This window comes from Apostichopus japonicus, chromosome 12 (assembly GCF_037975245.1).
Source record: "Apostichopus japonicus isolate 1M-3 chromosome 12, ASM3797524v1, whole genome shotgun sequence".
In the NCBI taxonomy this organism is placed as follows: domain Eukaryota; kingdom Metazoa; phylum Echinodermata; class Holothuroidea; order Aspidochirotida; family Stichopodidae; genus Apostichopus; species Apostichopus japonicus.
In genome coordinates this window covers 10,109,922-10,254,100 of record NC_092572.1, presented here as the reverse complement: position 1 = coordinate 10,254,100, position 144,179 = coordinate 10,109,922, and the positions used below count along the sequence as shown (strand labels likewise).

General features: G+C 35.4%; 4 protein-coding genes and 3 long non-coding RNA genes across 32 annotated transcripts in view; 3 read left to right on the top strand and 4 right to left on the bottom strand.

The window, feature by feature from the left end:
* LOC139977945 (uncharacterized) overlaps positions 1 to 14,785 on the bottom strand; it is a 20,899-nt gene extending 6,114 nt beyond the window's left edge. Inside the window, exons 1-23 of one of the 15 annotated variants that reach the window (XM_071987697.1) lie at positions 13,918 to 14,309; positions 12,634 to 12,697; positions 12,023 to 12,072; positions 11,541 to 11,852; positions 10,845 to 11,147; positions 10,039 to 10,257; positions 9,529 to 9,639; positions 7,618 to 7,681; positions 7,365 to 7,390; positions 7,165 to 7,225; positions 6,909 to 6,934; positions 6,702 to 6,762; positions 6,447 to 6,472; positions 6,131 to 6,188; positions 5,961 to 6,004; positions 4,678 to 4,806; positions 4,319 to 4,465; positions 3,619 to 3,670; positions 3,215 to 3,441; positions 1,729 to 1,857; positions 1,351 to 1,521; positions 836 to 893; positions 399 to 625 (exon numbers count right to left, since the gene is read on the bottom strand). In XM_071987697.1, the coding sequence (XP_071843798.1) occupies positions 399 to 625; positions 836 to 893; positions 1,351 to 1,521; positions 1,729 to 1,857; positions 3,215 to 3,441; positions 3,619 to 3,670; positions 4,319 to 4,465; positions 4,678 to 4,806; positions 5,961 to 6,004; positions 6,131 to 6,188; positions 6,447 to 6,472; positions 6,702 to 6,762; positions 6,909 to 6,934; positions 7,165 to 7,225; positions 7,365 to 7,390; positions 7,618 to 7,681; positions 9,529 to 9,639; positions 10,039 to 10,257; positions 10,845 to 11,147; positions 11,541 to 11,852; positions 12,023 to 12,068 (2,497 nt within the window). In that variant the 5' untranslated portion in view covers positions 12,069 to 12,072; positions 12,634 to 12,697; positions 13,918 to 14,309. Of the gene's footprint in view, positions 1 to 398; positions 626 to 835; positions 894 to 1,350; positions 1,522 to 1,728; positions 1,858 to 3,214; positions 3,442 to 3,618; positions 3,671 to 4,318; positions 4,466 to 4,677; positions 4,807 to 5,960; positions 6,005 to 6,130; positions 6,189 to 6,446; positions 6,473 to 6,701; positions 6,763 to 6,908; positions 6,935 to 7,164; positions 7,226 to 7,364; positions 7,391 to 7,617; positions 7,682 to 9,528; positions 9,640 to 10,038; positions 10,258 to 10,844; positions 11,148 to 11,540; positions 11,853 to 12,022; positions 14,310 to 14,383 lie in introns of those variants that run through there. The other 14 variants (XM_071987704.1, XM_071987700.1, XM_071987705.1 and 11 more) reach the window with 14 other exon arrangements.
* An 11,322-nt stretch (positions 14,786 to 26,107) lies between these two features.
* On the top strand, positions 26,108 to 32,526 carry LOC139977948 (uncharacterized). The gene is made up of 4 exons (XR_011796748.1): positions 26,108 to 26,711; positions 27,538 to 27,714; positions 28,382 to 28,539; positions 29,868 to 32,526. It is a non-coding gene; the product is annotated as an uncharacterized lncRNA (long non-coding RNA).
* A 7,937-nt stretch (positions 32,527 to 40,463) lies between these two features.
* On the bottom strand, positions 40,464 to 98,267 carry LOC139977947 (uncharacterized). 9 transcript variants are annotated; one of them, XM_071987711.1, is made up of 30 exons: positions 97,966 to 98,265; positions 90,049 to 90,083; positions 89,124 to 89,226; positions 86,451 to 86,600; positions 85,154 to 85,217; positions 84,537 to 84,586; positions 84,060 to 84,356; positions 83,447 to 83,749; positions 82,673 to 82,891; positions 82,118 to 82,228; positions 79,604 to 79,649; positions 79,373 to 79,416; positions 78,791 to 78,845; positions 74,464 to 74,504; positions 73,324 to 73,378; positions 73,080 to 73,120; positions 71,934 to 71,988; positions 71,689 to 71,729; positions 70,471 to 70,617; positions 69,510 to 69,677; positions 63,746 to 63,800; positions 63,257 to 63,525; positions 62,904 to 63,038; positions 62,467 to 62,682; positions 61,872 to 61,962; positions 61,461 to 61,624; positions 45,213 to 45,446; positions 44,605 to 44,665; positions 44,135 to 44,402; positions 40,465 to 42,084 (listed from the first exon to the last, which is right to left on the bottom strand). In XM_071987711.1, the coding sequence occupies exons 5-30, from the start codon at positions 85,168 to 85,170 to the stop codon at positions 42,031 to 42,033; spliced, it is 3,237 nt and encodes a 1,078-aa protein (XP_071843812.1). In that variant the 5' UTR covers positions 85,171 to 85,217; positions 86,451 to 86,600; positions 89,124 to 89,226; positions 90,049 to 90,083; positions 97,966 to 98,265; the 3' UTR covers positions 40,465 to 42,030. The 9 variants fall into 9 exon arrangements, with proteins under 9 accessions (XP_071843813.1, XP_071843812.1, XP_071843808.1 ...); XM_071987712.1 differs by lacking the exon at positions 86,451 to 86,600 and having other exon boundaries at positions 40,464 to 42,084; positions 84,060 to 84,347; positions 97,966 to 98,267; XM_071987707.1 differs by lacking the exon at positions 86,451 to 86,600.
* On the top strand, positions 51,858 to 61,103 carry LOC139977949 (uncharacterized). 3 transcript variants are annotated; one of them, XR_011796750.1, is made up of 4 exons: positions 51,858 to 52,469; positions 55,920 to 56,094; positions 57,920 to 58,014; positions 59,199 to 61,103. It is a non-coding gene; the product is annotated as an uncharacterized lncRNA (long non-coding RNA). The 3 variants fall into 3 exon arrangements; XR_011796751.1 differs by having other exon boundaries at positions 55,920 to 56,129; positions 57,932 to 58,014; XR_011796749.1 differs by having other exon boundaries at positions 57,932 to 58,014; positions 59,199 to 61,102.
* A 5,297-nt stretch (positions 98,268 to 103,564) lies between the features above and the next one.
* On the top strand, positions 103,565 to 108,811 carry LOC139977944 (uncharacterized). 2 transcript variants are annotated; one of them, XR_011796747.1, is made up of 3 exons: positions 103,565 to 104,655; positions 105,460 to 105,671; positions 108,172 to 108,811. It is a non-coding gene; the product is annotated as an uncharacterized lncRNA (long non-coding RNA). The 2 variants fall into 2 exon arrangements; XR_011796746.1 differs by having other exon boundaries at positions 105,457 to 105,671.
* Positions 108,812 to 109,880: 1,069 nt separating this feature from the next.
* LOC139977941 (fibroblast growth factor receptor 2-like) lies at positions 109,881 to 115,190 on the bottom strand. Its single transcript, XM_071987688.1, has 8 exons — positions 115,000 to 115,190; positions 114,408 to 114,518; positions 114,037 to 114,203; positions 113,601 to 113,720; positions 112,792 to 112,906; positions 112,398 to 112,491; positions 111,194 to 111,275; positions 109,881 to 110,703 (listed from the first exon to the last, which is right to left on the bottom strand). The coding sequence occupies exons 1-7, from the start codon at positions 115,088 to 115,090 to the stop codon at positions 111,254 to 111,256; spliced, it is 720 nt and encodes a 239-aa protein (XP_071843789.1). The 5' UTR covers positions 115,091 to 115,190; the 3' UTR covers positions 109,881 to 110,703; positions 111,194 to 111,253.
* Positions 115,191 to 124,453: 9,263 nt separating this feature from the next.
* On the bottom strand, positions 124,454 to 139,534 carry LOC139977935 (uncharacterized). Its single transcript, XM_071987672.1, has 17 exons — positions 139,487 to 139,534; positions 139,218 to 139,261; positions 138,712 to 138,750; positions 138,466 to 138,506; positions 137,826 to 137,883; positions 136,225 to 136,353; positions 135,339 to 135,390; positions 134,944 to 135,170; positions 134,087 to 134,215; positions 133,719 to 133,883; positions 133,246 to 133,303; positions 132,840 to 133,066; positions 132,121 to 132,252; positions 127,321 to 127,476; positions 126,723 to 126,750; positions 126,262 to 126,500; positions 124,454 to 125,576 (listed from the first exon to the last, which is right to left on the bottom strand). The coding sequence occupies exons 3-17, from the start codon at positions 138,743 to 138,745 to the stop codon at positions 125,440 to 125,442; spliced, it is 1,812 nt and encodes a 603-aa protein (XP_071843773.1). The 5' UTR covers positions 138,746 to 138,750; positions 139,218 to 139,261; positions 139,487 to 139,534; the 3' UTR covers positions 124,454 to 125,439.
* Positions 139,535 to 144,179: the final 4,645 nt, after the last annotated feature.

The window sequence follows — 144,179 nt, the reverse complement described above, 5'->3', positions numbered from 1 at the left end:
CTACACCATTCCATATTTACGCGTACGCGCTTACAGCCCTCGCCTGTTTGACTGTACCGATGTACGGGGACGGGCATTTCAAACAAGACAAGGAACAAATTCGCAATAACTTTTAATGGTAAGAATAGCAACAGTTATACCAACATAGCTTTATTGGTTTTTTATTTTTTATTCTAAAATTATAGAGCAGTATTTTAAAATATTAAAATTACCAGATTCAAAGCAAGAGAAACCACTGCTGAAATTATTATAATTATACATATATAATTTTTACCAATACCTAGCTCAGTGATGCAATCTAATGAACAAATGAAGCACTTTCAGAGTTTTCAAGATAGTTCATTGAGACTTTGTATCACATTTCTTCATATCATTTAAATTTAAAATTTATAACAAACCTGCTTCTAAATAAGCAATCACTATCTTTCTTGCTCGAAACAGCTTGCAGTCTGAAAGCTTTGACAACAAATTTGCACAGTTTTTGTTTATTACTCCATGTTCATACAGCTTCTTCAGTATATTGGTTTCATCTTTAGTTTCAATGTTGCCTGTTTTCAATGCTGCCAACAGTCTACGGATCCCAACTTTCCCAATCCTCTCTCTGCATAACTTTAACATACAGTCTCTTTTGTTATCAAAGGACATGGTTAATGGAATAAGAAATGAGAATAGAAAATTAGACCAAACATGTCGTTTTTGAAACATGTGCTAGTATACGCATTTATTACATTGTTTGTATACATTGCGGCCACAATAGACATTAGACATTAAGACTAAGAAAAACTACAGGTTTATATATTCAACATAATAGAATAAATAAAGATAGTTGAAAGACCTGCTCTCGATAGTTGGTGGATCTTTTTGGCAGATTTTTTCTTCGTTTGGCGATTTTTCTGAAGAGTAAAAAAAAAATTAGTAACATACGAATAATACTGTTCGCAATTATTTTTATAAGATACGTAGTTAACCTCTGAAATTCCAAGAAAAGTCGATAATTGCAGTATGAGAGTAAGACACTAGTATACTATATACTAGTGCTACTTATAAATAATAATCCAACGACAAAGATACGTGTATACTTGTTTGCAACTTATTTCAATTTGTGAGAGGTGGATGATGATGGCTGGAGCATAATGACTTACTTGTGAGGTCAAACACACACATAAATGTATAAATGTGGGTTGTTAACACGTAATCACCTCTGGGTATTCTTTGAGTACTGTGCAATACGTACTTAAAGGGATGATACAAACATTTCAAGCCTTCTTTTATGATATTGTTGGTTTTTGTAACTCGTAACTGCTTTAAACTTTAGTCTTTTAACAGTGGGAAACACACCAAAAGTCTTACCAGATTGTGTGCTCTCCAGGTTTCTAAAGTAATATCTACCTTCTTTCTCGACAGATTGAAGGTTAAACTCCGACAGTTTATTTTTTTTCTTCAACTTGTTATGCGTTTTGATGTCGTTCATCATGTCAATATGCTCCGCTGTTATTTTTCTTATAACTACCTCAATATGATCTACAAAAAAATTGTAAATAATATTTGTTATTTCCGGATAATTATCGAGGAGTAACACTAATGCGTCCATCATAGCGGACTGAAACTCAGATTCAAAACATTTTTTTTTTCAGATGATTCTTCCATTTTACTTCTAGTAATTGGGTTGTATTCATTTAATAAATAACATCGATATATATGCAATAAGAACACAATAGTACACCTCACCTTCGTAAGTGTCGTAGTTTATTACCGCGTCCTCTACAAGTTTTTCTGGTATGTCTAAAATTTCGATTGCAAATATTTCCCAGTCATTCTTCACATGGTTACGTATGGTGGCCTTTAGTTGTTGTAGATCTAACACATAATTTGAAAAGAAAGTAACGTAATTGGGACATATAATTGTTGTGATGGTGATGTTGTCAAAACTTGTTGTTGATTTTTATCCTCCTAGATTAGTAGAGGAAATCCTCCCCACCGGAAGTCCAGCTTAATCCCTGTGACATTTGTATTGTGGTGTAGGAGAGTGTTTCCATGGCTTAACCTCCAGCTATGGTGTATTAGGTAATATTACATCATCTCAGAGAGAATTGTATAGTGATGGAAACTTCCATGGTTAAATCTGCCACACCTTCAGTGGAAAAAGGGTGGATATTTCCAAAGTGAGCCTAGTCACACCCAAGTCTAAAGTAGTTATTGGCTGGGAGAAGATCAGTCTCTTGAAGGAGCTTCAGGCATCAACACCTGTAATTCAGCCAGGCTAGAAAGTTGCCTCAAAAATAGCTTGTGGTTAAAATCGAGAAAGTGCATCGATTTATCATATAATACGAGTAAAATTTATAGGAGCTGCTACACTGTACTGAGTTACGACGCTGAACACAAGGTCCCGAGCTTGTTGCCTGTATCCTATAAAAGCCATGTTATGGCTTCTAATCTGGGATAGACGTTCCTCATATAGTGGCTAACCCCAGGGACTGAATTGGATGGCTAGTGTAGGTGCCGGAGGTGGACGATTGCGTCCTAGTATTTAATAACAAAAGTATCATAAGTATCGAAAGTAAAAGCTAAGTTAAAAGATATCCAACCGGAAAGGAACCGATGATTATGTTTCCTTGTTTTCTTATTTATATTGTAAAATAGTAAATCTTGTGTTTATCTCATCTTTTGTGTGGTCATCTGAAACACCCCAGTATTCGAGGAAAGCTAGAACATAATATTCCCAAAGAAATTGTGACAGATGGTGCAACCATATTACCGTGTCATCCGTACAATCCACTTTAATCTCAATTTCTAACAAATGCAACCAAAGCTACGGAACGGAACAATGACTTCAGAGAGTAAACTATATTATATAGTAAATTATGGATCACAATAGATTATATGTTTACGAATTAAATATTTGAATACCTGTAAAAATACGCACTGTCATAGGAGTGCATGTCAAAATAGTTCCGTTATTTCTTATTACTTACTTAAACAAGGGCGCTGATACCGTGATATTATTTTCAGGTGAGTTATTAAATCGAAATATATTCTCACTTGTGAAATAATATTAACACATATAATATTAATTGTTTGTAACATACAAACGCTTCACATTGACATTCAAATACTGTGATCTTGTAGACCTATAACATAGAACTAAAAACGCTTTGTAAATTTGTACGACCTTGACAATATGGTAGTCAACTTTGCAATATTATAATTCACCAACCTTTTTCGATATAAAAAAGAAGTATTTTCCTCGCTCCATAGATTTTGCAATTTGTAAGTTGTCGCAGAAGATTGACATACGGTTTCCCTATCACATTCGTCTGCTCTAACGTTTTCAAGATAGTGGCACCATCCGCACTTCCAATACACGTTTTGCCGAATGCTTCCAAAAGTTTCTTAATTCCAATTTTACCAATTCTGAATCCACATGAGACTAATATGTCGTCACTTTGAGGGGAAAAAGTAGTAGAAGAATGTAGAAACAAATTTTCAATTAGATCTGTCTTGTTTCAATGACTGCATTATGACATGTAATGGTGACTGGATTATTTCGTTCCTCTCAGTCATCGTATGATGTTTTACTTTTAAGACTTATTTCAACTAAAGAGAGAAAGACAAACGAACCTGCTTGAAATATTCGTAGGATCATTCTCCTGAGATGCTTCTAGAATCAAGTCTAAAATGAAAAAAAAATGTCTTCAAATTTAAAATTGAATTTATCAATTACAAATACTTTAGAAAAAGGCGTTTGCAAGAAAATATACCACGAAATCACCAATTTCGTTAAGAACTTGCACACTATAAAAGTAGCAGAAATCTACTGCCACATTCAATTGTGTTTATTAAAAAAAACGATAAATGTAGTCTAAATCGGAGCTGAAGCGGGAAGTTAATGAGTTGTATTTCATGTTTAGATATTAAAGACAAAATAAAATCAGAATTAATGTGTTGTAGAGCCCTTTGCAATTCAAAACGAAAGATGGGAAGAGTATTATATCAATATTGCATAACATACTCATGATAATACATAATTACACGACACGTGCAGATTAACATGCAGAATAGTAATTAAACAATACAGTTATAAGTGTTTTAGATTGAAACTGGTTATATGATAACTTATTTTCATTGGCTTCGAAGCCGGGCGGTGGTAAAGGGAATATTTACCCACCCTCTCCAAGTAGTTTAGTAAGAAATAACTTGCAGAGACATTGCAGACACTAGAAGAAAGGACCTGCTACTAAGATCTTAGGATTCCACTAACTCAAACAAAATGGTTTCTCTCAACAAATTTTGAGAAGGGTAAATAACTAAATACACTTACCAGCTTGTGTGTTGTTAATGTGTAGTAAGAAGCATCCCTTTTCTCGCTTAACGTATTCAAAGCCGAATTCCTCACACAATTCTGCATTTTCGTCTAATACCTCGATATGATAAGATGTCATATTTTTAGTAGCTGCGTTTATTTGGTCTGCGAGGAAATCAATGCCAAGAATTATTTCAATGCAAAAGTACAATCGAATTGAATATAATCTAGAATCATGCGGACGATTAATTTTATACAAACAATTCTGGTGAAATCCAAAACAATGAAATAGATAGTCTAACACTTTTATAATTTTCTTATATTATTTGCAAGTTTGCATCTATATCAATTCTTAAACAAAATAATGAAATTCTCACCTTCTAAGTTGTTATTTTTCATCACTGCTTCTTTCACAACTTTTTCAGATATGTTTAATATTTCAATGGCGAAAATTTCCCAGTCTTTATTCACTTGTAATAGAATTTTACTTATGAACTTCTGTGGATCTATGAAATTAAATAGACATAATAAACAAACAATATTTCCATATTTGTTGACCAAGCTTTATTAAATGTCACACAATATTTTGATCAAAATGGTCATAATATACCATCATTTTCTTAAGTATGAAAAGGCTTAGGTCAGGTCAACTCCACACGTATGATTTTACTAGCTTGTTTTACTACTACTTAATTATGGTACTATAGATGTTTTCATGAAGTAGAATAACGTCTACATTTGTATTGTCAAATGGTACAATATACATGATCATTTGACAGGTTTTTTTTTATACTGAGAAACTGATTCTGTGTCATCCACGTGTTCTTGTTATATATATATATATATATACATATATATATAAGCTACTGTGTGACATCATGAAGTGTGCGATGAATTCTCAATCTAAATAGATATTTATAATAACCCCACAAATACAGTAATTTTTGGGCTGGAAAACTTAAGGGTGGAAATATACATGTATTAATTTCTATTATATCCTCGATAGTTTTCTTAAAGATGAGTGCCTAGCCAATACTATCCAAAGAATGAATTCATGTATCTTGAAGACAATGATTTAAGTTTGTGTAGTTTGAACAAACACAACTGCTTAAAATGCCAACTTTATTTTGCGTTTCTTTTGAAATTGTTTCTCTTACCATATTGTTTCCTCTGACAACGGATTAAAAGAACAAATTAGAGAATACAATGTAAACGTTCGCATTTGACATAAATGCTTGTCCACACAGCATTGCTCTGGATCAAGAGATGATAAAACGTTAAAAACAAGTATCACACACACGTCTGCAATATCAGAAAGTGTTAAGATACTATAACCCTGAATGAGTAAATATTGTTGAGCAAAGTGTGTAACTTGCATTTGCATTCTAACAACTATGAGTGACGACAGCTTTGTGCTTTGTTTGTAAAGGAAACTATAAGATGATTTTCTGAAATACCATAGTTTACTGTTCATTTTAGCATGTTTTCAAGACCACCGAACTCGATTTTGGATTTTGGATTATCTCAGTAAATAATTCTGTTAACAAAAACAGTTTCTAGTACTAGAGAACGTAGTTATTATTGTATGGTGGTGTGTTAACGGCATGGTCTTGTTAACATCGGTCATGTGAGGTATGGAAGTAAAATCATAAATCTGTACCTTTTAAGTCGCTGGTTAGATCCGTTTTTGGAAATGATGATTCACTGAAGGAAATAACAAAAAGAAACAAGTGTGCTAACATTGTTAAATAACGATGCATTTGCTTTCTCGAAGACAAAAATTGAATTGTTATACTTCTATTAATTGTGATAGAAAAGTCCACTACTCACAGTTTAGGAGAGAGACGTGAAGCTTCCTCATCATTGGTATTTTTTCTATCGGACATTTCTATAGAGTAAAAGAATACATGTGGGCTTAGTGTTAGCAACACAATGTTCTTAATATTCATTTGTGCAAAAAGTATGTAGTAGTCACATAGGATTGTAAAGTGTTTGTGATATGCCTCGTTTTACGTACAGTAATTAATGTCCACCAACAGTTAAATTTTTCATCGTAAGGCGATACCAACAATTTTTTATATCTTAGTCAAAGTTATTTGCTAGAAGCAGATGAAACTTTGCTTTATAAAGTTTATATTATAATTACCTTCGTTGCCAGGTGTTATGTGTCTACTAATATAACGGAAAACAAATGCAAACAGGTTAATATCAATGTTAACAAAGCTTCCAGCTGATGTGGAATACTGTTATTGAAATCACATTGAGATAGCAAGAACATACGTAAGAATGTATACTTATGCAAAAGTAACAAGGGCAAGAATGAAGAGTTAGGTTAAAGTAACAAATGTCATTTCGAAAATTGTATTGAATATTTCGCTCTGCACTGTTTCTAGTTACTCACGAATGAGAGGGTATATTGACACTTTCCTCCTCTTTAGCACCCTGTACTGTTAGTTGCTCTTCTGTGGGAAGAAAATCATCAATATTATCTCTATCATCTCTATCAAAAACTAACGTGTGGTGATACTAACAATTTCTTATATTTTAGTCAAAGTTATTTGCTAGAAGCAGATGAAATGATGTTTTATATAATTTATATTATAATTACCTTCGTTGCCAGGTGGTATGTGGTCACTAAGATAACGGAAGACAAATGCAAACAGGTAAGTATCAATGTTTAACAAAACTTTCAGCTGATGTGGATTACTGTTATACAAATCACATTTAGATAGCAATAACAGACGTAGGAATGTATAATTATGGAAAAGTAACAAAGGCAAGAATGTAGAGTTATTTTAACGTAACAAATGCAATTTCGAAAAATGGATTAAATATTGCGTTCTGCACTGTTTAAAGTGACTCACGACTGAGAGGGTTGATTGACATTTTCTTCCTTTTTAGCACCATGTAATGTAGGTTGCTTTTCTGTGGGAAGAAAATCATCAATATTATCTCTATCAAAAAGAAACGCGCGACGATACCAACAATTTCTTATATCTTTATCAAAGTTATTTGCTATGGAAGCAGATGAAATGTTGTTTAATATACTTTATATTATAATTACCTTCGTTACCAGGTGGTATGTGTTCTCTAAGAAAACGGAAAAAAGCAAACAGGTTAGTAACAATGTTTAACAAAACTTCCAGCTGATGTGGAGTACTGTTATACAAATCACATTTAGATAGTAAGAACAGACGTAAGAACGTATACTTATGCAAAAGTAACAAAGGGAAGAAGGTAGAGTTAGGTTAAAGTAACAAATGCCATTTTGAAAATTGTATTTAATATTGCGCTCTGCACTGTTTCAAGTTACTCACGACTGAGGGAGTAGATTGACACTTTCCTCCTTGTTAGCACAATGTTGTTCTGTAGGTTGCTCTTCTGTGGGAAGATCATCAATATTATCTCTATCAAAACGAAACATTTTGAATACGACATTCAAAATATAAAAGAGGGGAAAATGTGTAGTAATTATTATTTATTATTTTAATTATTATTATGTAATTATTAAAAGCTCGGTGTAATGAATCATACCTTCATTCATGCATATTATTAGATCAGCTGCATAGAATGTTACATACATTGTACTATCTTGACTCGAGTTAAGATTTCCAAACTTATTCTTATGACCTTATTAAATCTAAAAATCAGCAAAGAGTATTTTCTTCTTTTTTTTCAATATGAGCATCTGATTACCACACTTGTTGTTAGACGTATTTATCCAAGTTGACGCGAGCTCTGCTACTGCAGTATTGAAAGGTGTTTCGGTACTAACAGGATGTATAAGTTCTAAATCAATTAAACAGTTGATGTAATACAATTGTTTCAGTCTAATCAGCATTGCTACGATATCGTGGATATCATTGTAAGTAAATAAGAAAGCATCAGTAATGTGAATTGCCTCACCTTTTTTGGTTATCAGAATTCTCCAAGCAAAACCTCTAGTAGATACGCAATTAATCCGAAAGTTAACTTATCTCGCTAGACAAATAATGTTCACTTCAGCATTATGTTGATGAATGTTACAAACATGCATAATATAGGCTAATGTAGTGTAATACTATTAGTAAGAACTTGCTGGCCTTGCGAATATTCATATCTAAGCTAGGACTTTTCCACGTATGCTTCCTAGGCCTGTGTAGCGATATGTAGTTCATAGCAATGTCTATACTATTTGTTTTAATTGAAAAATATATACATCGAAACTAAAAACTACACTCCATGCGAAACTAATTGATGGGTATCCAGTTAGAATGATCAGTAGTAGAACACCAATGCCTTTGTTGCATGTCATTCGACTTGACGAATTAACGGGAATTTATGCAGTTGTAGTTTGTATTTAAGAATTAATTATTGGTAATGTAAATTATTGTGCAAATTAATTTGGACAGTGCGCTTTTGAATTACAGTGTCAACTTACGCGACAAGCAGTCCACTTCCAGACTTTCAGTTGCGAAAGTGGTTCATTTTCAGAAGTCGGATGTAGAACACGCGAGCCAATTGTAGCAAAAGGAGCAACTGCGGAATGCTTTCTTCTTAAAAATCATTGTTTCGTCAGGCCATATAATTTACGCATTCAAGATTAATATAAATATGTAGCGTCATCTATCAGCTTTCGTCTACAGATTTAAAGATTTGACCACTGTTGATGGTACTAAAGATTAATGTTTCGACTTTGTGAACCATTTGTTAGTTCATATAACAAAGATATGCTTTTGCTTTGCAAGGTAAGTAAAATCTCTATTCGGAGACATTAACATCAGAGGTATTTGCTGCCATCGTATCACCTGTGAAGTACTGCTGTTGATATATTTCATTGACAGAAAATATAGATTATCAGGAAAATAGAATATTAATTATATACCATATCAAATATGCATCTCTTCCATACATTTAATCATTCATTTATAAATGGATATATTCTTCCATCAACACATCCATCCATTCATGTTGCAACCCGATCGACCAGCCATCCATTCATCTATTAATCCATTCATTCACACATATATTCTTGTACCCAGCCGCCCACTTATCGATCAAGGAAACCATCGACACATTCACACATGCATTATTACATCCAGCCAGGCATGCATATTACCAGCATGCAGTCAGTGACCCACTCAAACAACCACCCACCTACCAATCCATCCATTCATCCTTCCATCAAAACTTCTATCCATGCATTCATATAATTGCATCCGTTTATATCTACAAAGATACATAAATACCGTCTGATTTCTTTTCCCTCGGACCGCGTCGACATATGATGAATATAACTGTTAGAACCACCAGTAAGACAACAACTGACACGATCACTGCTACTGGGACTATACCAAAACCTTTTTCAGAGAGGAAAGTTGAGAAAGTTGGTTTTTCGTTTCTTAACAAAACAAAATATTAACTTAAAAATCCTTACTTGTGAAAATAATGAAGCATCCGTTATAGGCCATCTTCTCTCTGTCTACTGAAAAAATGCGTTCTGGTTTCTAAATACTTTCCCATACGCCCCCAGGAGCCGAGAGCAAAAATGCGAGATAATTACATTTATTCCACTCACGCGGAAAACCCTCATTAAGGAAACAAAATGCAAGTTGTACAGACATTCCGGTATTAGGACACCATCATGAAAAGGGATTAATAGCTTATTGTCTTTCATTTTTTTTACCACAAATTAAGAAACACTACCCACTCTGCTTTTCTTATAGGGTCCATGCCTCTATAACAACACATGCACTTACCATTAATGTCGTCAGGAAACAGAATATCAGATTGCCCGGTTCCTAATTCATTTGTAGCAAAACATCTAATATTCATCGGATCGTCTTCTTCAATAAACAAAACATCCCCGTCGTGGTTATTTCCATTAACGTCTATGTAATAAGTGTTCACTTGTGGATTAGCTTGGCATAAACATCTAATCTCGTTACCAGAGATTGTTATGTTGCATCTCGGTTTATCTATTTGAGTTGAAGATAAAAGATTCTTGTCATTGATCAGAGCATGTTTTGTGGAAAACTATTAGCAAAAAAACATTGACACCATTCCCATGTATGTTGTTGTACCACTGATGCGATAATCCTCCAGTGTAACTGGACATCGAGTGGCTTAAAATGGTACTATTAGATCCTACATCGAAAGTGACTAAAGATTAAAATAAAATTCACAATTTATAATTTTTATTAAACTTTTATTAAATTGCGCCATTCTTTAACGAGTCTCTATTAAAGGAATGACGAAGGCAGGGATCGAAGACATTTTATATTATTAAGTAACCTCCAAACTATCTTGTGTAATATTTGTAAGTGAAACTCTTCCTGTTTGATTGAATACGCTTGCTTTGGAAGCTAGCTCTTAAGTCCTCACCACAGTACACAATAAACCGCCATTGATTACGTAATACGTTTGATATTCCATAGTTATTTTTTTATTAGATTTTCTATAGAGCATTCTCATTCCTGGGCTCTAAATCTGTTTTCTATTGATTTTCCCTCAAGCCGTTTTCAGCTTAGACATCTACCATTGATAAACATAACACAGTACTTACAGAAGTTTTCAGTGTGACTGAGCGACCGTCCGGCTGTAAATACTCGGCAATATACAGACATTTCTTCTGATGACATGATGTAAGAAACAGAAGCTGATGAATTATAGGTATTTCCATCTTCGTTTTGATTGGATTTATCGTTTGTGATATTTACCGTCTTCTCACTGCCAATGACACTTAGCTCGAACACAGACACAGCAGGTCTAGCGTTGTATGCAGAACACGTAATGTTGACCTCTGTACTTGTATGCGGTGCTTGTGTAGCTTCTGTTTGCTTTACAGAGAGGTACACGTATGGTAAAACTGTCAATGTAAGATACGATTCGACAGATTAACATATATGATAAGCCCCAGCTTGAACGCAATTAAAGTTACACAAGTTATGAACAACCTTCTGCAATGTTATTGCCTCTGTGTGCGTCATAATTTTTGAATTACAACTGCAAATTATATAATTAAACTACATTCATGAGTATCACAGTTCGATATTTAAATACGTGTATGGGACAATGTGATTGAAAATAGTGTTTGTTATACGATTGATAGGTGACTGACATAACAACAAAGACAATAAAGTTGATCATGTTCATTAAGAAAAGGCAATGATTGCTCTCTCATGTGCTTAATTTTCCTCAATTGTCTTGAAACTGAATTGTTTTAGCTTTAAATAGGTTTTAGAACTTTGCAATGTATTACCTCCGATTGTTACTGTGGCATTTGCAAGTCGGTCTCTGTCCTTGCATACGTAGGTTCCTTCATCTGATAACTGGAAGTCTTTGATAATTAAACTGAAATCTTCAACAACTGAACTTATCTCAAAGTTGTCATACTTCTTCTTGTCTGTGTTCTTGTCTTTGCCAATGAAAATCGATGTTGCATAATTGAGATCATCCCATACAACGTTGTCATTTCCTTCAACAACGCAAGTCAATGTAACATCACTACCTTCCAGGTAGATACCACTCGATGGAGACTTGGTAATTTCTGCATGCACTAGAATAACGAGCACTTACAGGATTGGATATAAAGGTCAACATGTTGTGATTTCGGTTCTGAATAAGCACAATTAATCTAAAATATAAATAGACATATCGTTATTCGTTTAGGCGTCATCTCGTAAGCATGACACGGATACCCACGTAACATTAACACATTTATCACAAATATGTTTAACTTACCGTTGGATGATATTGATCCGAGTAGCAGTAATACGATTATCGGCATGATCCTTAGAGAAAACGAGATTAAGAAACGATGAAGCGTTAGCCAATATTGAAATGTACTAACATATATCAGCACAGAATTTCTACCTTACAATGTTCAAGCAGTTGCACAAAAGATCAGATATCATTTCATCAATAAATATCGAAATCATGCGGAAAGCTATTAATAAAATTGATTTGGAATACCAGTTTAGTTCAGTCATCAGGCAATTGCAGTTATCTTTTATTTCAGTGGCTTTAACAATACTAATAATGATAAATGAAGCAGATATAAACAACAAATGATGGCTAATTCCTCGTGGGACCACACAAAATGGATATTGCTAGCCACTGCTCTATTGCTACTTTAAGCAATGTTCAACCATATTGTACTGTTCGTTTCTTTAAAAAATTATTAAACGTATCTATGGCACAAGTGCCTATGTATCATTCATGTTATTTTTTACTTCAGCTTAAATTGCTTGATTTATTCGTTGTCACTGCAAAGCTTCATGTGTGCTATAGCAAGAAATAGCTCCTGTTAAATTCTTCGATGAGCAGGCATTAATGTGCAGTAATATCCCTACCTTTTCCACGGCGATATAGCGTTATGTATACCAAAGATTGTGGTACTTTAAAGTACAATAAAAACTGCAGAATGAAAGTAGAGTTAAAGCCGTAAAAAAGTTCAAAGTATAATGGTGATAATAATATATATAGACAGAGTAAGTGCCGTCACGTCAGTGAACAACTATGTAGGTTTATTTTAATACATAAGCTATACGCAAATAAACTCAAACTCAACATCTTCAGGACGTTTTTATCGTATAAGAGCGTATTTACATATCAGGAATTATGCGGTACAGCATATGTAGTGTTTTTTCTTCTTGTTATTTTCACGGTTGCTACTTAACTAACATGTATGAGAAACAGAATGGCTAACGTCGTTGGATGAAAAGGTCTAGAAAGGTTCAATTGAAATTTTCAGATAAATAAGTAAAAATAACACTTGAAGTCTTTGTTCGTCCTGCGTTATGTTCGGTCAATCGGCACTATGGGAAATATATCCTCAGTTATTGTGATAGTTATGTAGATGTTGATCGTACTTACTGTATACCAGGTTAACTATCATAATTTTCTCTTCTCTTCAAAATGAACACAATATAATCTCCCATTACTTAATGTTTCTTTTCTGAGCCTTTCACATACAGCTGTATTACAATTCATACTGTAACAGCTGTAACATGTGTTCTACCCACAGCCCAGCAGCAAACTGTTTCAACCCATGACCGATTTATTCTGATAATTATATGATAATTGGATGATAATGCTCTTTTTGTTTTGTAAGCAAAAGCTTAACATTTGTAACATGATTCTTGAGCCTTCCTATTAAACTATTAAAGGAAGTAAATACGCCAAATTTAAGTTACGATACTATTAAACGGTAACATTTCTAAGATGCGAAAGTTAAATTATCCGTTTTAAAAAATAAGTATTGAGGCATATCATAGTAAGCAGTTGCTTTCCAAAGGTTGATTTCTGCTCCATTGTCAGCGTTTATTGAAAAATTACCCCCTATTTGTAAATCTTTGTCAACATGAGAGAGCTAGAAATGCCACAAATGGAGGCATATTTTATATAAAAAGAATATTGGAACAATCGAGATCAGTTTCGAAGTAAGCAAAGTTACGTGCATACTAATTTGGTATTTTACAAATTAAAGGTCGACTATTAATTATAATTGTTTGTATGAGAAATTTGCCAAATTACAATTTGAATGTCCCTACAATTATATGATAGAATTACAGGAAAAACAATAAAGAATTGGTGACGTTATTGTTGTTCAAACAAACGATAGCCAAGTTAATTACCTTTGTCAGTCTTTACAGCGCTATTGGTTTTTGAAGGTTTCAAATTACGAAGAGATCATAATCGTCAAAACGAATGAACAGTTGATAATCCGTCGCTTACCTTATGGTTGCTTAGGCTAATCCGATGTCCTCGCTACTTTCCTGACTAGGAAACTATGTACCATGAATAAATTACGTACTAGCGTTATGTCTTAACCCGTAATACAAAATATGTCGTGTTCTGCCTATAACGCAACGGTTAGTAACTGAAGCACTACGCTTGTACAAGGAGGAAATACAGAAGTCTAAGTTGTCAGCAGTACACTACTTTTTTTTTTTATAAACGCCAAAAGGATCAAAACCGATGATGATGACAATGTGTTATGATATGATAATGATATGAATTTATATAATAATATACAAATATAAACTATAATACAATAAGTTTACACGATGATGATAATATGATCAAGATAAAAATAAGAACCCCATGATGATAATACTCGAATACACGATACTATTTAATATGCATATGATATAATACACGGGCGTATGCATAACTGTATGACAAGGCGAATGCATATGCTTATTACTAATAGGGTAGACCTTACGACTCGCATACGGGTAAGCTGATTGTTATTTTCACTGTTGTGGAGTGTTGTTTCGTGTGTGTGACGTGTTTGATCGTATAACTAAGCAGCATTTACGATACATAAGTGTTTATTATCCAGTCCACGGCGGCAACAAAATACCGGGTATGTTGCTGATAGCAAGTTAGAGGGAATAACATATATCCTGTTTAAGTTATACAAATGTCCGAAATATCATACATATGCAGACGCAGCGCTCCTTTTATAATCGTATATCTTCTGATTATAGACATATAGTTTCGTTTTATTATCATTTACTTTTCACAATGTAGACTTGAAGATTCATATTATCATCGTGTAGTTTCTTATTATCATCGTGGATCTTGAGTATATTATAGATTTAAAATATATATTATAGTAAATAACCAGTATATGATCCTATAAAATAATTATTTAATCATATTAAATTGTATTATCAGCATAATTTGTGGCACTTTTGGCGTTCCGTACGTTACAATGTATGATTGATCTAAAAAAAAGGTGATTAAATAAGAATTCAGATAGTTCTGATTCAATTGAAAAGTGGAGTAGGCGGTGCTACTATCGGACGTTAACGTCGTATGGCAACTCTGTTGAACTTTAGAACTCCAAGTCATCTTAAGGGACTTGAAACGAAACAAATATGACATTTTTAACTTGCCTGTATTGAACTGTATAGTTTGGTCTTCTTTATTGAAAAGCTAATTTTTTCGCTCTGTAATAACAACCAACTCTTCCCTGTTTCTTCTTTAACACATTTATACCGGTTTTTGCTCACATGATTTCATTAAAGCCAATCGTCATCAGCAGTGCGTTGAATTGTTGAAGTTTGGAATAATTTTCTGTAAGTTGGATTATATTTCTTTCATCAATCGCATCTATTAACCTGCAGAGTTAGGGTCGTTATCGAAATGGTAAGTGACTCACGTAGTGCATTTTCTAGGTTATGTATAATGTTATCACATATCGTTGGGTGGCCTATGAGAAGCCGTTTCAATTTGCGGTTTAGTTTGACCAAGGTGCGCCTGGCGGTATGGGATGTATGTAAGTACCAATTTATCTGTGTTGTGGTTGTTGGTGTACTTTTGAAAGCAATTAGAAATAAGGATATAGAGAATCAGTCAATCAATTGTTATACATAATAAAACGGTTAACTGGTTTCAACTACCATAATGAGTTTGCTTTTGATACTCTCATATAATTACAAGGACAATGCTTTCTCTAGCACTCATGTGAAGGACTATATATATATATATATATATATATATATATATATATATATATATATATATATATATATATATATATATATATATATATATATATATATATATATATATATATATATATATATATATATATATATATATATACATATATCTATGTTTATATGTATATACTCTAAACAAATTGAAATGCTTATTGTGTACAGGATATGGAAGCGTTGATTAAGATAAATTAATACACGCAATTAATATGTAGGTCTTCTCTAAGGAATTCAACTGGGAATCATTACGAGTTACATTGCAAACATTCCATGAATCATGTGATTTATAACAATACCGTGAAACGAATACCAAATAACAAATCTACATTTGTTTTCATGCCTTTTTTTTGTCACGCATATCGTTCAGGAAAGAACGATAATAACGTAAAACACATTACATACAACTGCACTACCGTATGCTTAAGTTTTTGTGTTCGGATAAGAAGTTAGTTGTACTTGTTTCCTCTCGACAACAACTGCCTTGGGCACACATCATATATCACTTGTATCGTCACAATTTTGTCCAACGCTATGATCATATCTGTTCATACATGAAGTGCAGTACGGATGAAATAATGACTGTAAACGTCATTCAAAGTTCAAAATCTCCAAAATAGTACCAGATAATAAATATGCTTCCGAATGCACGAATGTCTTACGAATGTATTAGTCCCTTACACGTATATTTATTAAATTGTGTGCCAAAAGTTACATTTCCGTTTTGCGGGGAAACTTATAACATATTTGGTTAAGATGATATTTTGTGTCAACTATTACATTCTGCCGCGAAACACAGAGCATAAGAAGTTGATAACTGCTATTAAATATTATCATTTAAATATCTGAAAGTTACACAACATTAACTTATACACACATAGTGAACAATTTAAACTGGAACTTATTGAACATAATTGTCTGTAAGAAGTCTGTAGGAACAAAACAAACACAAGTCTATTCTGCGAAGATAAAATATATGCTCATGATACACAATTAACATACATGCTTTCACTTTTTTTCATAACATTTGGAACGTATGTCTGACGAAATATCTCACACTCCATCTCTGTTTCACTTGTAGGAAATGAGTGTTCAATTTCAATATATGTTTCCCATAACAAACCATTCAGAAAAGTGTTTTGTATTTTCGGCGTTTGTCGATTCGTAGCCTCGGTCGGTCTTGCAGCTGTAGGAGTATATCCAATTATGCCATGATGAGTTACATTCGCCTAATACTTGTCAGCATTCCCATATCTTGAAACAATTTGTCGGTTCGACTGCAAAAACCAACACGAATAAAGTTTGGTTAAGTGCGTAGCTTAAGTTTGCGTAGCAATGAAAATATCCCCTCAGCAAAAATTGACCATAAACAATTTTTAATAAAACTAACTTACAAAAAGCGTCAAATATAAATAACTCATGCTCAAAATGTTTTTTTTTCTCAGTTTCGTGAGTGTCTGTAGAAATCCAATAGGGTTAACACTTACTTTTTCTGTAAGTGATTAGCTTTTAAAACGATTAACCTGTTAACCCGTTTATAATAAAATATAATTGGACTTCCAAAGAAGAATCCAAATTCACCAACCTTGGTTTGGGCTTGTGTGAGATATGTTTCATATACGGCACCTCTCGACGCCCGGATATGGTAGTCTGAGGCTTATATGTGTACGACAGGATTTTATTAATGAATTCCCATTTTGGTTGGCAACGGAAGAGATTTTTTTCTTTTTGATATCATAGGGCCTATTTCGGAGGATATGCTTTTTTTCTTTTTGGGTAAGACTTGCATGTTCAGTCGCGTTAGAAATATTTCCGATTGTTTCACTGATATAAGTTGGGAGTGAAGGGGTTCTGCGAGGCCCCCAAAAGCTGCAAAGATGGCTCTGGAATATATTTTCGAGCCTTGTCCAGGGGGCAACGCACCCGTTCGCTGAAACGTTTGTGAGACTTCTCCTGTAGGGATTTTAAGGGATGAAAATTCATTTCAAAAGTATAATTATATACGTATATTACGTAGAGTCGGCGTTACTACCTACTCTTAATCTGTATAATCCTTCATCTGAAAAGGTGACACTAACGCTTTCTAAACTCTTGTCTCCTCTGGACGTATTTTGTAAATTAAAAATATTTTCACTGGTCGCCGCCAAAGCAATGGTCGGTTGCGTATATCACGTAGGTAACACTAACCAGACAGCCGCCTCCGTCCCTCTTGTGCATGCTAAGGTAATATTGCTTTCCCTTTGAGTAGCTTTAACGTGGCCAACACTTACCCCAGTTAACGAAGTTGTGTTTAATATAAACGGTTTACAGAAGAAAGCATTGACATATCTAAAACATACTTGAACAAAAAACGAATGGGCATTAATTGATGACATTGACAGTAGCGTTCATTTCTGAAAGGTGCAGGATAAAATGTGTACTGTTGTACCATTATCATTATTAGTCATTAGATTATCGTGAGTTAATAAGTTAATAACTGTTAAGCTGAGACGCAACGTGAACACAACGCGACATGACTCAGAGTAATTTGTGGCGGTGAATGTTAACGAATGCTGAAAAACATGCTACCGGCTTCTTTCAATGAATAGTTAAATGTTAATCTCACACATGACTTTTGTAATGAAAATCCTTTTCATAGCAAGATAACAACTTACAATAACATGGGATGGACAAAATGAAGGTTGAAACATGGTGTCTTCCTTCTTTATCAATTGATTGCAGCTTATCGAGCACCATGGATTTCATAACCATGTATCTCAGATGATCTGCTCATGGTTTAATAGAATGCAACCCAAATATGCAATGGAATAACCTATACTACTTTAAGTGTTTACCGATTGCGCTAAGAACCGAAACTAAAAGTCACGATATGACGAGTCATAAATTAAACGATCTTGTAGTCATACGATACTGATCTGGGAAGTCTGCATATAGCAATATATAATCTATAATATGTAATCCGTGCGATAGGCAAATTACGAATGAAGTCCTTTTCAACCGAATCAGTACAAACAGTCACGCCATAAAAAAAAACTAAGCACATAGTACAAAGTACAAACTTAATAGAAAATCAAACAGTCATATCGTACTTTACAACGTAGGCATGTTAAGATACATAGTATCATTTAAATAAAGTTGCAGTTAAGATTCATGAGAGATTTTTACAATTTGTATTTGGTTGTATTTTGTATTTGGTTGAATTCGCTCCTTATGTTCTAATATGGGTTATTTTCTAGCCCTACAATCATGTAGCACACGTTAAACCCGACCATATATGGCTAAGCAGTCAAGTCCAAACATATTAGATACACCGTCTGAGCAATTTTTCGTCCCGCCTGGATTAGCTAACGTTTTCACGTTCGATTTGGCAGAGGTAATTCTATCCCGCGACAAACAAAAGCAAAGTCGCGGAAAATCGGTGACCCTAAACTTTACACCAGTGAAGAGAATGATTGTGTTCCTTTACCTATATCGGTCTAAAGCGCATACATAAACGTCGGGCTCCTACAAAATATCGTCGGGCAACATTAATCTCGAAAGCAAAAGCCCTTCGGGCTGCCAATTTTCAAAATATTTTTCGATTACTGTAATACATTGCCTTCTGTCGGATTAGCCTTACTAAAAAACGTGAAACTCTTTAATACCCTTTACCAAACAAGCGTCGCTAAAATTGAGCAGCATGGAAATATCACCGGATCCACTGTTTCCTGTTTCCTTTTATCCATAAGGCAGCTAGAGTTTTCACTCAAAAGGCTATCTCCCATAGAATATATAACTTGACTGCATAAACCTGCACAGAAGAATATAAGTCTAAAATTACATCCAATACTTAGTTGCCGTTATTCAACATTACACCAAACATTTATATGGAGAATGGGTTGTGCCTTTCTATCCTGATATAATGAAACATCGTCAGATCAACCTTGCAGTATTTCCCTATATCATAAGTGTACACGTACAGTAGCAAAATTATAACATAAATGTCGGGCTCCTACAAAATATCGTCCGCAACAGAAATCTTGAAAGCAAAAGCCCTTTGGGCTACCACTTTTCGAAATATTTTTCGAGTCCAGTAATGCATTGCCTTTTGTCGGATTAGCCTTACCAACTTGTTAAAAGATGGCCGTAACTAACAAACGTGAAACTGTTCAATACCCCTTACCAAACAATCATCGTTAAAAATGAGCAGCATGGGAATATCACCGGATCCGATGTTTAATTTTTCCTTTTGTTCAATAGCAGCTAAAGTTTTCATTAATAAGGTAATCTCCCATAGACTATATAAGTTTACATTTACCTGCACAGAAGAATGTAAGTCCAAAATTACATCCAATACTTAGTTGCCATTATTCAGCATTACACCAAACATATAGTTAGAGAATGGGATGTGCCTTTCTATCCTGATTTAATAAAACATCGTCAGATCACCCTTGTATTTTACAACATCATAAGTGTACAAGTACAGTAGCATAACTCTGTGAACATTCAATGTTTACTGACTGCGTGTACATTCCACTACAATGCATCAAGTCAACAATTGATTTACACTTCATTGATTCCTTACAATAGCAAGCAAATGTGACTGAAGTATTGATATTGTGGTTAACAGGAGGAGAGCCCACATAATTAATTGTGATGGCTGGCAGAGTAGAAAATAAGAGAGGGTATTGGTGTCACCTAGCTCGGCCAACTTTTGCCCCACATTTCCTAGGGGAAAATATATAATGTAGGCTACATTTTAATCTTATCACGAACTCTAATTCCGAGATTTTTCATTCCATCATTAAACTGTTGAAGTTAATGCTTGTATTGTTTAATCAAAGGGACATTACCCCTTCTCCTATGTTGATGGGATAAAATCCCCTTTCCGTACAATTTTGGCCCTATTTGATGTTTGAATATCGTAATATTGACTGTGCACCTTTTGGTATTTCACGTTTATTGATGCTTCCTTAACTGGCAAGGCTAATATTTAACATGGTTTTGAGAGTTTCAGGCGCTTTATGACCAAAATGCTGTTTTGGGGTTATTTGGCATTTTGGTTTGATCTTATTCCTATAAAAAGGTCAAAGAGACATTTCGCCTCATGACCAGGCACATACCCACAAGTTTGAATTCAATCGGCGTGACGGGTTAGGCGGCGTATGGAAACACTTTTTATAAGCGCTTACACAACACCCAAACGCATATAGACAAACCGGACACTTTTCGTCACTACATCCACCAATGGAACCCATGCACAGCATTGATTCATATTTCACCATGCATGACAAAATTCCTAGCTAGTCCCGGTAATTGTCATATCCATTATATGACAACCGTTGCCATGAAAATCAATAGAGCACTTATAAGCTGCAACAGCCAACTGACTGAATTATTGTCCTCTTTAATTTCATTAGATTTATGAATTAGATGCAGTGCATGATATTAGTTTCGAACAGATGAAGATGGCGAACACAAACAATTGATCGGCTAGACTGAAATAAAAATAATCCATTTCTGATTGAACTTAAAAAACTCACACAGAAACTAAGCTAGTTTACGATCTGCTTCATAACAATAGCAATTTGTTACAAAGAGTTTTATACCCTTCCCTCGTTTTGTTCATTATGACACAGCTTAACTACAGAGTAATCTAGTATGAGAAAATATTTGGCTATTCTTTTGAAAAGCACTCATAAAGGAAAGCTAATACTGAAAGTTACTTCTATCTGCTATAATTCTCAACAAAGGAACTTGGTTTAAATTTCATTTTATCCGACATAATGCAAAATTACTACACAAAATTAAACTGACTTTTGTGCACCTCCAAAAGTATACTAACTTTAAAGTGGTTGCATCCCAGGTAATGTTTATACAAAACAGACTATTATTATAACAAGCTTCTACTTACAATGGTGCGAGTTCTTTAACTGCTAGACTAGCTCCGCAATACAGCCAATATTTTGTCCGGTCAGGTGATGTACCTCCATCCCAACTCCGCCGACAAGCTGACCTATCCAGAACATTACATACTGTATGAATCTGGAGTCTCCATGAAATAATTGCGTTCTCAGTTTTCACAGTTAAATGCCAGTCAAAAATTACAGTATACTAGCCCAGGCTTCAATACAGGTATCATTTAGGATCCCGTGCCCCATGATATGAAAAATCACAAAATTATAGCTCCGCCTTTTCATCTAAGAAATATAGCATAACTCGATCCGATGGTGGTGTTTTGGAGAGTGAATAGTAATCTTACCCAACACTCACTTCACTGGCTGGATGTAATATCTCGCATAATTAATTTACATAAGTGCAACAATTAGCATCACCTGACAATACAATACATTGTCATATTGACTATGCCCTGACCTGGTAGTGTTTCTTTTTGTTTAGCTATCTCAAGAGTATGCTACCCTGTACCTTTGTATTATCTTGATTATGCTCTGACCTGGTGGTGTTTCTTTTGTGTACACTCTATTTCAAGAGTATGCTACCCTGTACTTTTGTATAGTGAATGGAGGGATTAGGGTTTATGCAAATCGCCCTACATCCCTGGACATTAATCTCCTTGTCAAACTTTCTAAAATAAACAGTTGACAGATTGACTTATTCTGTCATAAATTCAAATTAACTAAATTCTACTATTCTAATGTGACAATTAACTCCCTCCTTTAATAAAATGTGTCTAACACATTTATACACATATCCACATTAGAATGTTTATTTCAGCCTATCCTGTGCTAAAATCTCCTTCAACTTTCTCTGCTTCTCTCTAAGCTTCCTGAAATCACACATTTCCATACACTATTGGAAATGAACTTCTTACAGCTCTTTGCTGATGAAGGATAAGAAATTGGCTTACACTATTTCTGTACTTCTACTCAAGTAGTCAGCCCCTACATTATTGGTTCCTTTTATTGCTTGAATGCGGTATCGGTATGGCTGTAATGCAAGTGCCCACCTCATTATCCTTCCATTTGCCACTTTCGATTTCGAATGCATGTCAATGGCTGATGGTCTGTCTCTATTACAAATTACAATGAGAAATAATATACTGGAAATGATATTTGCGAATGCGACAGGGTTTCATGATCTGCTGGCTTAGCATATAGCCTCAGCGGTGTATTGCCGCGTTCGTCATTTAATTTACGCTATAAATGAAAGCCGTAATTATTATTTCAACCCAATTGAAAATTTTAAATTTCATATAAGGGTTGATCAGAAAACATTATTACTACCAATCTCATAGTACAATGTTTGAGCGCCTTTATGAAATAAACGAGTCATTATGAGCCAGAAAGGCCTAGCTCCTACACGAGTCAGTCACTCAACCGGGGGGGGGGGGGGTGTTGATATTGCGTCCCGTTACCTTCAGAAAGTAGGGGACGTGTCCCCATTTCCCCCATGATTTCCCCCTGTTTTACCCTAAGTTATTTCATTGTTCGGATGGTCTAGAAATGGAACTGTCATAAAACTGCCAAAGCTTCATTCTGTAATCATGGTTGAAAAGCAACCATCTGAATCGTCAAATCGTCAAACTATATATATTATATTGTGTGACACATCAGTTATCACCCATTGTCAATAACGTTTCCATTACTGTCACACTTGAACTTCAGCTGCATACAGCACTGGTTTCCGTGTCCTGCTCATTATCTCTATAGTGAATCACGTGGAACAGAACGTAAGAGAAGAATTAAATTAAATATCGAATAATATGCATGGTCTTATATTCGTTGATCCGTTGATTTTCAAGCATACCTATAGGATATTTACGTGACGATTATGTTCATTCTAATACTTAACGTCCTAATGTTGAGTAAGTTATGCACACTCCTCGGATTCTTTACAAACTATTCAGTATGAATTCAATTTCAATCGTACCTTTACTTTCCAATGTGTATCAAAAGGCCATGACAAACTACGATGGTATGATATTCCAATATTAGAAATATATTACTAACTGAACATATGCTACAATGTTTTTTTTTTTAATTAGGTCTTGGATTTACCTATACTTTTGTACGCATTTGTCTGCTTACTTAAAAATTATAGTATGTGGCCTTTACCTGGTGAAAACAGGTTTCTTATACCATACTTTTACCATCTGTTTTATTATTATTGGTTAGTTAGGAAAATATATATGAAACTTTAAATTAACATGTTTATTTCAAATTTACAAAATATGATACGATCTTTTAAACTTCAATGCAACAATCACTCAAACTGAGCTACGGTACTTACGTTTACCTAGCTGTTATATTATATATTTCTTAATATTTCATATCGTTAATGTAGACAGAGCTGTGTATCTATGAAAAAGTTAACATTGTATAACACACGCAAACAAAGTCGTTTACAACAAATGGGTATAGAATGATGCAAATGATAATACCATCTAACCCCTTACCGAATTTCATTTTCACACCCGTTCCCACAAACAGACTCTTCACATGAACAGTAATATTAACACATGATTTAATTAAACTTGACTTTAATTACTCTTAAAATTAGAACAAACATTCGCTTTGCCCCTTATCACCACGAAGGCTGGCTACGCGACTGGATATTGCTATTTGAATATGGAATCGTACAATTGTTGCGCAGTTTCCACCTGGTATTTAATAAACCACGTTGGATGTGTTTTATAAAATAATACAACGGTGTACTTAAGCATAATACTCAATAATAACAGCGTTTATCATAAGGTATTGTCTACCTGTATACTGGAATAGTGAAACGTTAAGAAAATAGTTGGGCGCACGACGCTCATCTCTTCGCATTTCGAGGTGACATCTTTCACTGGTACCGTATATATGAAGTGGATGTTTTGGATACTACAATCGCCAACTGTACACTACAGAGTAGACCCAGTCATCTATGATATAATATTGATTACTAAACGTTTTTTTCTTTGCGTGAACTCTTTGCCGCGTCAAATGTTTATTGAAGAAGTGAAAAAAAGTCCATCCAATGCCACCCAGGTTAAAGATAAAAGTCTAAACTCGGAGAAATTCATTTATGTCGTTCTTTATATATGAAAAACTTAAAACATTTAACTAGCTTAACTTAATATCTTTCACAGGCGCTGTTACATTAATAATAAATGTGACCTGTTTTGCCAAGAATATGCAATATCCTGTAACCGATTTAATTACATATCTACAATTTGAAGAAAACATGAGCACTCGCTTTCTTGAGGTTGCTGCACTGTTTGGAATCCCTTCCATAAACGTAGTGTTTTAATGCTCTTTTTTCGATTCTCTGGCCTTAAAAGTGTCATTAAGAAGGCTCATCATTCTCGCACACATTTCCGCATTGATTGATACGATATGAATAATTCTTGCTACCGTGTGATCAATCATATATATAATAAAACACTTACTTAATATACTTACTTAATTATCTTTGCAAAGTAAAAATATATGGACAATGTTTTGCTCTTTAGAATTCCATGTGTCTAATTTATGTTAGTGATGATATGTTCTACCAGTCACGGCTAAACGTAAAATCAGCAATACAAACCCTTCAGCGGAACTTTATCTTATTATGAGCTGCACGTAGCCTGTCAATGTAATAATAACTACAATAAAGATCATGTGTCAAAGTCTATATATATTTTAAAATATTGATTAATTAAATTTACAATATGTTATTGTGTGAATATTAGCCTAATCTTTTATTTCAAGTGACATTTCTCACATTAGAAATTGAACATTTCCAAAGACACTTGTATTCGAAGCAGTCACCCATGAGGATACCGATGATACTGGTTAGATTACTGACGATAGTGAAGAATTGTTACGTACGGTTATTAAATAGCTTGAACTGATTAATTAAAGTAATTTCGGTATGCAATTATGATACTCTGTTAATGCAGTTACAACTTTTATTCGGAAGCTTGATTTAAATATTACATCCTGTTCTATATTTTAATCTTCTTGATCTCATTATGTAAATGTTTGTATAATTAATTAGTTAATTTGATCAATTTACTGTTCAACAATTAAGTAAAATAAGGTATATCATTGCTTTATCATGCATAGTTAACAACTGTTACAGAAATTTGGCCTAAATGTCTAGCAGCCTGCATTTTGTTAATTAAATATTTTTGACTGAGCTTGGTACTGAGCTGAGCGTGAGTTGTATATTTTTCTTACTTTGATTTCCCGTCTCAAGCTCAAGAGTTCCAACTTTGTTTGGCGCCCTTGCGTCGTTTCTCAGAATCAGAATCGTTGTTTTGTTTGTCAGTTAACCTCTTTTTGTTAAGATCAAACGAAAACGCACGTTTCCCAGCGCTTATTGCAGACAGTTATTCCAAAACAAAAGAGCCCACTGCCGGTGTAGCAGTACAAACTGTCGCAAATATTCCATATTCAGTATAAACTGTCCCGGTCCCACAGGACAGTTTATACTGGATTTACCAGTACGTTTGGTCTCCCCGGACCTATTGTACAAGGCCAGTTGGTACAGACTGTCTCCCCAGACAGAATATGCTATGGTTACACTGAGGGGGACATTATTTGACGGTCATATATTTTGTTGTAAATTGTGTCCCCCTGAACACAATGTCCGCCGTAGCATGTACGTTCGAGTAGCAAAAATTTAATTAGTAATGGACTCTGGCAGTATCCGTATTATTAGCAAATTGTCGCATTTCGGCTTCCGTATATTTAGCAGTAAAGTCGTGCGACAACTAAAAACGGAAAAGCTAGCAGAAAACGTGAGACAAATTGCGGATATTCTAAGAGATGAGAGCTATCCAAGTGGGTTTACAAGAATAAAACAGAGAAGAATCTTACGGAGACAAAGTCAGTCTTTCAGACTGGCTGAAAATGGAACTCTTGCGTACCGAAATTGAAGGAAAGTGTTGCTATCTAGGGCTACTCAACTCGCCCAAATCGAAGCAGCTCACACTGACTAGTGACATATATAAGGTAATGTCTGTAACTTACAGTATAGGATACACAATATGCCTTTGGTTGTTAAATGGCGAACGGCCATTCCACAGTTAAACTATAACCAGGCCTCTAGGACCTTTTTGGTGAACAAATCATGATATTCTTTTACCACGTTTGGTTAGTTGTAAAAACTCATTCGCAAAAGTCAAGCAATTGCTTATGCAACATTATAATCAGTTGTATGCTTCAGCAAAGTTATTAGGGCCTATTTCTTTTCGTTTTGTTTACCCAATTGTTTACCCAAACAAATTTACCCAAACAAATTTTAGTGACAATTATTATAAATTTCCACCTTTAATCGCCCTGCCTATCATAAAAGATAACAACAGATTACTAAAGCTTAGAGAGCTAGTCTGGTTTGCATGCATGGGACACTATAAAATGCAATTATTGGACTATAGCATATAGCCGAGCCTACTTCTAGAGGAAAGTGGCACTAATACTGTACATAATAAATTCACGTTCATTAAATTTTGGTTGGTAAGAACAGATATTGAAGGCCTGATAGTACTTTTTTTAGGTGTGGCATATTCTCTACATGCCAAACCTCACTGCAGAAGAAAACTTCTTAAATATCTATAGACCCCAATTGTGGCCAAGCAATGTGTACAATAATGGGAATATTCCATTTCAAACACTGATATAGAGTTGTAATTCAATTTTAAGGCACTTCAGCTAGAACTACCAATTGTGCAGCCCATATATTTGTGTGTGTTTGTTTGTTTGTGGGGTTTTTTTTTGGGGGGGGGGGCAAAAAAACATGATATCTCCTTTGATCATGAATTTTCTTATCTCTTTGAAGGTGTTCATCTTTGCATAGATAAACCAGACAACAGACTATATCTATTGTCTAGATTCTATTGGAAAACTATCAACGTTGATGTAACAAGTTATGTTCAACAGGATGTCAAAGCGTCATTGTCATGTAGACCTACGAACAAGTCTCCATAGCATTCCTGTAACTGGATTATGGAAACAGGTAAATATTCAATCTGTTTTAATTGCACAGGATGTCCGCAGTATGCAGTGAAGGTTTAGTTTAGTTAATGTCATTCTTTCTGGACAAATTAAACATTTACAAGTTTAACGGTAGTCTGTACTGGCCCTAAATTTTGGTCACTTTAGTTGCTAGAAGTTTTCAAAAAGTACTTTTCTGGGGGTAATAACCCTTCAAATTGTGCTCAGACATTCTAAATGATGACACGAGATGATTGAATGTCCCAGTGAGGTAAATTTCCTTCAGGGATATAAACATACTTACAGAATTTTGTCCAAATTGAAAATTTGGCATATTTAGGGCCTATACAGCAAACCTTTAAGCCACACTCTGGCCTAACTGCAGAGCAACCATCAATATAGGCATGTAATTTTAAGTTGCAAAAAAAGGGCGTATCATTTTACTGGTTTAGTGGTTGAAGCGATTGTAAATATATGGTACAGTATGGTGAAAGTTACATTTTCATATTTGCAAGGTAAAAATAATTGGCCTAAATCCACCAACACCCTGTTTCGATCAGATATCCCCCTGTTTTTATCTAGATCTGTGTACAGCATGAAGCAATGGAATAGAACAACAGTCAAGGCAAAGCCTGCAACTTGTAAAAAAAATTAAATTAGCACCTAAATGCTGTCTTCTATCTTAACAGGTTGGTGTTGATCTTATTGGTCCTCTACCAGTGACAGCTGCCAATCGACTGTACATGATAACACTGTCTGACTTCTATTCAAAGTGGCCTGAGACTAAGGCAGTGCCTGACAAGACTGCAGCATCAACTTCACATTTCATTACTGATATGATGATGAGGTAAGCATGTCTTAAAAAGTGAACAATTTTCTGTAGTTAGTAACTAGTTCCAATATGAATGGCATCATATCTGTTATTTGTACCATGCAAATAACTTGTATTGCATGGCAGAATGCTGTGTTTGAGTATAACTGATTTCCAAATAGGTATTAAGCATACAGAAAGGTCACAAAGGTAGGTGAGAACCGAGAAAGTGTACTGTAAATCTTTGCAGGTTAAGTCCCCATTAACAAGTTTATATGTAAGTAGTTTTTGTTCCTATATGTACTTGCAAAGGTTCCACCTCTGGTTTTTAAGTAGCATATAGCCTGACAATTGTCATCATTTAATTTACATCCCCAAAAAGTGATTTTGGCTGGACATGTTTCACTGCAGCAGACACAGTTTATTTGTTCAAACAAATGATGAGTAAATAATTAAGACCACATTCCACAGCTAGACACCACCTTTTGTGTGTTGTTTTTCAAAAAGGTGTTGGACAGTTTGATATTGTAACCACAGGGAACTTTTCTGTTTAGAAAGTGTGAACTTATTACTAATTGGCTGTTTTGACAGGAACTTCGACAAGATAAGAGAGATAATGTATCAACTGAGTTTTGGTACCATTTCTCTGTTAGGTCCGTTGTGGAAAATTGCTAAATGTGTTTGTGTGTGTGGTGGGGGGATATTTCCTGAAACCTGGGAGAGGGACCCTCTTCTTTGGCAAAATAGGGCAATGTTTAGGTCTCTTGATGCAAAATGATGTATAATAGTACATTTTACCATAATAATGGTTAGCTAGCATTATTTGGTTTTGCATTTGGGTCATAGAGAGGGTGTTTTGAACCCCCATGGATCCTGATTCAGGACAATTAATGTTTGATCGGCATTAAACAGTCATACCATGCACACATACATCAATAGAGCACCAAAAGGCATCAAACTTCTGTTGTATCCTAGCTTAAGCTAATTTGATAAATTTCTGATATTAAATTTCATTAATATGTCACAAATGTTGTATTGGCTCATGTGGTTAAACTTTTCAGGTTTGGTAGTGAACTGTACAATATAGCGCCAAAATTATGACATGCAATCTCCAATTAAAAAAATGGACCCAGTATTCCCATAAACATGTAAGTGTCACAATAAAAGATCATCCAATTAACTCAATGCCTAAGCATAGTTCAGTTGTACACTATGCAGTCTACACTTAACCAATATGGTGAATGTTAATTATCTTTGTAGTGGAGCTTACACATAACCTTTCAAGATGATAATTTATTTTATATATGACTTACAGTGTGGCATTCACTACTCATAATATTGCTTTCAACTTTTATTTTGCACAGATTTGGTTGTACTGATATCTCATATCTGACCACCAATGGAGGGAGTATGTATGAAGTTAACAGAAGACATGTCTAGACGATTTTCTTAGCAGTTAACTTGTTACCGACAATAATCTTGTCTTTCACTCTAACATATCATCAGAGAAAATTTCGTCGGCTGCTACATGTTTAAGCAAAGAGAGGCCATTGACTTTTCACTGCCAGTCGTTCGGTGGAAATCCATATATTTGCAGTTCAAGTTGAAGGATTGTGACGCTTGAAATTCTTTATCACCTCATTACTTCATTAAATAACAAATACGAAGGCGTGTTTCTTGGTTCTGGAAATTGTGTTCAAGATAAGTTCTCATAGTAAAACATATAACCGACCATATTCTGCTTCCTGTTGTAACTTTTGCTGTTATGGATTTCTGTGTAAGTCTTAACGAAAAACCCGTTGGATACATGAGAATCAGCTATTTTATTTTGTAATTTACAATCAAGATTTAACTTTTGACGGTATCAAGTTGCACATTAAAGCATGTTATAGGTAATCCTACTGTTTGTGGAAAGCAGTTCAAGGGGGGGGGGGGGGGGGATTCTAATAGGGAAACTTCTGCATGGTTTTATTGAGGTCTTTACCAAACTCTAAAGAGGATGTTCTTCATGTGGATTATGAGAGTTTCAAGTACATATTGTTTGAAGAAGAGTGACAGTAGTATATCATTCTAACCAAGCAATACCTCCCTGCTTGAAGGATGCTCTAGAAAGCATGGATTATCTTTAGTTGCATCAGAGCTACAAAGGGAGAGTCATCATTCCAGTTAAATTTTCCCATGCAGGGGGTAGGAAGTGGGTGTGGGCACACAACATCAGAGGGACATTTTCTCATTCCACAACCACCACTCGTTATGCTATAAACCGATACACACCGGCCATATCACTTAAATATGATGTATGATGTGTTAGTATGTTATCAATACTATTTATTGAGATTGTTTATTGTTAACCTTGCTATAAAAAGATATGGGATGCCATTTTAAAAATAGTATGTACAGACAGTGCCCCCCCCCGGCTCCTGGCTCCCTGATCCCATGTATAATCATTTTTTCACTCTTTGCCCAGTCTGATATAGATTCAGAATATTGTGTTTGTGCATGACTATCATCCAATTTTATGTTTTGATTTTTACTATATTAACTTTCTTTAAACAAACTTTTCTCTACAAGAATGACATATTTAAAGTGTGAGAAACATGATGAGACAACAAATCTAGCATATTGCATCCTGCTCTGTCCTATTTGCTTTATTCTTTCCCTTGTTTGGCTTTGTTTTGTTTCCTGTATGTTTTGCAGCTCTTTTGAAGAGAATATTGTCTAATACATCTTTTCTAATTTGAACCACTTTTGTCCAATAAGAAACCTTCATAATAAGAAACAACGAACCTTTATCACTGGAATTGCCTGGAATGCCATTTGTCTATACAAATGAAGATTTGCTTCGCGCATGGCCATCACAACGGGCTTAGGGGGCAGGGGTGGGGGAATGGCCTTCCACCCTGTTGAGAGGGAGAAAACCTTGACTCGACGATTGAGTGACAAAAATAAGGAACGGTTAAAAAGTAAACAATAAAGTAGTAATGAAAGCCAATAAATAGGTGTCAAGCCCATACGGAGGGTTGGGGCAGTGTTGACATTTTCAAGGTCAGAGAAGTATCTTCCAGCTAATTCACGGTTGTTGTTAGCAAACAAAAATATTTTGGAACTCATCACAGATAGGTCACAGACTTAAGAAGACCCCTCCCCAGGACACAAATTCGATAACTTACCATCCCAACTCCCCCCCCCCTTATCCTTGCACTCAAAATTATGTGTATGGGCCTGAGCTTTGTATACAGCGTTGCCGATTTCATTTAGGATGTAACTTGAAAACACTCTCGGTAACTTCCCGTCCTATAATGAGCTTTACGCACGGATGAAATTTCATATTGGCTAGGCAACTCTCGTAGACCCATGAAGTACAGTTACCATACTTGCCAAAACTTACCCACTGTGTGTTAGGGAAATACGGAAAAAATGAAGTTTGGACTCCTAAAGTTCGTAATATTTTACCTCGGCAATTATCATATGTTGTTGTAGCTGTTGCATTCCCTATCCCGTACCCGCCCTCCGTTGGGGAGGAAGTTAGGTTTATACTATCTCTCCTTCTGTAAAGATGACTATGAAGGCAATGTAGTTGCCGAATACAAAATGCAACATATACGGAGGATAACATAGCAGCAATCACAACAAAAACATGATTAACATCTTCTACAGATGGAAGACTTGTTTCTTTTTTTCTTTTTTTCCCGTTCTATTTTTTGTTTTGCAGCAACGCACAACGTCTCATTTATTTCCTGTAACATTTAACTCTGACGTATGCATCTGCATGCTCTAATTATTGATATAATGAACTCAATTGCCTTTTGAATATCGAAATGCTTAAATTTTATGCGGGACAAAATATGCTATGAAGTATTTGCGGACATTCTGTACCAGGACATTTCGTCCGGTGGGACTATATTTGCTGTGAGGGTGGGACACAATTTTCAGCAGATAATGTCCGACCGGACTAAATATGCTGGTACAAAGTGTCCGCGGAGACACTTTGTACAGGGGGACACTCTGTACTGTCACACCGGCGTGCACGCGCGTCGGCCGACATCAAAACTAACTCTAAAACGGGTGTGTTTGCGCTCAGATATGCAAGATGCATGGGAAAATAATGGATTGTTGAATGTCCAACCGCTTACTTCAATAGAGCCAACGTGTGTACTTTCTATGTGTGAGTTTTATTTTCTAAGTGATATTTGTGTGAGGAATCGTGAATTTTTGTATTAAGGAATGGTAATTAATTGTGCTTCCTGGTTTCTGCCTGGTGACTGGTATCGGTGAATCACTATCGGGACAGTTCCAGACTTTTAAGTTGGTGTTCCTTTCATTTGTTTTCCATTATGTTTTAAGGTAAAAGTCAACATAATTTAGGAATCTGAAAAAGTGATATTTGTGTGAGGAATCGTGAATTTTTGTATTAAGGAATGGTAATTAATTGTGCTTCCTGGTTTCTGCCTGGTGACTGGTATCGGTGAATCACTATCGGGACAGTTCCAAACTTTTAAGTTGGTGTTCCTTTCATTTGTTTTCCATTATGTTTTAAGGTAAAAGTCAACATAATTTAGGAATCTGAAAAAGCTACGAATAAGTCGTTAGTGTCTGCCAATGTTTGATTGACCGTATTAGTGAAGTAAACTTAACCAACGTTCATTCATACTTAGTAAAGATGCCTAAATCCTATTGGTCCATTCAGGTCAGCTGACCGTGGTTAATCCTGTGAGTAACGCACGGTAAAATTACCGGCGGATGAATACAATTGATACCATGTTACCATGTTTTGTCGTCTGCCCTGATGAGCTATCGAAAAACATCAAAAACACAAAATGGCTAATATAACGTTTGATTTGAACTTCGATTTGCGCACTTTAGACGAGGTAGACACTCAGGAAAACAATGGAAGATTTGCAAACCTGGTTGAAAAAGACTTAATTCACAGAAACGATCTTGTTCAAAAGTCTTGCAAGATGCCATCAGAGGTAAAGGACGCGAAAACATGGATCCGCACTCGAGTCTAGGCCAAAGTGTGGGCTGCACAGCTGTTGCTTCCAACAATGACATTAACGTTACTGCTGCTGTTAGGGCTGAAACGTCTAACATGTCCAAACTGTTTTCCAAATGTTCTTTCCAAAGTCCGGTGAATGTTTACTTCCAAAATTCATAGTTATATCCGTATTAAAACACCAAACAGTTGTGGATGCTTTGAGTTTAAATATATCCAGTATCTGTCCGTAATTAAATGTTCGCAAGGCCGTTATGTTGCTCACAGTATTATAAATTTAAAGTTAAACGACCGCAGTGCCAAGCACTGTGTAGTGTGTACGTTCAAGTGAGTGTACGTGTTCAATACAAGGCCTACTATGTTACAGTATGACTGTATACCATACGTACATGTTTGTCCCTAGAATGGTTGCTATGGGAACCAGAAGCTGTGGGGTATTGATATGATGAAGACAACTAGTAATTGTTTGTAGTTCCTTGTTATTGAGACCTTTCAAAAATAGTTTTATGGCCGCAATATTGCCAAACATTAGTTAAAATGTTATTATGGTTCATCTTTTATGAATGACAGCCTTTCAAAGACGTTTCCTTTATAATATTCACTATCGTTCAGTATTACTTTATAATTGCACATGTACATTATTGTTATGCTGGTTGTTAATCGTTAATTCGACTTACGGGGCATCACTTTAATAAATCTTCGGTTATACGTAACCAAATATGTTTTGTTTTATGATTTTTCCCCCACACAAATGGTAGTGTATGAATGAACGGGGTTAATCAACGGTCTAGCGTGCGTTACTCACATGATTAATGCACTCCGGGTGTTAATGCTATCGCTGGATGCACTCGGGCTCCGCCCTCGTGCATCGCTTGCATTAACCCCCGATCGTGCATTAATCCTGTGAGTAACGCACGCTAGACCGTTGATTAACCCCTTATTAAAAGATTAGTTAGTATATAGAGACCATATAAAATACTGCAATTTGCTAGAGTTATTTATGGTATTATCCTAAAATTTTAAAATGCTTTAACATTATTCTAGCGCAGAATTCAATTCGGTATTTCTGGGAAAACTGACATACAAGTACATGAAAGTAACCTGAGACTCAAGTTCAAACATCTACCTACTTTGTGAATATGAGTATTTCAGACGCCCCTCCCCCCTCCCCCCGAATTTTAAGGTTTCTGTTTTAGTCGAACGACCTTCAGAAACAGTCCAGCTTGCAAAGTGCGAGAAACAGTCCAGTTCTCAAGTTGCGTGATACAGTCCAGCTTGCAAGTTGCGAGAAAACCACCAAGCTCGCAGGTTGCGAGACACAGCACAGCTCTTTCGGATATGCGAGAATGGTCTAGCTCGCAAGTTGCGAGAAACAATCCAGCTCGCACGAATTTGCGAGAAACGGTCCAGCTCGCAAGTTGCGAGAAACAGTCCAAAATCGTGCCCACCTAATGCCACCCCTCCCCCTCCCTGATGCGAGTTGTAGTGTTAAAAAATACTGAAATAAAACTGTATCTGTCTTAATTAAAAACATAAATATCGGACAGAATAAGACCGACAATTATTGAACATAAAGTTACTTCAAGTTGTAAAATATAGCACCAGATTTCATCTAAGGACCCTCCCCTAAGACTGGTCCACCAGGACGGTATTCACAAATAAACATTGAGCCCCATTATTAAGTGCCAAACCCCTCCCCCCTTCTCCTGTTTTACGAATGCCCTTTATCAATTTCATTTGCACTGTTTAACATTTCTAAAAACTGTCTCTGTCAGTGTAATGATGTTACGCCCTACATGGGCCTAAAAAATTGTATTTTACTAAGGTAAACGGATACGTACAATTTGTTCATAGTCTAGCCTTAGTTTTTTTTTCTTTTTTTTGTTGATAAACGATTCACATTTGAAGGTGCTTTAGTGTTTGTTAGACTATGCGTTTTTATGTTTTTTATTGGACACTGCTTGCAAATAGTTGTTGTTATCCAAGTAACTTTCTTCCGGTAGTCCAGGCCGCCTTGTAATTTTATTAAAATTTCATGATATTATGTCGTACAGTTTGCTTTGAGTGCTCTATGAAATATTGCTATATTGTGTGTTGTTACAGTATACGCCGATTCGTAATAACGCTGGTGCATTGATGCAGTCAAGCAATAATACATCTACTATGTTAAGCTACTTGAAGCCCTTCAGAGCATAAAACTTGAAGATGGTGACAGGTTTGTCATTCTTTGCAACTTCATGAGCTTAATCAGTTACAGCAGCTTTCACTTTGGTGTAACGAGCACATTGTAAAAAGTTAATTTTAAGGTTTTCTATAACATTTCTAACACAATGGTATGTGCTAGACCTTGCATGGTATATGTGAGGCAATGCTAACATGATTCGTTCCCTTCACTTAGCCATTGGATTAAGGAGTCAATTTTGCATCAAATATAACACTTTGTGGTTTGTCCCCGCAATTATCCAATGTTTATACACCATCTATTACGATATCCATTCTAGCCGTAAGACTAAGAAAACGTTTGCCTAGGCTGAGAATTTAATTAACTTATTGCTGGAATCAGAAAGTCTCAAAACAACTGAGTTTTTTTTTTAATTGCTTACATCAGTAAAAAAGGAAGGAAGTTCCAAATGAGAGTGCTGATTAGACCTAGAGGCCCACAACATCTTCAAAATCTGTATATGGTGTTTATAACCTAAAGCTATTTCTATATCCCGTAATCCCGCAATAAACCTTCAGGATTGCGCACAAGACACGCGTAAATCGATGCATGCTAAATACAAAGAAAAGTGATAAAAAAAAGAAAGAAAGTAAACCTAATGAAAGAGGTTAAGTAATTCAAGTTTCACAGAAAGCTGTTCATAAAGCTTAAATGTGATCACTTCAGGTCCAATATTTGAGAAGGTTTAAATTGCCTGAATTTTCTGTACGAACATTTATACCCCTAGATTATTTCGAGAAAATCATTCAGTGGAGCAATATGTAATAAACCACGAATACACCATACATTGACACAAAAGCAAACGCTAGATGGAAAAGGAACAATAAGTCATGAACCATGAATTACTTCGACGTGTTGAAAAGAGTAGGAAAAAATCGAAACAACAACACCAATAATATATGAGAGAGTACAACACAACTGTTAGTGTCTGTTTTATGATTCATTATATGACTTCAGTGATTTAAGGTAGAGTGCAATTATTTTACGATTAAACAAGAAAACTTCTTAATATTTATTATTATGTTAGTTAAATATGAAACTTACGGTTACAAACATAGCATGAATAACAGTGTATTTTGCCTAAATTAAAGACATTTTCATACGTTATTATTAAAATAAATGTCTCTTGGACTGAGCAGTCTAAGAGAAAGAAAAAAACAATAATCGACATGACCATATCTTACTCTTGACCATAACTAAAATGTCAAATAAAGCGAAAAATTGCAAATATAATACACGTTAATTATACATCCGACATGTGAAGAAACAAATGATAAAAACTACAATTTACTTAAATATCAAATAACGAAGTTTACGCATGAACACAAATTCTCCGTAATATTATAATGACTTATAACAAAGCAAAACAAAACAAATTCATGTAATGCGTAAACCAAGCTGAGCAAACTCCACCCATGGAAGCAGCTCGTTATACTCGAGCCGTTTCTATTACATCGCGTCACCCAAACGTTTATATAGGTTTCACATTTTCTATGTTGTAATCTATTCGATGTTAGTAATTTGCTATGCTAAGAAATCTATACGTTGCTAATTTGTATCGTGTTTAGAAGATACTAGCACTCATTTGTCTTACTAAGATCCTAGATAAAGTCAGAGTATTATAATTAGGCATCTTGCCTTTAGCTTCCAATATAACCTTTTGATTATATTACTGTCCTCTGGATCAATCCACACCATGGTTATAAACGATATTTTTTCATGATAACAAACATGCAATAGGATTGATCGCTTTGTACATTGACTATCAATATAGGTTAACGTCTGTGTTGTCATTATAGACGTAGTAGTGTACACACATATGTTCAACGTTCATAACCCTGTGCATGTACCAATGCCATGTAATAGTAGCTTATATCCAATATTGCTCGTAATATCATTCGTAATAACCAGTGGCTACAAATAAAGATATTCCCAAAATACCATCTCAAAGACTAGTTATAATTTTCATCTCGTCTACATTTGGTGGTGTTTGTCTGATACACTGATACAGCTGTAACATTGGTTTGCTTTGCTCCATTGTCAATAACAATAATAATATTTTAATACCTAATGAAACATCATATAATAAGTTGACCTATAGACTTTGCACAGTTGTTACAACAATATACTACATGTGAACCGGTACTGTCTCCGATTTTTCTTTATAACATTTTCAATCGAATAGATTTATGCCATGCAGCCATGAAATGTTGATATATACGGTCACTCATTCACTTGAGGTCTCCAATCCTTGTTGTCTTTGAACGATTTTATCATCGTGCGTAATTGTTGCATACACAGTCTTATCATCTTGCTTATGAATGCCCTGAAACTTATTGTGATTATCACCGTGATCTAGCGTTATGTAGTTGACTTTGTAGTCTGGCATCTGTAAAGTTTGTTTTAAGAAAAGATACATGTTGATAACTATATATGCTTACTGTTTGATATGACATATGCAAATTGGATCATTGGGTGAAATAAGGGTCACATAGTGAGAAACTATTATATACGTTCCATGCATCTTCATGGAGCATAAGGCTGTTGACTGTAAAGTTAATTACTACCGTTATGACTCTGTTGACGTTTCAGATCGATGTAGTTATTGTGACGAACTACACTGTCTCCAAAACCCAACAACAGGGTAGCTCATTCGATAAGGATACACTGTTATTTCAATTGTTTTACAAATCTGGTATCGGTCAGGATAAATTGGTTCAACAGGTATGCTTTTGTAAATAAAGCTTGTGTTTCACATTGCAATATTTGTTACCTTTCACTTCTGTTTTACGAATACATGCCATAAAATGGAAGCCGATATTAATATTTTAAATAACTCGGCTGGCTTGAACTCCGCATAAGTATAAGGAATAAAATATGGCAATAAAGAATATTTATTTTCCAATGAACTTGGTCACAAGATATGCATAACTCAATAAACAAGCGTGTGATGGCAGGAAACTATGGTTCAGAGTATTGAAAATTATAAATTATTCATTTTTTCGTTATCATAAATAAAAGTAGAACCTCGTGAATGGCTAAAGTCATACATAACTATGTGCATGCAACATAAATACTTGGCGTGCTATTTTTGAGTAATTAGGGATATAAATACGCTGCTAGACGTTACGAATTGTAACTAATAATACCACATAATTGTTTTGTAAGAAGTGCATAACCATTAACTCTTCTCTATTGTTAGTACTTTGTAAATACCTCTTTAACTGACATGCAAAACCTGCATTCTGCTAAACCACCAAAGCGTGTGATGGGTAACCTATAAAATATGTAATTCACACATATTTACTCATCTAGTACAAAGGGAATAGATCATGATAAAAGTGACTTTAGTTTCGTGTTATTCCGCATCAGGGTACTAAGTTTGCTAAGACAAAACACATAGCAGACTGATATGATCAGGTCACTCCGTGTTTGATTATATTACCTTGAAAACAATCGCGTAATCTTTCCTAATTTGGGAATCATGTGCGCATTGGTAGGAGTTTTGGTCTTGCAGACAAGAACAAGGAAAATGAACAATGGTTTCCCATTTGAAAATATGTGTTTTAACAATAATAGAAAAGGCGTGTGTATTAACTTACTAACAAACAAAGCACAAATGTGCGATGCTCTTTGCTATGTTTCTAACGTAAACACATCGTACCATCGTGACAACCGTGACTATTAAGACACATACACATTGACGCCGAGTCATTTATTCTATAAATGTGCATTTTGTATATTCATCTCTATATTTTAGAACAAAATGAGCGAAGTGTGTTAATTGTAATTTCCTTTACGCTGTTAACTTTCATTGTAAAATATAATGGTTAAAAAATTGTACGTGCTTTTTCATCATTCGGTGCAAAAAAAAAAAAAAATGTGAGACGTGGAAAGTGGAATGTATGGTGCTATGCTGCGTTAAAAAAAATATGTGTTTGAATCTTGTAAAATGGATTATTTACCGACGTAGCTAAGCGAGATCCATGCGGTTCATTTGAAATTCCGCGGTTCAAAGGCAGGCCTCTTGCGCTGTGTAAGGTTTAAAAAAAAACATTTGTAAACTACTTTCAAAAAAAAATAATCAATTGTAACAATATTGTACATCGCAACTGCCACAGTGTAAGAACTGATCAGTTCAGTGCCGTTCCAACTTGTAAGCTCCTGACCAGCGAGATCTTGTTGTCATTTATTTATTTATTATATTATATTCGTATTTGCATTGTTCCAAAATCAAGTGTTATGTTAGAGCAGTATCTCCAGTTACTACTTAGGTCGATATTCAGCATGTAGCTAAGGTTGTACCACATATCCTCAACATTAATGTAATATACTTTAAGCTAATGTACTTTCACGATGAACATTTAATAGACAGCTTGATCTCACAATTTCCGTTGCTTTTCGTTAAAAAATGTCACTAATGAAAGAAACAAATGTTCAAAATAGGTAAAACTCTCTAATTGCTATCTCAAATGTATAGGCATTTAACATTTTATTTGTTTACATGTTACATACACGTGGTCTTCTTGTGTTATGCGATAGGTTTCTAGCATTAATTAGTTTCTCATCCGAACGTAAAATGTCACTAAAAGCTTACGATGCATTAATTTGGTCTGCTAGACTTTTTGGTTTGAACTCATCAGTTTCCAAAAATTCTTCATGTTTCACATCCTTTGTCAAACTATTAGCACAAGAAAATCCTGGTCCGAAAATTATTTTATCTTCGCTCGATTTTATTCTGCAACAAGTAGAGGTAGTCATCAGGTCAACCGGACAACTAGATCTGACATCTTCCTGCTCCATATGTTGTCGCTCATGTGAATAGTTTGTTATAGTTGCGTTCATGTGTACTCCAGTGCAATGGTTCATTGGATTTTCAATAGAAACTTTGTGATGAAAGAAAATACAATTAAGAATTAAAAATATATGGTTACACTTTTATCATAAAGAGCATTACGATAGTTTTTTCCAGCAACACCAATTCATGGTAGTCAATTATAGGCTGTTACCATTTTTTGTCATGTGCCTTTAGCTAGTTTTAAATAAAATTTGACCTTTTTAACTCATTAATAGCTTTGCCTGAGTAATGTAGCACATTGCATTTTCGACACGTTCCAGAGTCTTTGTTTATAACATGTTATTAGTATTAACATGACAACACCACCAAGGTGAAACGAAATATAACGAAAAGCCGTTTGATCATTGTAGTGAATTTCCACATTTCCTTGGCAAACAATACATCAACAGTGGTAAATGTACGATAATGTATTGCAACACATTTCATCAGTATAACACGATTATAATGACAAAAGTAATACAAAAGGAAATGGAAAGTTGGAACTAGCAACGGATTTCAAGAAGCAACATGTGATCACATCAACTTATAATAAGACAAGGGGTAGGCAGCTTAAACAAAATGTGTAACTACTGACTGCTTTGCGTTCCTTTTAGCCATAACAATATATTATGTATTAACAATAGTTCAAACAGTGTGACTGCTATGGTGCAGCTGTTATACCTGGTTTATAATGTTAGCAATTTTAATAAAAGACTGATCAGCGTAAATACGACTGTGGGTTTGTATTTTAGTTCCGAGATTAAACAAGACTGTTTTTTCTTTTCATCTGGCAAGGGTGATGTGCATTCACCATTGGAAACCGGTACATAAAGAAATAAAAACTAACTTAAATTTGTAATGGAATTGTCAAGTAATGTGATATCGGTTAATATTGGAATTCATTTTGATACTGTGAGACTTAAAAAAAGCTTTAGAAGGAAAGCAGTTTGAAGTAACTTTTATTGAATCTATTTGTAACCACACTCTAAACTGAGAACACTCAGTTGCTTCCCTGATTCGAGGCTAATGTAAACAAAATGAGAGGTAGATAACACGATATATTCCACGGATAGTAGAACTCATGCACAAACGATTTCGTATTAAGCACAATAACAGCAATTTTGGTTAAATTAAAGCTAGAAAAAAGTGTATATTACACATTATTGACAGTTCTTAAAATAGAAAAACGTAAGTAGCAACCAGGAGAGCATAAAAGAGAACACGAGGCATTTATTATCGATGAAACAAAGTAAAGCAATAAATCAATGTACAAGCGGCAGATCAAACAAAATTAAATGCATGGCTTCTTATACATGATCCTCCTTTAAAAAGAATATTTTTACCAATCTTTGAATTTAGGTTAACAAAGTAAAGAAATAAGTTCAAGTTAGAAATTAAAAAATCCGATTGAAAGCGCGTTTATTTTCAATCCAACTGTTTTCACCCTGACATGGGACTTCGATAATCGTCCAACTATTACACTTGGGTAACTTGATCTTTATTGTCCACGTTGAAGGTGGAAGGCCTTTGCTGAAAAGATATTTAAATATAAACGACTAATTCTTTGTCATGTGCTTGTAACAATATTAGAAGAGCATGTCATAAAACAATTAAACAAAAAATGATTAAAAATTGCTAGACAAGAATAAAGTAACGTTTTAGTCAAATCATTATAGGGCCTACAGCTCACTACGGTTTATAACGAGAGAGACGATGTCTTGTTTAGTCAGCGAATCCATGTACACATTATAATCGCAACATTTTCCAACCCTGGCAACCGTTAGCACAGATTGGTAAGACGTGTTGGCGACCATATAATTCCCCAACATTGCGCCAGCTGTATATAGCTAATTGTCGAGCATCACACGTTAATCCTGTACAGTAAATCAACTTGATGTAAACATCTGTTCGGGTATTATTCGTTGACCCAACATTGAGCCAGGGTTTACAAACCAATTTTCGGACAAGATATATTTCCCCAACAATGAGCCTAGTTCTACTCAAAACCTTCGGCATGTTACATGAAACATTATTAAATATTTCCTTGTAAGGACAGACAAAACAAATCGTTATCCGGCGACGGTCAGAAGTGCAGATGAACTGACAGCATTTGAAACAGTTTGCCGATTTCCTCGTACATTGGAATATTATTTCAATAGACGGAAGCTCAAATTCGCTGATTATTTTTACTCAGACCTAGTCATTTAAACACTATCCCGAAAGCAATTGTTCTGACACTGAGTCCCAAAACTTTTCGTTACAAGACTTTCCTATGCAACAACAGGCTAAATACGTGTGATAAATTATAAATAATATATCTCAGCTTTTGGCAAGACCTGTTACTTTTCTCGACCTAACTGGTATCATGCTCAGAACAACAATTTGAGGACTTTTGCAACTTTCAAAAGAATTTCAAGTGTTTAAAAGAATACATCGCTAAACTTAAGTTCCCGATGGCGCTTTACTAAGTTACAGCACACATTTATTAATTTACTTGAATAAGTAACTATACTAAGTACAGGACATAAGTTGTAATTACTATTGTAGTTGAATTACGGCTGAGGCCGGCACCAGAGCCAACACTACAGCCGACACATGAATCGAAAGCTTCGCTGAGCAAACATAGCAGCCTGTACTATAGCCGACGTTGGTGCTGGTACGCTGGAACCCACAATTGCGCTTGAAGGAGCCGAAACTGATGCCCAACTAGAGGCCAAGACTGTGCTTGACGGAGCCACAATGGAATCACTATATAGCCAACACTGGAGCCTATAAATGCGCCGAGAGCGTTTTGGGCAGACATAGAAGCCTGTACCAGAGCCGACATTGGGGCTGGTACCTGAAAGACAATGGAGTCATTGTGACTGACATTAAATCCTTTACCGGAGCCCACATTCGCGAGGTACCGGTGCATCCTGTACCAGAGCCAACATTGAAACCCAAGACTGCGACTGCCGATACTCGAGAACAAGACTGAACATGAAGATGCCGACACCGGAACCTCTATCGGAGCCCACAATGCAGTACCAATCCAAAACTGCCTTTTGCCATGTCGCACAGACCACGTACCAAATTCAGCGGTGGACCGCAGTAACATTCGCTCGCACAGTAAGACAGCATTCATCCACTTACTGGAGACGTACAGACAACCAAGAGAAAACATTGTCCCTATTCTAACAAGCACCTGGCCTACATCGAAACTTTGGACCAATGTTTCATCAATCCAAATTTGCCAAAGTTTGTCTTATGTCAATATATGGACGGCCAACTGTTTCTCCAACAACAGATTTTTAGTCAATATTGGCCCAACTTTTTACCCAATTAACAGGCAACGTTAGCCCAAGATTAACAATATATAATGTCCCAGCTTTAAACTGGTTTGTAGACCTTTCCTTTTGCCGAAAACCGTTCTACTGCAATTATTTGCCAAATATTTCGCCAATCAAACTTGACAATGTTGGCCCAAAGTGTTTTTTGTTATCTAGGAATATTCCGTTTTGGTATCCGAAGGCCTTTTCCACTCATACGATTTACAAATAGTATAATTCTATGGTAAGACGATATAAGTTAAGTCTCTCACCTTTCGCATAAAATCTCTTATAATATAAGAGGCACGAAAGAGCCCGGTTTGCTGTAGGTAGAACTCTAGATTCTGCAAGGACTCTTTACTTTGAATCTCGTGTCCTGTACGTATTAACTCCGGTACTAGTAAGTGACCAGGATGACCTAATGTGTTTATCATTTCGATCATGCTTTCCGAAAGGTTATACGCCTTCGCAATCCTTTCAGATCCAACTGTCCCCAAAATATCTCCCAACTGGTCTAACATCAACTGATATAGCGAAACCCTGAAATATTATGAACAGAAAAATTGTGATTAATAAAGGAAAATCCACATTTTAGCGTGGATGTATAATCAATAAAGCAATTAATCAGTTTTATATATATATATATATATATATATATATATATATATATATATATATATATATATATATATATACGCACACACACATATATTTATATATATGACGAAACGAATAAACTTACCCGCAATCCGGACATCGAATCTCCGTTTGATGCAAGTTCTCTTTCACCCTTGGCTTAGAACCTTTATATATAATATCAACAAACACAAGAGAAAGGCGATAAAATAATTATAATCCACACATGAGTACATGGGGCTTCAATAATAAGATGTAAGGCATTGGTTATTAAACTAGCAATTCATCAAAAAGATTCAAATGCCTGGTGTTAAGGCTGAACTTGCCTTGCGATACATGTGGCTTCTCTTAATCTTGAGCCGACATTAACGAGGCTAATTGAAATAAGGCAATAGTAAGGTAAATGAAAACCAATTGCTTCCTCAGAAAAACAAGGAAAAGCATACGTTTGCTTAATATGAACGTGAAAATGCACAGTCTGTAATGGAAATGGTCTCATAGCAATATGTCCAAGTATATTAAGATACAGTCACATTTACAGTAGATATATCCAATAAAATATACCACGTTCATCACCCATGTAAGTTTAAGTTGTGAAGAGTTTCAGTTAAAAAAATCTTCATTGTTTTGTCCTATATGCATTAGAGAAAAAAGGAAACTATATGGTTCTATAACATTGTAGTCGTGGTATTAAAACATTTAAATAAAACCTACCAGTAATATGTCCAACGTTTTCATTTAATCTGAGTAGAAATTCCAGTTTTTCGTCAATAAGCAATCCAAAATGTTGAAATATTTTTCGGCTATTTGGTAATGAGATGGCGACTTTCAAAACATCCCCTCCAGGATTTTTACTTTTGGCCACATCCATGGAATTTTCCAAAATGGACAGCAAGCGCACGCAGCATAATAATGTCATATGTTTCCCACATTCCTCTGCAAGCCAGTCTATTGCATAAAGATAATATATTTATATTTAAGTATACATAAACAAATATATATATATATATATCTATATCTATCTATATGTATATGTATATATATATACATATATATATATATATATGTGTATATATATATATATATATATATATGTATATATATATATATATATGTATATATATATATATGTATATATATATATATATGTATATATATATATATATATATATATATAGAATTGAAATCGTAGTGAGTTGGAAAATCAAGAACAGTGAAAAAACTTCCAGCCTCCACCGGGATTCGAACCTAACCACTAACCCTAACCCTAATCCTAACCACTAAGCTATGGACGCTGATTGTATGTCCATAGGTTCGAAACTGGTAATGAAGGTCTTTATTCCACTGTAGGTGTTTGTCACCTGTATCGAACAATACTAGCTCTGTGTTGGTGACGTATTTTGCTTTACTCTAGAGATCAAACATGATGCTAACTCGAAGTCATTTTTTATTCCTAAAGCCGGATCTCGATATCCGGCTTTATTCATGAGATATTTAATATGCTAAGAAATTAAAAGGATACAAATTTTGTTGAGGTGTTTTCCAATGTTTTTAACATTTATTCTGCCCATGAAAGTATTCTTCCTTTTACACATTAATCAAACCAATAATAGAAAGCAGTAATTTGATGAAGATATAAATGAGCAACGACTTCGAATCATTTCTCGCAGTACAGGTAGCTGTCGAAGTGTGTAGCGCCTTCTCTATACAAACTGTATCCACCAATCTATGGATAGATAATGTGGAGGGGGGGGGGGGCAGGACTGAAAACGATGATCCTCTTTGCAGGACTTGTTGCCATCTTTATGTCATTAAATACAAGAACAAGTGGAAACCACAAATGAAAACACAATCTAATACGCTGATATACAGTACTGTCATTGTTTTTTAATCTGTTAATGTCATTACAAGTAGTAAATAACATATATATCTCTCTAAACTCAAAGCTTTCTTTAAGGGAAATATATGAAAAAAACATCTTCAAGTTTGTGAATACTGATGTATATAACTACTTAGTAACTGAGTGTACTGCTTAAGTAAAATCCATTTGAATATAAAGATATAGTCGCCAGCCTCCCTCCCTCTCACTATATCATTTAAAGAGGAAGAAAGTGAAATATATCTAATGACAATGACTGTTGGGATATAAAAATTGCTTCAGTCAACATAATCAATTTCAGATATAAGAAAAATAATATATAAATACGATAAAATATTGAAGAAAAATTCATTTAAAGAAGCAGAATCTAGTAGGTGAGCATGCAATAGTAACATTGCTTTCACCCTTTTCAGGTCATTACAGGAGATAATATATCATATCTCCCTAAACTCCCTTAAATCAAACCTATACATGCGTGAAGAAACAGTATGTTATCCTTCATCATTCTTCAACTGGTTTGATATTCATATTGACTTGAGAAGTGTCCGAGTATATTGATTACATATAAACCATGCTGATTATAAGGATAGAATTGTCCTCCCTTCATCCCTTCTCATCCCCCTATATCCTCTTAAGATCAACATACTGAAATGTCTCTGCTGGCAGGAATGAACATTTTTTCGATTTAAATTTTCCTAAAAAAACAACATAAGTTGAATATAAAAAAGAAGATATACAAATATATAAATACATTGACAAATTATATATCACTAATGCAAGCACAATCTAGTATGCCTGCATACAATAGTGCGATTGCTTTTAAGCTTTTCATGTCATTACAGGAAGTAAATGACATATTTCTCACTTAATTCAAAACTTTTTTTAAGGGAAAATATATGAAGAAACATTTTGATAGATCCTTCATCATTCTTTGATCGATTTGATGTAGATATCTTCTTAGTAACTGAGTGTATTGTTAAGTGTAATTGGCCTGATTAATATAATAGAATTGCCGACCTCACCCTCTTTCCATATATTCTCTTTAAGAGGTATATACCAAAATCTCTGATTGCGAGAATGAGGACATTTTACACATTCACATTGTCCCCAGCCACAAAATAGGTTTAACAATGTATGAATGTAGGCAAAAGATAGAAAACAAAAATAATTATATTAATCTTAAATTAGAAGAATCCGAAATGAGTACAGTCTATTAACACAGCATACAGCAGTATCATTGCTCTCACCCTTTTCCCACCATAACTGGACGTAAATGGCATATCCTAAGTTTAAATCTTTCTTTAGGGTGAAATAAGAAGAATCGTTTTGGTAAACCCCGTTATCCCGTGACCAATTTAAAATATATACTTACCTGATACCAGAGTGAATTGCTTAGCTTAACCCACCTGATCAATAGGATAGGATTTGCCCTCAATCTGCCTCCACGTACAATTTCTAAAGCGGTACACACTGACTTGTCTCATGAATGACCTGTACGACTTTTATCATCTTAATAACGCCTCCAGAAACAACAAAGTTAAACTATAAAGGAAATTATATATACAAATAAGGGCCCTTTCAATGCAATACTGAAGTTGAGTTAACACAAAGCCTACGCCAACCACCACCCCCCCCCCCTTCTCAAAGTAAAAGAAAAAGCAATAGTACTCTTAAACTGATGACACAATAATGCTTAGCTTCAGTAGCACCTACATATAAGTAAGCATGATACAGTCATATATAATTTTAATAATAATCAATCAGTATTTATAAAGGGCTTTCAACGTGGAACACTACAAAAGCGTCTTGAAAGAGAAAGATTTTAAGCTGTTTCTTGAAACTGTTCGTTGAGTGGCACAAGTGATGGTATGCTGCCTAACAGGTTAAAGACACGTTGAGGGGAGGGCTGAGCAGCTGTAGCAGCAACAAACTTCATACTTTATAATTGCTCCCAATTACTTTCTCTTTTTGTGTGAACTTGTGGGTGTCTCTTTTTTGTGTGTCTTCCAATCTTTCTTCATTTTAATTTTCTCCAAGTAAGCAAGTATACTTCTTTACGACCTGCATGAATCAGACAATGGAAACGTGAAATTATTAAAACAAACATGTTACTTTGGATTGAAAGAAATCATTCATGGAATTTCACAGAACTGGAATTTATTGAGTACTACTATAAGTGGTGAAAAATACAAAAGTGGTCCCTTTCAGCATCATTAGATCTCAATAGCAAGCTAAAACATACACATTGTTTCTTGGAACTATATACCGCATGCTCACTTAGTAAAAGAGCAATGTAGTTCATACCAACCTTGAAGACAATCTTCAGTATATTCACAATTAACTTGTTTTTTCCCCATATCTTATGATAATAATATATATATTGTTGCACAAGAGCATTTATTGTAAAGTACAGTATATCCCAGACCAGCACATTTATTAAATCATGTAATCAGTATGTTGTGATGGTTTTTCTGCACATTTTTACATGTGTAGAGATTGCTACTGCTATATATTTATACTGCTATATATTTAGTATACAAAGTACTCTGTCTGCTGCTAAATTGTAGTTATTTTTAGGGTTGATCAACTAAAATACACACACTAGCTGCTAACTTTTCGATGGAAAAGTTGGACACAAAATCTTTTCTGATCACATCTCTGAGAGATCCCATTTCTGAAAGTTAAATGATTGAGCAACACTTTTAGGAATCTCTTTTCGCCTTCTTGACCGAGTTGCTGCAATATAAAGTAAGAGATTGGTTTGACATATTTAAAAATTATCAAGCTGTTCATGTGTATCAGTACACAAGAGGCATAACACCAATTGTACATTCATAACAAAGCAGCGTACTTTCAATAATTTACTTTTATTTGCAAATTGGGTGGATGCACCAACGAGTTTAGTACATACTTTGAAAACTTAATTACTAAGTAAATACCTGTGTGTGCACTACATTTGGGACTAAACTGTTTTTGTTAATTACCCGCAACAGTTATATTGCATTCAGTAATGCGTAAATCATTCATTCTATGCAGCCAGGTGTTGCAGCAATAATTCACATTTAATTAATATTTCAGTAGCTTGCCCTATATTCTAACAAATATCCAGGCATAGTGTGATAGTTCAATGGGCTCTTAATTCTTTGATATATTAGTTACTTTCCGGCTAGAATATGTACAGCCACTAAAGAAAATATTAGAATTGATGTAAAGCATCCCAAGTTCAATTTACGTATGAAATTCAACTCAATTGTGTGATTGCATAAATGAATGTGAACCTGCTAAACAAAGTGTATAAAATAAATATTAATTTCATTTATGAACACCACTTTACCTGATGAGATAGAAGAAGGAAATATAAGCCTAATACATCATCCATACTGTATGAAAATAAATTAATCCATACGTTACATACATTCTAAACAGTAGTACAAGGAATAGGTTTGCCTACACATCTGGTACATTATTGCGTGGCTTAACGTACCCCTCCCTATATACACTGTCGCACTAGTTGCCTTACTTTATGTGAATATGAAAATGTCTTGTACTTAAAGTTTAGCCTGTGTATGTAGGACTAGGTGCAGACAAGCATTCACTCTCACCTTGACACAGATATCTTGTCTATTTAAGGCAAAAACACCAACTTTTACACAGCAAGGAAATATCACTAAATATGCCTAGCCTCGGGCATCAACATATGTAAAGAGTTGAATAAGAAAAGCTATAGGTCTAAGTTAGGGATGGGAGTTGGGACAGGGATAAGGATAGAATAGGTATACGGATAGCATAGGGATACAGATAGGGAGCTAGAAATAATGATATGTATATAGGGATCGTCTTTGGTGCATATTCTACATTAGAAACCAAATCTAGTAATTGGTAGCCTACGGCGAGAAGCTAGCTAAAGCCTAGCCTAAGTCCACATAATTTGATGCATCATATTCTGTGTACCATTCAATCATAGTAGCCAAGTGGTAGATGTAGCCTACTATAACTGGCTATGCAGTAGCGTAGGCTACTACTAGTAGGCACGCTCATATACAAGGCTAGACCTACTAGTGGTAGGCATAGATCCAATTAAATGGAGTGCATGTAAATCGGCCATCTATGGCTAGGAACCTAATCTCTAGGCTACTCAACACTACGTCAGTACCCGCTACTTGGGTAACATTTAAAAATTCATCTAAAAAACACAAACAATCTCACATAGGAACTTCATAAAACAACCTGAATCAGATTAATTTCACATTTAGCAAATAATTAATGTACCACTAATTAGTAGAAATATATGTAATCATATGAACTAAGGCCGTTTGTCTCAACTTATTCGGTTTTAATTCGATGTAACAGTTGTTTCTCTTCTTAAGAATTAGCAAATCAATGTAATGGTATTTAGGCATAGCCTAAATATCAACAGAGCATCGTCAGTCATCTTCACTACGCAGCTTAGGCCTACGTATAATGTTCTGAGTCTGAAGAGCCTTCCCTGTTTGTGATTTGATTCTCAAACTACATTTTCCTGTACTGTTCACCAAAGTTGAATTCCCCTTGAAAAGTTATCTTTCCACCATAGCCAAGGCCTGTATAGGTTTTATTCATTTCCGCCATAGTTGCCTGGCAATAGCCTAGTGCCAGAGCAGGACCGTAATTCCATGCATACTGTAGGTTAGAGGTCCTAAAGCCTAGGCTGGCCAGCTTAGGAATAAGACCCTTGTCTCTTAATAATAATAATGTATTTTGGCCATGTCCGGTCTCATTTGGGGCTAGGACTAGGTGCCGGTCCTCTCAGACCCAATTGCAATGCTTTGGTAAATGTTGGCATTGATTAGTCTATGGCTTGACTCTACCCTAGTTGGATCTTGATCGTGCGACTGTGTTTCCCTAGTAGTCTAAGCCTACTTTTATAAATAGTATAGCCAAGGCTTAGGTCACTACGTATGGCCTGGGCTGTTTGATCTATTATTGGCCTATGTTAGGGCTTAAGTGGCCTAAGCTTACATTATACCTTACCTAGGCTAGGCAAACTGTCTGATCGTTTTAAATATATGTCGTGATGCTTTATTATCCTCGCCGTGTTACTTACCCGCCGTTTAAAAGGATAGGAACATTCCGTTTTACTGGTGTTACTGTTAGTTATAGGTTACACCGGCCGAATTATATTCCCAATGGTCACATGAACATAGTACAATATGTATATGTAGGAATAATTTGTTCATTTTGTTGTATATCGTAAAATACACGTAAACATTGAATAGTCATGCATGCATAGGCATACTATTACGATATATTTCTTCTTGGCGCTATAAGGCGAAAACCTACATTGCGCATGTTCAATAATTTCAAGTTTCAGTAGAACACATTTCCAGAGAGGTTTGGCAAGTTAACATCTTTCCATGTATCCAAATAGCGGCACCCACGAGTATATCTGTTTGAACCGACTTCTTAAGTTATATATATATATATATATATATATATATACACTCTAAGAAAAAAGGGTTCTAGAGGGGGTTCTCGAAATGAAGAATGGTTCTCGTCAGAACCATGTGCCCTTGAAGAACCCATAAAGGTTCTTGATTCGTTTCTACTTGGTTCCATACCCACACAGAAAAGGTTCTGGGTACAAGATGGTTCCACAAAGAACCCCTAATTGCACGAATAGGGGTTCTAATCGTACTTATCACAAGTGTGTACATGATCTATGAATAAACAAGTTCGGCAATTTTCATCGGGAAATGTAATTGTAAGGGAATAATAAAGTGTATAGAAGTGTTAATAATCTCATTTTCTCACTTTACCATGGAATTTGTTTTGACTTGTGAACAAAATCGTTTATTTGAATACAACGCATTGAGTGGAATTTGCGTAATAATTTTGACCACTTTTCGCGGGCTCCAAAGTTCCGTCTGACCAAACGTACATGTTACATGTAATAGTATAGTGAGTGCACCGAAGTTCGCCGCCTTTACGTACATAATATGCACTGTGTATGTTACCTACGTGCTACCTACGTACATCATTATATGTATATTGCGTGCAGTTCTTGTGTCACGTACCGTCGATCATGTTCGAGTAGAAGTTGAAGCCCCGGTGCGGTGAGTTTTTCAGTTTTAATTTAGAAACATGTAGACCGAAAATTAAATTAAATTCCAGCGCAGACCTGCTAATAAGTTATCGGGTCGACCCTTGGTGAATAGACGTGAATACCAAACGATTACTTCATCGACATTAATGTCCATTGAGCAAATAATATTCGGCTTAGGCTAGCCTAACGTATACTAGGCCTACTTTATAATTGTATGGGCATAGCCTAACGTTAGGCCCATTCTATAGTCAACAGAATTCTGTAGGGCTATAGGCCTAGCCTAGGCCATATTTGTAGGAAGACCGGACATTTAATTAATTAATCACGATAACATTATAATAGTCTCAAAGCACTAGAATCTTACTGTCTCTGCCACAGCTCAACCGGGTTTCAGCCACATACGATGGAGTAGGCCTAGGCTAGCCTATACTATAGCATGGGAATTGGGATGCCTGTATAGTGCGCACCTAGGTCTAGGCCCCCCTAAGCTTTTTCAGCACAAATTTCTTCAAAATCCCTTAAAAAAAATCAGATGATGTCTGTACCGAACCTTTAGCATCTGATACACAAACCCACAATCCTGATATGAATCTTTATGGTCGAAATTGTAAAATATGGAGCTATTAAAAAGACAGTTCTGTCCAACTTCCAAGTTAACGTTTGCTAAAAAGACCCGTTTACTGTTCTTAATGGAACAAGCGGTTGTGAACAGGCACACAGTACCTAGGCTATACCTACACTACAGTATTGATACGGTAATATCCTTTAAAAAAAAATAAGCGTTTTTCCAGAATTTTAGGGTTACGGGGGAGGGGGGCCTAAATAACAAACTTAGCTTACACCTGATTAAGCAGATGCAGTGTACTAGGCAAAAAAGACTAAGAATGAGGCAGAACTTGGAGTAAATTTACAACAATTCCATTCGAAAATTTCTTGGAAATGAAAATTTCGAATTATCATACAAAATCTAGATTTATTTGGTCAAGATGATGAAAAACCAGCCTGTTTTGCATATATGATGGTTGAAAATAAGTAGCTAAGTTGTTATTCGTTCATAGCGCTTTTAGAACACGTTGCTATGGTAATATTGGAACGTATTGTTAGGTCCCCAGTATTCGGGCACCCGCAGTATTCGGATACCTTGTTATATAGTCCTAGCCTAAGCCTTATTCCAGATATAGGCTACTGAGGGTGCTTCAAACACGGGCAAACGTCAGTTTTTAGACAACATTCCAACTTTAGTCAACTTTAAAATATCCATAAAATATGTTTTTGACCAACCAACAGATTGAAACCATAGAATAATAAAAAGAATACATTATGATGAGCTCATGAAGAATGAATGCATCACTAACACGCAGAAAATTGAGGAAAAATTAAATCAAAATGTTTCTGGCCACAATTTGGCATAATTTATACCACAATGCATTGCGATCGCGTCAATATACGTCATCTGGAATAAGGCTTATTGGTGTACGTGACCATGTGTTGACCACCTAGGCTAACAAACAATCAAGCTAAAAAATAAAGGAAGATGTAGGCCTACAGTAGGCTATCCAAAATGGATAAAACATTCCAGGGATCACCACTGATGTGTTATTCTTCTTCCCCAATTTAGCAAGTTTGCTTCGTATTGGAATAGGGTATGTGGGGAGAGCGGCTTTAGTTGGAACATTTTTCACAAAAATCTCTATTTTCAGAAACAACATCAATTCAGCAAACACTGCCCTATCCTGTTAGGATAGGCAGTCCATAAAACTGCTACAATTGTTGATAGTTCAGGAGATAATCCAGTGAGAGGGTGTGTGCCGTGTGTCACAAATGAAGCCCATAAAACCACTACTCTTGTTAATATTTCAGGAGATAATCCAGTGAGGTGTCGGTGATAGGCGTTCCAACTAACCCCACCTATGGGGTTAGTTGGAACGGGTGGTGGGTTAGTTGAAAGATGGATTCTTGCTCAAAAGAAATAAATGAGAACTTATCACAACTATACACATTGATACCTTGGTATATGCCTATTATAATATATCAAATGATATTAAAGCCAGACTCACTATATGGAAGTAAATGTGAATATAACTTTGCTACCAAAATTCTGGGGACATTTTTCATCCCAGCCCATTGAAATTAGGCAACATTGGTGAATCAGAATATTTTAACATCTGCTAACCTTGCAGTCTAAGTTTTATGTGTTTTTGGCATGTTTTTATGATTATAGGCAAATATGACCAAATTTGTGTGCATGTTCCAACTATTCCCGGCAGTAAATGTTACAACTAACCCCTTGGGCTAATCAGACCTTTGTACGCTCATTGCGCAGAACAGAGACCATCGACATAATGTTTTGCCCACCTCATTCTGAAGCTGCTTAATAAAGCTGTAAATAACCCCAACCTAGTATATTTTGGTTATTCCCTCCATGGAAATAAAACAACATTTTTAATTTCATACAAAAATACTCAGAGTGCCGAAAAACAAACATTCCTCACTATTTATTCTACTAATTATTATTATCATTATTTATTATGATTGTTATTAATTATTATTATTCCACCAATTTATTCCACTAATTATTCCACCAATAATGATCGATCAGGTCTGGAAATAACCTGTCCATAATGAGAATTGATAACTGCACAGTAATTGGAAACAAAGACATGAAATAAAGGCTGATTATAGTTTTAATTATACTTACTGTAGGCTATAGTGAATCACATTTCTACCTACATTGATTTGGGGGCGCCCAGGTCAATGGAGCGGTTCGCAATAATGGAATGGTCCTTTACATTTGAACTAGCTTCACGGTATATAAACAAACACACGCTCATAGCATTCTCTCCAACCAGTGCGGTGGGCAAGTCTATTAATGTAAAATTTTGTCACTAAGATATGAACTCCCTAGCATTTGATATAGTTTTAAAATTAGGCTTCATTAGAAGTATTTCAAAGGCGTTTAAGCGTACATTTGCCGGCTATATCACCAGTGCGTTACTGTATTCTGAGCTCAGAATTAGTTTAGCCCCAAGTTTTATCTATTTCTTCGCTAGCCAATTTTATACCACTCACGCGCGTGCCACCATAGACGAGCTTTACCGTGCATGGTATCAGTTTAGCGAATCTTTATCATAGCAGTTAGTATATGCGTACTTCATATACAAATATTATAGTAGGTTTATGATATAGGCGTATTTTGCCTTTGCGTCGCCATTTAAGGAAGTGAAGTATAAATAGGACTTTCACTGTGCATCCCAGCTCTGCAAATGACCTGCTGAGGGAGCTTCAAGTTGGACTTCTGACGCAACCCTGCGACCCCTTAGCAGAGTAGAAAACTGATCTCTAATTAATCAGTCAGGTGGATATTCCTTTTCAGTGTGGATTGGAGGGAGTCCAATGGGCTGCCTTTTCAACAAATCATGTCTAATTTTGGTATATATTTCACTTTTATCTTCATATACAGCTTTGCAATGAGTTGGAAATGCTGACAGGGAGGAACGTTGTTGTTGAAATGAAGACTGCTTTAGAAAAATATGCACCAAAGATAATCCAGAACGGTTCCAAGAAGACCAAAGCAAAAGAGCTGATGCGTGCCTACCGGTAGGAGGAGGAAGTCCTTCTTGAAGAGGACAAGAAGTGTATGTTATCACATAATTTTACCTTACAATTACTAGTAAGTCTATCAGAGTGGAAAATGATGGGCGGGAGTTACAGGAGGGTAAGCGAGAACCCATAAAGATATTTAGGTAGAAACTGATCCAAAAAACCGTACTGCCTGAAAGTAACTAGACAATTGCAATCAAACTCCCATGTACTCTGTTCTATTGTAGACAGAGAGCGGGAAATTAGGTAAACATATGAGCATAAGGTGTGAGCAGAGCAACTTTACTGGGATGTAGGAGCAGCTGAACAATTTTGATCGAAAGGGGAATATTGTTAGGAAATTAGGATTGCAGGGAGAGTGTACTCACAGTGCAATCATTGCCCTCTTTGCATTCAAATTTGTCTAGTTACTTTTTGGCGGTACTTGTGGTCTGTTATTGCATAAGGGATGAAAAGGTGTCTGTACTTGTTGGTTCTGAGACACTGGATATCTGCTATTCAACAAGTAATTAGAAAGAGGCTAAGCTGCAGTCGACCAGCATTTGACACTGACAGTATGCCTACGTATATCATACTGTCGTACTGTACACTGACTGTACAGTACATACTACATAGGCATAGTACTCCATATGTACAGTGTGTGTGTGCAAATCACGAACGACAACCCTGTCGTTGTTGAGGAAAAAGTTAAGAGGAACTGCTGCCTGCTCTCTGTATGTTGAACTGATCGATTTTGCATGCTATGAGTTGACCCCAATTAACCCGTCAATTACAATGTTAATTACAATGTCAATTACAATGTTACTCCAACGTGGGGATATTTGTGCTAACTGCTCATGTAATTCCATAAATCACTGTTCAAAGGCTATTTGTCGGGCCGACAAATAAACTTCCAGTCCGATTTATGATAAATTATCTCAGGCATATGGGACAGAGAGTGGTGATGATTGGGTTGTTTAGAATCCTTGGCTCATGAGGATTCGAAATGGGGTGGGTGAAATTCACATACAAGCAACTTCGTTTTTTGCCGGTCCAGAGCAATGTCAGCAAGGATCTTTAACATGGAAATCCCAGTGACTAGCCAGAAATAAAAAGTGTAGCCGATAAAACCACAAGTATAATGTTGTTTCTCTTCATCGTGGGTTTCACAGTAGTTGGAACTACCGACAACAGAATATGGTTATTGGGGACAGGGTTCATAGAGAATCTTGACTTCATGCCCCCTATCTCATGATTTCAGTGACGAATGATACTGATTCATTTCCCCGTTGGAATAGCACAGGGGGGTATAGATTTGGTGTTCATTTGGTTCATTCGGTGACGTCAAAGCCTCATAATTATGAATATTTGGCTCTATTTTGGGAATGACATCTCTGGGATATTCACAGTTTGAAATCAATTTTCTCAACAACGTTACCTCCCATTTGCTTAAAAATGGTACTGTTGGAAAGGGAAAAAGCTACTCTGTTTGCACACATAATGGAATGGCCATGTTATGCGGTCTTTAACGTTGAGCCTCAGTGGACTCCGACAGTGACGGCAGATGCATCTATGGTTCACGCGGTACATTCTCCTGGGTCAGGTTGCCCTCGTACAGATCCTTTATCAGCCGGATGTACTTCTTTCTCTTTTGGGCATTTCAATACTTCGCTTTGGGGCACTCTCTCCAGATCTGTGAAGATACGCTGCAGCTGTCTTTGGCCTTCTCTGTATTTCTCCATCAGTTACCGCAATGCAAAGACACATGCATTGTACCATGGTGGTAGTAACCTCTCACAACATTGCTCATTGTCTGATTATGACTGCTGCCTTGTAACACTTGAAAATGTAGTGATACAGAACTTTATTTTCCAATCTTAGATTTATTGGCAGACCTGGAGTATTCTGTCGCTCTGATGGCTCTACCGTACATCTTCGACGAGAAGCCTGGGTTCTTGCATGTTTCGGACAAGAAGGTAAGTTCCTCTTGTATATGGTCATTTTCACAGTAAAGGGTGTAAATTGACGCACTCTGACACCAAAGTTTCAACATGATTTGTCATAAACATTTCCACCAGAATCATGTACATAAATATCTTAATTATCGGGGAAAACTACTTATGAAGCTTAAACTACATCATAAAGTATGAAAATAGTTGTGAATGTCCTGACAAGCTATCATGTGGCAAAGTGTCCTTGAATTGTGTCGCTTCATGAGGCCACTACTGACAAAAGGTCTTAAAACGCAAAGTTACACCATTTACTGTGAAAATGACCATTTGTCTAGGAGCAGATGGGTTGTTGCTGCTGTTTAACATTTAAGGTGTGCCTGTATTCAATTGATTATGTCATTTTGGAACTCTCAGTTCTTCAGGAGTGATCAAAGATTGTCTATTGTAAGTATAAGGCTCGTATTTTCAGGATGCCAAGGAGGGCTGCATCTGGCATTGTGAGGCTTGACGCCAGCCAACTAAAGGACCTGACAATGATCAATGATTATACAGTATAGCTTGAGTACCCGCTCTGGGGGCTGGTAGCGAATGTATTCCTGGAACACCCATGGTCAGACTCCTTGTGTTCTAGAGATAGCAGAAGAGTGCAATCACTGAGCACCCAACAGCCCGGCAGTCAGGGAGTATCCTGTGATCGGGTATGAGAAGTGAAACCCCCCCCTCTTCAGAGGTCTGGACCCCGATCTATGGTCTGACTTCTCACACGGAGGCCGCCGTTACTAACAATGTGCTCTACCCTTGTAATACATACAGTGTAGACACTGGAATTTGAACAGAAAAGGGAAAAAACACAGTATATGGGGAAATGTAATCACTACCATTAGAAAATACACATTGACACGGATTGACAGTGTCAATATTCACTTTAACCGTGCAGTTGCGTTCAAAATCCCAAACAGTCCTGCCTTTAGATGTGAATCAGCCGCTTGGTTTTCACTTGTATATTGTTTTTTTTTACTAACTCTGCCGAGTGCCGATACCTGCAAAATGTTCACATATGTTTGGCACAAAATTGCCTGCAGCTATTGAAAAAAAATAGTACCACCATAACTCTGACACATCAGACAGTCCCAGAGTTAACAATGGAATTTTTGTGGTCAACCATATGTCAATGTACTCTAATTGTTATATATCATTTCCGTTTTCAGGAGATTGTGTCACCAACACCAGTTTTAGTGCTACAGTGTAGTACCATCAAACCTGATGCCATCTCTGTATGGGCCGAAGGATGACAAGTCTGTCAAGGGATTTCCAGCATCTGGTATGGAGTGGTACTCTTGATGGCCGTGTACTATGCGCATGGGATCGACTACGCCCCAGAGGCGGCCAACACTCTGGGATTCCTACAACGTTACATGATGAGTATCAAGAAAGAAGATGAGGGGCCAAAAATACCAACTCCAATACTGCGACTGCTTTCTGCATTGATATGAATCAAATTTCCACAGCACAATGCATATGACTGTGACTTTTGCAGGGGTACTCGTCAAAGGCATTTTTTCTCACTGCAGAAGCTTTGTCGACACCTCGAAATAGCTCATGCACATCAACCCAATATCGCAAAATGGGATCTTACAGAAAACATATCAATGCCACAATGCTCGGCATTCACAAGAACCTGAAGCTGAGGAGCATAATGATTGCTTTGTGGTTGAGTTGCTTCATGAAGAAGAAATCCCATTTATTTGTTGAAGTCAAGTATATCTTATATTCTTGTAATATGTGGCTGATTTGCAGCTGCATAATGATGGCAGAAGCATTTGTAGAACATAACATTGCCTATAAAGTCAGAAGAACCACTGAGTGGTTAACCTTTTCACCAGGTGAAGAGAATGATTATTATGCTCTGGATACCATATAGGAGTGCTGGAAATATGTACATTCCATTGAGGTATAAGGTAACTGCTACAAGATAAGCCAGAACAACATACATCAAAGCTTTCAGTGTTGGTTCACAAAAATTGTAGGTGGGATTGTAATATCACACTGAATCGCAGTATACTAGTCGAATTAGCAGGGATGAGTAAATGACCACTACACAGCTTATAGTAAATGTAGGAGAAGTCTTTGAGAACACATTGTTTCATCTGATTAATTTCACTTACATGCACTTGCATGTTTGAATATTTTGTGGTGTGGTGCAGTTGTTATTGAGTTATTCTTTAGTTTGTATTTCATGATTGTGCATGTACAAAGCATACAGCATTTGGCCTAATCCCAACATTGCATTCCTCAGAGAACTGTTAAGTGATTGAATAATTCCACATTGTATATCAGCTCATTCTACAATTTTTGGATGTAAATCACAAAGCTGTTGTGATATGACAAAAGGTAATGTCTTTTTATTGTATTTCAGCATTTTGAATCTAATTGATATTTCATGCAATAGATAATTGACAAGATTTGTTTGTTTCGTGGTTTGCTGAATTTTAAAGTGAATAAAGTTATTTGCAAGTTGACAGAACATCATCAGACTTCTGACATTATTTTTAAGCAAAAATTGTACACATCTCACAATAGCTGCAACTTAATACTATTTTCTGGTCTTCATGGCTTCTGTGAACAGTAAAAAGTAAGAACCTTCCAAAGAACTTTTGAGAACCATTTCAAAGGGGTTCCCCTTGGAACCATATTTGAAAAGGTTCTCGGTAGAACCTTAAGGGTTCTGCACACAGCTACAAATTGAAAGAACCTTTTATGGTTCTGGTGAGAACCATTTCAAAGGGGTTCTCAAAAGAACCTTAGTCATAAAAGTTCTTGATAGAACCTTAGGGGTTCTGCATACGGGACAAAATGAAAGAACCTTTTATGGTTCTTTCGAGAACCAATCAAAGGGGTTCTCAAAAGAACCTTAGTCATAAAAGTTCTTGATAGAACCTTAGGGGTTCTGCATACGGGACAAAATGAAAGAACCTTTTATGGTTCTTTCGAGAACCATTTCGTAGGGTTCTTATTAGAACCATAATGAAAAGGGTTCTCGTTAAGAACCATTGAAGGTTCTGCATACGGGACAAGTCCAAGAACCAGTTTTGGTTCTATGTGGAACCATATTTTCTTAGAGTGTATATATATATATATATATATATATATATATATATATATCAAACTTATCCATCCATCCACCCACACCTTGTTTTATTTCCCATATGGTGACAGTGACTGGCTTTGTGTTTGATCGTTTGATGACAATATTATTCATTTGAAGTCGTAGCTTTCTCGATACTGCTTTAACTAACCTTACATTACGAAAATAATCCCATAGCCTTTCGTGCATTTGGTTTTCATTTTAGAATTATGTGTGTACGCTCACGCTTTACATTAAAAGTGTTTTTTAACATTTCAGAATCTCATTATCCGTCCTGTCATCTTCCATGCTCCAGGTACAAACAAAAAAACAGAAATGAACTTACCTATGTATCTCTCAATATCTCTCTTAAGTCCAGTCGATACACGTTCTAAGGAGTTGAGTACCCCTATCACCAATTCTTGTTTATTTTTATCGGCGGTAAAACTGGAGTCTCCACAATTAACCTTCATTTCTTCTAGTTCTACTTTTTCGTACATTTTCTCAAACCTGTAATAAAGGCATGATGATTTCATTCAAAGTCAAAAGCAAAGTACTATCAATTATAGTTAAATTCAAAGTTAAGAGAGGGAGGCTAGACATGAGGCCTCGTGCAAAGAACGGCGCTATTGAAGAAGTTCTGGTCAATGAATCAAAATTATAAGCAATTACCACTAAATTCCAGAATTGCAAAAACGTGTTGAAATCGGATTTACATAGTAAGTGACACAACTAGTTGAATTACAGTTAAACTAACCGTTTGTTCCATTCAGAAGTTTCCATTGGTTCGGTATGCTCAGAGGTTTGATCCTGCTGTATTCCAAGATCAATGTCAGGTGCTGTATCACCTATTGAGGTTGATAATACTTTATGTATTATAATAATAATATAATTATAATAATAAATAAGTTCTTAATATAGAGCCAAATACCAAAAGGCCTCGAGGCGCTTTACAAAACCTAAAACAAATAGAAAAAAACAGAGTATTATTACATTCTCTTTAAAATTAAAATAATCGAATCGTTTATTGAAAGAGTTTCTATATTACTCAACAGCTCAACACCAAGAACGTATGAATTTTTCATACGTGGTCTTGAACAATATCTCAGCTTTGCTCGTCCGTCGAAATATATTCAGCCTAAAGACCTATGTAAACTCCTTAATGCAGAGGGTTGTAATGTGGAATTATGTTTCTTATTCAGTTCGCAGTATTCGAAATTATATCAATGTTTGCATAGGTGTGGGTTAGAAGTCACTTGCTGCCCACTGTGTTATATTAATCATGATTGGATTGTTGTTTTTCGTTATAAGTGATCACATTAATCAGTTGCATCAAATATGTAGCTACTTACCGGTCGTTCCAGCCAATTCGTGTTTAACTGCACTAACGGGTTCCTCCTTGTGCTCATCGTGTTTCAAGAAGGCATGTTGGCTCGATACAGATGACTTGTAGCTGTAGCAACCGTTGTATTCTTGAATACTCTCTGAGAGAATATTTTCCAAATGAGCCACACACTGATTGGTTTCACTCGTGTAAAGAAATTGGCATAACACAGCTTCGAATTGATCTAGGGGATACAAAGGATAGAATTGACATAGATGAACAGACTGACATGATAAATATGATAAAATGATAAAATACCACATGCACGATGTAAGAATTCAATCCATAGGTGAAGTTGCATAATCGTGATGTATACATGAAATTATCGGTCGTTCGGCAAATAGAAACCATTAAAATTAAGTATTCATTAAACTTCAACGAAATGAAAGAATAATCCTGCCTTACCTTCAACCCCTGAATAGCATTTGATTGCAGATTCAATAACATCTTCGGTAAGTTTCAGTTTCTCCTTTGCAAACAAATCCCAATCGAAAGGGGTGATGATTTCTATAGTTCGCAGCAGATTCTGTGAGGGCATTACTGTTAAAAGAGGTAAATACAATGATATAAAAGAAAATAATGTATTTCAAATATTTAAGGTCGGTGGTAACAATTTCATCTCGATGAAACGAAACCTATAGAGTATTTTGTATACAGACTGAAGAGAGAGATATCGCAAGAGCAATGGAAGTTTGTAGATTATGAACATTCACAAGACCATTTTTGTTTTCTTAAGCTCAAAGAAATAACAAACTTACTTCTTTCAATGTAGAGAAGAGTTATTCTCTCCGCGGAAAACAAATAACAATTTCTAAGGTGTTCACATAATGATTGCAGGGAACTTGTTTCGTTGCTCAACAGTTTTTTCTCCACGAGTTGCTCAAACAATTCATGGCAAGGTGTACTGCTGTTTGTTACTTTTATATTCCCTAGAGTGTCTCCGTAACTCTTCATTAGGTATTCGCTTCCCACCTTTCCTACTAGATTTGCAATCCACCTGAGTATTGTCGCGAATGATGCCGGTTGTCTAGAAAATGCAAATTGTTATTTCTGCTGTTAGTGAATGGCCAATAAAAGCGTGTTTCGTAAGCTAAACTGATCGTACCAACTACCAAATACTCATCTATATCTGTGACATCAGAATCAAGTATTATCATCGTCATCGTCAGCGTCGTTATCATTATTATTTAAATAATATTATAAAAATGTTATGTAACATTTATTATAAAGTTCTTCGGTAAAGTTACCTTTTATCGGAAAGGACTATTTTATCTTGTTCCTTATTCCTTCTTCCGTTGCATTCTGTTTCAACGAAATATTAAGTAATTTGACATCAGTGAAGAATGACAATAATTTGATAACAAGTTATACCATGTGTGTATCACATCCTACCACCCCCCTATCCTACTCCTCCACCCATAAAATCTAAAAATTGAGAATATACGTTATGTAATATGTATCCTGCAATTGCTTGCTAAACTATAGCCTGACCTACTTAGAATATCACATGACTCCTGAGCAGTTTAGCCTAAAGTTAGCGTTGTAACTTAGTCACAAACTTATTAAAGAATCTTTAGTATGCTACTATCGATGATATTAAAAATAAGATAATGTAATGACAAACAAGTCTAGCTCTTATGCCTTTGACCTATACCTGTTGTTAGGTATGGGCCAGCTTCATGAATTGACTGTAGTGAACAGAGATGGTGTCATCGCTTATCCTCTCCTTTTCAGTCCTGCTGTATTTTAGCCGAGTACAGTATGCATTTATTCAGAGAGTTCAAATGCACTCTCTAGATCTAACTGAAGCTACTCCAGTCCGTCTCACAAACAGACTTGCTTTCCAATAAAAAAATTAGTTTATTTTCTTAGAGTACTTTTCACAATCTATTACAGCAAACAATTTTAATATTGTAGTTGAAGATTAAAGTGCAATAATTTTGTTTGTTAGTGAAAGAAAAAACAATTTTTAGTATAATAATCAAACGATGAAATCATGTGATTAAAATAAACAAGTAAATGATTCGAATTAAAGACCGTGGTACTCAATAATTGTCTTTGTTAACTCCCGTCATGGGGCATACATATATGTTTACGCAGGTGTGTAGCTACAATTTTCTTAGAAGAGCCAAATAGTTTTTCTAGGGGAGGGAGGGGGTCAGGGGAAAAAGAAGAACCTTTCTTCTAACACAGGGGTGGGGAAGATTTTGGAGCCAAGGCCCCTTCAGGATCCTTCCATGATGACTATGTTATTACTTTCAACTTATTATTAAGTATTACTTTTTCCTTAACAACTTCAGGTGATAAACTCATTGCTAGTCTAAAGTAGATAGTAATGAGTGATTCCTGTTCCTTGTATATAGTAGGATATTTAGAGTTACATACTAAACAATTCTGGCTTGGGAAGGGTGCTCTGGTTCTACCTGGTTAGATCATTATTTTATATAAAGGCTTTCACTAGCTATTTCAACCAGTTTAACAAGTGTTGCACTGTGTATGCAGCTATAGATTTGACGGTATGGATATCCATGCACATGCTACTCTTCTATGGGGACAAAAGTGTAGGAAGTAATTACACTAGTGTCCTGAGGCAAAAGGTGTTCACCTCTCATCTACCTCACCATGTCTTACTTCTTTGTGCGCTTAAGATATTCACCTGTTTGAATGCTCAGCTTAATGTGTATTACTGTGGATCAGTGTTGAATAATTTGTCCATGTCCTATATAACATTATATTCGAGATATATGCACATTTTGGGTGAAACAACATAAGTTGGCAGTTAAATACTCTCTAAGATTTTATCTGCAGAAGATCGTAATATGGGCATAGCAGAGAAAGGGCTTGGAATATTGCAGAGAATATTTACAACCCATAAATAATTTGCTAATAAAGTGGATATTTCAGAGTACTTTCTTTCTCGTTGTTTTCCACCTGTTCCCCTACTATACTTTCCAGCCCTCCCCAATCACAATAATATCCATTGAATCTGCAAAGAGTGGAAATTTCCCACCAGAACAGAGGAAAACTTCTGATACGCAGTGTGAAGCTGCTATTTTTTAACCGCTGCGATGAGGCAATTTTAGGTGTACATGGGTAAGAATGTGGACTTTACACAAACAAAAACTACAAGTGCTGAAGTTACTACATTGGGATCCAAGCGCTCATTCTAACTGTAAAAAGTCTCTCAGGTCACTGTGGAGTGATACAGGTACTGTAATTATATTAACTTTGAATTGTAAAGGTGTCCATATGTGTAATTCTGAATCTATTCACATTAATTGAAAATATAGAGGATGATTAATCGTCATGACGTCAATTTGAGCTTTTAATTGTCTCCATTTAGAGGTGCTGTCATTTTGTGACCTCGTTTTACTGCATTCTAATTCTATCCTTTGATTGCAGTTTAGTAAAAAAACTGTCTCTCTTAGTGTCTTTTCACACTATGAAAAATATAGTTTACCTTCAATAATGGTGTGAAGCATGAGGAACATATGTATGCATATAACTCCTAAGGGTGTAAGCATGAAATGTCAAGCATGGTTCACTGGTTTGTGCTGATATTTGACATGATACAACACAGCTTATGGTCCATATTAAGTTTTTAAAGGATTACATTCATATTAACGTTTAGGGCGGGACTTGGCCTGAAAATAGTGTACTTCCTTCCCTAACCAATTGGGAAATTAACTTTATGCATGATATGGGCAAATGCATTGGCATAATGCTACCCTAGACCGGTCCGTCTTGTTTATGAAATGGATAGTATTCCTATTAATGGTTTAGCGAGACGCAACGTCAACAAGTACAAAGCAAGTAATTCTTCTCTCACCATACGGTTCAATTAATTTGGTATATAAATGATGTTTGGCAATTGATATTGTTCAGTGTTATCTCTCTATTGGTCATTAAGTATTCATGAGGGGCGAAACCGTGTAAGATTGATTTCATAGTAGCTTCTTAATAGGATATCTCAAGAAAGGTACGACAGTTTTAGCTGACATTTAGTACAATGACACACCACAGCCCATGGTCAGTATTTATTAACAATATGGCATGCAAACTTCGAACGTGGTATGGACATGATGCTTGACCATGTAAATGTATTCAATGCCAATTTTGCTGTTGTTGAGCAAATATTCAAAAACGTCCTGGTAATGTAAGATTTAGATTACCTTTTAAATACGGGAACTAAAGAAGAGAAACTCAGGCACATGCATACTTGACACAATCAAGAATCCCCTATATTTGTGTTGTGGATAGCATATGTATATATATATATATATATATATATATATATATATATATATATATATATATATATATATATATATATATATATATATATATATATATATATATATATATATATATATGTATATGGAACGTGATGACTTCACATTTTCATCGTGTTTCCAGTGCCACTTAGATTTTGCTGTAGAACGCGACCAAACAGTATGGTATCCGTCGAAGCTTACTTTGTTTAAACATGCTATAACAACATGGGAACCCCTACACACATGTGTCTGTGTTAATAACATTCCCCCACTCATTTGAAAAATAATCACTCCTGTCTCTCCACATGTATTAAGCAAAAGGAAATGATTAAGGTAAAGAACTCGTACTCATTTCTGCGCAAGTTTATATATTTTTTTTCCTGTTAACAAACAGTTGGTGGCAAGATCGAATCACACATTTGCACTGTCCATTAATAGATGGAAATCATTCCCATTATATTTGTAATGCAATAACATTCTAATCACTCTACCATCACGCCAAATTTTCAAACGATGAGAAATCTGTATAAATAATGTATGTAGCTCCTGTTGGCTCTATTTTCTTCCAAGGTAAGATCATCCTTTAGCATGTACATATCTATACATACGATGTGTGCATTAGGGCAAATATCTCTAAAATCATCAAGTTGTACCCTGTTGTACCCTTTTTCGTGCAGCATTTATTTTTTTACAGTCGTGGATATCTCTGAACCTGCAAGAAATTTGCATCACGGAGGGGCTTTGCAAGAATTAGCCTTTCCTTAAGTCTGATTGGGACGGTAATATCTCTGCATCTGGTTTTCTGCAAAAATTCTACGGCTAATAGCTGTAACTACCCCCTTGGCATTTTTGGTACATAGTTCTGTAGGAATGAAAAAGAAAGATTAAGTTATATTTCAGTACATTTGTGAATATATTCGAGAGCACAGAGATTTTTCCCGAGTAAGCCATGAATTTGAAGTCAAAGTCACAAAACTTAAGAGGTCTTTATATTAAACAAATTGGTTAGATGCTCTGTTATTTCACAATGACAATGTCAATTACATGCAATCTTGATTGATTTGTCCAGTAACATATTTGGAATGTATCTTTAACAGCTGATAATGTACCATTAGTTAAGGTAAAGAAAACATTTCAGTCAAATTGCCACGGTAGTATCACATACTTTGCTGCTGTTAGGGAAGTACATAGACCCATTATGACATAACCTCCTATAGAGCTACCAAACCACATAAATAAAATCCGCATAAGTCATACCAATGTTCTATTCTCATCAATGTTATTACATAGTCACAGAGTGGAATGCCTATGCCCACCTGAGGGGATAAAAAATACAGATGAAATCTTTCCAGCAACTAGTAAATATTTAAAAAAAAAGAGTAAATTAACTATTGGTGATGCCTTATAGTGCCTCTCATTTTTGTGTCCATTTGGGTTCCCACTGCACCACATACATCACGATGTTTGTTGTATTGCAACATCATTACATTTCATTCAAATGGACTAAACCAAATAAATATCGAAGTAGAAATACCACGGATTTTTTTTTAGATTGTTTTAGTCATCCATATTCATAATTCCTTTTTTGTACATCAGTTTGTGTAGCTTATATATAAGAAGGGCTCAATGCTGGGGGATAATGATGGGTTACAGATATGTCTTTGCAACCAAGTCCATGGATATAGTTCTGTTAACTTGCAGTTTATATGTATGTATGTATATATATTTATATATGTATGTATATATATATATATATTATATATATATAATATATATATATATATATATATATTTATATAAACAATTGTAATTTAATATACATACAAAACAAAGATTAAAGCATATTTGAAGTAATTCCCATACATCATCTACAGCAGTGGATTTGAATATTTGGAATATTTTGTCAAGTTCTTTAGACTTGGGCAGGACATCCATGATGTAACCCTAGGCTAATACTGTGATACATGACTAAAAAATACTAAATTATGCATAGGCTTACGCTAGGCCTACCCTGAACTTAGCTATGTAGACAGAGTATTACGTTATTATTTTACCTGAGGTTTATTCTGAAAAGGTTTGTGTTCTGACCCAGACGGTGGGATGTACAGTAAGAATTGAGGACATTCATCACCTCTTCAAACCCAAGTCCTATTCTTCATGTGTAGGGCTTTTGTCTTGCAAGTTACATGTATAGCTTACATAATCCATAATGGTTGTAGCACGAAGCGACCATCATTTACCAAATTCTCAGTAACATTTCCGTCGTTATGAAATAAATCTGTAAGTCTTAACTTAGAGCTTCAAGCTCCATGTGAATGTCCAGGCTTGCTATTGGCCTTAAAAGCGTTAACGTTATCGGGCTACCTCTTTACCGTAGACACACACCTAAAGTTGCGTTTGGTATGTACTGTGCAAGCGAAACGCTGGTACAACTTTGTATGCAAAGTGCTCGCCAGAACGTCTTGGACAGAAGTGTTCACATGCAATTAATGGATATCTCAAACTTGAAGCAGAATCTAACAAATATGTTACAATAATCTATAGACACTATAGTAATATAAACTTGTCACATTTAATGATTTAATGATAAAATGAACTGCTTATTTCCTGCTCATTTGCTATATAATAGTTGTTATCACGTTGTTGGAAACAATACTTTAACCAATCAAACATAAAAAAGAGACAACGCTCATTATTATCAATCAAATTATCAGCAGGCTTAATGTAATATACCTACCGTTTTCAGAAATAGTGAAACCAGGTTTGTGCTGAAAGTAACTGACGCAATCATTGCAGAGGAAATCATTGCAGACCTTACTAGAGATAATTGTGTGAGTCAAAAGTTGATTTATATCGGGTTCATCCTTCTTCGCAATCCATTTAAATATTGCAAGTTTCACGCAGTCTATTTGAAAAATAAAACACAAACAAGTTACATGAGAACCAGTGGAGTAACCAATGATAATGCTTAATACCAATACTTTATGTTATCATAATTAAATTTTCTATTAAAGAACAATAGTATAACACTCATAAACCCATAACTGTCATAACTCTTAACTGTGAATCATGTGGATGTGGACGTCAGAAGTTGCTGTATGTCGTGTGCATCGTTCATGGTAGTCCATTTATTCATTGCAGCCTTTACGCAGGCTATTCGAAAAATAAAACACAAAAAAGGTTACTTGAGAACCAGTGTAGTAACCAATGATTATGGTTAATACTAACACTTACTATATTCATAATTCACTCCGTCACTTTCTATTCAAGGATTCTGCATTATAAGGCCAATATAACTTTAATAAAGGGATTACTATCAAAGTACAATGAAATGATAAACATTAATTGGTATAATTTAGTATAACGCTCCGTGCCACTTAACTGTAAAACATGTAGTTGGTTAGGATGAATCATTGAAACATTTGATTATACCCGTTTCCTTCAAATATGTAACCCCGAAACTTTCAGGTAGGCATAATCGGGACCTCAGTGGTCACGTTTCTACCAACGTGTTGTGAATGAAATCAAAAGTACCCTTTTCGAAAAATTACAGGTGTCCTTTTCGTTTATGCAAAGCATCCACCTTACATATGTCTGCAGACCCAACACTGATGACACACATATTAATAATACTTGGATATTTAATTTGCAAGTCATTGTAACGGAAACTGGTAAAATATGTTGAAAGGCAAGCACACCTTGTACAAGTACACCACTGGGAGTTACAGTTAAACACTGGCTCAGGGTTTCGACGTCTTCCTTCTCGATTTTTAAATCTTTCACAGCGAATATTTCCCAATCGCAAATAATTCGTGATGATAGCTGCTGAACAGCTTGTTGAAGTTCTGTTGACATTGATATTCAAAATATTATTTGATACTTGATTTCTGACTGAGAACGTAGCAGACGTGTACGTGTTTTGGCGTATCAAAAGTATAAATTTCCTGCATAACAACTAAGGTAAATCTTAACCATGGGAGTCCGCAAGTGGGGGGGGGGGGGGGGCGAATCACGGTATGAAAACAGAGCGGTAAACCAAGAACAAACATATATGAATAGGCTACAGCTGAATCACTATCAGAGAAGAAAAGTGAAACTGTCACAGCTGGAGTCCCAAGACCAAACACAGGGCTTAGCATACATTAGAAGTTAAGAGAAGTTAAGAGAATGAAAACATTTAAGCGTTTTTATTTAAAAAAAAATGAGAATGTGGGAAAGCCATGACATTTATATGAGGAAAAACAACTTGTTTTATGCTGGAACAATTTCAGTCAATACACAGTGCCTGCGAATATACATGAGTTTATATTTACTTTATTAGCTATCCATTTATTAAAACGATTTTATGTTTATTTTATGAAACGTCCTTTTAATCTTATACTGATACAATAACAGTGAATTGTGTCATCTAAAGGGACAAACAGAGAAATGTTGCAATATATTGGACTTTTGAAAGGTATTCAAATAATAATCGGTATGATTTGTATTCGAGTATATATTAAGTACTGGGATGTTCCTGTACTATTCTGCCTGTGTGTCTACGGTAGTAACATTTAAAACGCAAGGTTCTGTATGCTTATATTTCTTGAAAATAATGCATCGTTTTACTTTGTATTATAATAAATATCAGATACACTATTGCTAATTGTGCACAACATTCATCTAATTTTGCTATCTCAAAGCTCAACTGTTTCTTAATGTTGCGTTAAGGTTGAAAATGGTCTTGGTGTAGTTTATTATACCATTAAACAAGAAGCATTACGAATTTCGAATGTATTAAGAAGTTACGTATTATTATTTTTTATATATTATTTTATTCAATAAATGCAGCATGGGTTCTTGCCTCAAAAGTTAGGAAAGCTTAAAAAACAACTTTTTGCAGATTACTATAGGGTACACGAGTTTGTATCAAATACCTTTATTTGAACCGCTTGTTTCGTTTGGTGATACCGTTACACTGAAATGACGAAAGCAAAGGAACATGGCATGTAGTCAAAACTGTTCAACAAAAGCAAAATGGTAGCGTATGTGAAATGTGTTAAGAAATAATTGTTATGAAAGGAAATTACACCAGTAAAATAAAAGTCGTGATAAAAAGGACATTGTGTTTACAGCTCAGTATATTTTATCTGTCAATTAAATACTGAAATGCGCAACTTACGGGTCAGAATCGTTCATGGGTATGTTATCCGTTATACCGAGTTCTTCGGGATTTCCTTTACAGAGAACAAAACGAACATTACTGCCGCCGTAAAAGTTTTACGATGTAACGTTATGTTTTTATTCAATAATGCTATATAATGAAATGCTGTTGATAATCCTTTACAGTAGTTGTAGTTCTATTGTCAGCATGTATATACATCGTTTGGTGGAAACTGAAAAGAGGGGGGGGGGCGGAATCATGGTATGAAAACAGAGCGGTAAACTAAGAGCAAACATATATGAATAGGCTACAGCTGAATCACTATCAGAGAAGAAAAGTGAAACTGTCAAAGCTGGAGCCCCAAGACCAAACAAAAGGTTTAGCATACATTAGAAAAGAAGTTTAGACGATAAAAACATTTACGCGTTTTCATTTAAAAAAAAAAAAAAAAACGGAAAGCCAAGATTTTGTTATGAGTAAAAACAACTTGTTTTATGCTGGAACAATTTCAGTCCATACACAGTACGTGCGAATTTACATGTGTTTTAATCTACTTTATTAGCTATCTATTTATGAAAGTGATTTTAGGTGTATCTTATGAAACTTCCTTGTAATATTATACTGATACAATAACAGTGAATCGTGTCATCTACAGTGACAAACAGAGAAAATGTGCAATATATTGGATTTTAAAAACTATTCAAAGAATTATCTGTATGATTTGTATTTGAGTATATATACAGTACTGGGATGTTCATGTACAATTCTGCCTGAGTGTGTGTGTTTACTTTAGTAACAGTTACAACGCAAGGTTCTGTTTCCTTATATATTGCTTCAAAATAAAGCATCGTTTTACTTTGTATTTATAATAAAAATCATAACACTATTGCTAATTGAGCTCAACATTCATCTCATTTTGCTATCTCAAAGCTCAACTGTTTCTTAATGTTGCGTTAAGATTGAAAATGGTCTTGGTGTAGTTTATTATACCATTAAACAAGGATCATTCCGAATTTCGAATGTATTAAGAAGTTACGTATTATTATTTTTTATATATTATTTTATTCAATAAATGCAGCATGGGTTCTTGCCTCAAAAGTTAGGAAAGCTTAAAAAACAACTGTTTGCAGATTACTATAGTGTACACGAATTTGTATCAAATACCTTTATTTGAACCGCTTGTTTCGTTTGGTGATACCGTTACACTGAAATGACGAAAGCAAAGAACATGGCATGTAGTCAAAACCGTTCAACAAAAGCAAAATGGTAGCGTATGTGAAATGCGTTAAGAAATAATTGTTATGAAAAGAAATTACACCAGTAAAATAAAAGTCGTGATAAAAAGGACTTTGTGTTTACAGCTCAGCATATTATATCTGTCAATTAAATACTGAAATGCGCAACTTACGGGTCAGAATCGTTCATGGGTGTGTTTTCCGTTATACCGAGTTCTTCGGGATTTCCTTTACAGAGAACAAAACGAACATTACTGCCGCCGTAAAATTGTTCAGATGTAACGTAATGTTTTTATTCAATAATGCTATATAATGAAATGCTGTTGATAATCCTTTACAGTAGTTGTAGTTCTATTGTCAGCATGTATATACATCGTTTGGTGGAAACTGAAAAGAGGGGGGCGGAATCATGGTATGAAAACAGAGCGGTAAACTAAGAGCAAACATATATGAATAGGCTACAGCTGAATCACTATCAGAGAAGAAAAGTGAAACTGTCAAAGCTGGAGCCCCAAGACCAAACAAAAGGTTTAGCATACATTAGAAAAGAAGTTTAGACGATAAAAACATTTAAGCGTTTTCATTTAAAAAAGAAAAAAAAAACGTAAAGCCAAGAATTTTTTATAAGTAAAAACAACTTGTTTTATGCTGGAACAATTTCAGTCCATACACAGTACGTGCGAATTTACATGTGTTTTAATCTACTTTATTAGCTATCTATTTATGAAAGTGATTTTAGGTGTATCTTATGAAACTTCCTTGTAATATTATACTGATACAATAACAGTGAATCGTGTCATCTACAGGGACAAACAGAGAAATTGTGCAATATATTGGATTTTAAAAACTATTCAAAGAATTATCTGTATGATTTGTATTTGAGTATATATACAGTACTGGGATGTTCATGTACAATTCTGCCTGAGTGTGTGTGTTTACTTTAGTAACAGTTACAACGCAAGGTTCTGTTTCCTTATATATTGCTTCAAAATAAAGCATCGTTTTACTTTGTATTATAATAAACATCATAACACAATTGCTAATTGAGCACAACATTCATCTCATTTTGCTATCTCAATGCTCAACTGTTTCTTAATGTTGTGTTAATGTTGAAAATGGTCTTGGTGTAGTTTATCATACCATTAAACAAGAGTATTCCGTAGTTAGAACGTATTAAGAAGTTACGTATTATTATTTTTTATAAATTATTTTATTCAATAAATGCAGCATGGGTTCTTGCCTCAAAAGTTAGGAAAGATTCAAAAACAACTTTTTGCAGATTACTATATTGTACACGAATTTGTATCAAATACCTTTATTTGAACAGCTTGTTTCGTTTGGTGATACCGTTGAACTGAAATGACGAAAGCAAAGAACACGGCATGTATTCAACACTGTTTAACAGAAGCAAAATGGTAGCGTATGTGAAGTGCGTAAAGAAATAGTTGTTATTAAAGGCATTTACACCAGTAAAATAAAAGTCGTGATAAAAAGGACTTTGTGTTGATAGCTCAGTATAGTCCATCGGTGCAGGCTTCAAAATGTGCTTAAAAAGCGACTTTCGTTGCACATATTTAGTACCAAGGTTTGTTGGTTGGAAGTTGTAAAGGGATGTCCTGGGAACATTTTTCGCGATGTTGGAAGATTGGAGAAGTGTTATTTTTCGAGTAAACAACAATCAAATGACGTCACTCTTGTACGGTGTACGACAATTAAAAACGCACAATTCCTTGTCACAGCAACATGAAAATTGCATTTAAATGCATTTGAACATATTAAAACCAAGATGTTTTTGTTGACAGGTATAGAGGGATGTCCTGAAATTATTTTAGGAGTTGTTGGATGCTTGGAGAGATGTTATTTTGTGGGTAAACAACAAATGACCTGACTATGACGTGTGGGCTAAATCAGCAACGACTGTTCACAGCAACATGATAATAGTTTTAAATGTTACTAAACCTATTTAGAACCAAGGTTTATTGGTTGGATGTGGTAAAGAAAGGTCCTAATAATGCTTGAAGAGTTGTTGGATGCTAAAAGAGGTAATACTTTACGAGTAAACAATAAACATATGACGTCACTGTTACAGGTTGGACGACAATTAAAACTCATGAGTTCCTTGTTACAGCAGCATGGAAACGACATTATTGAAATGTTCTTGCACTTATTTAGAAACAGGATGTGTGGATGAAAGTAATAAAGGGATATCAATATAATATTTAAAGAGTTTTTGGTTGCTAGGAGAGGTGTTATTTTACGAGTAAACAATATACATATGATGACACTCTTATATGTTGTAAGATCATGAAAAATGGAAATGAAAGAGCAGTTTCTTGTCACAGCAAGATGATAAAATAATTTAAATGTTCTTGCACTAACAGTATTTAGGACCAGGTAATGTTAGTTGAAAGCTATAAAGGAACGTCTGATGAACATTTTAACAATTGTTTGGTGTTAAGAGATGTGTTATGTAAAGAGTAAACAATAAACAAATAACGTCATTTTTATACGTTGTATTGTACGACAATTAAACAGAGCAGTTCCTTTTCGCAGCAAAATGATAACATGATTAAACACAGTACTATATAAGAACCAGGATGTGTTGGCTGAAGTAATAGAGGAATGTTCGAAGAATATTTTAAGAGTTGTTGGATTCTTAAAGCAGTGTTATTTTTCGAAAACAACAAATTTACGTTGTGTAAAACATAATTTGAATAAATGCATGTTTAAACACTGTCCGTCTCCTGAAGTCTGCCTCGACACTCACCTTTAACGCAAATGTAGCTGATCAAAAATGCAGTGACCAGGCAAAATATATATTTTAGGTTTGGGAAAATTACAAGTAGCACCTTCCCATGAGAGTAGGACAAGATGACTCTGAGATCGTGGGAACAACTTGAAAAAGCCTAACGCTCACACAAAAATAAATATTACGAAAAATAGTAGGTTTACCATGCACATAAATGTTGTATTAAAAACAATGGGGTCACTTTAACTTAAAGAAAAATTTAAATGATATAAATGGGTAGCAGTAGATCTTATCAGAGCTGTTACGTCTCACATGAAATTCACTTAACTTATTGGAAAATAAAATGCTTAAAAGTCCTAACGAAATAAAAACACAATCGCGGCGTACAAAAAAAAGTCCAAACTATAATTGCATCCTTGGGTTACTTCCGGGCGGGTTCACTCTGTTGGGGGACATCTCTGGGGTAGGTTGGCCGTGTGGACGGCTCTAGACCAGCTTGCTCTTCACTCTTCACTCCCTGGTATCTGGAGTCCATTGACCTATCAGCTGTCAATTAAGTGACTAAATAATTGCCAGACACATTACTTAACCCGAATCTAAACTTAAAATGGGTCTCATCAGTGTCCTTAGATAAATTTGTAGATACACATCCATCACCAAGAATATTCCTACCAAAACAAAATAGCTATTAAACTGTCTCTTTCTCCCACACTTATCAAAAGTGATAGAGGCCAGTACATGTATTCCTAGAAAACAAGGACCACACAAACAATTACTGAGTTTAAAAAAGACAAAGGTCACACAGGGCCACCTGACCACAAACTTTTGCCCTGTAGTAGTAGTAGCAAAAAAAGTAAAACTTTAGGTAACCCCTCAATCTACCAAAGTAAGTTATTCATTGTCAAATGAATAAAACAAAATGAGACAAAGAAAGGAAAAGATCAAATGAATAAAACAAAATTGGAAAATGAAAGAAAATGATCAACATAAACAACAACAAAACATTAACCAGGTTATGCTTTGGTTACACAAACAATCTTTTCTGAGTTATATTACTTCCTCGTCAATGTCAACATGACCAACACCCAAAGCAACTTGCTTAGGAAGAAGTAGTGTTCCTCTGTTATGTGTAAACAGAATGTCTTGGACAATAGCATTTTCATTCTTTCATCATATCTCTGTTCAGCAGCTTCTTTGAGCCGTTGTCAGCATCTCGTTTCAGACACTGAGACAGCTGTTCTGTCTGCCGGCTACCAGATCTTCTGCCTTTCGAAAACTTGAGTCCTGATTTTCCACAAGGTTTTTTTTTTTTTTCGTGCCAGAGAAAACTCTGGAGAGGAAGCACTTCAAATATCCTTTTCTTTGGCGCCGATGGGCCTGCACTTACATCTGCAACAAATAAACACCAAATTTGTTTGGTTGATACAGTACTTTGAATTGCCCTGTCGATCACACTGTGGTTCACATTAATTGTCTACACTGGAACTCAACTGACCAATTTTGCCATTTGATATTACATGTATTTCAGTGTAAGTCTGGAGCCATGAGCTTGGTAGGGCATAGTTACAAACCCACACACTACAAAGGTTTGAGAACATATGCAACCCTACTTGACAGTATTTCCCATACTAAAAGAAGGCCTCAACATACATGCATCAAAGTAAAATAAACCAAGCAAGATGTTTTGATTTAAAATATTTTATTCAATTCTTTTAAAGAGCTGTATTAAGACTATAGGTGTTACTAAATTGAGTGCCATGCTGATGGTTAATAGCTGGAAACCTACAAATGCCAACTCGCTTTGTTAGGTGTACAAAATACAAGAAGGGATATGAGACTAGGCAATACTGTAGCATTGCATATAGGCCTATATAAGCTACATTACACGCTACATTTGTTTGTGTGTGCCAGTACTACCGGTAGCCATTGAGACATGTTCTGGGCTTTGTTGGATCCTGTTTTGACAAATTAATCCAAGACTCAAGGATAGACCACAAGCCTAGGCCGACATTGAAAATTGATAGGCCTAACGTTAGTCTGCCTATCGAACCTACACTGGTGTTGATTTCATTTCTATCTATCTATGACAAATAAAACATGAATAAATGGTATCATAAAATAACAGATACCAATATATAGTAGCTGTCGATCTATCCTTCATGGGTGCTACGTAAATCACTTCTAGTCTAAGGCAAACTAGTAGTAGTATGGTATTGAAGAGCCTTTTCCTAAATGTTCATAGTTGGCATTCGTATCACATGAGGAAGTTATGTATACTTTCTTGTCACAGTAATGCTCTTAACATGAGTATTAGTAACAGGCCTAGGATTACCTTCATCGTTCGTGTATTGAATCATGGAAGCACCTTCTAGGCATGGAAATTTGCCACCCTCCGTACTGCTTCATATCTCGGCACAATTGACGTCGGTTTGCCAACTGTTGGCTGTAAATTGTGTTAGACTTCCAGCCCATCGTTCTCTTGTTATGCAGTACGTTATATGCAGACGAATTGTAAACACGTTACATACACACAGTCTGTGTATATACATCACGCCGCTAAGAGCAGTTTCTGTATCAGCTAACATATCACATGATACACAATAAAGATTTTGATTAGCTCTTTGCTGAAAAATCGCTGCGACGGGAGAAGTCCTATCCTAAACAACGCAAAGCGGACTAAATGAGTCCGTCTTACACTGCTGTTTCCTCTTTAAAATAACACTTCCCGAACCATCCAACATCGAGAATTGTAAGTAGCATATGGAAACACACCAGAATATGTGGTCAAACCTTGGTACTAAATATGTGCAACGACAGTGAACGATATCGAGCCTGCCCCGATGGACTAGTATATCTTATCTGTCAATTAAATTCTTAAATGCGCAACTTACGGGTCAGAAACGTTCATGGGTATGTTCTCCGTTATACCGAGTTTTTCGTCATTTTCTTTACAGAGAACAAAACGAACATTAGTGCCGCCGTAAAAGTTTTACGATGTAACGTTATGTTTTAATTATGTAATGCCATATAATGAAATGCTATTGATCATCCTTTACAGTAATTGAAGTTCTATTGTCAGCATTAATATACATCATTTGGTGAAAACTGAAAAGGTTAATGAGAGGCAATTGTGGAATGTCCTAAATGGACTTTACCGTTTTTGTCAATCCATTAATATTCAATTCTAGCTTGAGAACTAGCAACTTTTAAACAAGCTTAGTCAAATGTGTTCTTAACCAAGTTGTTTTTCTTTTTTCTTCTTTGTCGTTTCTAGGTAACATACTTAGGGAACAACCATTAGAGAAACTGTTGAATAGCGAGCGTTATGAAGTGGTAACTAAAATGTCAGCAGTATTTCATATTTTGATAGTTTACCGTATAAAGTTTCAGTTACAGTAGTATGAAAAAACTCATCTGAAAAATAATTTCATAAAACCGTTAATATCCGTTGTATTATCAATTGCATCCAGTACCTTCTACACTCTTCGTTAGCTGTTCTTCATGTGAGATAGCTCCCCTAGAAATTGAACAAAAAACATATTGCGTAAATTAATTTATGTTGGATACTAATTGTCAGTAATAAGAACTGTTTTTTTGATAGCCAGGACAAAGGTAAGAATTTTTAGGTATATAAAAGTAACACATTTAATTATATAAGTGTATAAATTAGCAATGCAGCGCTCCGCAAGTGTGGATTTACTCACAATGAAGGGAGTAGCGTGTTAGTTTCCTCCTCAATAGGTTGCTCTTCTGTGGGAGGAAATCATCAACTCTGTATTAGCCAAACATTTTAAAGACAAGCCTCCGTTCATAACTACATAATTGAATGTTAGTGCATTTAACATCCCCAAATATTTTCAAAATGTTTGGAATACAGGAGGCAAGCAACTTCCAGATTAATGCTACGATCAAATACCCAAATTGTAAAGGGAAATATTAAGGGCTTGAAATGCATGATTATTGTATCAATAATTTATATATAATAAATAATTTCTTCACAATAGATTTCGCAGTATAATGACTCGAAAATATCTAACCCCTTTCTGAAATTCAACCTTATTCTTAAGATCTCATTCGATTTAAATGTAAGACAAAGGGTACTTCTCTACATTATGAGCATTTGAGTTGATATTAGTTAACAAATATATATTTATGTAACTTTCTTATCTTATTAAGTCATGCAGCTACAGCAACCTGTAGCTTAATACATTCTTAAGCGGCAACAAAGCAGCTGCATTGCCAAAGAAAATAATACGTGTTTACGTGAATAACGGGCAGTCAATGGAATATTAGTAGACATAGCTAGAGTAGTCATAAGTACGCTTTAAATAGCTACATTACTTTGGTTTGTAAATTTGGCCAAACTCAGACTTTACCGAATTTACAAAATACGTTTTCAAATTATCAAAGTTAAGCAATCGCCTCTATTTTAAATGACGAATGAGACAGTAAATATTTTCTATAGTATAGTGTTTATCACGAGAATAAAGCAAAGTGACACAAACATAAAGTATTTATTGGATTATCTGAGGCGAAATAATTATCTAGCTTGCTAATAATTTAAGTACAGAAAGGCATTGTAAAGTTACAATGGACTGAATCACATATTACCATTGGGACCGTCTAACCAAGAATAGATATCAAAGTTCTAATATCAAAAAATAAACCACACCTATGCGCTGACCTCTATTTCATTAATTACTACAGCAAAATGTCAATGTAAAGGAATCTTCTATTAGATATGGTACTAATACAGAAGATGCCTTATCTCGTGAGACAAAGACCATGCACTTGGGTACTCATGAATGCCGAAAGCATACAATACATAAGCTTATTTATTTGTTCAAAATTGCTGGTCTTATTGTTATCTATATATATTGTAGTACCCTTTTTCCTTGATTCCTAGGCCTGTTGTCAATTGCCCATTGTCAAAGTAACCTGTTTAAAATTATATAAAGTACATACATCGAAAAAGAAAGCTGCACTCGAAACTACCTAATGAATGACATGCTAGGTTGATCAGTAATATAATACCAATGTCTTTGTTGCATGCCACCATAGTCCAATGCCATACGATGTAACGAATTTTTGACATTTAAGCAGAGATCGTGAGAGATCGTGTGTTTAATAAGCAACAATGAGTGTGCAAATAAATGTATACAGTGCACTTTCCTATTACAGTGACTACTTACGCGACAAGTATTCCCCTTCCAGACTTATAGTTACATAAGTGATCCAGCTTCATGGTTCAAGGACGAGCGCGCATAGTTTACGTACCAGTACTTTAATGATTTATATATGGTCGAGTGCGAAGTAACTATTATAATATCCATCTCAGAAAAAAATATTGGTATCATCTTTATTCCATTCTTGTTATCAATCTCACACCTCATTTTATTTTGTAAGACAACCCATTGTAATGTTACAATATTGTTATTAAAATATAGGGCCAGCAAGCATTCTGTTGTCTCCAGATTTAATAATAACAATAATAATAACAACCAGGCAGTTATATTTACGACGCTTAAGCGACCACGAATATGGTAGAAGAACACAAGGGTTTGAGGATAACAACTTTTAAGTCGGGTGGCTTCCAATTCAACATTTAACTCAAATTTGGAATTAAAATGTAATCATCTAAGACAAGTAAACCATAAACGTAACGCAAACATGAGTTATGCTACTGTTGTCATCAGTAAAAGGATTTTTTTAATCACGACCATTATTTTGTTATCTTATATAAATAAGATACGGTTTTCTTTCGCAACTTAATGCCAAGTACTTCATACGGAGTCGTTCACATCAGGGGTAGTTTTTGCGGTAATCATATGAACTGAAGGAGGAATACTCCTCCGTTAATATATCGCATCGTCAGAATAACTAATTGATAAGGCAAACATATTATTTATTGCGCACACAATCAACAATATCAATTATGTGCTTCATCCGATCATTCAGTTGTCACTGGATCCAGTTTTCCATCTTGCAACCCATCAAACATTCGCAACAGCCCCATATTCATCCATTCAGTCACCCGTCGATCAATTAACCAACAGTCCATTCACAAATATATACAGCCATTCAGGGAGCCAGGCAGTAAGCCATTCTTCCACACACCCATCCATCCGTCTGCTCATTGACTCACTATTAATCCATCCATTCACCTTTCAATGGAATCATCCATCCACGCACGAATAAATGTGTATAGAAATACGTACCGTCTGATTTCCCTCTTCTGGAGCTCATTCGACGATTGATGCATATAACAGCCAGAACCATGAGCACGACGCCAACTGAAATCGTGACTACGACTGAAAATATGCCAAAACCTGCCTCAGAAAGAAATTGTTAGAGTAGCATTCGATTAATTTTAACATTTGCGTAAAGCGTTAAATGAAAATCATAGTTGATCAGAATTCACTTTAATTTTACGGAAATAATGCAGCATCTGTTAAATAAGGCCATTTTGCTTCCGTCCACTGTAATTCATTTACTGAAGCAAAATGGTTGTTAACAGAATTACTGCCTCATTAGACAACGCCTCTGGATCATAAAGTGTTGGTGTCTTCGAACTAGTCCGCAGAAAAACATCACGAGCAAATACAGTACAAGCTGCAAATGTAGTAATGTAGTTAAGTGATGAACGAAATGATAGTCTGGTCCTAGCGTAGCAACGTTTTTGTTCTACTAACTCATTCAGAATTCTGAGCTTAAGCAAAGAAAAGTTACCTTTCCATTTGTGTTTCAGCCTCTATAGAAATGCTTGTACTTACCAGCCTTGTCGCCAGGAAACAGAATGCTGGACCGTCCGGTTCCCATTCCGTTTGTGCCAAAGCATGTTACATTTGTCGAGTTGCTTTCCTCAATATACAAAACATCTCCGTCTCGTAAATTTCCATTAAGTTCCATTCGATATTTATCCACTGGTGGATTAGCTTTACATCTGCATCTGGCCTCGTTACCAGAGATTGTTATGTTACATCTCGGTAGATCTGTTTCGTGTTGAAAGCAAAAGCGTTTTGTAATTGATCATGGGAGGTATTGTGGAGAAATATTACGAACTAAACACTGATACTTTTCTTAATATGTCAGTTATTGTATCACTGAAGCTATAATACTTCAATGTGCCTTAATAACTTGATATTAAATGGCCTGAAGGGTACTAATTAATGCCCTACATCCAAAGGAACTTAAAGGTTAAATTTAAATCCACAATTCTGATGTTATGAAACTTAAGCCATAAGCTTTATAATTACTACTGCCTTAAACGAGTCTACATTAATCGCACTGGAACTAGCAAGCTGTGCGATGGAACGGTCGTGAACAAAACGCTTATAAAAGCTTTGTGCTCTGGATTCTCGTAGTCATTTTGATTGTGTTGGTACTTGACAGAAAACTTAGCATGCATGTAATTTCGATTTCTTGTTGTTTAGTTGATTTTCCTTGAAGCTTTTTCTTTCCTGTGGTTCTGATTGTTTTCTATTCATATTACCCCAGCTATTTTATACTTCAACATCTTACATTGATTACCATGGCACGGTACTTACTAAAGTTTTCAGCGTGGTTGAGCGACTGTCCGGCTGTATATACTCGGCAATGTACTGAAATATCCTTAGATGACACGATGAAAGGAACAGTAGCTGATGAATTATAGGTTTTTCCATCTTCGTTTTGATTGGATTTATCGTTTGTTATATTCACCGTCTTCTCACTACCAACGACACTTAGCTCGAACACAGACACAGCAGGTCTAGCGTTGTATGCAGAACACGTAATATTAACTTTCGTACTTGATTGTGGTACATGGGTAGCTTCTGATTCCTTAACACACAGGTGCAAGGTTGGCAAAACTGTGAGTGTGAGATACGTATCCGATAGATTTAAGATATATGATTGGCTCCAAACTTAATTAATGTTTTGCAAGTTAAAAGGAAACTATACTGCAATACAATTGCCTCCTTGGTGTTATAATTTTCGGATTTAACTTCGAAGAAGATTTCCTATTGGTTATTACTTTGATTCTTATTATAACAGTTCCACATTTAATGCGTTTGCGGAATATATGGTTGAACATAATGTTTTTGATATGACTGATAGATAACTGACATAAATAAGAAAGTTTAAGTTCTAAATATGTGTTATTGCTTTGAAGTGTATTACCTCCAATTGTCACAGTGGCATTTGCAAGTCGGTCTCTGTCTTTGCATACATAGGTTCCTTCATCAGATAACTGGACGTCTCTTATAATTAAGCTGAAATCTTCATCACCAGAACTTATTTCAAAGTTGTCATACTTCTTCTTTTCTGTGTTCTTTTCCTTGCCAATGAAAATCGATGTCGCATCACTGAGATCATCCCATAATACGTAGTTATTGCCTTGAACAGTGCAGGACAACGTAACATCACTACCGTTAAGGAAGAGACCACTCGATGGAGTCTTGGTAATTTCTGCATGCACTAGAATAACGAGCACTTACAGGATTGGATATAAAGGTCAACATGTAGTGATTTTTGTTCTGAATAATCACAATTATTCTAATATATAAACATATCCTTATTGTGTCAGCGTCATCTCCTAAGCATGAAATGGATACCCACTTAACATTGACGAATTTATCACAGATATGTTTAACTTACCGTTGGATGATATTGATCCAAGTAGCAGTAATACGATTGTCGGAATAGCCCTTACAGAAAATGAGATTAAAGAAAAAATGAAGAGTTAGCTACTATTGACTAACTTATATCTGCACAGAATTTCCACCTTACAGTTTTCAAGCAGTCGCATAAATGATCAGGTATCATTTTATTAATGCATATGGAAACCATGCAGATAGTTATTAATAAAATCAATTTGAATACTGGTTCAGTTCAATCATTTCGGTAATAGCAGTAAGCTATTATTTCACTGGCTTTAACAATACTAATCATGATAATTGAAGCAGATATAAACGATTCTTTTTCCTCATGGAACCACACAAAATGGAAATTAGCCTGAGACGTATTGCTAGCCACTGCTCCATTGCTACATTAAGCTGTGTTCGACCATTAGTGTATTGTTCGTTTCTTTAAAACCAATGATTAAGCGTATATATTGAACGTGCGTATGTATCATTCATGCTATTATTTACTTCAGCTTACAATTGCCTGAATAATTCGTTGTCACTGCAAAATTTCATGTATGCTATTGCAAGAAAATGGCTCATGTTAAAATATTAGATAAGCATGCATTAATGTGCAGTAATAACACCTACCCTTTCCACGGCGCCATAGCGTTATGTATGTCAAAGATTGTGGTACTTTGAAGTACAATAAGAACTGCAAAATGAAAGTAGAGTTAAAGCCGTAACAAAGTTCAAACCCTAATGGTGATAATGATATAGACAGACTAAGTGCCGTCACGCCAGGGAACAGCTATGTGGGATTACTCTAATGTATAAGCTATACGCAAATAAAATAAACGTCAACATCTTTAGGACGTTTTTGTCGTATCAGAGCGTATTTACATATCAGGAGTTATGCGGTACAGCATATGTAGTGTTTTTATTTTTTTCTTGTTATTGTCACTCTTGGTACTTAGCTAACATGTATGAGAAACAGAAGGGCTAACGTCGTTGGATGAAAATGTCTAGAAAGGTTCAATTGAAATTTTGAGATAAATAGGTAAAAATAACACGCAATGTCTTTGTTCGTCCTGCGTTATGTTCGGTCAATCGGCACTATGGGAGATATATCCTCAGTTATTGTTATAGTTATGTAGATGTTGATCGTATTTACTGTATATCAGGTTAACTATGATCATTTTCTCTTCTCTTCAAAATGAACACAATATAATCTCCCATTACTGAATGTTTCTTTTCTGAGCCTTTCATGAGATAAACAGCTGTATTACAGTTCATACTTTAACAGCTGCAACACGTGTTCTTCCCACAGCCAATCAGCAATAACTGACGAACTGTTTCAACCCATGACCGATTTATTCTGATAATTATATGATAATTGATGATAATGCTCTTTTGGTTTTGTAAGCAAACGATTCACATTTGTAACATATTTCTTGAGCCTTCCTATTAAACTATTAAAGGAAGTAAATACGCCAAATTTATGTTACGAAATATTGAGCGGTAACATTTCTAAAATGCGAAAGTTAAATTATCAGTTTTAACAAATAAGTATTGAAACATATCATAGTAAGCAGTTGCTTTTCAAAGGTTGATTTCTGCTCCATTGTCAGCATTTATTGAAAAATAACCCTTATTTGTTAATCTTTGTCAACATGAGAGAGCTAGAAATGCCACAAATGGAGGCATATTTTATATAAAAAGAATATTGGAACAATGGAGATCAGCTTCGAAGTAAGCAGAGTAACATGCATACTAATTTGGTATTTTACAAATTAAAGGTCGATATTTATATATAATTGTTTGTATGAGAAATTTGCCAAATTACAATTTGAATGTTCCTACAATTGTAATGATAGAACTACAGGAAAAACAATGAAGAATTAGTTACGTTATTGTTGTTCAAACAAACGATAGCCATGTTCTTTACCTTTGTCGGTCTATACAGCGCTATTGGTTGATGGAGGTTTCAAATTACAAAGAGATCATAATCGTCAAAACGAATGAACAGTTGATCATCCATCGCTTACGTATCGTTGCTTAGGCTGATCCAATGTTCTCGCTTTCCTGACCAGGAATACTGTATACCATGTACAGATTACGTAGTAACGTTATATCATAACCCGTAATACAAAGAATGTCATGTTCTGCCTTTAACACAACGGTTAGTAACTGAAGCACTACGCTTGTACAAGGCGGAAATACAGAGTTCAAAGTCTAAATTGTCAGCAATACACTACTTTATTTTATAAAACGCCAAAAGGATCACATCTGATGATGATGATAATGTGTTATGATAGGATATGATATGAATTTGTAAAATAATATACATCAAATAAACTGTAATACAATAAGTTAAAACGATGATTATAATAATGATCAAGATAATATTAAGAACCCCATGATGATAATAATCGAATACACGATACTATTTAAAATGCATATGATATAAAACACGGGCGAATGCATAACTGTATGGAAAGGCGAATGCAAATACTTATTACTTATAAGGTGGACCTCACAATTATATAAAGGTTAGCTGATTGTTATTTTTACTGTTGTAGAATGTTGTTCCGTGTGTGTGTGTGTGTGACCTGTTTAACCAATCAGTATTTACGATACATAAGTGTTTATTATCCAGTCCACGGCCGCAACAGAATACATGGTATTTTGCTGATAGCAAGTAAAAGGGAATTCTACATATCCTGTTTAAGTTATACAAATGTCCGAAATATCATACATATGCAGACGTAGAGCTTCTTTTTAAATCGTATAATTTCTGATTATAGACATACATTTTCGTTTTATTATCATGTACTTTTCATATTGTAGACTTGTAGATTCATATTATCATGGTGTGGTTTCTTATATTCATTGTGTATCATGTGTATATTATCGATTATAAAATATATATTATAGTATATAATCAGTATATTATGAATATTAAATCATATAAAATTGTATTATCAGCAAAAAGGTGATAAAATAAGATGCAGATATCTATAATTCAATTGAAGAGTGGAGTAGGCTGTGCTACTATCGGACGTTAACGTCTTGTGGCAGCTCTGTTGAATTTTAGAACTTGAAGTCATCCCAAGGGACTTAACACGAAACAAATATGACATTTTAATCTTGCCTGTATTGAACTGTATAGTTTGGTCTTCTTTATCCAAAAGCTAATGAGTATGCTTTGTAATAACAGCCAACCCTTACCCGTTTCTTCTTAAATAACCCTTTCATACCGGTTCCTGCTCACATGATTTCATGAAAGCCAATCGTCATCATCAGTGCGTTAATGCATAATGATATCACATATCGCTGGATGGCCTCTAAGAGTTCGTTTCTCTTAACGGTTTAGTTTGACCATGGTGCGCCTGGCGGTATGGGGTGTATTTAAGTACCATTTTATCTGTGTCGTGGTTGTTGATGTGCTAGTTTACATTTCGTGTTACGAGAATGTTATAATAATACAGAGTATTTACTTTCAAAACGTCGAGGATAGAGTGAAAGTGAAAGTCGGTTGTCTTAATAAAGATGTAAAGATCGATAAAGTAATACAATGGTATATTGTTTACTGGCCATGTTGCAAGACCAGTACTGTATCCTATTCGTGGAATTCTGATCACGTGACCATAGCCTTTGCGTCAGTTTCTAAAATGCTATTATTTTGAATGATTTGGAACTAGTTCACAGAAGTACTTCATGCTTATAACACTAAAAAAAACATTTATGTGTTCTCGTTTTGTGGTTCCTTTCATATCTGAGAAGCAATTTTGATTGGAACAGTTTGATGGCAAAATCATTTTTAGTATGACAATTTTATTAAACAGAAGATAAAATATAAATTCAAATAATATTAAAAGAGCGATTATATGAATGGATAATCTCATATGTCAAGCTAGCATAATATCAAAGATCAGGTACTATACAGTCAGCCATAGGTATAAAGTTTCCGATTGAGACATTTAGCCAAGATAGCTATAGGCTATCCACGATAAATTCAATTAGGTTTATTCTAACCTACTACATATAAACTGCAATTTTTCTTCTTCGTGATTTATTGTATATTTACGTCTCAAGATTATGCATATATATAGTTCATGATGTTACACCCAAATAGTTAGTTTACTATTAACACAATGTATACCGCAATTGTTTCTTTCAAGTAACAAACTCCAATGTTATGTCAGGGTACATCTTACTCTAGTCCTTATTATGAATGCACTTAACCCAGAATATGTTAAGCTGTCAAAAGTATATAATGCAGATAATGTGCAATATGATTGTGTCAATATCTAGAATGCAATTGACCTTACTGCCGCCGGTAGCTTTGTTCAATTGTGCGTACTTGTATACGATTGCGATCTTCTTAAATTTGTGGATCGTTTTTTTTTTCAACTAACGCATGATAAATATTTATTTATAAGTGAAACGGATCTGGACGACGAAAGGTAATGATAATATGATATACATAGTACTTCAGTAACTCACTAACCATTATTTGATTGTAAAGTCTTAGAGGGTGTTAATCATTGGTCAATTACATCTCGTATACTCGGTATGGTCGATAACCTTTCTTAATATAAGAAAACAGCATACTCACATCATGTTGTAAGTTGAAGTCGTTAACGATGACTCCAAGAAGAAAGACACAGATAGTCTAACAGTCTAACAGTCTAACATTCTAACAGTCTGAGTAACAGTCACTGCATATGGAAGAAAACAATGATTTGCATATCTGACGCCATTTTGCCAACGATTAACTTCTACAATATAGATTAGTATGTAAATCGAAAGAACCAAGGACAAAGAGGATATTGGAACTGAAGTTCAAAGTCTAAACAGGTTTATTTCATCAGGTCCGTTATGCCAAATATTAAATAAAAATGTAATGTAGTCTTATTCCATAAAAACAGTAGCGACATCATGACATATTTTTAGCGTAAAAACATTGTACAATATGTACTTGTGACATGTGCCGTTTGACATTGACAGCACAACAAACGGCTGTAATAACGAAACCTAACAAAATACTATTTTTTGACTACTTTGCCTTTTTCAGTGTCGGTTGAGAACATGGGCTACAATGTGTTATTCCCATTCAGAGCAATGATTTGATATTCGAGGGTGCAATTGGATGGAAATAGGGACAGAAATTGCTATAGCTGGATTATTAAAGTGATCACGTGACTTATGACGTATATCTATACAAAGTGTTCTACATTTTGTTAGTAAATTTTTCTTTTAGAATTTCTCGCTATTTCTTATTACATTTTGGGTAAAGAAATTATAATATAACTCGTTATGAGATTATTAAATTTTGTGCCAAAAGGTACATTTCCGTTAAGATTACATTTAGCAGGGAAACTTTTTACATATTTGGTTAAGATGATATGTTTTGTCATATTATTACATTCTGCCGAGAAATACAGAGCATAAGAACTTGATAACAGCTATTAAAATATTATCATTTAAATATATGAAAATTACACAATATGTAATTATACAAACATAGTGATAAATTTTACCTGGAACTTATTGAACATAATTTTCTGTAAGAACTCTGTAAGAACAAAATAGACACAAGGGTATTCTGCGAATATTAAATATACACTCATTATATACAATTCACTTACATACTCTCAGGTTTTTTGATAACATTTGGAACAAATGTCTGACAAACTATCTCCAGTCCGTCTCTGTTTTACTTGCAGAAATTGAGCGTTCAAATTCAAGATATGTTTTAACATAAAATAAATTAAGTTATTAACAGTAAAAACAACTGTCTCAGCTGGAGAATTTGCTTAAAACTTAACGATGCAGCAATATAATTGGACTTCCAAAGAAGATTCCAAATTCACCAAGCTTGCTTTGGGCTTTTGTGAAATTATTATCAAATATGGTACCTCTAAAGACCGGGTATGGTAGTCTGAGAGTTTACATGTGTATGACAGGATTTTTTTATGAATTTCCATTTTTGTTGGCAACGAAAGGTACTTTAATCTCTTTGATATAGTTGGGCCTATCTCTGATGATATGTTTTTTTTTGTGGGGGGGGGGCGGGGGGAGAGTAAGAGTTTCATTGTCAGTCGCGTGAGAAATATTTCCGATTGTTTCACTGTAATTAGCTGAGAGTGAAAGGGTTCTGCGAGGTTCCCAAAAGCTGCAAAGAAGAAGAATAGCTCCGGAATATAATTTCGAGCCTTGTCCAGGGGGCAACTCAACCGTACGCTAAAACGTTTGTGAGACTTATTCGTCTCCTGTAGCGATTTTAAGGGACGAAATTTCATTTCAAATTTGTTGTTATCATAATGTACATAAGCTCTTGAGATGTTGCAGGATGGCGAAACCCACCCAAGCTGTAGCAGTTTTTTAAATATGGGTTTTCTTATGTTATAGATTTCCCCACCCCCCCCACTCCGTGCAGACACCCTTGCTCAATTTAGAATAATAATAATAGTAATGATAAAACAAGATTTTCACATCCCCTCTTTTGTAACATTCGTCGTAGAGTAGACGTTACTACCTACTCTACACCTGTATAATCCTTCACCTGAAAAGCTGACGCTTACGATTTATAAACTCTTGTCTCCTCTGGACGTGTTTTTGTAAACAACAATTATTTACACGAGTCGCCGCCAAATAAATCATCATTGGCGTATATCACCATGGAACTATGTTTTTACCTCCATGGTAACACTAACCAGAAAGCCGCCTCCGTTTTGTGCATGCTAATGTAATATTGCTTTCCATTTGAGTAGCTTTAACGTGGCCAACACTTACCACGTTTAACGAAGTTTTTTTGTATATAAACGGTTTATAGAAGAAAACATTGACATATCTAAAACATACTTGAACAAAAAACGAATGGGCATTAATTTATGACATTGACAGTAGTGTTCATATCTGAAAGGTGCAGGATAAAATGTGTACTGTTGTATCATTATCATTATTAGTCATTAGATTATCGTTAGTTAATAAGTTTTGAGCTGAGACGCAACGTGAACACGACACGACATGACTCAGTGTGGAGTGATCTGTTGTGGTGAATGTAACGAGTGATGAAAACCATGCTACGGGCTTCTTTCAATGAGTAGTTAAATGTTAATCTCACACATGACTTTTGTGATGAAAATCCTTTTCATAGCAAGATAACAACTTACAAAAACATGGGATGGACAAAATGAAGGTTGAAACATGGCGCCTTCCTTCTTGATCAATTGATTTCAACTTATCGAGCAACATGGATATCATGACCATGTATCTCAAACGACCTGCTCATGGTTCAATAGAATGCAACCCAAATATGCAATGGAATGACCTATACTATTTTGAGTGTTTACCGATTGTGCTAAGAACCGAAACTAAAAGTCACGATATGACGATTCATAAATTAAACGATCTTGCAGTCATACGATACTGATCTGGGAAGTCTGCATATAGCAATATAAAGTCTATAATATGTAATCCGTGCCATAAAAAAAAAACTAAGCATTCATTGAGTACAAAGTACAAACTTAATATAAAATCAAACAGTCATATCGTACTTTAACAACGTCATTAGAGAGGTTTTGAGATTTGGCATGATAAAGTATTGGACTATTATAAATTTAGTATTAGGGTTTTGTTCAAGGGTAGAGTTCGTTACTGCCAAATATCGCGTACCCCCGCTAAATATACTGCATAGAGAGAAAACGAGACCAGATATGGAAACTCCTCAGACGAAACATATTCCTAGCATGCTTGATGACAATATCTAACTGTAAATAACAGAATCAAGATAAAGCAGAAGCGTATCCACTGAAACTGTTCATAATCTCATTGCAATCACTGCGAAACGTTGGGCATTTCTGTTATTTTCATTTCGTCATTTGCAAATCTGAAAATTCATTTTTAAACTTGCTATGTCTGGGAAGATTCTACTTTTTATGGATAATTTCTTAGAGTAGGCATGTTAAGACACAGTGTATCATTTGAATAAAGTTGCAGTTAAGATTCATGACAACCTTTACAATTTGTATTTGGTTTTATTTTGTATTTGGTTGTTTTTGCTACTTATGTTTTAGCATATGGTATTTTTTGCCCTACAGTAATGTGGCACACGTTGAACCCGACCATATATGCCTAAGCAGTCAAGTCCAAACATATTAGATACACAGTCTAAAAATATTTCGTCCTGTCTGGATTAGCTAACATTTGCACGGTCCATTTGGCAGAGGTAATTCTGCACCGTGTATCAGCCATCAGATATGACCCCTCGCAAGTTCTCTGTTCTGTGCTGCAATGTTTTATAAAAAGTGACAAGACAAGGAAAATCCCTACTAAATGACTCCAAAACGTGGGTATCACTTGAACTGCTGCAAATAATATGAATGCATCAAAGAATGATAAAAGGATTGTAATAAAGTTGGCGTATATTTTACCGGTTTGTTTACGAGATTTAAAAAAAAGAAGCACTTGCTACTTTGGCCATGCTGGTAAACACAAGGAGTAGTTAAAATTCTTATTTAGAATACGCTAATGTCTTTTCTACATGAAATTAGTTTTATTTATCATATGATGTTATATTTAAAACATTTACGAACAAGTTCGTGACACATTTCGATTACATGTGTTATAATACTTACGGTCTTAGTGCCGAAGGTAGTTGGTCAAACCGAGTAACGAATCATACAACAGAAGTTAATGATATGCTAGTGGTTTTCCAATTGCTAGCACACACCAATTTGGTGTGAATTATACATTGGCTTCTATCCATAATCATCACCTGAAATGTCAGAAATGTTTCGTGATGTAGCCTATATTGTGACGAAGATTTGATTTGTGCACAGTCACGTAATGTTGAGTACAAACGATTTTAGAACCTAGAGTAAGGCCGCCTGCAGGAAGCAGATTTCGATAGTGTATTTTTTTTTTGTATATGGGCAAGGAAGATAAACCCATGTTAACACATTTGGTACGGCTTTTTTAAAATATATTTTCGGTTTGCTAGGCTGGTCGCAAACTATTTATTAACCCTGTTGAAAACGCTAGCCAAATACACTAAATAAAAGTGATCTTTTACGCAATGAAAAGATTCCCCTCGCAAAACGCATGGCAGCGAATGACAGCAAACTTATCTCATTAATCCTTACATTTTGATATATTTTGCAAATTATGTCCGATGACATGTAGACAATGCCTCAGTGAGTAGTCTAGGAGGTGTTTGGCTTCCTTAAGTGTATTGGTATTCTCACACGAAGCGTTTTTTATCCTCACGTTTGTTTGTTTGTTAACAACCTAATAATATCCTAACGTTGTTAGAGTATGGCAAACTGTAGGCTTACCAACTCGGCAGTTCTATGCTTTATCTGGTCGATATTAGTGGGCAACTTTTTTTGTAGAAATGATAAGTATAACAACGATGATGTAGCTAAGTGTTGAGAACTTAACCTCCTGCTCCCGCTAACTACTCATTTCTTGTGTTTTCTTGATAAAAATAGTCAGTATGTTTTCTTCCCCTCCCTTTTTGTGTGCTCTCTCGCGGCAAACAAAAGCAAAGTCGCGGAAAATCGGAGACCCTAACTTTACACCTGTGAAGAGAATGATTGTGTTCCTTTACCTATATCGGTCCTAAGTGCATACATAAATGTCGGGCTCCTACAAAATATTGTCGGGCAACAAAAATCTCGAAAGCAAAAGCCCTTCGGGCTGCCACTTTTCGAAATATTTTTCGAGTCCTGTAATGCATCGCCTTCTGTCGGATTAGCCTTACCAACTTGTTAAAAAGATGGCCGTGACTAACAAACGTGAAACTCTTAAATACCCCTTACCAAACAATCGTCGTTAAAAATGAGCAGCATGGGAATATCACCGGATCCGCTGTTTCATGTTTCCTTTTATTCAATAGCAGCTACAGTTTTCATTCATAAGGTAATCTCCCATAGACTATATTAGTTTGCATTTACCTGCACAGAAGAATGTAAGTCCAAAATTACATCCAATACTTAGTTGCCGTTATTCAACATTACACCAAACATATAGGTGAAGAATGGAATGTGCCTTTCTATCCTGTAATTAAACATCGTCAATTCACCCTTGTAGTATTGTCCTATCGCATAAGTGTACAAGTACAGTAGCAAAATTATGTGTACTTTTCTGTTTACTGACTGTGTGTACATTCCACTACAATGCATCAAGTCAACAATTGATTTACACTTTATTGATTCCTTACAATAGCAAGCAAATGTAACCGAAGTATTTTTGTTGTGGTTAACAGGGAGAAAGGCCACATAACTAATTGTGATGACTGGCACAGTGGAGGATAAGAGGGGGTATTGGTGTCACCTAGTCTAGCCAACTTTTGCCCCACATTTCCTAGGGAAAATATATAGTGTTAATTTTATTCTTATCACGAAGGCTAATTCCGAGAGTGTCATTCCATCATTAAGCTGTCGAAGTTAATGCTTGTATTTTTTAATCAAAGAGTCATTACCCCTTCTCCTCTGTAGATGGGATATAAACTCCTTTCCGTACAATTTTAGCCCCATTTGATGTTAGATTATTACAATACTGACCGTGAACCATTTGGTATTTCACGTTTATTGATGCTCAGTGTCAAGGCTGATATTTAACATGGTTTGAGAGTTTCAGTCGTTTTGGCGCTTGATGATCAAAACGTTGTTTTGGGATTATTTGGCATTTTGGTATAATCTTAATCCTATTAAAAGGTCAAAGAGACAGTTTGCCTCATGACCAGGCATATACCCACAAGTTTGAAGTCAATCGGCGTATGGAAACACCTTTTTTAAGCGCTTACACAACACCCAAACGCATATAGACAAACCGGACACTTTTCGTCACCACATCCACCGGTGGAACCCACAGCATTGATTCATATTTCAACATGCATGACAGAATTCCTAGGTAGTCCCGGTACTTGTCAAATCCATCATATGACAACCATTGCTATGATAACAGATGGAGCACTTACAAGCTGCAACAGCCAACTGACTGAAATACTTCCCCTTCAATGTCATTACATTTATGAATTGGGTGATGGTGTTGTTGCATGATCATAGTTTCAAACAAATGAAGATGGCGAACTAAAACAATTGATCGGCTAACAAACTCCATTTCTGATTGAACTTAAAAGACTTACACAGAAAGTAATCTAGTTTACGATCTTCTTCATAACGATAGCATTTTCTTACAAAGACTTTCATACCCTTCCCTCATTGTGTTAATTATTACACAGCTTAACAACAGAGTAATTAAGTATGAGGAAATGTTTGGCTGTTCTTTTGAAAAGCACTCATAAAGGAAAGCTAATACTGAAAGCTACTTCTATCTGCTACAATCCTCAACAAAGTATATTAGTTTAAAGTAATTTCCTGGTCGGCGTACTGCAAAGTTTACAGGGTTGTTTGTAATCCTGTGAAGTGTTATATATATATATGTAGAAATTGCAATATTTTCCAAAGATTTTTTTTTTTTTAAATTTCAGTAATTAATGATAAATGATCCACTACACTCAAATCGAACCCTTCGGCCTCGTCCATTCCACATTACAAAATAATACCTTGCAAATCCCAATATCACTGAACCGTTATAAAAAAAAAGTTTCTAAACATATATTAAATTAAGGTATCTAACGTGGAGATACCATAACGGGAACTAGAAAAACCATGATCGCTTTGATATTCACTTAACTTGAGAAAATAAAAGGAATATGTTTTGTAATATCGAAATTATATATCACAGCAACGGAACCAACATGTGAGCATTTGGACTAATATGTGCATCGAAAATTCTTCACACATCATGATACTACGAAAATATTTAATTGCTCCATTATAATCACTTTCCGGCTTTCCCGTGGCCATCGATTTAAATTTGTCATCTCCATCTCACTGTAGCATTATGGATATTTCAAAACCTAATTACACTTTCCGCACCCGGTCTTAACTCTGAATTTGATTTACATTAAATAGGTACTTATCGCTTGATTGCTTTCAATTAAAACTGCTCAAACTCTTCTATTTGGTAATTGTACCTCTCGCAATGGTTTTCAGTTGTATACATGTTACGGTACTTCAAACGTTAGTCAGAAATACTATATCTTTAAGTATTTGCAATTTTGAATACCTAATGACTGAAACGTCCTCTTCTATGTCATAAAAATGAAAGAAGCAATCAAGCAAATCGTGACAGTGTGTTTACAATTGCCATGAAAACGAAAGAGCTTGAGACTGCAGTATTATCAGGGGGGGGGGGGGGGGGCAGGGAAGACGATTAATTAAAATGCATTTGAAATGCTAGATTCGCTGACCTAACATTACTCTACATAAAAGAGATTGCAAGAAATTCGCATAGGTTTCGATCCTAGCAGGATCTTCTTCAAAGGCTAAATGACAAGTAACAGTAACAGAAGGGACAAAAAATACGCACAGAATACAGACAGGTTAATGAGCATGGTGAACACAAAGAGATATATGCAAGGGAATTAGTAGACAAAGGATGGAGAGAAGAAAGAAAGAAACCAACAGCGGAAGAGGAGAGGTAGGAGATACACAGCGGAGGGACAAAGAGAGGATTAAGGGAAGGGGAGGGAATAAATTGGAGAAGGACAAGGACAGAAAGATGTGGAGAAAAATAGGGTGGAAGAGAGCTATGAGTAGAGGAGTGGTGGGAGGGGGGAAAAGGGGAGAAGGAGGGCGCAGGAGAAATGTTAGTCATGTCCTTCCTGAATGTTGAGCCCATGTTGCATCATTCGAGCACTATGCTGAGAATTTTTCGGGCACCTACTGAAAGCAAAATAAATTGAAATGTGTTGTTCAATGGTTAAACCTCTCTTATTATTAGCATTATTATTGTAAGGACCTCCCAAAATTCTAACCGATATGGAAGGGAATTACACGGCAAATGATTGTATGTAAATGGCATGCGATGTAATAACGAAAAATGTTGGTATTATGTTTCGGTCAAGTAGTTACAGCTCCCCCAAATCAAATTGGGCTCCTACGCCTATAATCGCAGTTAAATAATAACGTTTTCATTTTTTGAGCCTTACTATAAAACTAAAAATATTGGCATGCAACAGAAGCAGTAACGGAGATTGCGAAACAAAAACAAAATGAACGAGTTTATGCAAATTATGAGTTAAAATGATACACGTTACATTATGATGCATATACACTAATCAATTTATATCTATTAAACAGTTGTTTCCTCAAGGTTTATTTCTGTTCCATTGACAGCATGTACTGAAAATGTATCGGTAAATCATTGTCAACAAGAGAGAGAGCTACGAATGAAGGCATATTTTTTATATATATGAATGTATGAATCATTTGTCTAACCGCAGTTTTCATGAAGCTAAAATGATATGATAGAAATTATATGAAATACAATGAACAATCGGTAACGTTATTGATTTTCAGACAAACGATAGCCATGTTCATTACCTTTGTCAGTCTTTACAGCTACATTGGTTTCTGAAGGCTAGAAGGAAGAGATAGTCGTCATGAACACGAATAAACAGTTGAATATCCTTCGAATACCTTATCGTTGTTGAGGCTAATTCAATAATCTCGCTAATTTCCTGATGTCTTCATCTTATTTGTTCTGCCAAAACAAAAGCATAACGTAACATTACTATTTACCATGTGCAGATTACGTACTTACGTACCGTTCCGTAATACATACGGTGTCGTCTTCTGCCTATAATTCAAAGGTGAGTAACTGAAGCACTACGCTTGTACAATGCGCACTTACAGTTCAAAGTCTAAATCGTAAGCAATAAACTGTGTTGCTATGGAACGCCGAAATGACCACAACTGATGATAATAATATATGATAATGATATATGTATTTGTATGGTAGTATCCAGAAAAGACAAAATAATATACACGTTTATAATAATATTTTACACGACGATAATAAAAGAATACACGATACTACTTACAATATAAAAACGGGCGATTGCATATCCGTATGAATACGCGAATGCACATGCAAATATTCTTCAGTTAAGTCGTAAAACCACTCACAAATTACAATACAGAAATTCTTATTATCCAGTCCAGGATGGCAACAGAATATCATGGGTACATATTTGTGCTTAAAGCGAGTAAGAAGAATTCTATAACCTATATAAATAATATAAATGTCCAAACTATAATCGTGTAGATGATAATTGTCATCGTGTATCCTCTTTATATTTTCGTGTTTCATCAGTTGGGGTCATTTTGGCGTTCCCTACGTTGCGATGTATTTTAATGGCTTTTCTTGATCTATGCAAAGTACAGGTATTTCTTATTATATACATGTGTTATTATTTACATGTGACAAGTGTTTCTCCATCGGTTAATCCATCAGATTATGTTGTGTCATCACACCAAAATCTGAGGAAAACTTTTAAGGAAGTGGGAGAATTCAATTCGAACTTAAAGAACCTTCAAAAGTCTAATTATGAATAGAAAGTCAACTTTAAGGGTTACTCCTGTACGGATAAGGTGTGAATCGATCTCCCTAGGAACAGCCATATGAAATCGGGAAGGCCCGTTAGTGGTTATGAAAGTAATTCAGAATGAAGTCGAAATCCCTGTAGCATATCACGCTTGCGATTTGGGAAATCTCTTGAAACCCCTCCGTACAGCACATTATAACAGGCGATAGCCCCACAGGTCGTAAATGCCGTAAAAAGGTCAGTCGAGTTGAAATCGTTTCCAAAGAATGGACAGGACTATCAAAACTATCCCAGTCCGCTTAATCAGGACCCCTTCCGTTAGTCTGTAGTCAATCTTCTGGGGCTGGTACGGCAATACAGAATGTTACATATCCTAATGCAAATGCCCCGCAGGTTGAGTACCCGGCACAATGAACAACAAGACGGCGACCCTTGCTCGTTTGAAAGATTTCTATTGATATCACCCTTAATTGAACTTTGCCTTTAAAATAGTTATCTACATAATCGTGTAAGTAGCAGCTGGACAATTCTGTAGTTGTTTGCTAGAAATAATTGTGACGATGCTGTAGTAAATGCCAGGTGTAAGGCATGGGTTACTGTATGTATATGTATATAATGCCGTCATGTGTGCGCTTGGTTTAAGTGTTAAATGTATGATGGGGATAGTGGAATAACACATTCACTCTCACAAGCAGGTTAAACCAAACATAAACGTTGGGGGGAGAGCGGGCGGGGAGTGCTGTAAGAGTGCACGTTATGTGATTTAAATTGTTTATATTGTCAAGTAAAGATCATTTGCATATTGAAAGTATATAGATGCCTGTGTATTTCTGTTATTTGTATGTACATTATTTGCAGTAGCAATCGTAATTGTTAGTTATTTGGAGGGCATTCAAGTGCCGAGTCTGGAGAAAGACAGATCGTCAATATATGTGCTTGATATACGAAACACAGGCGCTTATCCAGGGGGGGGCGTTGGGGCGCGCCCCCGGGTAAGAAAAAGAGGAGACAAAAAAAAGAGAAGAAAAAAGGAAAAAAGAGGGCAAATAGGAAGAAAGAGGGGAAAAAAGAGGAGGAGGAGAGGAAGGAAGGAAGGAAGGAAGGAAGGAAGGAAGGAAGGAAGGAAGGAAGGAAGGAAGGAAGGAAGGAAGGGAAAAGAAAAAGAAGAAGGAGAGAAAAAGGAGAAAAGGAGGAAGCAGAAGATAAACGCCAAGACACCGGGAAGAGAAAGAGGAACAGTGACAGCGCTGCGCTGAACCAAGTATTACATACACATGGTCGGGTAGCCAGTGACGGATCGAGGATTTCGGAAGGGGCGTACGCCTCACCCTACCCCTTACACCGACAACTCCATTTTTGACGTTTCCATCTTTCCTCTCTCACTAATGTATCTTTATATATATTATGGTCTACCATAACGCGCGTGTGTGTATGGACGCCTTAAACAATTGTGCTATGAAACCAACTGTGGCTGGTCTCGAACTCGACCGAGGCGTCGGGGAACATGACGCATTTCGGGAATGGGGCGACCGCCGCCCCCCCCCCCCGAGCATATTTTTGTTATGATATCGCGGGGTACACCCCTCAGTCCGACAAGTTTTCAGTCCGACAAGTTTTCAGTCCAAAAATAAAATACACGTTTTCAGTCCGGAAATGAAATACACGTTCTCAGTCCGAAAATGAAATACACGTTTTCAGTCCGAAAATGTTTTCAGTTGGGGAATGAAAGCAGTTTTAATGCCATAATATCACCAGCCCGAACTGATAGTAAAGAAATCGATTGAATCTTTCGTATATACTCATAATTGACAAATAAGGAGTAAAGTTTTAGAAAATATATTGGAATTTTCGGTCCCCCTGCTTTCATTCCCTAACTGAAAACGTGTATCTCATTTTCAGACTGAAAACGTGTATTTCATTTTCGGACTGAAAACTTGTTTTTCATTTTCGGACTGAAAACGTGTATTTTATTTTCGGACTGAAAACGTGTCGGACTGAAAACTCATTTTTTCGGATAAAAACGTGTATTTTATTTTCGGACTGAAAATGTGTCGGACTGACAACGTGTACCCGATATCGCTAGTCAATTCGAAATAGAAAATGCTTAGATGCAACTTACAAGGCATGGGAAGTGTCATTTCCAGCGATCTCGGAGGCATTTTCGAGCAAAATTTTCTTGTACGCTTCGCGCCAACCCATCGTGGCGCTACGCTTAGATAGTTTGCCAACAGGCTTCGCCCCTCCCTCCCTTGGCAAATTATTCGCTACGCACCAGTTCGAATTTGTAAAGCAAACAGCAGATATCACATCATATTAGTGAGCATGAAAATGGCGTTCCAGGATGAAGAGCCTCAAAACTGTTTGTGTGTAGTGAAAGGCGAAGGAGCCCAATTTGATTTGGGGAGCTGTAACGACTTCCCCGAAAAATATAACCAACATTTCAACATAATCAACATTGTTAATGTCAATATCATATAAGCAAGCATCGGTTATTACTTCGCATGCCATCATGTACCGTACGGTCACTAAAAGTTGCGCAGTATACCGCTGGATGCTCATATAAACAACGTTTTGTCCTATGTAGATTGAGAAAAAGCATGGAGGTCCAATTATGTCAAAACTCTTTTACATTAGTAATGGCGAGTTAGTCGGCCAAGCATAGAACTTTATTTTAATTACCAAGGAGAAAAAATATATATATGAACATATAAATATGCAGTAGCTTGCCCGAATCTTTTTCAAATTTTGCCCGAAAATTCTGTGGAGAGCGTTTTATGTTATTTGTTTTGTGACATTAATATTAATATAGGCCTAACGATTTTCTTAATTAGCATCATGTTGCCCGAATATTTCCGCGTAACACCACCGTAAGCGCAGCTCATCTGGGCTACCACGCTTTTTGCACTATCATCCAAAACTTTTTCTAAGTAGTCAACTGTATACCTGGACATCCCCGACATGAGTGTATATAAGAAACGTTTTCTTGTTCATGGATGGTGGGGGGAGGGGGTAGTGCCTACAAGCCTAGAAGTACAGGTTTATCATATTCTTTGTTATTTTTTATATTTTTTTGTGAGACAAATTGCAGTCTCACCCGACACAGCGATATTATCCCGCCTACAATTGAACAATGTATGTTTTTCTGGAAGTAGCTGAGTACTGTGTTAAAATAATAAATATCGGTAACTAAATAGGAGCCTAAAAAATACACTGTCCTATTTTTCCCCTTCAAAGTGATGTTACCATTTTTTCTTCTTCTAATTTACTAAATTTTTGGGGGAGTGTCAATTTCTAAGATGTGAGATTATAAAATAAAGAATGTTTAGATGCAACTTGCAAGGCCTCAGAAGTGCCATTTCCGGCAATCTGAGAGGCATCTTTTGCCAAAAAATTTCTTGTACGCTATGCGCCAACCGACGGTGGCGCTCCGCTTAGATAGTGTCACGGGAACTTTCGGGCACAAAAGTTTCTCACCCCCGCCCAAACTGAAATGGTCCCGTACGCCTATGATCATACTTCCGTCTACTCGTGCAATTTTGACCAGTCTGTTAGGGGTTCAAGGAGGTTTCTCTATATTGGTTGTCCATAGATGAAATTTTTTGCAACATTATGGGTATGTTTTGAAGTGAGTTTAATCACGAGAAATGTGAATTTTTAAATTCTGAACAAAAAATGGGCTTATAACCTGAGGCTGTCGGGTATTGTGGGCCGCGACGTAGAATCACCTACAAAAAGCAATGATCCAAAGGAGACGCAATGAGGTCGAACATGATGTGTGACTGGTGAAAATCTTCAAAAAGGTTATGGATGGGAAAAAACTATTGGGAAATACTTGGTTCTCAGGCAAAAGTGTACATCTGGATGGTCATTTTCAAGCCCGAGAAGTGTCATTTCCGGTGATCTGAGGGGGTACCAAAACCAGAAATTTTCTTGTACGCTGCACGCCGACCGATGGTGGCGCTCCGCTTAGATAGTAATTCGCGCCCCCCGGATTACAAAATCCTGGATACGCGCCGGAAACACATCGTGTGTGTGTCCTTTATCTTTACGCATCGCTCAGTAGGACAGCTCTCACAGATGAGTATAGACTAGAACCCCTTTACACATGCACGCCCGTTACATTATACTGTCTGACGTCGTTAAACGTTGTTGGGAACTGTGTTGCATTAAGCAGAACGCCAAGTCATCAGAAGTAATTTCAGAGTAAATGAATATAGCATGATCTTTTGTTCAAACAAATGATTCTACTTTGTAATAACAACCACTCTCTCCCCGTTTGTTCTTTGAAAAGCTATACCGATTTCTGATCACATGATTCGAGAAAGTGGATCTTCATTTAATGTTGTCGTATAAGGTTGAAATTATCCACAGTTAGTTTGAGTAAATTATAATTCTTCAATTGCATTTATAAGCTTGCTGGGTTATATTATATCGTATATTGAGTTTGAGTGGTTACTAAAATATAACGCAACTCATTTGGTAACCTTTGGGACAAGCGGTTTCCCTGTACGGTTTAGTATTACCATGGTGCGACTGGCGGTAGGGGATATATTTAACTACTAATTTATATGACTGTGTTGTTGAGTGCAAGAGTACACTGAAAAAATAAACTAGTCAATATTGCCACGGACTAACGTTAAATTAGTCTGTAACGTTAGTCAATGCACACGGACTAGCAAAAATCTTCGTTTCATCGCTGCTTCTTAGTCAGTTTACACTGACTACGGAAAATATAATCGCAGCTTAGTGGGTGGCGACGGACTAAGGTATTTTAACCCATGGACTAAGAACGATACGGACACGCGATTTACGCCATAATCGTAGCTTAGTCGGTGTCGACGGACTAATGTATTTTAACCCAATTCGATTCACTTCAATTTGGAAACCGAGAGGCAACGGCAGCTTGCTGGACTTGGCATAGTTTCATACGATCACTCTAAGCAACTTTCAACCGTAAATCACCCAAGAAGGTCTTTAGAAGAATGGAGGTATTAACTGCCATCATCGGCCTACCTGTTATTCCTTTAACTTGAAGGTAAAATTAGAGTTAATTGTTAGGCCACTGGCACTAGTACTGTATTATGGTTAGTGTAACGCTACCGTTGTCACGCTGGCGTTTCGCAATACACAAAAGTGCAATGACAGTGAGTAGCCTATAGGCTTCTACTGGGTACTGCAGTGCATTCTCAACACTAAAGTGTGCATTCTAAACACCAATTAACAATGTGTTATGTGTGTATTGGGCTAGATTGAACAGTGGCACATAATCTTCTAATTTATTCCCAAACAAATGCTGGAACTATAAGGCTCAATAGTTTATTTGAAGTCTACACTCATTTGGTAAAGATTTCCTGTAATTTCCCATGTGAATCTGAATGGGTAGGCTTTGTGATATTGAATAAGCAAGGCTAGACCTTCAAACGTACAGTCACAGTAGGCTGAACAAATTATGTTGGCTAGTCAACGGTATTATATGTTGCAAGCAGTCAGGATGCACGCTTCAGTTCTATTTAACCTTTTCATTTATCATTTTTTAGTATTTAATTTCCGGTCACGCCCAGGAAACAATTGCGACATTCCTTCACGGTCGACTTGTTTACTGTAAGAAGTATTAACCGTTTTTTCTCAGGAAAGCTTGATAGTCTGAAGTTATTATAACATGTGCTTTTAGTATACTGCCAAAAGAGTAAGTTGTTGTATTTGTATTGATATTTTATGTAGAAGTAACGGAAAATTTAGTATGTTTAGTTTGGTCTAATTGCACGTTTTTTTTTCTGTCCAATGTAGTGCAGGGTTCACTTGCGCGAATTCAAATTATTCTGTTTATGTATATGTATATGCTTCGATTCGTAGATTATGATGTTTTTTTGACATCTATTTGTAATTCAAGCATATCTGTTTAGTAGCAAAGTTTAAAGGTTAAGATTAATTAGTTTTCTCTTTTTGATCCTAGATTGAATGAAACTCATTGACGTAAATAATAGATCAGATGATACAGTTTAACGCAGTTGCTAAAACTCTGGGTATTCTCTAGTCTTCGCCGGTCCATTATATACTTTAGTACTACTAGTAACACTAAATCAAAACGACCGAAAGACAAACTTAGTGTAACAAAGTACTGATTCTCCTCTAGCCTAGGTCTAAACGGGCTTGTTATGTGAGCAAGCAAAATAACAACTAAAAACCATTAGGCCTATAAATAAGTTGGCTCAGTGCATTTCTGTTTCTAAAATTTTATATTTTTAAAGATCATAAAAACAAACAAAGATTTAGCCCATGTTTTATTATCTCTGTATTCTGGGCATTTGATTCTGGTTGCAATGGTGATGACACTCTCGTTCAAATTTTCAGCTTTATACAGTCTGCTTCAAACTTTGGGATTGTTTTTTGAGACTATAGTGGAAGCAAATCTCACATAACTTTGTGGTGACAACTTTGTTTAATTTTTTTTTCAAATGATGAATACTTTGCTGTTTCTTTTTTCCAGCAGGAATTGAAAAGCCAAATATCTAAGTCAAGGGTGGGGTTTCCTGTGATGTACAACACCAGTGTGGAGGCAACAACAGAAGAGGAGAACAGTGTTATATATGGCTTAAAGACATGTTTTAAGATGATATATTGGTACCCTTCGCAGAACAAAAGAGTTTATCCCAGAGTCCAAAAAGCAAAGGAACAAGTACCATAGAGAAAAAAGATGGAAGAGTGAGTTTAACTATTGTACCCAACTGTTTAATGATATTTAAGATACTTTTCATAACCTGTTTTTAAAAAAAAAACAGTCTAGTATATCATTTACGTGCAAGCTTCATAAGTTTAGTCAAATTTTTACTGATCTGTAGAGCGGGAGTCCAGAGAGTTTGGTTAGCTGGGAAGGTAACCAATTGCCTGGTACATCACAATGTTCACAATGCATTCCTGTATATGAAACCTGACGACTGGCAAACCGACTGTGGTGGATGTGGCTGGGAGAGCAATTTTAAAGTCACCTGATAGCTAACCTAGATCAGCTTTCATGGTAACCACATCAAAGTAAGAACAATGTGTCAGGCATGGCCCCAAGAGCAACAAATGGCCATCGCCAGTAATTATTGGTGGTGGGGTACCCCTGCCAGTGATCTATAATTGACCCCTCACGGCTGACCTAGGTCAGCTCATGAGGTAACCACTTGAAACCTACTGAAAAATGTTGGTTAGGACTTCAGATACAACTGATGGGCATTGCCAGTAATTTTTATTGGTGGGGTACCCTTGCCAGTAGACCCCCCAATATGCCCATCCCCTCATTGACCTAGGTGAGCTCATGATTTGACCAGTTGAAACCTACAGGAAAATGATAGGTATCACTTCATATGTAAGAATGGGCATTTCCAGTATTTTATATTGGTGGGCCACAACTGCCAGAGTCCGCCCATCCCTTACATATAGAATCCTGTCAATAATTTTCCAGTAGTTTTCAACTGGTTACATCATGAGCTGACCTAGATCAATGAGGGGGGGGGGGGGCATTTTGGGGATCTACTGGCAGGGGTATCCTACTATTATAAATTACTGGAAATGCCCATCCCTTACATAGTCCTGCCAATCATTTTACAGTAGTTTTCAACTGGTTACCTCATGAGCTAATCTAGGTCAATGGGGGATGGGCATTTTGGGGGTCTACTGGCAGGGTTACTCCACCAATGTAAATGACTGGAAATGCCCATCCCTTACATATGAAGTGATACCTATCATATTCCAGTAGTTTTCAACTGGTTACCTCATGAGCTAATCTAGGTCAATGGGGGATGGGCATTTTGGGGGTCTACTGGCAGGGTTACCCCACCAATGTAAATGACTGGAAATGCCCATCCCTTACATATGAAGTGATACCTATCATTTTCCAGTAATTTTTCAACTGGTTATCTCATGAGCTGACCTAGGTCAATGAGGGAATGGGCATTTTGGGGGTCTACTGGCAGGTGTACCGCCCCCCCTATATAAATTACTGGAAATGCCCATCCCTTACATATGAAGTGATACCATTTTCCAGTAGTTTTCAACTGGTTACATCATGAGCTGACCTAGATCAATGAGGGGGGGGGGGGGCATTTTGGGGATCTACTGGCAGGGGTATCCCACTATTATAAATTACTGGAAATGCCCATCCCTTACATATAGAGTCCTGCCAATCATTTTACAGTAGTTTTCAACTGGTTACCTCATGAGCTAATCTAGGTCAATGGGGTATGGGCATTTTGGGGGTCTACTGACAGGGTTACCCCACCAATGTAAATGACTGGAAATGCCCATCCCTTACATATGAAGTGATACCTATCATTTTCCAGTAATTTTTCAACTGGTTATCTCATGAGCTGACCTAGGTCAATGAGGGAATGGGCATTTTGGGGGTCTACTGGCAGGGGTACTGCCCCCCCCCAATATAAATTACTGGAAATGCCCATCCCTTACATATGAAGTGATACCATTTTCCAGTAGTTTTCAACTGGTTACATCATGAGCTCATCTAGGTCAATGGGCATTTTGGGGGTCTACTGGCAGGGGTACCCCACTAATAAAAATTACTGGCAATGCCCATCAGTTGTATCTGAAGTCCTAACCAACATTTTCCAGTAGGTTTCAAGTGGTTACCTCATGAGCTGACCTAGGTCAGCCTTGAGGGGTCAATTATAGATCACTGGCAGGGGTACCCCACCACCAATAATTACTGGCAATGGCCATTTGTTGCTCTTGGGGCCATACCTGACACATTGTACTTACTTTGATGTGTTACCATGAAAACTGATCTAGGTTAGCTATCAGGTGACTTTAAAATTGCTCTCCCAGCCACACCCACCACAGTCGGTTTGCCAGTCGTCAGGTTTCATATACAGGAATGCACTGTGAACATTGTGATGCACAAAGCAATTGGTTACCTTCCCAGCTAACCAAACTCTCTGGGCTCCCGGTCTATTGGGATCATTATTAACATGATTAACATAATTATTAAGCTTTGAGAAATAACTTGGTGTTATGCTGTGCAAAGCTAATAATTATTTGGTAAAGCTGCTATTCCTGGCTTATAATTTGAGGAACCTAGATTTAAATGTATACCTCCCAATATGTTATAAAAATTTTAATGTAAATGTATGTTTATGATAATGTGAGTTATCATGTGTTATATCTGTATCTGTGCTTACACGTATATCATATTTTCTGTTCACAGGTCAATAATGGTACAGATTTTGGCTTCCTGAAGACAAGTGGGAGGCCATTTGTAGTTAAGAGAAACACTCTTTGTTCGTGAAGACTTAACTGGTGTCGATTTGGGGTACCACTTTAAAACGAAAGTCATGAGGAACCCTTGCCCAAGATTCAACTTTGCATTATTGTGCAGTGCTATACTTTTGCGATTCATGTTTGATCCATTAACTTGTCTTAACTTTGTTGGAATAAAATCATATTTTCAGATTTTTATTTACAGTGATTTCTTCTTTATCTGTCGAAAGTCAGCCTTTGTAGACATCAGAAGTTTTATCAGAAATAAATACTGCCAACGTACACATTATTTGTGTTTCTTCTGCTCTCTTTTCTTTCAGTGATGCTAGTCAGTGAAACTAGTCGGGTTTAATTCTTTCAGTGATTCTAGTCAGTGCAACTAGTCAGTCGATACCCACTAAGAAAGGTTAGTCGGGAGAGGCACCATCCTGACTAATGTAAAACCTGCTATAAACTAGTCAGTGGCTCATATAAATTAGTCGGTAAAGACCGACTAATGTCACCAACTAATGTAACTGACTAATATACATTTACCGACTAAGAAATTGTTGATCGACTAAGCTGACGGACTAACATGACCGACTAAGAAATCCGACTGACTAAGGAATAAATTAGTCGGTATAGCAACTGTATAAGGCTATGTTAGTCGGGAGAGGCACCAGATGGACTAACGTTATGTTAGTCGGTGAACCAATTTAAGTTTTCAGTGTACTAGTTCACATTCCGTGTTGCGCGACTTTTATAAGAAAATTAATGTCGGTTGTCTTAAAAAAGATGGGAGGATCGATGAAGTAATCAAACGGTATAGTGTATACTGGCCATGCTACACGACCAGTTCTGTATCGAATTCGTGGAATTCTGATCAAGTGACGACAATCTTTGCGTCAGTTTTTAAAATGCTACATAGCATTGCTAACTCTCTCGTTCAGCTCAAGGATTTATTTGTCACTGGCATCAAGAACAACAGCGTTTTGATATAATGCATGCAGCATTGTGTTAAAAATTTTGAGCTTGTTCACAGAAAGTACTTCATGCTTATAACACTATACAGACATTTAAGTAGTCTCGTTTTGTGCTTAACTTTAGCATTTGAGAAGCAAATTCGGTTAAAACAGTTTGAAGGCGAAAATAACCTTTCGTGAGACAAATTAGTTTAACATTAAACACATTCCTCCTTTTCATTGCGGCTGCACATGTGTTAGGTGTGCTCATATCTAGAGTGGATGAAGTACTTTTGAAAGGTTATAAAAACAAAACCTATATAGAATCAGTCACTTGTTTGCTATATACATAATAAAACTGGTTACTGGTTTCAACTACCATAATGAGTTTAGTTTTGTCACTCCTATATAATCACAAGGACAATGCTTTCTCTAGCTCTCAGACCATGTGGGTGACTTACATTAAACTCTTTAAAGCCCCTTTTACGTGCATTTTTCTCTCTATCTCTCTCTCTCTCCACCTCTCTCTCTCCACCTCTCTCTCTCTCTCTCTCTCTCTATATATATTTATATTTATATATTTATATATATATATATACATATTGTAAAGTTGATACAAAGACAAATTTCATTAAACCTTTTAGAATAAAATACTTAGTGACAAGTTTTTTGAAAGCATTTTGATATACATCATTACGCAAACGTTTTTTTTCAATTGCTAGTTGCTGCCTTTTAATAAAATGGTCGAGCATTGGTCAACATTCAACCTAATATTTTAGACAGATACCTTATTCAGCTTTCAGTATTGGTAATCACCTCTTTTCACAAACGTATCAGTGCATAATGGGTAAAATATGTTGCCTTCTATTTAGGTAGTGCATTCTTATGACCAGGTTTCCACTAAATTGTATATATTAAAAGATCTTTATTTCTGCAAATATTTGCCTTTTAAATGAAAATAACTGTAAAGTTACACATCCATTCCGTAAATCCAAAACATGTGCATAATTTTGTTTCAGTATTGATAATAACAATTGTCTCATCATTTCTAAGGTGGGTGTGCAAAACAAAAAAATCAAAACGGTTATCATAAAGGATGTCACTTACTAAATATAATACTTAAAAAGTGGTTGTATAGCCACATAGTAGTACCTTCCAAATCACGTTCAAGTTTAAGTTATCCATTGGCAAGCATGTAAAATATACACCATATAAAACATAGCAGTTTAAAGTGAACTGTATTGCACAGGTCTACACAAATATTTTGTTTACTTTTTTGAAAACATGATATTTGCACACAAAAAAAATATGCCGCGTGAAACTGTTCAGCCGAAATAATAAATAATCAACACATCGCTCTTCAGTTCTCTTACAGTACACGTACTGCAAAATCAGTTTATTTTTACACAGTCCTACTTTCCGGCATGATATATATCTTATGAGTAGGTATCTTCATCAATATTCGCTGATCCCATAGCCACATACGTCGTTGATAACGGTATCTCATAAGAACTGTCATCTAGTAATTTCTGAAATATCTGTTGAGTGTTAATTAACATATTACTCTCTCATTAAGTAAATTTACAACAAATGGAAATAATGGGAAAAAAGTTCATGCAACCATCGTTTTCCGACAAATAACATGTTGCTTTATTTTGAAAAGTTTCATTAGCTGCTTTTTGGCGCAATTTTAATTGATATTTTCAAGTCATTTAAACGATCCTTATATGCCTTTTTCATGATACCATTTTACATGTTCCATATCATATTTTCATGTAATTTATGTATATTATATTTTAATTAAGAAGGTATGAAGATGTAATCACAGTTTCACAGTCATATGTTTGAGACATTTTAGGTTGCATGTTTCTTCTCTCGCCTAGCCTCTGTTGTACAATGAGTGTGGCGTGTCGTACCGGTCTGTATCTTAGATAAAATTGGTGATATGCCTCATCCAGTTATGCGCGATATTTATCCTTATCATAAGAAACGTTTTGGCAATTTTAGAAAGAAGAAATGTTCTCTTACTTCCATGAAAGTTCCTTTCAAACGATGTATGGATGGTCGACAAGCACAGTTATGGCTCCATCAATTGTACAGGATTTTATTTCTGCAGATGAACCCAGTGCAATAAAATCAAGTTAATCCATTAACGTATACATAATCTGGGCCGATTACGTCAACGTGGAGACGCCCGGAGTGGAGGGTCATGTGTCGTGCTTCATGTAGCACTGAACTAGTACTGTCCTCCTTGACTATGTATGCTACAGCTACGAAATTCATGGACTCATAGCTATGACATTCTTGGTAAAGCTACCCGAACAAGAAACCTAGCTAAGTGGTAGATGTTTTCAATGTTCACCACAATTTTCAATTCCAAGAATTGCTAGTTTCTTTCAAACAATCGAACTGCAGATAGAAAGCATTTACCACAGCATGACTACACGCAATGTGCAAAGACATAATCAGCATACGACCGGATTCGCTGTTTCTTACCATTCAAGTATCACAGCCGTATCTGCACGTAGCAAACGCGTGACATGATACCACCACCTTCAATATTTAATGCACAGACTGCTTATGTTGAAGACAGATAGGTAAACCTCAACATCATTTACATTCAGACCTCAGTAATCTTTGTCACGTGTACCTGAATGCCCCGTTATAATAGCGATTGCTGTTCAGGCAATTTTTATGACTTTGAGACTTCCAGATTATGTATATTTCGATCAGTTAATTATGATAATGAAACACAGGTCAATATTTTTCCAAGGCATTTTCAGAAATACCTATAAATATGTTGTAAGTTTTGAACCTGGATTAATTAGTAACTTAACTTGTTATATGGCACAAACAGTTGGAACAAACATATGGAAGAAACACATGGGACAAACATATGGAACAGTGGATGTTTTTTCAAAGGCAAGCTTGATTATAAACGTTTCTTACAAGGATATCCTCGTTATGCTATTTTTCAAGTTCACCGTCATCATAGTCATTGCATAGTCAAGATACATGGAAAGGTATTGTAAGTTATGAACCTGGATGTATTACTAACTTAACTTTGCTTTAGTTTTATAAAACAAGTTCACCGTCGTCATAGTAATTGCGGGTTATAATTGATCACAAGAATAATAATTAATGATCATAAGTGATAAATACAACAATCAAAGATATAGCATTTATGAAAAAAAACAGTATACATATGAAATTTGCATGTAATAATGATTACTTTATCTGGAAATATTTCTCTGGCCATGGGAATGATGGTTCGAACAATTCTTTATGCGACGTAATTTCTGTATCATCAGGGAAAGGTGAGATTCCTGTAGAAAAACAAATCAATGGCATCATGTAAATTCTGACGTAGGGACGAAATGATCCGAGCAATGAACTTTTTAACAAGTTTAGATTCGTATTTCGTTTCCTGGTAATTATTCAATGGCACTTATCATGTGATTAAGATCATATTATGCATGAAGAGCTATTGACTAACTGTACACAAATCTACTTGATCAGCAAACAAGTCCTACTTGACTAAGTTTCAAACTATTCACGATACCCAATCTGGGTATTCTCTTTCACTTTCTCATCCATAGAAGAATAACAGTACATTATTTTTTTACCAGCGGACATGATTTCCCATATCGTTACTGCTACAGACCACACATCACTTGACTCTGTGTATACGCTGGAAATCAACATTTCTGGTGGAAATTGATTCAAAGTTGCTGAAAACATCTATTGTGGAAAATATAATATATAGAGGGTAAATTTCAATGGTAATTGCTCTTTTGGTTTTTGTTACTAACTGGGAGGGTCGAGCTACGTAAATACATTAAGTCCCAGACACAATTCGAAATGTTGGACATATTACAAGTTGAATAAAAATTCTCACATTAGGTCGATGACGTGAACAACTACTAACCCTACTAATAAACACTATCCAGCTACATGTGTCTCATAAAATTAATATTGTTATAAATGAGCAAACAATTTCAAGTTTAAATGTTGTTTTTAATGTTGTTTGCTTATTTATAACAATATCTATTTTGTGACATGACAGAACGTAAAATAATTAAGTTCTTAGCACCACCTAATACTGGCAATGAATTCAGTACTTGTTACTAATAACTTTCACCTAGGAAATATGAAAAGTAATACAACAGGCAGTAAAATGAGTCACAGCTTTATATAGTATTTAACTATAAGTTAGTGTTCTTTCAAGTCCCGAGAGAACTTGAGGTAACGAACTATTTAGTTGTAACACAAGCATGAGAATAATAAGTTGTAACGTAATTAGTGGTAAAAATAGATAAATCTACGCTTTAATCATTGTCATGCATATAAAGTATATACAAAGCACATTTTGAGTTATTTGCTACTATGTTCAATTATTCGAAAGAAAATGTAGAATTAACTGTTAATATTACACCTTTGATCTCTGCAGCGTAGCTACTTTGGATGCGTCGCCAGCGAGACAGAAATCGTACAATTTAAGTTGTCCAGCTGTGGTGACCAAAAGTTTTCTGGTCGTTAAGCCGGGATGGAGAAACTGTTATAATAAAGTAATAATAACGTAATTTATTCCAAAACTTTCGTTTTTGAATTCTTTAGTTAAAAGCATTATGATATACATTACTTAACAGCAAGTCTTCAGAAAAATATGGTTTGGGTGTTGTATTTACGATTGCGCCCTGACATTTAAACTTCAAAACTATAAAAATGAGAATTTTCTGTATGTGCTTGGTTCTTTATGTAACCTAACTAACCTACCATGAAATTTCCTCCAGCGAGAAGACAGGAGAATACAACCCAATGCAAAAATAAACTTCTTAATGAAAATAAATAGAATGATTTTCTTATCTTACCCCATACGTATTTATGATATGCATCCCTTCCAAAAGACCAGTGACGTGTTTAATAATGTCAGACAAAGACCTGCGACAATGGTCATTCCTTTCTGCTGCTGCTTCTCGAGTCAACAAACAATGTAAAGTTTCACATGCAATATGCTCGCTCATGAGATACAAGTTATCTAAAAACAGAGGATGAAATCAGATCGATGAATGCGAATAATAAAAATTTAAAAATTCATATATTTGAAAGTGACTAACGTTGGGAAAGTATTGCAAACCAGTTTGACTTTGTTACGCTGTTATGTTCCTTATGAAAAGATTCTCGAATTTTTACATTATTCACAGAAATATTTCACAGTTAATCATTTAAAAGTAAAACTCACTACTTTCAATAGATATTGCTTCGATTTTCGTAAGATTCTTCGATTCCGGCAATTGAAGACAATTTCTCAGAAATGCTTCCCAATGGATTTCGTTCGTTCTCCAAACTATTTCTGCAAATATACACAATACCAAGAACACAACATGTACACATGTTTCTTGATAGAGTCGTACTTTATGTGACATACATAACACTAAACGTGGTATAAATATGTTGGCTGAAGTTTCATCGATATTGAAGAAAGCTGTTCATGTACTGGCTGAGATGATATTAAAATGGTTGTACTTTTTTTTACCAAGATACAATACCACTGTTGGTACAAAATCTACCATAGGAAAACCAGCGGACGTTTGGGAGATGTTATTGTTTGTTTTCAGGTTTTCTTGTGGAGGCAGTGAAAGACATACGTTCGGCAAATGACTTTTCTTTCCGCAATTCTTAAATTTGGCCACAATGACATTGTTTACAGACTCCACTATCATTTAAATGTATATTAACTACATCGTTTAATTTAACCAACCTGTTATTTAATTGCGATACGGTAATGATGATGTAATCGACGCAACTTAATTTTGTGTTGGTATTCCACTAACCTGTGATGCTTGTTATTACAACACAAGTGTTGGATCTACTAGGGAGATTGACGGTCCCCAACCACCTGTTGTATATGTTCCCCATCTTCATGCTATTTATGATGGAGATGTCTTTCTCATCGACAATAAGTGGGCCTCTTCCTTCTGTTACATCAGCGGTAGAATAGTAATCTGTGAGATAATTGATTATACAATGGGATAGTAAGGTATTTATCTGGCCGGAAAGCGAAAACCCAAATCGCAAGCTGATATTGACTGCTAGAATGCTATTTCAAAGACAAAGCCCGAAGCATAGATTGCAGTAGATTAAGAACAATTTATGCCAGCCATGGTATGCATCTTTTAAAAATAATTGAAAGATGTATACAGAAAGCTTAGAGTTGAATGTATGGGGTATGAAGATCCACGCTAATGAAATTGAATTCAGTTTTCCTTCACTTCACCGAAGTATTAGTGGATTGCTATTTGCGTAATTCATGAAGATGATATTGAAAAATGTTGCTGATTGTAAAACCAACGCTTGAAAAGCAGTAGATTCAGTTATTTTTAAGCTGAAACTTCAACATGTGAATTATATATGCAGGTTACAGCAACGATACCCAACCTAATTACACATGCTATGAAACAAACAACTTAGTAATTGCAACGTTTTGCTGAATTTTCTGATAAATCTGGTAATAAATATACACAACATGCATTATCAGTAAAATGTTATCTTTATGAAACATATGAAAGCTGTTCTCCTGGAAGAGTGAAGCTGTTTTGTCTCCCCATTTCTGCTGTGAAGTCAAAAACGCTGCTGAAAACCTACATGCAATTTGATCACTTTACCTGCATGTAAAAACGAGTAGATCGAAAATTCCAAAGTTGCAGAAACTATATATTTTGTTTCTTATTTAATAAAAAGTCACTAACGCTGAACACAGTCAGTTACTGAATATTTAACACTAACAGTTAGAATGTCTTCAGATAATAAACTGCTTTCGTATATGACAATGAATAACAAAATTGTCTGTATTATAATACTTATATAATGCAATTCTTTCGAAAGCAATCGCATTAAAATGAGACGTACTTGGTTCGTCAGTTTCCAGAACATCGTTGTTTTGTATGTTCTTTTGATGCTTTGTAGTGATACTTTTATTTCTAAAAAATAGGAATTAAACAGTCAGATCTTATATAAATATATAAATCTATGATATAATGCTAAAGCGGTGGATGAATATATAAATAGGCAGGGGAAATATATTGTGATTTTGATTTGATGTTAAAAAAAGGAAACTTTCCTAAGAAAAAACTTTGTGCACGAAATATCTTTGCAAACTCTTGTATTTACGTAATTACTTTAGCGTTACAGCCATTTACCGCAAGAAATACATATTAGTATTGCGAAGTTTTGTCTTCTACTGCACATGCAGTAGGTAATGAAGGTGCCCATCAATTCTCTCCTTTTCACTTCTTTCTTTTTTACAGTACTAATTGTTCGTTTCTTTGCTTTTGTAAGCGCCAATTGTCAATTTGTGTTAGAAATTGTATACACAATAACTGTTTTGTCACTGTAATGACCCTATTGACGTTTTGACTGCGGGAACATCATACAGTATGAAACAGACTGCTTTTCTTTCTTATTATCACGTGATTTATATAACTTACCCTTCTCTTCTGTGACACTTTACTGGGGCTGTTGATAAAAAGGATGCACAGGGTGCTGAAGAGGTTAATTTGATTTGAAATGCAATGTTGATAAATACGGGAGATCGACTAGTCTAACAAAGTCTAACTATGACAGAAAACGTTGCAAAGTGTGCGAATAATGCCCAAATAGTCCAACCATCATCATATGACTGGTTGGAACATTGAAACTGTTTTATCTACGTAACCTAAACGTCATCTAGCGGCAGTTATGGCAGTAACATGTGATCAATTTTCCGATTTACTGAAAATTATCGAAACTATAAAACGAAAAGAAAAATATTGATAATAATACATTATTTTTAGTCAAATTCAATATGTTGAAGAGTATCTCATAACAGCAGCTAAGAAAGTAATAATATTCTTATCTGAATATGAAACACGCAAAACTAACTTTATATTTATCCAAATATGTTAGTGCTCTGTTTTCTTTTTTATGAAAATGAAGTGTAGGAGGGATATCATATCAACAACTGATACACATCATAAACGATACATTTTCCGAAATTACCTTTTTCTACCCTAGGTCAATATTGGCAACAATTTGAGAAATAGTAATCATAGTTTAGATTTTTGATATTGATGAAAGTAATTTATAGATGTATTTTAACAAATATTTTTAAATGTGTCTTTTTTGAAGACATAATTTAAATCAACGTTTTTATATGACCTTTTCATTTTACCATTTCGGTTAGAATATGATTCATGATGATACATTTGCACTGAGAACGGGTGCTTACTCCTGCTGGTCACTCTTGTTCATAAATGTAATATTAATAACTTACAACGCAAGTCATTTGTATTTTATATTTTGTGACATTCTGATTCAACACAATCCATACAATTTAGGGTGTTCTGTTAAGTCTGAATATATTTCTTCAAAATTCAACATTGGGAAGCTTCGAATTAGCCAGAAATATCTCAACCGAAAGAACCCTACAGGAAGAACTAACTGGTGACACAATTGTAAGTTAGATCCAAAAGAAGGAAAATATTATCTTACTTGTTTTTAGCACAATACTGGCCCAGTGTTACCTGGTTGTTCTGCTTATAAACGACTTCGGTAAACTAATGAATGCATAATTGCAAAAGGGTCTCGTCGGAGAGTATTACCTTTCCTACTTTACAGTGAACACAGTCATTGGTCTTTCATATTGACAATACAATAATTTGCATCTTTTTATAGCGTGCAAAATATATGGTTGCGATCCCTATTTCTGTTGCATTTCTTTGATGGGGAGCCAATGAAAAGCCACGGTACATTGGATTGAAATTCACTAGTTAATACGTTATTAGAGTTACTATTGTTACTCTTCAGTAAGTCTGTATTTGGAATATGAATGTACTGCAAGAGTATTTATAGAAAATGAACCAAAAAACTATCTTTACTAAATAAATATGTAGCAGAAAAGAAAGTAACGCTAACTATGCAAGGCCGAAAGAACATGTTCTTTATTGAAATTGGAAAAAAGAGAGAGATCGTTGAAAAAGGAACATCGAAAGAATTTGTATAAGTTCTGAGACGAAACTTCATTTAAAAAATATATCCTGTGTAGCCAAGAACATGGAAAACACTTTGACCAAATTTAAACGGTAGCACACATTATAACTCGTTTTTCTGAGTTTGCTGCCCTGGTTTGAATCTTCTTGACGTATCAACATTTTGTTACACTTTGTTCTTACACATTCAATTGTCTCTGAGAAGTGACATTTAAAGGCGTAGTTTTAACAATATTGGCTTACTCGCACACATTGTCCATTTTATTCATACGATGAACCATTCTTGCTACCTTCGTAATCAATATCAATATAATGCAGCCCGTTAAATTTTCTCTGTTACATAAACATATAAAGGTAACGTTTCTCCTACTAGAATTGTTCTACTTCTCAGACAGTAGGAAACTTGAAGATCTGTAGTCTCTTGTTGAATAGCTGTAGTTTCCAATTCGAACATTTTCCAAAACCGAGAACGACGATCATACCTCCATTAGTTGCAACGAAATGTTGATGTATAATGTGGTGTCGGCCAGAGACAATACAGAAGTTATTATATTTCATTTATATGCAATATTTGAAAGACTAAAGAATCGACAACGTATGCAAAAGGACAGCTTTTTATTTTTGCATTCTGCATCAATCAACGGCAGTGTAAAGGTGAGTTTTCTTATAGGTGTTAGATAAGCGTTAATCAAGCCGTCGAAGCTATACAACACGACACATTCTATTGACTCTTATTAAGTACTCGTATCAGTAAACATCTTGTTACAGTCCTATGAGCAAGCAACAGACTAATCGATATTTTTTTTTTTTTTTTGCTCTGTTCATAAGTCACGAGTGACATTAAGATGAACAAGTTCATTGGCAAACGCAATTTTCACACGATATAGTCAATGGTGCAGACTTTTTAGTGTTAGATAAGCGGTTATTACAACGTCGTAGAAATACAACACTAAACGTTTCATAGACTATTGCCTTTTCTTATAAGTCTTACTTATTGTAATAGTCTCATCAAAAAGCATCAAACTTAGATTTTGGGTCCTTTACTCTGTTGATAATTCACAAGTCATACTAAGGTGAACTCGTTAATTGTTTATTTCTAAAAAATAAACTTATTACGAGTGTGATAAGTGTTCCACGATTTGTAATAATTAGTGCAGTGTCACTTCCAAATACATTCGTACTAAACATGTAACAAAATATATTAAAAAAAAAATACCTTGGCCGTTCAGAACTGTTTCGGTATTAAATACAATACCAGTATTTTAACTTTATTACAATCGTGACATTGTTGTCTCTAAGGTTATGTCTTAATTAAGTGAAGCAGAACACTTCTCACACTCATATTTTGTAAACATTGTGCAAAATAGGTGAGTAAGAAAACATCAGTCATAATTTTGTGCAATTTGTAATAACTTTATCCTTGTTATTACAATAAATATTGCTGACTTTTGAAAGAAAAGTAAATGAGCTATTTGCTATTTCGATATTTAGAAATGTTATTGTATTGACAATAATCGAATAAAGCAATTACATTTGAACGATAGTCCAGTGATGCAAAGTGGACAATCATCAAGTAATGTTTTGGTTTAATGATGCAGATATAGCGGTACCTTATTTAAACATCACCTATGAAGTAGTATGCAATAACCGAATGCTAAATATGCACTAAAGCCGTTAAACATCGTCGTAGAGTAACCCTCTTGAGTATGTGTACGTCTGCAGCAGAAGCATCCACTGAAATACAAAACGTAGCTTGGTTTACTACTTTTTTGTTGAAGTACCCGTAGGTGTACACCCTATTTTTTTTTCCGTTCACATGATCTATATATTTTAAGATAGGAATGTTTTCTGAGTAAGCTTGAATTTTTGTCGGAATGAAAAATGTACCAATCAGTGAGCTGCGCATAATTGTTTCAAGTGCTTTGTATCACCGATGTGCAGGTGACTAGTCTCTACAAGGAGTTTTCTGGTGGCACACAACTCGGCGCATACGTGGAAAGGGAAACACAGGGAAAACAGCACACTAAAACCTTCTTAACACCATATTTGATTATTTTTAGTGTGCAAGATTCCTACCAGATTACTTTTCCTTACTCCTGGTAGTGAATCTTATCAGATGTTATATCAAGGCATCATGGCAGTTCTTCTTTAAAAGCTGTATTGTCCTAATTGAATCTCCTGGTCTAATTTGCCTTGAAATTTGCCACATTTGACAACGTTACCTTTAGTTTCTTTATTCATAATATAATAATATAATTTCCTCAGTTGATAAAATGATTTGCACATTAAAGATAACAAAAAATATACGATGCATTCCAGGTACGGGAATATCCTTTAACTAAATGTATACAATCACATACACATCTGCTGTTTTCAGAAAAAGGAAGAACGAAAAGAAAGTTGACAATAATGATCTTCTGCAGAGATATATGTTTTGATTGCGTGTGAGTGAGTGACGCCAGGCGTGTCGATCCATACAGGATCTCTGTTGTTGCTTCCAACGAAGATACTTCTATAATCGAAAACGTCGTCACGTATTGTAAGTGTGCATGCTGCTAAAGGGTGTCATGTGTACTGTTGCTGATGTACGGCACTTTGATACAAGATAGCAACACCTGTGCAATAAACTAGTTAAAGCTTATAATGAAGATTCTTGAGAGTATATGGATTTTAACAAAACTGCTTTTCTCACAGGTCGTTGTATTTTACCAGCCACCCCCCCCCCCGGCTTAAAAGATCACATTGGATGTGGTCCTGTTTGTAAAGAGAAGAAGGTTTTCAACATATATTGAGGTTGTTAGCTGGTGTATGGTGTCAAACGTGTATGTTGTTTTTGGTGATCGGCATTTTGCAAAAGATAGCGGCAGCTGTGCAATAAGAGAATTATAGCTTATTATTCAGCTTCTTTATAGAATTTTTATTAAACGCATCGCTCTTCACAAAATAATCGGTGTTTTATACTACCCCACGACTTTCAAATGCCACATTGGATGTGGTTCTGTGCAAAGAGAACATGATTTCAACATATGTTTTGGTTTGGTAGCTCCATAAAATTAAATACTGGTACACTAAACTATGTTATATGCAACATAAAATCGACGTTATCATCCTGTATGACATGGTTTCGCTCTATCAATTGTTAACTGAAATTAATGTTGTAATGTTATAGCGTTCATATACTGTACATATCTATGCTAGACGTGTACACCACTACTATATAACACGTTTTGATCAATTACTTTTTTTATTTGCATTGTCTTTGCTTTGTAGAAATATTCTAAAATCTAATCGGAACGTTTTTAACAAACAACATTAACGTACAAAGGTACTTTAGACCGTTCGCAAAACGAATTTTCTACCAATAAGCAGTTCTGCTCCTAATTGTTCATGTAGGGTACAGAACAATTCTTTGGAAATCACATTTTAATGGTTAACTTAAAGGTGTGATGTCGACTAAAGAAGTCGTTATGTTAAAAAAGCATTAGGAATGTTTAAATAACTCAAAAGTAAATAAATATTTCGTCTTAATCGGTTCTGAATTATTTTTAGGAATGGTCCTATATTGCTGTCAACTTTAATAGAGAAATACATGCCATATGATGTATGACGTCAATTGTCTGATATTTAGTTTCTACATGACAATTATAAACGCGTAGTAAACAGACACATCGTTGCCTTCTTAAATAAAATATATATACACAAAATAAGCAACATTAAAATAAACGAGTTATTACTCCTATGTGTTCTTTATTAAGTAAGAACACCATGAATACGGAAGAAAACATTAAAACTATAAAAATATTGTTTGATAATTTATTTTGTCTGACAGGAAAGTGTGATAACGAATTATTTAAAAACATGATTGATTTTAATCTCCCCAGCTGAACAGATGCAAAATGTTCTTGAAAGGAATGAAACAGGTTAGGCGGTTAACAGATACGATTAAGCGGTAAATATATAAAATTAGGCGGTTAATATATACAATGAAATATGTGTTCATTGCTTCTTCTTTGAAAAGAAAGAAAACACGTGGCTAATATCAACAAATAGAGGTGTCAGTTTATCACATTGCTAAAAAAAGTGGTACCGTCTCTGTACCAGCTCTGGAGTTATCCCTCTTTAACCCACAACTGAAATCAATAATACAATATACCTGTCGTCAACTCTATCGTTCTATTTCAAGCAACTCTGATATTATTTTTTTTTGCAGTCACTTGACGTTTGCGGGGAAAAAATATATATCAAACATCTGAGGCGGAAATTTTTCATGTCGGTTACCATCTGTCTGTCCACTCACTTGGTAAGTGAGAACATTTGCCAAGCAGGAGCTCCTGCAAAAAAGTAAAAAACAGTAGATATGTTGACTTATTTCAATCGCTCCCTTCATTTTCACTTATAATAAGCAGATATGTTGCATGGTCTACGAGTTAGAAAGCTATTGACAGATTAAACAAGAAAATACATTGGAGGGGAGAAGGAAAACAACAACATGAATCATGTTTGTTCTGCACCAATGTCCTTACTAAATGAAACACTATTTGAGATATAGTTTTAGTAAAATTGTCGTTTGTATCACTGATGAAGGATCAACGTCCCAGTTTTTACTGACAAAATTAGGTTCTTCGAATTGTCTGAAATAACCTTTGTTAATGACGTGCATGGTACGCTATCGATCTGATATAAGTATGAATAAACTATCAACAAACATTTCCCTAAAAAATCAAATCTGAACCAGATATTCAAAAGAAACATAGTGAGGTCAGCTATAGCTGCATGAGAAACATCGGCAACATAACAAGAGAAGAAAACAAAACAAACATACATCAGCCACTTATATCAAGAACGAGAAGGAAACTTGCAACTGTTGACAATTAAACCTATGCTCTTTAAAAGGAAACTGTCAGGCAACTTACATGCACAGGGCCGAAGTCAAGGAAACTGACAACTTTAGCATCCAATTAAATCTAACCAAACCTACTTTCAAGCTAGATATGACAACCACAAGCAGTCTTTCCACCACCAAAAACACCAACATACTTTATATATATATATATATTGTTACGAGGGCCCATTGTAGCCTAACGCTAGTCACTGCTAGTGAGAAACCTAATGTTATAATGTGGAGAGTAATTGAAATTGCCTACGTGATAAATCAGTATTTGAGAAATTAGGTCGGGTTACCGTGTCAGAATGTTATGATACACGATTGTTCTGGTATATTCCTTATGATGACGCGCTGGTATCGGGTTAGCGTCGGTTTACGTGAAGTCCCGTTGCGGTGTGCACACATTTTCGTGGATTCTCTGGAACGTACGCGAGATATGCAAAGGACTTCCAAGAATAGAGAGACTGGGTCAGGTGTATCGAGAAAGATCTAGATGATTCTTGACATGGCGAATCGTATAAAAGCCCGCCCATATCGGAGAGTTTCTCAGTTTCTGAACGAATACAAGCGACGACAAATATTAAACCATTCTACTATGTATCGTCAGTGCTCAACTACCAGTAGTTTCTGAGGGATTGAGATATCGATACTAAGATTGATTCTACACTTCCACTCAGAAGTTTGAAGAGGACTTTGCTGTGAAACTACAGTTTTTCAGTCTTTATTTCGGAGAAGGTGAAGAATTTCTGTCTCCGTTGAGGAAGTTCGTTACGCCAGGAGTTAGTGGCTATAAAGCTGATCTTGGACTGACTCTTGTAATATTTGGTCGGCGAGAAGTTCGACTTGTGCTTCACTCTATTGTGGCTGGAAGTCCGTCTTCTATTTTGGAGCATCGCCAGAAAGAAGGTGACTGCTGTTTCTGGGATCGCGAGAAACTTCGTCGAGGACCAGTGAATTTCGCGGTACAACGGACCGAGAATCGTCGTCATCGAGGTCGTGGCCGCTGAGGGATATCGCCGTTGGAAGAGACCAGCGTGTTTTAAAGTGTATCCTATCTTGTTAAGTTTGTGAGTAATTTTCTATACAGTTGTTGTTGTTGGTTAAAACTCCATTGTTCAATATAGTTTACGTTCTCATTTAAAATCTCTAGACTCGTCAATTTGTCTGTGTTCCTTACGGAAACGAACCCAGGCTTGTGTCTCGTTAAAAATTAGTTATCGAGACCTCTCGCATTCCAACGTAACAAAATATATACATATATACATATATATATATATATATATATATATATATATATATATATTTATATGTATATATATATATATATATATAAATAAAATATAAACAAGCGAATATTTTTAACAACGACATACTGCTATATTTCGGAGTGGTCACCACTCCATCGTCAGGCAATTGTACAAAATCAATTAAATAAAAGGGCTAATATACATCCGAAGACGACAATAGTGATAAACGTGAGTGAATTTGTAAACTAGGAATGATTAAAACAACCAGCAATACAAAGTAAATAGGGATTAGAATAGCTTTAACCCGTAGCTCGGTACGTTTCTATTGAAGTCAGCATTTAAGTCTTGTATTAGGAGACTCTTTAATCTTCTTTCTGAACCACTGTGGTTAATTACCCATAGCGGCACAATGGTCAACAAAAGTAGGCTGATTATGTTTGTGCGCAGTACAATGACGGTTAATAGCGCCTTTCTGATCACCAAAGGAGCTCATCAGATGTTCTCTGAATCTATCCTTAAGCCGTCTATTGGTTTGTCCGACATAAGAGGAATCACAGTCTGTGCAGTTTATCCTATATACAATTTAATTACAGGACCCATGCCCAGTTGTTTTCTTAATTTAGAAGTAATTAAATTTGATCATGGGGAGACCAAAGAAAATAATGTTTATGTTAAATGACCATACTGTGGCCCCAGCAGTGATAAACTCGCTAAGACTTTCTGAACATCTTTATTGATATTCTGCGTTCTCATCCACTTGGAGATAGCCATACGTACTTGTTCTAAGTGAAAGAAAATACATGTTAAAATTGGACGGTTGACTCCTTTGATCAACTTGTAATTTTATAACATACTCATGAAAGTCCCCTTTAAACAAATACCAATATGCAAGAAGAATAACTTCCGTCGGTAGTAATTCAGTTCATGACAGTTATGCCTCATGCATCACATCTTAAGAAGTGTACCCTTTATTGCAGTGAGTTACTTTATATAAGACAAGAGTTATATTTCATTGTAAAAAAAAAGGAACAAGTTTATTCATTGAGCAAGGTGAATGTTTAAGTGTACCAATTATAGATGATGCTGACATAAATTCAACGTTCTTTAAACCACGAACTACTTGCCTTCTTTTGACTTTACTGCTCTCTCTATGTGAAGAATATCAGTTTCGGATAGGGATAAGCCATACCATGCAAACTTATTCCAATCAGATGCTTTCTCCTTCGAAATTGTTGTTATTACCTCACGTAGTTCTGAATGACATTGTAACAGAAATACAACATGATATTATATTATAGCAAAGAAGTGGGTCATGGAAGAGCATGAATTTTGTGGATGAACTAACATCGTGTCATGGGAGAAAGGCACATGTGACTCGATGTTAATGAGACATATCTTAAGAAATTGTAGTTTAATATTTAAGGTTTTCCAACAACAGGGCACCATTTAATGCGAAAAATGGCACATTTTAAGGATATAGGGTGATACTTTTTAATCAAGAGTTAGCACAAATATGAAATGGGCACTGGTGTGGTTTTTCATAAAACTAGAAGGAAAGGTACCCAAGGCCCCTCAGGCGTTGACAATGTTCCCTTAATGAAATCAATTCGAAATTATTATACAACGACTAATTTACCTTACACCATCGAAACAAATGGCATGGTTGTACTTCTAACCAAGAATTACTCTTAGTTTTATTTTGCAGTACACACATATTAGAATGATAATGTAGGTTTTCTTTTAATATGTCTGACTTCAATGTTTTCATATTCCGTTCACCTTTATGTTAAACTGCAAATGCAGTTATTTATCAAGAAAAAATACACTTGTAGTCTCCCATACAGCAAAACGTGTAAAATAAAGAAGATAGTATTTTCGAGTACTGATCATGTTTCAGCCGAGGGAATTCAATTTAAAATGACAAAGTATCACAAATACTTTTCTCAATGTAGGTTATAACCACATCTCTTGCTGTTAATAGGTTTGCGTCATACAACATACAGCACAGTCGTCCTAGAGAGTTAACGCTGTCATCCACTAAAATCCCCTCTGGTGCTTCATAGAAAGTAGACAATACATTGAATATTCCGCGCTTAGAATTGGCTTTTGGCAATCGTTTACTTCCAGCAACGCCTATTCTCTCGCTACATTGTGTTAACATCGCCAAAAACTCTTTACTGCCAATGAAAAGAAAATGGATTTTATTGTTTGTGTCCGTTGCAACTGATGAAAAACACACGATTATAACACATTGCATTACAATGGATTGCATTGAAGGAACACAGTGTAATATAGGTATGTATCCTAGTATTGAAACGATTTCAATTAAATAGCAAGGCACAGTTGATCACAGGAAATAAATGGTAAAATAAAGTTGTAAATATTGTATAAATATTTACCTGCAGTTACCCTCGTCAGTGGGTTTCACTAAAAAAAAATATATATATATACTGATTGTAAATTAGATTCGTATCACCACAGCTGATAATGTAATGGTTTGTAGTCTAAAAAATGATACATTCTCTTAAATAATAATGTTCGATGTGATGCTACCTTTGAAATAATAAGTTATAATATTTTAACACTAAAATAAAGCCTGTATATTATGCATAAGATTATTTACTCCCAGTACTTATCCTGGTAATTTCCTTCTGTCCTCTCCCCACCATAATCAATATATCAAAGCCCTTGTGAGCTCACATGGCAGGTGCTAATGTCATAGACCGCATCAAAATTTCATAACAACATTTATTACATCGCTTATTGTAACAAATAATCTCATTAGGCGAAGCGAGCTTCGAGAAGCTGAAAGTTTCAACCCTGTTATACTAAGCAAATACGTAACTTGTCGGATTCTTTGGCTTACACATTACTTAATAACAATTTTACTTTCTGCAATCTACTTAGCAGAACGTTTCTTCCATTCGTACTTCATTGCCATTTCTCTACATTGAATCAGGCTGATAGCTCGGTACATTTCCACTCAATGTTTTATACCTTTTAAAGCAGTAGTATCTTTTGGTGTGTTCTCTTGTATTAGTTTTTGACTGTTGAATTCATCAGCGTTGATGAGATCTTGAAGGATCTGCTTATAAATTTCCTTATTCTGACCATACATAAACATCCATTTTCTAAACATGCTCAGTATCTGCTCTGAAAAGTTAACAGAAAGAAGAATATATATTGATTTATATCGTCTGACTTTGCGTAAGAAATGGTTCTCTACTTGAACTGAGCGATATATAAATATTTTACGGTTCAATTTTAAAGTAATTTTGTTTGCAAATTCATTATAAAAGTAATTAATGTCTTTAATTGTAAAAATAAAATAAGCAAAATGCACATAGCTTGTGTAAATCTCATTACTTTACTTTAGAAGTACCATCTTCTAGTGACTAGTCCTATGTTTTCTGATAAATTGGTTTATGATGTGAGTAATAGATGCAAAGGACACTTACCGACATTTTGCACGAAGAAAACGTAAGAAAGGTTTTCAAACAACCATGAACGCATTCCCGAACTAAGAAGTTGCAATACAATTAACAAACAGTATAGTTTGCCCACTGAATAATTTGTTATTTTACTTAATAAAAATTTGGTAATTGTGAATGTGCTTATGTTTTTCACAATTCATACTTCTTCGAAATATGAAGAAAAGTTAACAAATAGAACACAGATAGGTGTGGTCCCGTAAACGTGCCATTTGTGGGAAAACATTAAAGAGGCCATGACACGAAAAATCCAACTCATCGAGAGTAACTTCCTCTGAATGTATGAGAAAATCTATGTTCAAAACTATCCTCAACACCTTGAAAACCTCAAGGACTAATTAGTAATTAACGTTTTAATATTCTCATCCAAAAATAGATATCTGAGAATGCGATTTCACAACAAGACAATGATGACGTCATGTTAGGAACACACGTGCAAAGCCCAGGCATGTATCGGATGCGCGACGATCATACCGTTCCATATACATATACACGCACATTTACACTGAGAGAACAACCACCGTATTACGCTATATCGTTAGAAATTTCAAGTTTGTTTTACAACTGTTGTAAACTATCCGAGAGAAATGCCGGTCCGTTGTGTTGTTGGGGGCTGCATAAATATCATTACCCATGCAATTAGCCTTCATCCATGGCTGAAGGACGAAAAAAAACACGGCGATTATGACCAAGTTAGTGCACAACACCAGCGCCGATTTCACTGGGCCTAGCCAGTATGCAGCTCCGAATGGAGCGAACACTTCACGGAAGCATACTACTTTTTGTTATGAAATAAAACAAATGGACTTTAACGGTTCGACATAAAAGAGTCATTATTCTGTCAAGTAATCCACAAAAACTACTCTGAAGACCAGATCGGGGAACAGGAAACCTCCAATGGGGCAAGTGGCGATCCTTAGGAGGTAGCGCGCCGAGTACTAGTAGTACTATAGTATTAGCGTTACTACACTGAAGTCGCAATAGACGAAGAGATTTTACTGTATCATCTAAATTAACACCCCCTTCATTGCTCTATTGTATACTAATAAGCTATGAGGTTAGCTTCAGAAGCGATGGGTTACATCTTCTTGTGAACAAATCTCAGTGCCCCAATTTATTTCTGGAATATGCTGGATCAGTTAGTTATAGCAATAATTTCTTATTCCTATTCCAGGAAAACCATTTTTTATGTTGTGGAGGGAGTGGGGGTAATGGGGATGGGTCAAAATAGGTAGGTAAAAAGATTTTATTCCAAAGGGTGTTTAATTAAATCTCAAAGCGATTTTTTTTAAAGTCACAGAGCCAAAAATTCACACTACATAGTTCAAGTGTTAAATCATTGAACAAAATTTATTCAATATCAGTTCTACACAGTCATTCTGGACAATCTGAACTAACATTAACAACAATCATTGTATTATATGACATTAAAGTAAAACTGTACTTTCCATAAACATTATCATTCTTAAATTACACTAATGTAATTTGTGACATCAAAGGAGGTTAAAAGAAAACAACTTACATGAATTTTTTTGCTTTAAGCCTACAAAGCAGTTGCATGTCCATCGCTATCAATCGTTGTTGTGACATATTAATTAGAATAATCCAGAAGCAAATACAATAAAGGGTTATTTAAATCAAGAAACACTGCACAAAGTAACTCACATGCAAAAATGTTACACAAGCACGACGACACGTACAACACTGATGGGCAATGTGAAACACAGCATCACACGCATTAAAACAATCGAAGACCATTAACAGGGTGTACTGCTGAGTTTTTGAAGAAAGACTACAAAACAAACCAACTGCTGCTGAAGAAGAAACAAAGTCTAAACATTCAAGAGTTCTGCTGCCTCCATTGGTCTTTATTATGACTTTTCTGTCAAATCATTGGTGATATGGATATTTTGGCTTCCAGATTAAAGGTACGAATCAAACGTCTGGGAGGTAAATGCCCCTAAAAAGGTCAATGCCCGTTCCCTTATGCACGTATTATATGACATCACGGTCACGCCAATACTTGTGTCCAAATGCTTCAAAACATGCCTTTTCTTTCATTGTTGATGTTGGGTCTGGAAAATAACCTTTTCATCCTGAATTAAAAGTCTTGAATTTCAATATATCAACACTGAGGGAACCCTGACGGATTGATAATCCAACACAATCGTAGTTTAGAAAAGGTGTTTCTGGAGGAATTTCTCAACCAAGGCTTCCTATACAATGAGTTTTCTCCTGGCAACTTGAATCCAGTGTAATGACCATTGGCTGGAAAATCACTTCTGATCCTTTGGACTGCACATGATGGTAGCACAACTCTGACGTGTCTTGCTAGGAACCCCAAGTATCATTGAACCTGTTGACCGTAGGCTATGTATCTGTACTGCCTGGGAAAAAATTTACGAAAGTTGAAAATGTATTTATGTTGGCCATGATGTCTACAATAACAAGCAGGCATACAATGTACAGTTATGTTTACATTTGTTGTGATTTTACACCTTCCATGTATCATGAAACATTCTTTTGTTTCAGAAAATTGATTTGCAAAACTCCAGGCCAAAGTACTAGCCAAGTAATAATGAGTATGAAATAACACATATGCCTACCTAGCATGGCTGCATAATGCAACTTACATCCCCGAGCCAAACTTTTCAGTATGCAACCAACCCTACTAGTACTACACACTCTACATATGGGTTGTAAGTTACCGTAACACAACGCACAATACGGTTTAGGGTGTTCCGCGAATTCCAACAACACATGCACAAAATGGACTGGATTTTGTTTTTAAATGCTTCGTTAATAAATTCTTACCACGTTGTATGTTCCTTGCAATGGTTTCGAACGGATTTTTTCTTCGATATGTTGTGGAGCTTCAATTTCGGCTCGCTTAACAGGCTCGAACTGATACGGTTCTAACACCTCCGCTCCACCCTCAACGTTCGGTTCAATATTGGAATGACCATCGCCTTCACTCTCTGCTTCGAATATGAGAAAGGGCACTCTAATTATAGCCCAATTTCACTGCCTAGTGAAGAACCATTATCACTTTGAACTTCGGTTGCCGCAATTGGTTCTGGATCCGCCATTTCACAGGAAATTTTGATTTGATATCGCACTTGTGATCGGTGTTTTGTTTAGTAACTACTAGTGGTATGTGTACTTGTCTACTGTGTACGTGAATGGTATGTTCGGAGGATCGTAAGCAGCGACAACAAATGTGTTCAAAACGTGACGTCACATGACGTCATGCGAATCGGAAAATTTTCGAGTAAACAAAGTTTCAAACGCCGAAAAGGGTAAATTCATTCTCAATTTTCGACTTGAAAAATCAAGTTTTAAACTGGCAGATTGGTTGATACATGTTCTAGAGAACATTCTTTGATGGATCCCAAAAATATAGGACTTTGAAATGTTCGTGTCATGGCCACTTTAAACCTAGAACAAGCAGTTCGCTGCAATTTGTCACAAAATGCACCGAATATCGATTTTACCAGGCGGCTATTTTTTCCCCTAATATCAAAATCACAATCACATTTTCCCCTGCCCGTGGACTTCTGTGCTCCTTCAGTCTAGATTTACCGAAAAACTACAATTCAAATCCAAACTCCTTCGCAACCATTGTATATTATATTCTTCAATACAAATTTGACACTTTTTCTAGCTGGTCCTACACAATTTAAAACTGATAAGCTTTCACATTAATCGTATTTGAACATCGTCGAACTTTAATCATGAAATACAATGTTTGTCTCCACATATTAGACTTTATAACATTGACACAATCAATGCCTGGATCAGATTGAGTCTATTTGTAAGAGCACGTGATATTAAAATATTCATTTAGGGGCGGCAAACCCCAGAGGTCTAGGTGTTTCCGGGTGCCGGAATATCAAAGCTACCCTTTGCAGGAACTACTAACAGTCATTTGGGTTAATGAAAATATACATTTTCCTCTTTGCTTTATTAAAAACTATCCTTTTGTTATTAAGAATGTGCTATTTGCCATAAATTGAAGACAACATTATTAGATGGATGTAGAGGGAGATGCTGTAGAGGAAGTTGTGCCGTTAGGTTTAAAACATTCAAACTAGGACAATACATTTAGTTTGAAAATGTACCAATAATCCATTTTGACGGCGGTTATGTTCGTTATTACCTATCAAATCAAAATCACATTTCCCCTTGCCTCTGTGCTCCGTCCACTTAGATGTATTCCTTTTCCACCGCCTCGGTACTCGGTTGCTTTTACCGAGAATTAAAACAACAATGTGCTGAACATAATATATATTAAAATAAGGCGTACCCTTTTCGTCATTGGTATGTCCAATTATATCCAAAACATGGTCGATTTCCAACTTCAGGACTTCAACTGCAAATATTTCCCAGTCCAAAGATATTTGTGGACAGATGTGATTGTTGATATAATTCCATAAGTCTGTGGTAAAATATTCATTGTAAATTAGTGAGAGTAAACATGTTTCAAAGGAAATATATGAACACGATATGTCAGATTCGCAATTGTTAACTTTATTTAGAGAGCATCAGTTATAATAATACGGATTTTAGTTATTTCCGGTATTTAAAAATAATATTCACTCTATTCCATCAAATACGTGTACGCACATACGACCCTCAGTATGATTTTCACCAATGTACGGGGACGGACATGTTTAAAGAAGACAAGGAACACATTCGCAATAAGTTATAATGGCAAGAATAGCAGCAAGTTATACCAAATTAGCTTCATAGACATTTAATAGCACGGATGGTAAAGAACATTACACTTCGTAACCTCATCAATAATTCTACATTTATGAAGCAGTATGTTAAGAATATTCAGATTACCGAATTCATAGCAGAACCATCCAGTGCTGAAATTATGATAAATATAAATATACCAATACATATGGCAGCGATGCAATATAATACAAAATAAAGCATTTTCAGTGTTTTAAGATCGTTCATTGAGACTTTGTGTCACATTCCTTGATATATATATATTAATTAAAAATTATAACAAACCTGCTTCTAAATACGCAAACACTATTTTTCTTGCTCGAAACAGTTTGCAGTCTGAAAGAGTTGAGAGCAAATTTGCACAGTCTTTGTTTATTATTCCATCTTTATCCAGCTTCTCCAGGACGTTGGTTTCATCTTCAGTTTCAATATCGCCTTTTGTCAATGCTGCCAAAAGTCTACGGATCCCAACTTTCCCAATCATTTCTCTGCATAACTTTAACATACCGTCTCTTTTGTTATCAACGGCGATGATTAATAGAATAAGGAATAAGAGTAGAAAATTAATCAAAAGATCTCGTGCTAGTATTTTTATTTATTACATTGTTTATATACATTGCGGCCACATTAAGACAAAGAAAACACGTTTACATATTAAACATAATATAACAAATAAGGAAAGTTAACAGACCTGCTTTTGATAGTTGGTGGATCTTGTTGGTAGATTATTTCTTCGTTTGACGACTGTTCTGAAATTTTAATAAGTTCAGTATCATACGTATGCAACTGGTCGCAATTCTCTTTATTAGATACGTAGTCAACCTCCGAAATGAAAAGAAATGTCGATAATTGAAGTATGAAACACTATCGTACACTATATACTAGTGCTATTTGTAAATAGTAACCAACGACAAAGCTACGTGTATAATTGTTTGCAACTCACCGAAAGGCGACTCCATTTTCTACCTGATACAATGCCACCTTCGTTTTTAAATGAAAAATTGTGTATACTGTGCTATTCTTACTTAAAGGGAGTATACACACATACCAAAACCAATCTTATATGATACGGTTGCTATTTGTTTTACTAACACTCATATGTAGATAAAAACTCGTAACTGCTTAAAACTAAAATCTTTTAATGGGAAACACAAAAAGTCTTACCAGATTGTGTGCTATCCAGGTTTCTGAAGTAATATATACCCTCTCCCTCAACATATTGAAGATTAAACTCCAGTATATTTTTGTTCTCCAGCTTTCCAGTTTTGATGTCACCCATAACTCCAATAAGCTTTGCTGTTATTTCTCTGAAAAGTCCCTCAATTTGCTCTACAAACAACTGTAGAAAATGTGTGTTATTTCCTGAGGAGTAACACTAAGGCATCCATGATAGCGTACTGAAACCAAGATTCAAGACAATGTCTTTCTTTTATATGGTTCTTCCACTTTACAACAAGCTACTGGCTTGTTAACATATAATAATTAACATCAATATATAAGCATATATTTGAGAACAAAACAGTACATCTCACCTTTGTAAGTGTCGTAGTTTTGTACCGCATCCGATACATTTTTTTCTGGTATGTCTAAAACTTCGATAGCAAATATTTCCCAATCATTCTTCCCATGGTTTCGCATGGTGTCTTTTAGTTGCTGTAAATCTAAGACATATAGAAACCACAGTAACTGGGACATATATATCTTTGTGATGGTGCTGTTCCCAATACTACCTTGTCATCCGTATAGTCCATCTTATCTAAATTTCTATTAAATGCAACCAAAACCACGGAGAGAAGCGATGGTTTCAGAGACTAAAATATGTTATATAACAATTTATGAATCACAATATATTATATGTTTAGAAATTAAGATATTTGAATACCTATAAATATACGCACTATCATAGAATTGCATTTCAAATTATTTATTGTAATTCCTCTTACATACTTAAACAATAGTGCTGATGATGATGATGGTGATGATGATGATGATGATGATGATGATGATGATGGTGGTGGTGGTGGTGGTGGTGGTGGTGGTGATGGTGGTGGTGGTGGTGGTGGTGGTGGTGATGGTGATGGTGATGGTGATGGTGATGGTGATGGTGATGGTGATGGTGATGGTGATGGTGATGGTGATGGTGATGGTGATGATGATGATGATGATGATGATGATGATGATGATGATGATGATGATGATGATGATGATGATGATGATGATGATGATGATGATGATGATGATGATGATGATGATGATGATGATGATGATGATGATGATGATGATGATGATGATGATGATGATGATAACAAAAAACATAAGTTAAAGGCGTGATAAATCTATACAACCTTTGCAATATCGTAATTTAATTTTAATATTATAGTTAACAAACCTGTTTCAAAATTAAAAAGAAGTATTTTCCTGGCTCCGTAGAGTTTGCAGCTCGTTAATTTTTGCAGAAGACTGACATATGTTTTCTTTATCACATTCTTTAGCTCTAACGTTTTCAAGAAAGTGGCACCATCATCAGATCTAATATGACTTTTGTTAAATGCTTCCGAAAGTTTGCTGATTCCAACTTTACCAATTCTGGTTCCACATGAGACCAATATCTCGTCACTTTTGGGAAGAAAAATAGTAGTAGAAGAAGGTAAAGAAATATGTTCAATCGGAACTGCCTTGTTCCAAAGACTACATTATGACATGTAGTAGTGATCTCAGTCATTGTATGATGTACTACTTCTAAGACTTATTTCAAGTAAAGAATAAAATCTAAGTCAAACGAACCTGCTTGAAATATTCGTAGGATCCTGCATGTTGGATGTTTCTAGAACCAGGTCTGAAATGTAAAATGCCGTTGAATTTAAAGTTGATATTAGCAATACAAAATACTTCAGACACAGTCATTTAGCAAGTAAAGCATTAAAACTCCAATTTTCCTTAAACCTTGCACACCATAAGGGTAGCATAAATCTACTAGTGGTTTAAAGAAAAACTACGACTGAAGTATACATCAGAGATGAAGCGGGACGTTAATAATTTGTATTAAATGTTGAGATATTACAGACAAGGGTAAACAAGAGTAAATGTGTTGATAACTCTATACAATTCAAAATTTGGAATAATCGGTAGTGAAAGGTGTATTTACCATCTCTATACAAATAGTTTGCTCACAAATAAACTGCAGAGACAGTTCTAACATAAAATTTTAGTGTAAAGTGAAAGAGCCTGCTCTAAATCAAGTAGTTTTCAACACACTCAAACACAATGATTAATCTATACAAACTTTGAGAAAAGGACACATTAGTAATACACTTACCAACTTGTGGGTCAATGTGTTGTAAGAAGCATCCGTTTTCGTCTTTGACGAATTCAAGGCCAAATTCCTTAGACAAATTTGACATTTCGTGTAATCCTTTGATATGTTTTGACGTGACATTTTCAGCAACTGCATTTCAGGAATTATCATGGGTTTCAATCACACAAACGATTTCCATACAATAGTACAATCAAATTGAATTTAATCTGGAAGCATGCGAACTATCACTTTTCATCAATATTTTCTGGAGAAATCCAAAACAATTAAATAAATAGTCTGACACATATATAATTTCTTAAATTATTTGCCACTTAGCATATGTATCAATTCTTAATCAGACATGAAAATTCTCACCTTCGAAGTTGTCATTTGTCATCACTGCTTCTTCGACAACTTTTTCTGATATGTTCAAGACATCAATGGCGAACATTTCCCAGTCTTTATCGACTTGTAATAGGATTTTACTTATGAACTTCTGTGGATCTACGAAATTAGATGGACATAATAAACATAACAATATTTGTCATATATTTTTACCAAGCTTTATTAAACGTCACCCAATATTTTTATGAAAATGGCCATGATATACAAACATTTTCTTGCTACAATTTTAAACATGCTGCTAATTGCACAATAACCTCCGAATATGACAGGGGTGACTTGTTCGGATGTATATCCGACCTATATTCAATTTGAGTTTCTTTCAACCTCTGTTTGGATGTATGCTTTTAGGGATGAAAAGGCTTAGGTCAGGGCAGCTTTACATGTATACTTTTAATAACTTGTTATAATATTGAATTATGGTCATGTAGATGCTGTGATAAAGCAGAATAACGTGTACATGGGCATTGTTAATTCTAACAATATACGGGATCATTTAACAGGTTTAGTTTTAATGGGAATCTCAAATGATTTTAGAAAATGTGGCAATTGATCAGTAAATATTCTATGTCATCCACATGTTCTTGTTAGTTATATAGTTCTTGATAGTTATGTAAGGTATTGTGAGACATGTAACGTGTACATCATGTAGAGTGCGATGAAACCTCAATGTGAATGGACAATTATAACAACCACAAACATGCAATGAACTTTTGGCTGGTAAACTTTAGGGATTGAAAGACATTAAATCGTATGTGTTATATCCTAGATATGTTTTCGTCAAGTAGAGTAGTTAGTCATTACTCTCCAACGAATCATTACATGCATCTTGTTGACAAGGAGTTATGTTTGTGAAGTTTGATCAAACGCAACTTTATTTTTGGTTTTCCTTCGGAATTGTCTCTCGTTCCATATTGATACCTCTGACGACGGATTAGAAGACAAATTTAAAGAACACACAAATGTAAGAGTTTTCATTTGAAATAATTATTTTTCCACATGACTTGTATCGAAAAAAAAGAGATGGTAAGAAGTTTCTTATTTAATAGACTTCTGCAATATCAGAAAGTGTTAAGCTAATATAACCCGGAATGAGGAATATTGTTGAGCACGTGTGTAACTTGCAAGTGCATTCTAACAGTGACGACATTCTATGGTGACGACAGCTTTGTGCTTTGATTGTAAAGGAAACTATCCGATGGTTTTCTGTAACACCATAGTCTACTGTTCCTTTTAGCACGTTTTCAAGACTACCAAACTCGATTTTGGATTTACGATTATCTCAGTAAACAATTTTATTAATCAAATCTTGTTTCTAGTATTAGATACTGTAGAGAATTATTGCATGGTGGTGATTAAATGGTCTGTTACTGTTAACATCAGTCATGTGAGGTATAGAGTAAAATCATAAATCTGTATCTTTCATGTCACCGGTTAGGTCAATTCGTGGCAATGATGAGTCACTGAAGAAAATAATCATAAATATGTTAAATTATGATGCATTTGCTCTCTCTAAATGAATGCATTAAATGATTATAATTATGTTAATTGTGATATAACAGTCTACTACTTACGATTTAGGGGAACTACTTGCAGCTTCCTCGTTATTTGTTCATTTTCTCTCGGACATTTCTATCGTAGAAAAGTAAACATGAATGCGTAATCTTAACAACGGAGATGTAGTTTGCTAACTGATTAAATAAATTATATAATTAAATGGTCCATTTGCATTTAATAACGAATAGGTGCAGGTATGGTCACTTCATTTTGTGAGTCACATTTCATTTATCGAAGACGGAGACTGTACAGAGCCGGCAGAAATTAGTGTGTTGCTACGGAACGATTTCCGTTCCATGCAAAATTAAGGTTAATAAATACACCGCGTTGCTATCGGTCATCATCAAGAGATATGATTGATAAATCGTATTTGAATTACAATATACAGGAAATCAGATGCAAATACACTTGATTGAATATCCATTTTTTGAAAATTGTTTAAGAATTTTGCATATTACCAAACGTCCTCATAAGACCATATTGATTTAATAAAAATGAGTAAAATCGAAACAAATGTTTCAAATATAGTACGTAGTGTTTCAAGGAGTGTGAAGAATGTATGCGTTCGAAGCATTGATATGCTCTTGGTTCGTTGTATGAGTTTGTTTTTTACTTTATATTGGTAGTTTGTTTTTATTTTAAAAATATTATAAATACCTTCGTTGACATCGTTAAATTTGTCATGTGGTGTGTGTTCACTAAGATGACGGGAGACAAAATTAAAACAGGTTAGAATCAATATTTAACAAAATTTCAAGCTGATATGAAGTACGTTGATAAAATTTGCATATATTATTTAGACAAGCACTATGTTCAGCAAAAATAACAGTCAGTTACATTGTGTTGACTATTCCAGTAATTACCCTATATTACTAAATGAAAGTTGTGTAATACAACACTTACCGACCAAGGCTTTTAGCATCTTCTTCATTTTCATGAGGACTTACTTAAGTGAAAACAAAAGAGAAATATGACATATTTGCAAAGTGTTACGATGTAACATTATGGTTGTTTGAATGTCCATTGTTAACTTGTTAATTGTTTCCAGTTTTTCTTCATTTTTGTAGACATGTAAACCAGTTTTGTGTGTCACTGTGATTTACGGCCAAAAAATGTTGCTATCTTAAATAAAATATTTAAAAAAATCTTAAATAAGCGATAAAACTCATTGTACTCCAGCTCCAGTTATCAGAAACATTTTCGCAGAGAGGAGCAATAAAGTCAACATTAGACGAATGTTGAAAGCAAACGTTGAGCAGTTGGTCACAAACATGTTAGCATCATTTGTAGTTTTAAAGTTTACTTTATAAAGTCGGAGCTTCAGTAGCATGCTATGACCTAATCCAAATATTGAAAACGAAATTCATAAACTTTTACTAGCCGTAGTATTCATCAAATGCAGTTAATACCTTCCGTATCTTCCGGTTGTTCTTTTTTATCTGGTTTAGTTTCCCTAGAAACAAAAAACAAAACAATACATTAAGTATGTTCATTTATGGGATTAATAATTGTCAGTAATAAGAAATCTCATTTGGACAGGCAGAAACAAAGGTAAGAATGTAGTGTTATGCAAAAGTAAGAAAGGAAAGAATGTAGGGTTAGATAAGAGTAACACATTAAATTTATAAAATTGTATTAAATTGTTATATTGCGCTCTGCACTGTTTTGATTCACTCACGACTGAGAGATGAGAGGATCTTCCTCCTCGATAGTACCATGTACTTTATATTGCATCAATATGTATCAATATATCTCTGTTAAAGCGAAAGATTTGTAGACGACATTCCGTTTATGATAAGTTGAACGTTATTGTTTTCAACATCTCCAAGCATTACACAACCAAGAAAGAAGAAAACAAGGCATTTAACCGTTTTTATATCGTTTAGAATATACTTGATGAGAAAGTAACCACTTTAACTTACTGCATACAATTGACTCACTTAAATGAACGATTAAACTATTCGTACAATAGCATTAGTCATCAGAAACATTTTCTCAGAGAGAGTAGAATGAAATGACCTTATCCAAATATTGAAAACGAAATTTATAAACTTTAACTATGCCAAATATAGATTGATCAGTAATATAATATCAATACCTCTGTTACATGTCATACGAATTGACGAATTAAGAGCATTTTAGCAGTTGTATCTTGTGTGTTTAAGAAAAATCATTAGAAATGTTAATTATTGTGCAAATTAATGTGGACAGTGCGCTTTCCAGTTACAGTGGAAACTTACGCGACAAGCAATCGGCTTCCAGAATTACAGTAACGGAAGTGGTTCATTTTCAGGTTAGGATGCAGAACACGCGAATCAATATCATTCAATAGTATAGAAACTATTGACAGTAGCAGCTCGCTGAATGTTTTTTTCTTGGAATCTGGAACCTGGAAATCATGTTTGTCAGGCCAGATAATTTACCCATTCGAAGTTATTATCAAAATGTAGCGTCAGCAAGCACCTTTCGTCTCCAGATTTAAAGATTTGACCGTTGTTAATATTACTGAAGATTAATTTTTCTACATCGTTAACCATTTGTTATTTCATATACGAAGATACGGTATTGTTCGCAACGTAGGGACAAATCGTCATACGGAGACGTTTACTTCAGAATTATTTGTTGCAATCGTATCACCTGACGGTGGAGTCTTGCTCTACTAATAAATTTTATTGTCAGAATTATAGTTTATCAGGAAAAGATACTATTAATTATATACCGTATCAAATATGCATCTACTCCATACATTTACTCATTCATTCATTAATACATGGATAGTTCTTCCATCATCACATTCATCCATTCATGATGCAATCCGATCGACCAGCCAGCCATTCATCTGTGAATCCATTCGTTCACACAAAGATCCTTGAACCTAGCCATCCACTTATTGATCTATAAAACCATCAATACATTCACACATGCATTAATACATCCAGCCAGGCATACATAATGCAAGCATACAGTCAGTGACTCCCACACACGCACACCCGGTCTAAGGAATACTCCACCATGTGTCCATCGTATAATCTAGTCACTGCCGTTCTTGCTAATTACCTAACATGTATTAGAATCAGAAGGGCTTACGCCGTTGGATTAGAAGGTATACAAAGGTTTCAATCAAGTTTTCAGATATATAGGTAAAATAACACATATTCTTTGTTGGTCCTGCGTTATGTTACGTCTATCGGCACCCGATTCTCATATACTAACAGTATAATGTGGTAGTATAGTATGTACTTTTTTCACTATCAGTTAGCTATCACCATTTTCTACGTTCTTCTCTTCAAAATGAACACAAAATAGTCTTCCGTCACCGGTCTTTTTGTTCTTAAGTTTCTGAGCCTTTCATGGCTTAAACAGCTCTATAATAGTTTCATACTGTAACAGTGTAAATATGTTCCTCTCACAGCCCACCAACAACAACTGACGAGCTGTTTAAACCCATCACCAATTTCGTTTGATAATTATACGATAATTGGATGATAGCGTTCCAATTTTTTGTAAGCAAATGATTAACATTTATAACATACTTCTTGAGCCTTCCTATTAAATTAAAACTATCGGAATGTACTAGAAACAGCAGCAGTAGCGGAGCTTGCGAAGAAAAATGAATAAGTTTATGCAAATTATAAGTTAAAATGATACATGTTTTCTTTTTTATGATACGTATACACGTATACAATATCAATTATTTAAGAAGGAATTATTGGTACTAAACTATCAAGATCTTGACCAGCACAAGTAACGGGATCGGTAGAGGAAATGAATTACAAAAAGGGTTAACAAAAAGAAAGAAAATACTTAAAATGAAAGCTACAAAAATAAAAAACGTTAACATTTCTAAAATGCAAAAAACAAAGTATCAGTATTAACAATTTATCGGTCAATCTTTGTCAACAAGAAAAAGCTAACAATGAAGTCCAATTTCTTTATGCAACGAATATTGCAACAATGGAGATTAAAGTAACAAAAGTATACGTGCACACTGATTATTAGTTTGCAAATTAAGGGTCGATTTTTAATCATATTTGTTTTCTATGAGTCATTTGTCTAACCCCGGTTTTAATGTCGCTGCAATTATATGATAGGAATGATATGAAATACAACGAACAATTGGTTACGTTCTTGATGTTCAGACAAACGATAGCCGTGTTCATTACCTTTTTCAGTCTGTACAGGGCGATTGGTTTCTTAAGGTTTGAAGGAAGAGATAGTCACGAATTAACAGTTGATCATCCTTCGCTTACCTTAATGTTCTTTAGGCTAATGCAATGTTCTCGCTAATTTTCCGGATGTATTCATCTAAACTTTTTCTACCAAAACAAAAACATAACGTAGCAGTACTATGTACCATGTACAGAATACGTACTTACGTACCGTTCCGTAAGACAAAGGGTGTTATCTTCTGCCTATAATTCAAAGGTGAGTAACTGAAGCACTACGCTTGGACAATGCGCACTTACAGAGTTCAAAGTCTAAATAGTGGGCAATAAACCGTGTTGCTATGGAACGCCAAAAGGACCACAACTGATGATATTATTATATGACAATAATATATGTATTTATATGGTAATATTCAGAAAATACCATAATATACCATATAACAAGATTTTACACAAATATAATAATCGAATACACAATTCTATTCATACTACTTACAATATAAAATACGTGCAAATGCAAATCCGCATGAATACACTCTAAAAACAACCTGGTGAAATTTCACCATGAACTGGTAAAATTTTCACCAGGAGTTGCGTTTATATGCCACCCTCCATATCCTGGTTGTTTTCACCAGGTTTCCTCCTGGTAGAAATAACCAGGAAATCCTGGTTAACTTTCCTGATGAGATTTTATACACTATCTTGGTTAATATCAATGGGTATTCACCTCATTTCTGGTTAAATAACCAACATTTCTTGGTTGATGTGACTACTATCCTGGTTAATATCAAACGTATTCTACCTCTTTCCTGGTTAAATCAACCAACATTTGCTGGTTGATGCTAACACTATCCTGGTTTATATCACAGAATGTTCCACCTCTTTCTGGTTAAATTAAACAACATTTCCTGGTTGATGTCACCATTATCCTAGTTAATATTAAAGAATTTTCCACCTCAATCCTGGTCAAATCACCACTATAATACTATTGGGTATGCCCCCTTTTAGTTGCAATGCATTCAAATTTTGAAAAAAGCAAAACATAAATTATAAACAACATAGTTAATGCTACTGATAGCTAACTTATTTGCATCGCCATTACCTTTGAATTTTGAGTACTAAGTGAACTTTTACAATATAGTTTAATTAATACCTCAAATATTAATACAATGAATTTCTATAAGAAATGAAAAACTGAAATCAAAATTTTTAGGATATTATTTAGAACATAACAATTGTCGCATGTTGAAGCACTGATTGCTCGATATCAACTGTGAAATGTAACAGGGATACCAAGACCTTGATTCGCACTTTTGCACGAGGAAACAACTTGGAAATGACTCGAACAGTTTCACTACAAAACTAGAAATGGACCCTATACCTGTCTCTTAAAAACTTAATCAAAGCCTCTCTCCCAATAACCTTTGTCATGACAACTTCAGCCCTATGTCAGTAGCTCCTTTTCTTTAAAGGTATGCTGTTTTAGCCCCAAATATGCTAGATATTAAAATATAGTCACCTCTGGTCAGATTTCTTAGACTGTTTTTATTACAACCTTAGAGAAAATTTTCCTCACTGGGACTTTCAGTCATCTTGTGTGTTCCTTAAAAATGTCTGAGAAAAATTGCAGAGTAAAGACCTCCAGGAAAGTACTTTTTGAAAACTTATTGCAATTATAACGTGCTATAGTTTATACTGACTACCTTTAAACTAGATAGGAAGGTCTTAGAAGATCTATGTTCACATTGTTGTTGATAGGGATGACATATTACCAAATTTATTTTTAAAATTTTAATTACCATTATATTTTACCACTTTGCACTGGCAAACCGAACATCAAGCAAGACTCTGCAAGACAATAATTAGGCTTCCAACGATACCATTAATGTTTTAGTCACAAGCTCCTCCTTGGACCTTACAAACTTGTGCAAATTATTTGAACTCTAATAGAAAGTGGTAATTTAAGCTTATTATAATCACAAGAAAGATTAATTTGAAAAGATTTTGAACTAACAGTTAAATAGTTAAAGAATAGACCGATGCGTCCTTGAACATGAAATTTCTGAAACCCTGACCCCGAATGACCAAAATTATGATCACGTTTTGCAAACATCCACATGTCCGTCCGTGGACTCAGGAAGAAGCGTTTCCCAAAAATTAACTAAACCGACCCTTTAACATAAAATTCCTGAGCACTTCCACATG

Bases quoted from the DNA above. Each gene is read 5' to 3' on its own strand.
- LOC139977947 (XM_071987711.1), bottom strand. The intron at 82,229-82,672 runs GTAAGTACAAGC...TTTCTGAGGCAG, and splicing joins GTTTCCTGGCGACAAGGCTG to GTTTTGGCATATTTTCAGTC. The intron at 73,121-73,323 runs GTAAGTTGCGCA...TCGTCATTTCAG, and splicing joins CCCATGAACGATTCTGACCC to TGTAACGGTATCACCAAACG.
- LOC139977935 (XM_071987672.1), bottom strand. From the start codon at position 138,745: ATGAAAATGAAGAAGATGCTAAAAGCCTTGGTCG. The intron at 133,304-133,718 runs GTAAGACTTTTT...TTAAAATTTCAG, and splicing joins CCTGGATAGCACACAATCTG to AACAGTCGTCAAACGAAGAA. The intron at 125,577-126,261 runs GTATTTGTGATA...AATGTCATTCAG, and splicing joins TATAACCTACATTGAGAAAA to AACTACGTGAGGTAATAACA.
- LOC139977941 (XM_071987688.1), bottom strand. From the start codon at position 115,090: ATGAAGATGGGGAACATATACAACAGGTGGTTGGGGACCGTCAATCTC. The intron at 113,721-114,036 runs GTAAGATAAGAA...TTATTATAACAG, and splicing joins ATATCATAAATACGTATGGG to TTTCTCCATCCCGGCTTAAC. The intron at 112,907-113,600 runs GTGTAATATTAA...TTTCCACAATAG, and splicing joins CTACGCTGCAGAGATCAAAG to ATGTTTTCAGCAACTTTGAA.